The sequence below is a fragment of the Saccoglossus kowalevskii genome, chromosome 6, assembly GCF_978046115.1.
Source record: "Saccoglossus kowalevskii chromosome 6, keSacKowa6.1, whole genome shotgun sequence".
Lineage (NCBI taxonomy): Eukaryota > Metazoa > Hemichordata > Enteropneusta > Harrimaniidae > Saccoglossus > Saccoglossus kowalevskii.
Genome location: NC_140646.1, coordinates 23371957 through 23484696, shown reverse-complemented (window position 1 = coordinate 23484696; position 112740 = coordinate 23371957). Strand labels below are relative to the sequence as shown.

General features: G+C 34.8%; 3 protein-coding genes across 5 annotated transcripts; all 3 read left to right on the top strand.

The window, feature by feature from the left end:
- The first annotated feature begins 13456 nt into the window (after positions 1–13456).
- Positions 13457–20573, top strand: LOC144343116 (mannose-binding protein-like). The gene is made up of 5 exons (XM_078005832.1): positions 13457–13489; positions 18077–18140; positions 19471–19614; positions 20069–20198; positions 20498–20573. Exons 1-5 carry the CDS (start codon positions 13457–13459, stop codon positions 20571–20573), a joined length of 447 nt encoding a protein of 148 aa, XP_077861958.1.
- Positions 20574–45702: 25129 nt separating this feature from the next.
- LOC100378493 (uncharacterized) lies at positions 45703–72104 on the top strand. 3 transcript variants are annotated; one of them, XM_085500220.1, is made up of 8 exons: positions 45703–47709; positions 62199–62300; positions 63162–63229; positions 64505–64567; positions 65127–65257; positions 66749–66794; positions 68083–68151; positions 69966–72104. In XM_085500220.1, the coding sequence occupies exons 1-8, from the start codon at positions 45927–45929 to the stop codon at positions 70347–70349; spliced, it is 2646 nt and encodes an 881-aa protein (XP_085356346.1). In that variant the 5' UTR covers positions 45703–45926; the 3' UTR covers positions 70350–72104. The 3 variants fall into 3 exon arrangements, with proteins under 3 accessions (XP_085356346.1, XP_002741576.3, XP_085356347.1); XM_002741530.4 differs by having other exon boundaries at positions 66749–66800; XM_085500221.1 differs by lacking the exon at positions 66749–66794 and having other exon boundaries at positions 69966–70105.
- Positions 72105–79948: 7844 nt separating this feature from the next.
- Positions 79949–111234, top strand: LOC100377101 (guanine nucleotide-binding protein G(o) subunit alpha-like). The gene is made up of 8 exons (XM_085500215.1): positions 79949–80364; positions 80594–80636; positions 81019–81160; positions 100252–100412; positions 102633–102761; positions 103040–103169; positions 105886–106039; positions 106761–111234. The coding sequence occupies exons 1-8, from the start codon at positions 80247–80249 to the stop codon at positions 106946–106948; spliced, it is 1065 nt and encodes a 354-aa protein (XP_085356341.1). The 5' UTR covers positions 79949–80246; the 3' UTR covers positions 106949–111234.
- The last annotated feature ends 1506 nt before the right edge of the window (positions 111235–112740 follow it).

Sequence of the window (112740 nt, the reverse complement as noted above, 5' to 3'; positions counted from 1 at the left end):
ACAGGTATTTTGAATCGTTATGTAATATATTTATTTCCATAGCAACCGAACGGGAATACTATCTTTCGTCAGACCTGTACTGGCCATTTGAGCTGTCTGCTGCTGTTAGACTCGATCACCATTTTGAGTTAATGAATTCGGCAGTGTACGTCAATGATCGTATAACCGTCGGCAGAGCAGTGCACACTGATGGAGTTGATGGGTATGTGTCACTGGGTGATTTTAACGGCCATTGTCTGAGTGACCCAAGTTTGTGTCTTAATGGACTTGCTGTTGCATTATGGGTTAAGCTGGAGGACATCGCACTCGGCAGCGGACACGTTCTGAGCACCGGGGCGCAGAAAAGCGGTAAGTCAAACGTGCTATTATTCAGATACATAATGGTATGTAAAGTATAATTATGTTACTAATTGTTTATTCCGCCATTGGGTGATCGGGTGACATATAACACTATTACAAACGTATGTACTCTGCCGCATGGAATAAAGTAGTTCTATGAACGTCACACTTGTATAGGATCAACGTCAGCTTTCGATTTGCGGCCACCGATTACCAACATGCTACATTAAATCATTTATATTCACAAAATGTTACCCATCGGAACGCTAATATAAACATCTGTTCACGCAGGCGAACGAGGAATAGGAATTACACAGAAACCTACCTTACTCGAGTTTCTAGTAGCTGACGGCACTAGACTATGGAAGCTGGAGATTTCCGAGACTGACGACATCGGCGATCCCGTGTATCCTTACGACGAGTGGATACACATGTCAATGACTTGGTCGCAAGAGAATGGAATGAGTGTTGGTATTAACGGTATAAACGTCGGGTCTCTGGTAGGTTGGTGTTGCTACTCGTGTGCGATTTGCGTGTGGTAAAGCGGAGGGGTCGTCACATGCGCACGCGCGAGTCCCAAGTGACGATAACAACGCACGCTAAAAACGCAAAGGCTCATGAGTAGACGCCTATTTGTAAACAACGACACGCTATGGCCGTCTGTCGCATGCGCAGGTGACGACTCCTCCACTTTAAGTCACATCGGACATCAATGACCATTACATTTGATTTTTTACGTGGTATACAATATGAAATACAATGTATGGTTTGATGTGAAACTATTTTGATGTGTCTACATTAAGATCAGTATATCTATCCCAAATCTCGTACGGATTTGTCCATGTACGGGAGATACGTCCATTAATTGACACCTGCTTTTCTCTGCTGTCTTTCAGTCCATGGGTCAAACACATTTCCGTTCCTATGATGAGTTCACTGAATTCACTCTTGGACGCTCCAACTACGGGATATCCTCTCCATTGAAAGCATGGTTTGATGATGTCATGGTTGTATTGCCTGATGCAAGCACTGCTGTCGATGACGATCTGTCTGACGTAGATGGTAAAAAAAAAAAAAAAAAAAAAAAAACAATAAATAAATGAATAAATAAATAAACAAATACACATATGGTAATGATGAGCGTTTTTACCTTCCAGATAGTGGAACATACAATACCGCTGACGAGCACTACGATATAACAGACCCAGACAGTGGTGTTGAAATTATACACACAACTCTCACATTAGACAGAGAGGGTATTGAAGGTGGCGCTGTCTATACAAGAGACAATAGCCACTTGGGTTACATCGATATGGGTAGGCACATATAATGTTTCTTTGTAGTACTTATAGTATCGATAGATTGATTCTCTACAAAATGCTTTCATTAAAACAGATCAGAATGAATTTTACAATGTGGTTTTTATTTTGGGCTGTTGGTAACTAAGGCGATGACCGAATTAAGTTCTTCTTAAAAAACTTCAATCCAAATTTTGTGGTATCGAAATAGGTCTTATCGTATCTGAACATTTTGCGTGATAATACTTATAATTGTCATGAATTATTATAACATTCTGATTATTAATAATAACGTGTTAATAGAATACAGCTTCAACATAAATTATGGTGGAAATAGTAGAAACAATGTCCACTTGACAAATGTTTTCCGAATTAAGAATTATATGACAAATTTGAACAAAATAATCATGCTAAGTGCGAGTTAACAATTGTAATCGGTTAAATGTTTGTGAACGATTTTAACGTGTTGATTATAGCATACATTGCATGTTTAGGTCACCCAGGCAAAAAAGTATGGCGACAATGTTGGGTCGTCACTCGTGAAATGTGACCTTGGTTGCTAAATAGACGATGGTTTGAGCCTTTTGGCAACATCTAAATACGATTTTTCGACCTTTAAAGATGGATGGGGGGGGGGCATTTGCGTGTTTCTATGTCACGTGATTTGTTTCATCCAAATACAATATCACGGGCATATCCAACGTATTATTTGTCGTAGCTCGCACTGTTTATATAATCACGTGACCCCCATATGTTGAATGTTGTTACAGTAATTGTTGTCAGGATAAAATAAAGAAGAAATATGAACAGACATGTTTTTTTTCCACGCTAGGTTACTATGGAGGACGTTGCATCAGCGATCCTTCAAAGTGCCTTGAAGGCGGTGTGACTATATCAGTATGGATTTTATTGACAGACACCCGTCATTTTGAGGACGCATCCACAAATCCTGGAGGTGTCGGATACATTCTTAGGTAGGAAAAGTTGACGATATTAATTCTAGAGTATGTGACTGTATAATTTTCTCAATTGCATATTACGTCATTAGTGCAACTGCATTGTTGAAATATTCAGTATAGTATAAAAAATACGCTAATCTAGGATATGTGTCGATTGCGCATTGCGCCATTTGATAACTGTACTGTTAAAAGGTAGAGTTTCTGTGATGTAAAAATAAAGGTTTAGATTGTGATCATTATTAACTATCCAGAATCTTGTTATCTTTAGTAAATTTTCCTTGAGTGATTTTTCATTTAGTTGAATGTAAATGTATGTTTTTAAAGTGGTTGAGTGGTCCCCTGCGCACGCGCGAGAATTGAGTTCCAAGCTATGATAACAACACACGCTAAAAACGCAAAGGTTCATAGGTAGACGCTTGTTTGTAAACAATGACACGCTATGACCATCTGACGCATGCGCAGGCGACGACTCTCCCGCTTTAACGTGTTTTTTTTAACATTAAACTTGATTTGCCATATTCAAAATTGTTGTAAGGCAAAAGTTCTTAATTGTGAAATTAAAAATTACAAGAAATGTTGTAGGTACCATATAAACACATTTTACAGTAATCATTTGTATCATTTGCTAGTTCTGGAGCTCAGTCAAATCTTGGTAGAGGTTTCGCAGTCTACACAAATCAGAACTACACCTACTTCCTGGTGCATAATGGACAGAATAAATGGCAAATACAATTGGAATACATCTTCAACAGTTTTTGGTTAAACGTTGCCATGTCGTGGAGTGAAAGTAAAGGACTTAAAGTCTATATTAATGGTTCACTTGAGGGTAAGACGAGCACAGATATACATGTTGAAATATACATAGTTATTGGCACTTCAGTTAACCTGCATTATCTGGGCTAATATACATGTACTGTATAACATGTCTTTTTCGCGAATTTAGCGAGAGAACTGATTTGCTATTTCAAGATGTCGCTAATGACTTTATTATCAATTCAAAATGGCCGCCAAACAAAGATATCAACAATGACAAGAGAGATTCGCTAAATCAACATTTCGCTATTACGTCATTTTACCACAATTTTACCGCTTTTTCAACATGTTTTACAGTATACGCGCGCAAGACATTCTTCTACATTCGTAGTTTCTAAAGACACCCACTCAAAGAAGTTCTTTTTGTGACACTTCCAATGCTGTGGGTTCAAATCATTTAGATACAGTCAAAAATAATGATTGGCCAATGAACAAGTTTAGTGACTAACCAGCCTGGATTGAATTTTTTCGACGTTTTCTGAAGTGTATATATTTATATACGTTATGTTGTCTCCTGACTCAAAAAATTATATATTGTTACTAGAAGTGAAGTAATTTTACAGCACAATTCAGAAAGTTTCATTTGATTGGTTTTTATTATATTAACATTATATTGTAACCATTATACGTATTATGAAATCTCTCATGATACATTGGCCATATACATTTAAGGTGTTTTGAAACATACTGTGTCGGGTAGTGTAGTTTGCTCTAGTAGCAAGAACTTTGTCACCAACGAAGGCGAAGCATATATATCGTTATGCCGATTTTTAAATGCACTTATTTGTTAAACTCAGTATCGCCTCTCGGTTAATATCTTCTGAATTATTCAATATATATCTCAGAATTTACCATTGCTATTTACCGGTTTTTGCCATAGCGTATACTAATACCGGCGAGACGGGTGCAGCAAGACCTGATTTTTATCAGTTTCTTCACTTGGGAAAGAGAAATGACGCCGACGAAGATTACCTTGGCGGCACCTTTGATGACCCAGCTATATGGTACGAGGCTTTCGACGAGGACGTCACATCGGAATTGGAAGAAATATTAACCGGTGGAAACACCGATGAAATTCGTGAGTTTGAAATGAATTAGCAATCTGAACTATTGTTGCACTCTCATAAATATACAGGGACATGACATTGACATACGGTATTCTCGTACAGAATATTAGGCCGAGCGATTAAGAAAGTAATTAGCATAATCATTCCGGGAACTTGACTGCTGTTTTCGTGTCTACATCTCACAGTAGTTGTATATTCTAATAATTACTTTCAATGAAATGCATATACACACGTGTTTTCTTGCTATAAGAAGGTGCGAGAGAGAGAGCTACCTATGTGTGCATTATCCCCAAACGCTCATATAATACTCAAATTAAGATATCATTAGTTATACAAATCACATAATAATTTTACTGATAATGTTATAGTTATTTTTCCCCAAATATATGTGCTTTGTATTGCAGACGTGACAACAAACCATGCTGAGTTAGATGCTCTTTCTGCTTTCACTGGTAACCCCGACTGCGCAGATCGTCATGAGGCAAATTGCGCTCGTAATATTGATGAGCTGTATCAGCTGGTATGTCAATATCATTTCCTGGTGTCAATATCACGTGATATAAAAAACTTCATCGGATCCACCATTTTGTTTCTTCCAATTCATAGCTATTTGATTAGTCCAGCGAACATGTATATTTTTTAACAACATGCATTAAAGATTCCGAAAACTTCATTAGAGATTGTGGATGTGCGTATCAAGACCCAACATACTATCGTGCGTCAGAAACTTGCTAATAACTAACATGCATATCGGAGCTGCAGTTTCAACGTATCGTCTCAACTAGTTCTAAAAACACAATTATTTACATAGTGTATTTTTTGTTTACCATTTCAACATTAGATTATGAGTGAAACTCTTGATGATGTAGGATTTGCAACCGTAGTGGAGAAGCTACATGAATTATTCGCCCCAAACATGTACATCTCAGCTGACGAGCTCCAGACATCGGTGTTGATCGTTGAGAAACTAACTGGTCGGTGGCGACCGGAGAGGATGAACTTAACAGAAGTTGTGGATGAATTCCATGTAAGCTGTTTCATAACTTGTAGCTTGTATAAAAGTGATCATCGATGCCCGTTTTATATTACCTGTATTTAAAACAAATTAATGTCATTCTTTCAGAATCTTGTTGAAGTTTCTAGTAAGCTTGTAGATGCAAGTCGAGCAGCTAAGTGGAACGAAGTTCACAGAGTAAGACTATTCACGTATATCGATTACTCGTAGAATTCAAATAATTTTCAATGAATTACACATTGGCAATAGCCTTGTAAACCAAACTCATTCATCCGTAGACTCAATCAGGAACTTCACAGTTGGTAAAGGCATTGGACGACTGGAGTATGCAACTTGCCCAGTATTTTGACAAAGACCTAGATCTAGTCGTTGTTGCAGACAACATAGGTATGATTTGTGTTATATGTATACACAATGAACAAAATATGTCTTTATTTACCAACAATGAGGGTTGCGGAGGAGGGCTATACTAATGCTTCAGGATGGATCCGTCTAGCCTGAATATAGCGCCGTGACACACAAAATATCTTTATTGCATCATTAGAAATAAAATTTTTGTTATCAGTGGTTTGCAAATAACAAGTTGAAAAATATGGAATAGATAAATGAAGTTGTGTTTATTGTTATTGTGTTTTTGGAATGCAAAAAATGTATAGCCGTCAACAATGTTTACTATATCAGTAACATTTGATACCATTAAATACATGTACTTGTCTTTATTATTTATTAATTTCACTGATAATATTATTTGTCTTAACATATCTTGTCGGAAATAGTGAGCGAAATTGTATAATGTAAATAAACGTGCTTAGAAAAGAACACAATTACAAAATAGACTGTATCGTCAATGTTCTTGTATCAACTACTATTACTACCTGTTTTTGTTTTTTTTTAGCTCTTGAAGTTCATAAATGTCCGATGTCAGAGTTGGATTTACACCAGATACGCATATTTCCAAATTACGAGGATTCTCGATGGAACAGAACGAATCAGATGTGGAACAAACCCACTGACAATATTGCTACGCCGAATATCTTGTTTGATTTCACAATTAAGGGTAAGTATTACAATAAAAATCGTTATCTATCATTTTCGGAAAGCAAAGTTGAGCGTCAAATATATTGGATATAACAAAGAAACACACAAGACTGGGGACGCGAAATATTAATTAACAACTACACACAGATATTATTATGTCCCTCTGCTTGTGTTTGTTGCATGTACTTCTGAAACCAACCATTTACTGGAATATTTATGACGTCACAGTTAATATTCAACGTATGTATAAGGTACAGTGTCCGATATATTACACACAGCGGGGTATATTTCTCGGAGTACTCTCCGTGTTATTCAATGTACGCATGTAAGACAGCTTAAATATAATAAGCAGCTACTAATGATTCTTCCAAATTCCAGGGTACGATACGGTGATATTCATATTCTTCGAATACAACACGTTAAAAGATATGTTTCCGCAGTTTCCACATGAAAAGTAAGCAAATAGTCCATTGTCTATACCAAGTAACAACTTCCCTCTTTTCGTCCATCTCTTCTTCCTCTTCCTCCCACCTCCTCCTTCAAAAATACGAAATTGAGTATTCTGTGTATATAAGCAGAATTAAGTGACCATGTCAGTTAGACAATAATTGCTGTTCTGTGATTTTTCAACAGCATTGGTCTAGATTACGGCGAAGTCGTCACTGTTGGCAGCCGAATTGTCTCTCTGCAAACATCGCCGCCACTCAGAGAAGACTTGTATCTTCCCGTTGAGATAACACTACAGCATTCAAGGGTGATCATGGATTTATTTTACTATAGGGGGGTAGCTTTATACAGCTGTTCCTTTTCGCATAATTATTGCGAGTATTTATTATTCTAGCATTCATAAACATGAATACTTTTATTTATTTTCAGAATCTTGAGGTCGGAGAAACTGCACTATGTGCGTTTTGGAACTTTACAGTCCCGTAAGTAGCTTCCAAAACTCGTTTTACCCCTCGCATAAATAAAAGTTTGACTCGTTTGATATACGAGAAATGTATTTGCAAAATGCGTCTTTGATTTCAGGGACACAGTCTTCGGTGCCTGGGATACGACAGGTTGTTCTATCCAGGACACTGGTCTATCGCAAACCATTTGTGACTGTGTGCATTTCACAAACTTCGCTGTCGTTATCACACCTCCGGTCATAGAGGTAAGTGATATGTTTTTATTTTAATACTGATATAACAATTAACATTTCGATGCCAAACTTAACAATCATGTACCTCCATGCTAACCCCTCCTATGCCACACCTTAACATGTCCATGCATGTACTTTTATCCCAATATCTATAAGTAGGTAATTCTCTCTTGGAACGAATGTGTATTTTTTTCAAAATTACAATTATCGAAATAACATACTGAACACACAACCAAATTGTGTCACATCGATTAATACATTTGTTTTTTGTGTGAGAATGATAATGATTGGCCATTTTATTTCTAGATTAAGACTATTGATGACATCATTCTTGAATACATTATGTTAATTGGCGGAGGTACATCCATGGCACTGGTATTACTGCTTGTTATGATGTTTGTGTGTGTCAGGTAAGTGCAGCGTCAACATTTTCCGTTAAGAATGCAGTATACATGAACTATTTCGGGGAAGTCATCATCTGCGCATGTGTCAGTTGGCCATAGCGTGTCATTGTTTACAAACAAGCGCCTAACCATGAGCCTTTGCTTTTTTAGCCTGTGTTGTTATCGTCGCTTGTGGGACTCATGACCAATTCCCGCGAGCGTGCAGGTGACGACCCTCCCGCTTTAAGTTAGGATTATGATTCCTCGTGAACTGATAATGTAGAACAAAACTGAATATTTGTTCGTTGAAACAATGACATTTTCTCTTCTTACAATAACAATCAGCACTGTGTGCTAAAAACGTCAAATTTGCTTCTGGACATTCTGTATTCTGTCCATATCACATCATTAAAGCGAATTATTTTACGCCGCGCGAAACCCTGTTGATCCAATCTATATGATTATATGCTTAATAATTACTATGACTAATAACTATAATAACTTTGTTTTTCCAGTTATCTTCACACCATACGGCATGTAATTCACATTAATCTGTGTGTTGCTATATTCGGTGGCACACTGGCGTTCATTCTCACTATCCCATTACACGACAACCAGGTAAGATTGTTATGCGAATACACACACTTCCCCGGTTTTTATTTGAAACGAACAATTCAATCAAAATGCAGGCAAATGTGAACTCCTTGTCTATTTCTATTCTAGAACGATTGCGTAATTCTCGGTGTGTGTATGCACTTCTTTTACTTGTCTGCCTTTACTTGGACGTTGTTGGAAGGAATTAATCTCCTGGTAGATATTAAGAAAGCAATTACTGGAAGTGCAGACTTGGATGACAAGGATAAAACAGAGGGGGCAAACTCACTCTGTTCTGAGATACTTCGATATTACCTAATACTTGGTTGGGGTGAGTTGTAGTTTTATTTGTTCGTACCGGAATTAGGAATCGGTCTACTTATGCCACTTCTCATTGGAATTGACGGAAATGTGTACTGGCATTTTTAAATTAAATATAATTTGTATTATAGTGTATGGCCGAATATAGTAAGTAATATTCTTAATATTTGTGTGTTATCATACATTGGTGTTAATTAGACCCCGTCTCTATAATATTCTTTAGGAATTCCAGTGTTGGTCGTTGGAATCACGTTCGCAATGTCACTGGACATATATGGACATGCTCGGATGTAAGTATCACATGATACAACCAAATGTGCTATAGTATGTGATTTCACTAGAAACAATATCATAATCAGTATCATAATCAATATCCAATAAATATACAATTTCACAATCCTTCAAACAAACAAAAAACTGCCAAACATATTACGATAGCAACACAATCAAACAGTGAAGAAATGATTGACACACATATTGGTCAAAATAGTGAGAGACTGATATATGACAATAGGGCTCATAACCAAAAACTGATGTCACCTATTTCAAAAAACCATTCATGGAATAAATTCCGAGTTTATCGGATTTATTGTGATATGTCGATATAGGTGGCGTGTCGTTTATTTGCACACTCTTTACTGATCATAAATAATATTCATATTGCTGATTATTTATTTCATTCGCAAAATAAAGTGACTTCCAATCACTGCACGCAATCACAGTATCTAAAATTAACATTTAACATTTGTTTTGTATTTTGTTTTCAGCTGTTGGATATCAGTTGACGATTTCGCTTACATGTATTTTGCTGGGCCAGCCGCAGCATTACTTATAGTATGTACTCCTCTCGTTTAATCATCAGTTGATCTAACAGTAAATCTAAACTGGTTCCTGCATATTTACACAGTGAATCATAAACACCCTTACAATATTGAAAAAATAGACACAATTTCAGAACTTAAATATCACCGAGATGACAGTTGTTTAATATTTTTTACTCGTATTCAGATAAATTACGTCATTATTGCCGAAGTGATGAAAACAAAAAGAGAGAGCAAGGACGTTGTTGAATTCCACTCCGGTTTTACGTAAGTAATTATAAATGTATCAAATATTAATAAACCTATTCATTTACATTGACTGCGTATCGATGTATATATTTTCCATGTCGTGATATAATAATAATAATATTATTTGTCAAATGCATAGGTCCAGCATTCGAGCTGCAATTTTCTTGCCGCTTATACTTGGAACTGGCTGGGCATTTGGTATACTGTATCTCATGGGTGATTATATCGTGTATCGTTATGTTTTCATAACTCTCATTGCTTGTCAGGTAAGTATAATATAATTGAAACAAAAAGCCTCACACAATGAGTGTCATGTGATCTTTTGTAATAATTGTAATTAATACTTTATGAATACAGGCCTATATGATATACATACTCTAGATACCCAAATCCATTTAGTAAGAGGAACTGATGTTTTGCACTTTTTAAAGATCATATATCATGCAGAGATTTTTTTGACTATTAATAAAACATTACCAATGTCAAGGTATTTGTGATGCGCAATTATTGTATGTATACGTCACAGTGTTATACTTTTGTTTGACTTGTAGGGAATCTTCCTGTTCTTGTTTCACTGTGTCGGCACCAGAGAGGTATGTACATGTTATTTTTATATTAGAGTATGTGAACAAAAAAAAATCAGTGTACAATATTTTATATATATTCAATTTACAAATCATAAAAAAATTCGAAACACTATTGCAATACCATTACCATGCAATACCATTGTGGTATTATTGTCACATACGTTTTGGCAAAATAAAGAAATGAGGCGTTGCCGGTAACCTGACTTTGCCCAAATGTTATGCAATAACCAAAGTGGTACACACCATTGAAGACTACCTGTTTTAGTCGCACGCTGGGCCAATTCTTCAAAACAAAATGGTGCCCGGACGCATGAATAACTATGCATTATTTTATTCGGATATTGCTCCCGTCTCGAATTTTGGACTAACATGCGCACAAACATATTGCTTGTGTCATAAAATGAGAATCTGAGATGGCTTTAAGTATCTGTAAAAGTAAAAAGGTGTTACTATCTACTAGTACTCTACTGTTTTCAATATTACCAACATGCCTTTTGATTTTGTTAGTATACAGATGAACACACGAACACGTATATCATAGATCGAAGATAAAATAAATATTATAATTAATATTTTAACAAAATGCAATATATATCTTCTATTTGTATAGGTTCGCGCTGTGTTCCTGCGACGTGACCCTACCGTGGAACTGACCTCAGTTAAACGCATATCTCTGGTAAGGCTTAACACTATTGCCTTAGAAACAGTGGAGAATTTCGGATGTACCAATAGTCTATTATGCACAAATATAACAAGCTAAATGCATTTAGCTCATTTGAAATCAACAAATATTACTAACATCATCGAATGTTATACTTAATGCTAGTAACTCAATTACACAGAAGTGTATATCATTTCCCCCTGGCAATGAATACTACGCCAATAGGTTGGTGATATTACAATCATTAAGATTACATGCTCACAATCAGAGGGTTGGTTCAATGCTACCCAGTTGAGTTGAGATTTAGGGTTGGCCATTGGTAATAATGTGAAAGGCGCACTGCGTTTATGGTGGCATATTTACGCATTCATAACCAAATGCTTTTATTTTTCCCCACAGTCGCAGACCGATCTTCTAAACAACAAGATTCACTGTAAGTTGATTGTACAGTTTGCACATTTAAATGAATACACATGAATTCCAGACAATTGATCTTGACCAACTGTTGTGTGAATATCATATATTTACCAAGCAAAATATATGAAACGAATTACTTGAATGTTTTGGATTAACGACTTTTAAGCCAATTGATACTTCAGTCTTAGGCGTCTGAATCATTTTGAAAGAACCGAGGAAGCTTTAATCAAAAACAGATTTCAAAAATCTTCAGTGCTCAAAATGTGGAATGTGTTTCACAAAAAAACGAATGTTGATAATTATCTCTCTTTTTTTTGTTTTTCAGATATTCAATGATCACAGAACAACGTACATTGTCGTATTATTGACGTCCATTGAATACTACATGCCATATATGGAATTATTGATTCGTTGTATAGTTTACCTTTTATCATGTGATTTAATGTGTGTTGAATATAGTCGTTTAAACAGATGTTTATTGTATATTGTAATTTGTTTTAGGAATGCAAGCACATTTTAGTGACATTTTTAATTTAAGCTATTCGTCTCGGTATCAATTTGGAATATCCTATCGCTGTTGCAATTGTATCGAGTTTTATGCATTGATTTTCGGATTAATATTCAGGCAGTTGAAGCCAAATTGAACTTTTGACACTGAGTGCGTAACTGTTTATATTTGCAATCATGGAAGCGAACTTTCAACTTTCTTTGTAATGGAGAACTCGTGTCACGCAGCATGCGGAAACGCTTTATTTATGAAGCATATCAACAAAACATGACTTGTTTACTCTAAGTTACCTAGCAACATTTGAGATATGAATATTCCACAATAGAAACCATTGCCCAAATAAAAATTTTGTCCATTTTCCATTTCAAACGTTTTTCACAAGAAATTATTCGTTGGCCCCAATTTATGTATTATTCTCATAAAAATTATAACATTTATGTGAAGATGTTGACATATAATATTCAATTTTGCCCTAACCCTATTTAAATTTAGATGATATTGGTTAGACATTGCTTCAATATTTGCAGATAAAATGTCAATGGCTCGATAGCAAATATAAATATTATATGAATACACATAGAAAATAACCAATAGATTTTTCAACCGTCCATTTCGTCAATTATCGATTCAACCATCCCTTTGCATCAATTGAGTTATTTATTTAAGTATTTAGGATCAGGATAACAATTTGTATTGAAATCTACAGACTCTCCATGTCCATATCACGAAGTTTCAATTACGTAACATCCTGTCTGTAATATTACAAGTGCTACGTATTCTCTATTAGAACAGATATTCAAGAGCTAACTAAATAAATTAGTGACTCAAGTCAAGTTTTAAATTAACAATCAACATATCGAAAAGCTGTGTATAGTATGACGATGTGTATTTCTGTGTGATAATTCTGTTGATTGTGCAATGTGACACATTGACAAATAGCGACAACTGAACAATGCTCGACATGGGCTATATACATATTGTATTTAATATTCATTTTAATTGATTGTTATGTACGAATATTATTCTTGTTTTAATCATATATCCTGTGAAATAAATGTGAGTTATTTTCAGCATGATAATATTTTATTCCGGAATGTGATACTATTAAAGCAACAGTAGCTGTATTTAAATATAATGACATAAAAATGACCAAAGATCTCGTTTAGATAAGATAAAATTGCTTGGGCTAAGTTACCCCACAAAGGTTAATGTCACATAAACCGTAGAAAATTATAACGCACGATGCACACTATGATGGGAAATGACAAATCAACAGTGAGAAACCATCTGAGAGAGGCCCCTCAAGATGACGACTTATTAAAAGATAGGAGAGGAACATGTGATGGAACGCATTTCAATGTTACTCTTTGCTGGTTTCCCTAACAGTACCTAGAATGAAATGTAATAAAGGTTTCACATATGTTGTGCATGCAGAATCACCATTAAACCCAGGTAGTTTATATATGCAAATTTAGGCAGCAATCACTCAAGTGTCCGTTTGACATGGGAACATTTTTCTAATCATATTTCAGTGATAACCCGAGATAGGTTCAATGATTGAGATTTCTCTGATTGTTGTAACTTACAACTGATTATTTAATTTGTTTCAAAATATTCTCGATTGCCAGTAGGCTATCGCAGCAGTGCTTAGTTACTTCTCAGCAATGCCTAATAATCTTAAAAGTACAATATATTGCTGATTACTGACAGGCTTAATCTACAGTACCGACATATTCAGACTTAAAATATAGTAAACTGTAGACAAAAGTCTGCCGGTAATTGTGATTATGTTTTTTTACTCATTGTTTTTACAAGCCACTATTCAGTTCAGTCGTAAACGTGTGCATTCTAATTGTCTGGTTCCTAGGCGTTGAAACAGTCAGGAAAGACCATACATAGATAAATTTAAATTGATGAAGAATCTTTCACCCAGTAAATCATAGTGCTGAGAGACATTTTCCACTGCAACTCCTCACCGTAGAAAACTTCATATAGGGGATCTGAGTAAACAATCTTTTTGACAATGAACCAATGCTGATTTTTTGGTTCCTAAATATATAAATTAACAATTAAAGTCGGAGATTACAACTTAATGTAAAAGATGCAATGCGATTGTCATGTTTATCAATGCTATATTGAGCAACAATAGTGAAACATGGACACACTTTTTACCAACAATTCCTACATTTATTGCCTATACACGCATGATTGTCCAAGTTACAATCTGCATAAAACAGGAGCTTTGATTAGAAGGTAAGTAGTTGAAATAATCAAGATAACATTTCTTTGTGTGTCAGTATAGCAATACATCGTTACAAATACATTATTGAATTAATTGAATACTCAATATATATTACAGACCTATTCTTAGACTTAATCTCAGTCGTTAAACATATTCATATGACTGTATATAAATGTTGCAATGGCGTGATTTGGGGAGAACTACAGAAATAATTATGCTTATGAATTATAAATTATATGCCATGTAGAGTATTTCGTGATGAACGAAATTACAGGCACATATAATCATGAAATACTAGATTCGGACCCGCAACTCGGCAACTGTAATCTGAGGCACTCTCTATTTAGCTAAATAAGAAATGGCGGCCTTGTATGTGCGCCCTAGGTAAGTGAATGGATAATTGCACCAAGACTGTTTGAGAGAAAAAAAGATTAAAACAATTGGTATACTTTCTCACTTTTGGTAGAATATGTGTATATTTTCTACAAAATTGTGTAATACGGTCATTACATGCAAAATAATTACGAAAAACTATTGAAAACTTCGTAATATACTGTAATGTGGGTTCCTATGGCGTTAAAAAACCCATATGTACGCCTAACACACGTGCAATTGTCAAAAAGAAAGAAATACAGTGTTACTGTGACTACTTGCCATTTTAAATCCTCGACGTCACAAACGACTGGTAGAATATAATTTTGCACACAAACGAAGCCAAGTTTAACAATGTTTAGACCGACCCACCCCGTTACGAACTTCCTCGGGAACAAACCTGTCCATCATATTTATATTGAATATATTACGTAACCATATTTCAGTCAACTGTTGTGACAAGCCTCGTGGTACATTCAACAAGTTTCAGAAGTAAATACCTTCTCAACAGTGAATAGTTTTGTCTTAATAATGCTTGGTGACGTCACGAAAGTCTCAGCAATGCTAGATATCATTTCAACGGTGCTTAGCAACGTCTCGGCAGTGCATAGAAAAAAATCAACAATGCTGGATAACGTCTGAACAGCGTTGAGTAACGCCTCAACAGTGCTTAGTAAAGTCTGAACTATGCCTAAACATCTGAACAGTGCTCAATAACATATTAATAGTGCAGTGTTTCGTAACGTCTCATCATTGTTTAGTAACATTTCAGCAATGCTTAGCAACGTCCTAAAATAACAGTTCAGGGGTGTTTAGTAACGTCATGATCGTGCTTAGCAACGTATCCCCAGTGCTAATAACGTCCCAATAGTGTTTAGTAATGTCTCAACAGTGTTAAATAACGTTTAAAAAGTATTTAGTTATTTCTTAACATTGCGTAGTTATGTCTCAATACTGTTTGGCAATATCTTAACGGTCTATAGTAACGTCTAAATAGTGCTTCGCAACGTCTCATTAGCGTTATATTTAAATTCCGCTCCAACTCAAGGTTAAATAAGCGATATTTGTCACTTTCGAAATTGTTTACAAACCATATTTACACCGTGGCTATTGCTGTTTCATGACAAGGCCCTTACCATTTGTTTCGAGATTTGTTCTGTCCAAATATTCGCGGGAATACACGACCTAATTTCATAATTAATACAAGTGTTTTTTTTAGTAGTTTGAAGATAGTTAATATGTACGAACGGTTTGAATAACTCCAGTTTTTATTTTAATTTGCATTTTAATATGAGTTGCTCTCTATACACGATGTGTATACTCCTAGGCTACTTGGTGTATTTGGTGTTTGATTATAATTTAGTTACTCCAATTTATGCAAAATCATGCATCTGTTCATCATAATGAATGGTTTGAACAAAATATAATTATGTATAATCAATATAGACAATTACTGTGACATAAAATATGTCATTTATTGGCGTGTTATGAAGATAATTATTACACTTGAATATATATATATATATACAATAAATCATGGGACACCATTGTTTTGTTCTTTACACTATTAATGTTGTTTTTAATTTTAATCAAGTGAGTACATTGGTTAATATAAAATTGAACAAACTAAGAAGAACAAACTAAATATATTACAATGTATGTCTAAATATCCGATAAGCATATTTAGATCATCATCCATCAGAACAGCAACTAACGTCACAACTGAAGTTTATTGATTTTGTTTTCAAGCTGAAGATCGCATTGTATCATCAATATGTAATTCTTATACAGATAAGATATTGACTATATATGACGTCAAGTACATTTCATACGAAAAAAACAAAACACTGATCGATCTTTTTTACGACCTGACAATGTAGCCCATGTGAACGACGAATATTAGTCAATGTACACAGAACAATTGACATACAAAAAAACAAAACATTGATGCTTTCAATGAGTTATTATGCGACCGTAGTTTCAATGAGCGGGCAATGTTTTGCCAGTAATGACTTTCATAATATCCGACAGTTGTCAAGAGGTGCGCCCTTAGATGGTACACTCACGAGTGACAGTCGACAATTTCTGAGGTACGTACTGTAAATGTTTGTATTGAAATACAGAGTGTTATTGGACCAAGTATGTGTGTATTTGACGGCACAAGGCTTTAATGATGGACTGTTATAGGCTTTTATAAGAGCATTTTAATATTTGTTGATAATAATTAAATTCGAATCCGGGATACAAGGCCACAATACTATGGTTGGAGACGGTAAAAGACTAACAACATGTTATTTTCTAACCATTATCATGGTTATAAAACTTATTTATCTTTTTTTGGGGGGGAGGGGTGCTCACATTAGGATACATACATATCGTATACAGAGATATACAGGCAATATTTCATGAATTGCCATACAATACTATATGTATTAAACGAATGCAGTAAATACTTGGAACAAATGATAGTTAAAACACGAGTTAAATAATTCTGATATTATAGTGTTATTAATTTGATGTGTGGCTTATCCGTTACGCAGAAGTCGTAATTTGTGAGTGTGTATGCAATATATTCCCTTTCTTTCCTTCCTTCCTTTCCTTCCAAAACGATATTGTATCTTTCAAGTATGTATTGCCACTTTCTGTAGTACGTGGTGGCCGTCGCGCTATGAGAATTATAGCGATCTACATAACGCTTGTAAAACGCAATGTTTATTTACATGAATTTCGAATACGCGCTGCGCGACGACCACCGACCTTTAGTGAGCATTTCCTACAAATTGGCACAGGGTACAGTCCCAACTTTCTTTGCAATAATAACAATCCAAATTTCTGTATGCTAGTTAAAATGTGATTTGCTCATTTCATATTTCTTCGCCGAGACGAAATGTGATATTTTGTAGAATTACGATCAGGATAGAGGTCTTGGTGAGCACTACTTTTGCAGTCTTGAATTGTTTTCAACACCCACGAATACTAGGTGATTGTTTCCCAGTTGTTGTCAAATTATATCATGCAAAATGTACTTACTATTTTGCGAGAGTGTTGTATGCTTGCTATATTGCTCTTTCCCAGTGTTTGCCCTTGCTCTATTGACAGCTTGAAACTCTCGTCTAGCTTATTGTTGGTCTCTGTGAGGGGCAGCGTCACGCAAATGTTGATGTCTTGCCAAATCTTCATGATTGTGATGGCATATTTAAGTATTATTAGCTATTGTGACTGTTTATTGTTTAAACTTTGTATTTCAGATGATCAGATTCAGATTGCAGTTCTTCTTGTGGTTGGGTTTATTGGTAGAATGTATAGTCAAAGGTAAGTTATAATGCAGCACAGCGCCAGCTATAATTATTTATTAATTAAAAAATATTCATCAAAGCGCAAACGATTTGCGCAATGTTCAAATTACGTTTGTCCTAATGGCACTACACCCAGCTGTCAATATTATGATACCTTTAGTTCATCTTGAATAATTTATTTCATGCTCAAAAAAACTAAAACACCATTTCCCACAAACTTCTACCAGCACTGTTACTAGTGTGTCAGTAAATGGTGACAACTTTCCTAACTATGGTAACTACCGACCTATTGTGCAAACCATAGCGTTTCACCAGGTTAGTGTTGATTTGGCAATACAAAAGTCACATATGATATGCTTTAAACTTTAGTGAATACAAATCTGGTGGGTTATTTCAACGTGGTTCTCTAGCCAATAAATATTAAAAAGCCTTCCTTGAATAAAGCAACCAAGTCATCAAATGTCGCATAGCACTTAGAGGTCTTTCATTCAGAAAGTTTAAAAGTTAACTTACTTTTATTATGCCATTGTGTATAGTTTTGTTATCATCTCCGTGACTTGATATATCTTTAATTCGAAGAGACTGTTTCTAATACGTATGTATGAATCGAATACGTATACCTATTTACTTCAGTATTACTGCGGGGGACATTATTCATATCCGTTAAGAGATTCCAAAATGTGAAGAATTTAAAATGTCAATTCACAAATAATGCAACTTTTGGGCGAGTGTGGATTCAGATCATCGCATGAACAAGTATATAACAGAAGCATATACACATGCAAGGGAAACGAACGTGTGCACTTATGTAAAAACAAAAAGAGTATAAATCATAATATAAACTCAGCATCCCAAATTAAGAAAATCCAGTGGTGTTTGTGTGTATGTGCAATGCCAGGTTACCGGGTGTTCTTCGGTCAAATGGAAAATCATCCACGTGTAACAACATGATACACTTTAAATAGTAACAAGCCCCTGCTAATATAATATGCACACTGAGTGTTGTCCCAGTCCATCAATCTACGGTATCCATATACGTGCCTGGGTGAATGTTTCAAGCTGTTCTCCATGTAACAGAATTTATGGGGATTTTCTCAAATAAGATGTTTTATGAGCTGTAATAGTTACTTACAGACTTACAGTAAATCGCTATAGAGATCAGTAGTTCGTGTGCTGGTACATTGTGGAAAAATGATTTACTTGGTCGAACATACTGACATTTGCAGTTTTGATTCAGGGGAAAGAATCTGATGCAGGTGTAAACTCTGCTTCGTAATAGCAGTTCTATCAATTCCACGGTGAAACCTCAATCGTGTATTACAATGTGTGTTTATCTTTCTTTTTAGGTACACCAACATACGTGGTTGTGGAGATGTCAATGGACTGGCATGACGCGAAGACTGAATGTGAATCACGGTCTGGGAAACTTGCTGAGATACATTCACAGGCAGAGCAGAATGAAATTGAACCCCTATTGCCTTCTGGATCATGTAAGCTCAAACACAATTCACCCATACAACTGTACTTGTAATACAATATAAACATCAATAAAAATATAAACAAAACTAATGTAAGAATAGAGTAAGAAAGTACCACTTTCTCGCTGAAGGTGAAACATGGTGATCATTCTCACTGACATTAGTAACACTTTTTCCTTTATTTATTCAACAACAAAAAACTCACAGAAAACAGAAAATTAGAAGAACTGAAAACTAAAAAACCTCGTCGACAATTGAGATTCTCACAACAATGTCTTAATCGTAAACAAAGTACAATGACTCACTATTCACTAAGAGCGTACCACATGACAGAAAATATATATATACTCCGATAATGTATTACTTTTTATCCATTGTTAACTTCATATAAATGTTTTCATACTCATTTTATGCGTTTTTCATCTGTATGAATTAAGATATTTAAAGTTATATATTTGTAAAATAGACTGGATTGGTGTTAACGACATGAATGATGAAGACCGATTTGAGTATGCTACTGGTGGACGGATAACATACAATAATTGGGATGACGGACAGCCAAATAATTTTTTAAATCAAGATTGTGTAGTATTACAGTAAGTCAATTAAATTCAGTACATTATGTATTAGTGATACTGGGACACAATGCTGATTTCGTACTTTGATTTTCACATACACATCCTCATCTCGCACATACATCCCAGACACCAACCCCCCCCCCCACACACACACACATGCCATGTCTGACTGAATAAATAATGTATTCACTGACTGCCAGTTTGTCTGTATGTGACATCTGAAAGACGTCAAAATATGATTGCCAGATGACTCACCTACCGACCTACATGTCTGCTTAATCAACCACCTACATACTTTTTCCATTTTCTATTTATAGGGGAGAATCTGGTTCTTGGAATGATGACTGGTGCAATGTTGATAGTTCTGGCGCTGTGTGTGACATTACAAGTTAGTTTGAAAATTAGTATTACTATTATTACCAGTTCTAGGGGGTGTTTAAAATAGTATTGTATTACAGCAATCTGATGAAATAATGAATTCAATCAAATGATTGTTTAGTGTGACGTTTGCCCAACAAATATATTTATACGAAATATATAAATACATTTGCTTCATTTTGTAAATAAATATTTCGTATAAATGTAGTCTCGTATGTGATAAAAGGAAAGCTGGACAAATGCATTGTCTACTTTTTTAATAATCATGTAAAATTACACCAAATGAATGACTTGCCTAACCGCATAACTGAAATTCACTTAGAAATGTATAACAGTGTGACAAAATTACGTAATCGTCAATTTCATATCGATGGCGAAAAACACGTATAGTTTTACCGACATAAAACAGACGACCATGTGCATAAGTATTTCACAATTAAACACGTATGAAATGATAATGCCAATATATTACACGGTGTATGTCGGAGAAAGACAGTTTTGTTGGCCTGAAACCTAATCCTGATATCGTTAACTTCAAACGAAATGACAAATTGTTCTTTACTATATTCAGTCGCGAATTTCGTTGTCGTTTCGTAATTGAAAATCGACGCTGACAAAGCTAAGTATGTATGTTTTAATTAACATATCTTCTCACATACAAAGGTATTTCATGTTAAGCATTGATGCTCCATTATTCTTTTAAATCATATTTCAGTCGCATGTGTCAATTTTAAAGATGCAGTAAATTTGATACATTATTTAGAGTGAGGAAAATTAAAAACAAACAAACAATGTATTGCTATTGACATAACAGAGGGTGAAATGTATTGACCATTGATACTACTGACCATAGCAAATAATGGCAGCAATAATGTTACACGCACTAAATTAACTTGTTGGATATATATTTTGGCATGCTAGTGGAACAGACAAATACCCAATATTAAATAAATACACAAAGCGGTAACCCATGAAAATTACGGCGTTGCAATGTTTATTAACTAGCGAAAGTTATACTTTAAAGTGAATACCATTAGATACAATACATAACAAAGATGCATATCGTTCAAACCACCCAACTGAAAATTACTATGCAAACACAGTAACGCCTGTTTTCAGACACTTATTTCTGAGTGGTAACACAAAACAAGTTGGACGTATTCATTTACTACAGTGATTCATCTAGACTTGAGGAAACTCTTTTATAGAACCAGATGTTTCAATTCTTTGAACTTTAATTCACTTAAACATTATGTTGATTAATGTATTTAATCATTTTTGTTTGATTACACCACTCATATAATTTACGCCCTCAATGTCGGAGTATTTGCGTGACGTCACAATATGTTCGAGGCCCATGGCGTTTGATTATGTAGTTCTTTGACATTTAGAATATAGTAAAATCTCTCAAAAACATAATTTTTATTGTTAGACGACTGCAGATCAAAACGATATCAACATGAAAGGGTAAATTATCATATTATTTTCCAATTGCCCCCGTAGCTATCACGATGTCAACATCTCCACCGGTCATAACTACGGGAGGTAGGATATCATTATGGTTCTGTTATTTCTATATTTCAAGAATAGATGTATGTGGTTTCATTGTGCGTGCGTATGTTGATGCTTGTTGAAATAGCAACAAACATCGCTGGCCCAATACAATACCAGTCAACTGCGTGACAAAATGGCCGCATATGTTTAGTACTAGTAGGGTTGCTCTTTGTTTTATCTACTTTATATGAGTTGTTTCTTCACAAAATGTTGGCAGTCTTTCGTTTTACTACTCAATAAATATGTGTATCCTCTGTAACAGGGGTTTGAGTCCCCTGGATATATTTAGGATGAAGGTCAAATTCGAGATTGCAAGCAGCCATATTGTGGTAATCTAAACATATTGCGGTCAACTAAATCGAAATGTGGACATCCAAAACAAACATACTTGAAAAGAGGTAAATCACATTGCATATTGAGGGAGACACATAACAGATACCTAACAATCTTTGTAGAGAGCTCGACCTATCGCGTTGTTGTTTTGTGTTATGTCTACCTGCGTTTCTTTGCAAACGTTTGCTTTTCCCGCGCGCTATCACGCGGCAAATCATCATGATGGCGGATAGCATTGCGCACATTTGTCTGCGCTCGGAAGAAGAATGTCATAAGATGATCTAACATAACAGTATGTATATATTTCCTATTTTACTTTCCGTATTATTTTAGTAAACTATTTTCATTTTTGAACAAAATATGAATACGCATAATCGTGCAGATACAAAACTAGACCTCCAATCCATGACAATTTTCATGTACAATAAAATATTGGATATTTCTCAGAATACTGCGGTGTCATCGAAAATATTGTAAATATTTGAGAGAATAGTCATATAATGCGTCATCGGCTAGCAATGTACCATCCCAGGCACCAGGTTGTGAAACAAAATAATTGTATGTACTTCTATATGGCCGTATCGCCCTATAAATACAACTGGGAATCACAATATTCCGTTTTAGGGGTGTGATTTTAAAAGTGGTGGAAATAAACAATCAAACCATTAGACGGATAGAAAAGTGAAAAGTGAATAAAATGCTTTGGATGTGGTGCATAGATGCAGATTTTTGAGAAAATGCGATTGGACTAAAATAAATATATTCGTAGTGAGAACATTCCTCTGAAACTAATAATTTGTTCAAAACTTTCCGCGAGCAATTGTATGTGCACGGAGAGATAGACTGCATTAGATACAACAATACTGTAGGGTAACATTTTGAGCACGTTCATTTATATCAAAGAAGAACATGTTATTGCTTTTTTAGTTCACAATTATTGTTTCCACAGTTTCTCGAAAATTTTTAATTTCAGTAAACAAACTTCTTCCTGTGCACAAAAATCAAGGATTTAACTAGAGAAAAAAAAAACATTTCTTCATGTGATTAACATTATTTTTTACAAAAACTATATATGTCTGTCTTTTTTGAAACGTTATGCACAAACTTACCTTAATAATATGTATATCTTCATTGGGATATTTGTTTAATGTATACGATGATTACTATGCAAAGTGCTTGAACGCGAAACGCAACATTTGATAAATCACTTGCCAAATACAAAGTGGTGTAACATAACTCATTTGCGATTTTAAGAAAAACATTTAATTATAAAACACTTAGGGTGATGTTAAAGTAGGACAAACATGTGTCAAATTTTAAAACGCTTGGATTTACAGTTAGTACACTTATGGTTGAGTCGAAATTAATAACAAGTGAAAACAAAAATTTGGAGTCAGTGCTGAGCTTTCACATCGCATCCCATTTTGACTTATTTCTTAATTGAGGAATTTAAGATTATACATCAAAACGCGTGATGATTATCTGAAATAGAATTGGTTATAATTATCATGGCTAATTGTTTGCCAGACTAATTTACAAGTTCACAACTAAAGGTTTGGTGTTATAATCTTCAACTTCTTGTATAAATCTAAATGGTAATCTGTCACCACGGTTCTTTGTAAAGCATGTAGTGTTAGCCAAGGTAATGTGTGATCCCAAATGCTTGCCCCGTTCTATATTTCCTGTAGAAATTAAGGTCTCGGAATTCCAGTGGGTGATCCGAATATTAGTATTCTATTGTACACAGATGGCAAAGTTGTAAAAATGTGGAAAATTTACTGATTATATTTATGATCGGTGTAAAACATGGTGTACGGTAATAAATTAAAACAAAAGTAGTTTACAGGGCCGAATTAAAACCTAGTTCAGATTTTGTATTTATGCTTGGAGAGTCATCAAATATTTGTGTATGATTGTTGGTGAAATTCTGGGACTACTGCTCGCACATTTAATGATGCAGATTGCATACAATACAAGTTGAAATCTAGTTAAACACTTTTATATATGATAACAAACACTTTTTAAAGTATGTCCCCAATTGAGAAACACTGACAAAGGTGTTTTCTGTTATACAGTTTTCATAAATGCAGATAAACACGTGTTTAAACCATTTGTCATTTTATATCAAATTAATTGTAAAACGCCCTATTGGTGAAAAGGACATCATCAATACACCTGATTACGAACTGAAAGGACGAGGCTTCTCTGTGGCTTCTTTTGTAATACTTTTGTAATTGATTGAGCTTCATACAAATAACCAAATGAGTAGGCCAACAAAAGAGCGCAATTTGGTCCATTGGAATGGCAAAAGTCTTTTTAAAAAAATCGAAAAATAAAAGCGTGTCATCGATTCTGAACATACATAAACAGGGTCATAAACAAAATCAATATTGCAAGGTCGATGGCATCAATCAAACCTCAATTAACTCTAAACAGGTGATGATATCTCTTTTATATATGCACACACTTCACCTACAATTGAGCTTTTCTAAAATGTCAGCTGCCATCAATCTTTCTCCAAAAGTGAACTCGTCATCTAGACCCTCCCATATTAACGACCCGTGTTTTTTTTCTTTGTAACATAAAATAAACAATGTACCTACTAACGGCCAGTATTTGACATATGACGTCAGAATATTTACCGACTTGCCTATTGTGTTCTCCTGCACTTCTCGGAAGTGCGCAAAGTGCGCACAACAGCGCGATGAGAGAAGCAGTCTGCTCCGGCGACTGCTGACAATTCTGTGAAAACCATGGCATTCGTAAGTACGCATTTGAATGTATATACCGTATAATCTTATCACTTAGCAGTTTGTCCAACTATGAGTTTATAAGCTTATATGATTCGCTGTTTGTACACATTTCTGTGACGAAAAGTTTTACTTTTGCTAATTGTTATGACATTTTCTGAATAGAAACTATGTTGTTACCTTGTGATCATGAATAAAGAGAGAACAACGGCAATGGATTTATCAAAATTAAAATGATGATATAGATAATGATCGATTTTCGATAAGTAACATGATGTGATTATTTGTTATGTTTGATTACAGACCCTTATTTCTAACTTAGATGTTATTGTGATGTTTGGCATACTTGCTGTTCCGTCTCTGTGCACTTTATGTAAGTGGAAATTTATTTTACAGAACATGTCAATAATATTATATGTTGTACATTTATCGTTACAATTGCTTTACATTTGCTTTTTACGTCAACAATTTGTCAGAAAGTTTGACGCAATACATTCTCTGGTGTTACTGTTGTTAGAAACGTGTATCAGGGTGTAGTCAACACAACCTGTCAATTAGGTCATAATTTGTTCAACGTAATCACAAATGACCAACTTTTGGTTTTAGAGAGTTATTCTCTGTCTTTATTAAATATGAAATATCGATTGTAGAACAAGAAAATGGCTCAGACAAAAATCGACATGGCGTAAGCTGTGAAAAAAGTGTGTTTTTGAGGTAGCATTCTTTACGATTATTTTACGTTTTGGCATCGTGTACGGTTTAGTCGTAATTTTCAAATCCTAATTTCAAAGGTCTGAAATAAGAGAAAAACATATTAAAAGTAAAATGTTCTCAAAAAAAAACATTTCAAGTGTGCCGTTTTTAAATATTCATCTCTCGTAACATTGTGATACAAACAGTGATAAGAATTGAATAGATTCTTCCAGTGAAGAAATGCATTTACATATACATTACTTTAGTATATGATTGTTGTTCCATCCAGAAGCATGTATTTAAACAGAATAACTAACAGCAACATCAAATTAAATTAACATAAATTATTTAAAACAAATTGTATTGATAGATGTGGGGGAAAGTTACTGAAATGAAATAGAAACTCTTCAATAATATTAATACATCGAAAATTACTGACAGATAGAATATTGAATTATGCAGTTTCTGTTTCAGTAGATTTATAACCAGAATTGGTTCAATTCAACTTTTTCCTGTTTATAAACGCGGTACATTTCCATATGGTCATGTCTGTGTCACAAAAGTTACATTCTTGTTAATGACTATAAGCAAAAATCATTGTAAAATGTTTATTTCACGCGGCCATAATTTGAATACTTTGACTTAACGTAGCAACAGCTAGTGAATATCAGGACTAACAAACAATTTACGGGTTCATGACCTTTTCCGGTGCGGTATATACATTGTATTAGATAGTTGATATAGAATAGAGTACATAATTATATTGCTACTTTTAATCAGTTTCGTTCTTTTAATTTCGTGTTAAACCTTATGTTATACGAACATATCTACATACACGGATTCAAAATTTCCCACTGTATTTCTAATTTCAGCGGTATTTAACGTTGATCTGGGCGTATATGTTAAACACGTCGTGTAAGATAAAATATCATATATATATATACATAAAGTAAAGTTTATTCTAAAAACACGTCTTCATGTCAATTTCTATGTTACAAATACTACTAATTTAAAAACGACTAACAAGTCATGTGGGAGGGGGGTATTCCTGTGAAGGCTATATCTTATCAATAATCTATATATTATATACAACGAAAACAATAAAAACTAAACTGAATTCAATAAGATTCTTATTCCATTTACACTCACCTGTGCGCATTCCCACCATGGAGCATATTTAATTGTGGATAGTTTAAATTGGATCTTTTGAATGTAGAAACACAATGCTGGTCGTTGTGTTTGCTGAAAAGGAAAAACATCGTATGGAACCCACAAAGCCTGATTCTTTCGCCACGCAGAAACGTCTTGCATTTGAACCTGAACGCGCCCGTTTTCACAAGGGAGAAACTAAACCATGTCTACTAGAGCTGAAAACATATAACGGAATAGTGCGACCGTTGCATGAACGGTTTGTGTAAAAAAGATAAACTTTATCACATAAAATGTAATAGATTAAAACTGTCAATACCGTCTATAAATATAATGTAAACAAATTGAAGTTATGTATATCTTGTTATTATAATGATATGAAACATTCGGGAGTGATGTCGTTAACATAAAATGCGTAAAGTTTCTAGAACTTCGGATATGCTACATATGGCAACCCTTCCATATTAAAGATGTTTTTTTTTATTTCTATTATTGTTTGTAAAGCATGCAATCAATCTGAGTACAGCATGGAAGATTGGTGGTTGAGTTCAGGTCACGTGACGTCCAGGGATACCGCGTTAACCACGTGCACGGACCGTGGAAGTGGGTGGTATATTGCTACCATACAATCAACCGATGACCAGGATTGGCTAGAATTATGTTTGTTGAGTGGCAATTCTTGGGTCGGGGCCACAGATGAGTCAACAGAAGGTACTTGGATTTGGGAAGATGGTACGCAAGTGGCAGATGGTCTTCGCTGGCACAATGGCTTGCCGGTCTCAAGTAATTTGAAAAACTGTGTGTACATCAAGGGGAACGGCAATTTGGTCGATGACTCCTGTACGGCGAGCAATAGAAAGGCACTGTGCAGGAAAACACGTGAGTTACTTGTACCTTGAAATGCCTATTAAAATTGCAGATCTCGTATCTGTACATATTATCACGTGATACGTGGTATGTGCACAAGTACTTATCTTCTTGAACTTTTATTTGATTTGAATGTTTGGTTGGTCGTAAACAGAGCAATTCACTGACGACTAGTTACGAGGGAAGTTTACGAGATGGCAGATATGACAGCTAGCCTATCAGCGTTTCTGAAAATGTTATGAGAATATTCTAACTATGCAGGCTAGTTTTCGTGTTTCCTCAGTGTGTGCTCTCTGTAGTGAAATCAAGACTTGATAATGCAGAAGTGATTAACACGCTGACGAGCCTAATTAGTAAAACACGGGCAAACATGCGAATTTAGTCAAATCTAGGAAATGATAGTCGCAATTAATTTTAGTTACTTAATAAGTGAGTATGTAAGTAAGTGAATTGTAAACCATATATCAACGTTTGTTCTTTTTTACAACGTGGCAAGCTTCATAGTAAAGGGCGATGCGGGATACGCCCCAATAGTATATTAATTGCATACATAATATGTACAAAAGGTATACTTTTTTGAAATTGTGTACATTATGTGCATACAAAATTCAAACATACAAGAAAACAGCAGTACATTATTTGTAAACACACTTTATACAAATTCATTAATGTATATTTGTTGTATACTAGAAATGTACAGATTTTTTTGCATAGGATTCAATGCCTAAATATTGTATAATTTACATATACATAAAATGTACAATATCATGACTAAGGAATAAAGAGTAACCACACAATTTTATGTTAGAATGATGTCACAATGAAGTATAATTTATGTATACATTAATTGTACAAATTATTGACTTGGCTTCTTGACAATTATTAGTACTATTCATGTAAACATAGAACTTGGACTTAGAATCTGAATAAACTTAACTAAGCTTAATAATATAATATATGTATAATAAACTATACAAAAATATGGAATTTAATATTCAATTACATTCATAAGAGAGTATTAAAAACATTTTTAATAGATTAATTACAGGAATACTAAACTATATTTTTGGATATCAGTTAAATTACATTTTTACTACAGTTTACCGAAAGAATTCAGTCATTATAAGAAGAGTGTATAACACATTTCCCACGAGAGTTGTTTAGAGTTTGCCTAATTTGCATATACTAATAATTATCCTGTTTTGGATCCTAACATGACTTATTGCCAATTTTTAAGAGCTTTTCATTATATATCCAGTTTTGGCATTTTCAGTTGAGGGAAATACAATGAAATAAATCAGTATTACTCTCACCACAATCAGTTTATTGTACATCCTTGGCTGACATATATGTCAAACAGATACAAGATATAGGATGTAAATGAATGTACCATAGTCAGTCAGGTAAGCATAAGCAATTGATAAATTGAATTCTAAATGTAAGTATAGGTACATACAAATACATGCCGTTGTGTAATAAGACCATACACTTGGTCAAATGAAACACACAATAAAGTTGAATTTCATTTTGTAAAATAAATGCCCTTTTTATGAATTGAGCTTTGTACAATTTTTGTATACAAAAGTGTTCCAAATATGGGATACTTCTTGTATACAAAAGTACATTTTTTGTACACTATTTGCATAGTATTTGCATACCTTTTGTATGCAAATCTGTTCCAAATATAGGGTACTTCTTGAATACAAAAAAATATACATAAAATGTACAAATTTATTCAGAATTTTATCTAATGAATTTTGGTAAGGGTGGTCGTCGCGTCGCGACATTTGTGTTCAGATAAGCACTGATTTTCTCACAAACCAATGCGCTCTTCTAGTAAAATCACGAGTACGAGGTTCGACCTTGGCTCCACTTGCGCTAGTTACCGCCGACGACTCGATACCTTCCAAATACCAAATAAATTACCCAATTAAAGCTTGGTAACCTCCCCAGTTTGTACTCGTCGCCATCTTTGTTTATATGAGACCCGTATCGCGCGCATGCGTGGCTCGACGATCTTTTAATTTGAAATGGTAAAACAGGCAGTTTTGGTCGCGGCAAACAGTAAGACAGAATTTGCGACATGAACAAAGGGTATTATGATGGGTGCCGTAATTTTACGGTGTTGCACTGGCCATTCTACCATATTAAAAACAGATATAAAAAGATTACGCGCTTGTCAGTGTTTGTTTATTCACCGCAGATTATACATTAGTGTTGTGCGAGACATCTCACTATAGAATTATACTATACTACACATAGTTATGTTATGGGTAAACTAAACATTATTGTTGGTGCCTAAGCTAGTTTCAAAAGATCATTACAAATACTTGCTGAGGAAAACTGAGAATGAAAACGATTATGGTAGCTAGCTCGGATCTGGGCGCAAGGCTTCTTAGGAAAAATAAATCTAATTCACCCAAGCAACAATATTGGCTCATCCCTTATTCCACAATTCATTACAAACAAAACTTAATCCTTGTTGGTAATAATAATTCTGTTCTATTTTTTCCTGACAGCGTCAAACACTCTTACCACTACACCAGGTAAGCAATATATGAATCGAGAATCTAAAAAGTCTTAATTCATTCTTAATCATTTCATTCATATTTTTATTAATAATTCTGTTATGTTTTTGTTCTTTCTGACAGCACCTGACCCCACTACACAAGGTAAGAATTGCACAACCAGTATATCAGAATCTAAAAGGTGTATTTCATAATGGTATTAATAATTCTGTTATTAACCAGATAAGTAATATGCACTGCTACACCAGGTAAGTAATATACACTGCTACACCAGATAAGGAATATACACTGCTACACCAGGTAATGAATATACACTGCTACACCAGGTAATGAATATACACTGCTACACCAGGTAATCAATATACACTGCTACACCAGGTAGGTAATATATACTGCTACACCAGGTAGGTAATATACACTGCTACACCAGGTAATCAATATACACTGCTACACCAGGTAGGTAATATACACTGCTACACCAGGTAGGTAATATACACTGCTACACCAGGTAATCAATATACACTGCTACACCAGGTAGGTAATATACACTGCTACACCAGGTAGGTAATATACACTGCTACACCAGGTAATCAATATACACTGCTACACCAGGTAGGTAATATACACTGCTACACCAGGTAGGTAATATACACTGCTACACCAGGTAATCAATATACACTGCTACACCAGGTAGGTAATATACACTGCTACACCAGGTAGGTAATATACACTGCTACACCAGGTAATCAATATACACTGCTACACCAGGTAGGTAATATACACTGCTACACCAGGTAGGTAATATACACTGCTACACCAGGTAAGTAATATACACTGCTACACCAGGTAAGGAATATACACTGCTACACCAGGTAGGTAATATACACTGCTACACCAGGTAATCAATATACACTGCTACACCAGGTAAGTAATATACACTGCTACACCAGGTAAGCAATATACACTGCTACACCAGGTAAGGAATATACACTGCTACACCAGGTAGGTAATATACACTGCTACACCAGGTAATCAATATACACTGCTACACCAGGTAGGTAATATACACTGCTACACCAGGTAATGAATATACACTGCTACACCAGGTAGGTAATATACACTGCTACACCAGGTAATGAATATACACTGCTACACCAGGTAGGTAATATACACTGCTCGCCTAGTTAGCAATATACACTGCTACAACAGGTAAGCAATATACACTGCTACACCAGGTAGGTAATATACACTGCTACACCAGGTAGGTAATATACACTGCTACACCAGGTAGGTAATATACACTGCTACACCAGGTAGGTAATATACACTGCTACACCAGGTAGGTAATATACACTGCTACACCAGGTAGGTAATATACACTGCTACACCAGGTAGGTAATATACACTGCTACACCAGGTAGGTAATATACACTGCTACACCAGGTAGGTAATATACACTGCTACACCAGGTAAACAATATACACTGCTACACCAGGTAAGTAATATGCAATATATTCAATTTATGCATATGTGTGAGAGTCATTTATTTTTTATAGAATCACTCTTCATTGTGCTTTTGCATATGTCGAACAAATGTATATTAAATTGAGAAACGGGTTGTGTATTTGCATGATCACTTTCTTAAACGGTTGTTACACGGAATTTGTTGTATGAATGTCATAAGATGTGTATGGAAAACTCTATTAACAGTGACACATTCCCCATACAAAAATGAATATTACTTAGCTTTACTGACAATGCAGAACACAAAGATGTGTTTTCGTCCCGTTGCAGTAATCAAAATTTAGGACATTTGTGTAATCGAGTGCCTATAAAGTGCATTTCATACATAATCTATATTTATAGTAATAATTATGTTATGTTTATTTCCTGTCAGCGTCTGCCACCACTACTCAAGGTAAGTGAGACATCATAAACGCTACGCTACATATATGTGTCGTTTTCTTGACATTTATAAAGGCAATGTGTTCTTGTTGAAGATGTTTAGATAATTCTTTCGAATATTGCATCTTTCATAATGTAATATTAAACAAAATGATTTGAGCATGCTCACAATTTCTCGGGTTTATTATTACTGAAATTATTATTATATAATCGTTTTATGAGAATAAAATTACACATTAAAATTACACATTACACATATGAGTGTGCTCGAGGAAAATCCAGTCAACTGGCGCTTTGCGACCCGTGTGCTTTTACACATTGTGTGCGTGAATGTGTCAAATCCGGTAAACTAGGGAATCATAAACGCGTCGATAATTCGGTCTTGGCATTACACGGAAATATACTTGCGTCGTTTTTCCTGGTCCTGATCGTCGTCGTAGTTGCCCGGCTTTGAACCATGTGTAATCGGACTAAGAAGGAACTTACCTGGGCAATCAAATATACAACCGTAAGTACCATACTCATTAGATTGTGTTACATGTCCCCATCCCTGTTACTTATTGTTAAATTCATTAATTTCGGTAATTTGTTGCTTCAATAATAATATTATATTTCTGCAGAAAAGACAGAATATTGTCTTGGGCCAACACAAACAAACTCATTAACACGGGGAAATGGCAGTTTTCAAACTTCATTAATTGTTATACAATATATAATAAATTCTCAATAAACCAGGTCAGGCTCCCATTCCTGAAGATTTGTTTCGGTCATTCGCGCCGATGTTTTTCCAGATTTTTGAGAATTTCTCTCTGTCTTTTTTTATATAAGCTTTTTAAAAATAAAATAAAACTACTGACAATAGCTTTATCGTAGATACAGTTACATACACAACATACACATGTGGCTTATACCAAAAGACTACGTGGATTGTGTCCATACTCATCACGAACAGGGCTTCTGTTTGGTCATGGTTTGGTCTCAATTCGGAACAATGGCGACAATTGTAATGTAAAATATTATTATCATATACTTCCGGGAATTGTTGGATTACTGGTACTGTTATTAACACAATTGGAACTATTTCGGGATAATTGGATTCGCTTAAAATGTGCTACTGTAATGGTTTGTTTTCACAAAAATATTTTATTTGTTCGTTTTAGATTTTTTCTGATAATTTCTTGTATTGATATCAGTAATGAGGAAATTAAGAACAATACTACCCTACAGTAGCACATTTTAAGCGAATCCAATTATCCCGAAATAGTTCCAATTGTGTTTATTGACAATTCAACAATAATTGCACTAAATAAATGCCGCGTGTTTTATTTGTATGCATGTCAAATATTATCGGTAATAACGATTTTATTGGTATATAAATTATAATTTACCAGTGAGGCAACGTTATCGAATGTATTGTGGCATACACAAAGTGGCAAACTGCGAAAAACAAATACAAGTTACTCGTAATCCAGCTGTTAACTTTCCCAGCAGAGTTAATTACATTGTCATTGTCTAAGTATGCTATTCATCAAAAATGTGTCACAGAAATGTATTGTCGATGGCTGAGACACGGTGAGTTCGATCCGAAATTAACGAGGTTTGTGGAACATGTCGTGTTGTTACTGTTTTCTTTGAAGTGGTTAATATTTTAACAAGAAAGGAACATAACGAAACATTGTTGTATTCATAGTCTTAATGGGAGGTTGTTCTCCTGCCACAACTTTCATAGCACTAATACTCAGTTATACGAAGTCAATTTGACATAATAATACTACAACCAAATGCCAAAAGTCCAACTAATTGTATTCATTATTCATTTATCTTTATTTAGAAAAATTTCATATGCTATACCGTAACAAGCAAGTTGGAAGAACACATAATGTGCCTCAAAAATTACTAACTTGGGGCCTTTTCCGCAAGTGGATGAATGAATGTTACCAGAATGTACCCTCGTTGTCTGTGGGTGCCCTACCCGTTTTGCATCTTCGTTATTTCTACACTATTGACTTGCACGTTTGATGAGTTCGTTATTTCTACATTACTGACTTGCACGTTTGATATGTTCATTATTCCTACATTATTGACTTGCACGTTTGATATGTTCGTTATTCCTACATTATTGACTTGCACGTTTGATATGTTCGTTATTTCTACATTATTGACTTGCACGTTTGATGTGTTCGTTATTTCTACATTACTGACTTGCACGTTTGATGTGTTCATTATTCCTACATTATTGACTTGCACGTTTGATATGTTCGTTATTCCTACATTATTGACTTGCACGTTTGGTATGTTCGTTATTCCTACATTATTGACTTGCAAGTTTAGTATGTTCATTATTCCTACATTATTGACTTGCTTGTTTAGTATGTTCGTTATTCCTTCATTATTGACTTGCACGTTTGATATGTTCGTTATTCCTACATTATTGACTTGCAAGTTTAGTATATTCGTTATTCCTACATTATTGACTTGCACGTTTGGTATGTTCGTTATTCCTACATTATTGGCTTGCACGTTTGATTTGTTCGTTATTCCTACATTATTGACTTGCACGTTTAGTATGTTCGTTATTCCTACATTATTGACTTGCACGTTTGATATGTTCGTTATTCCTATATTATTGACTTGCACGTTTAGTATGTTTGTTATTCCTACATTATTGACTTGCAAGTTTAGTATGTTTGTTATTCCTACATTATTGACTTGCTCGTTTGATATGTTCGTTATTCCTACATTATTAACTTGCAAGTTTAGTATGTTCGTTATTCCTACATTATTGACTTGCTCGTTTGATATGTTCGTTATTCCTACATTATTGACTTGCTCGTTTGATATGTTCGTTATTCCTACATTATTGACTTGCACGTTTGATGTGTTCGTTAATCCTACATTATTGACTTGCACGTTTGGTGTGTTCGTTATTCCTACATTATTGACTTGCACGTTTGATATGTTTGTTATTCCTACATTATTGACTTGCACGTTTAGTATGTTCGTTATTCCTACATTATTGACTTGCACGTTTGATATGTTCGTTATTCCTACATTATTGACTTGCTCGTTTGATATGTTCGTTATTCCTACATTATTGACTTGCTCGTTTGATGTGTTCGTTATTCCTACATTATTGACTTGCACGTTTGGTGTGTTCGTTATTTCTACATTATTGACTTGCACGTTTGATATGTTTGTTATTCCTACATTATTGACTTGCACGTTTGATATGTTCGTTATTCCTACATTATTGACTTGCACGTTTGATATGTTTGTTATTCCTACATTATTGACTTGCACGTTTAGTATGTTCGTTATTCCTACATTATTGACTTGCACGTTTGATATGTTCGTTATTCCTACATTATTGACTTGCACGTTTGATATGTTTGTTATTCCTACATTATTGACTTGCACGTTTAGTATGTTCGTTATTCCTACATTATTGACTTGCACGTTTGATATGTTCGTTATTCCTACATTATTGACTTGCACGTTTGGTGTGTTCGTTATTCCTACATTATTGACTTGCTTGTTTGATTGATTTGTTCGTTATTCCTATATTATTGACTTGCAAGTTTAGTATGTTTGTTATTCCTACATTATTGACTTGCACGTTTGGTATGTTCGTTATTCCTACATTATTGGCTTGCACGTTTGATATGTTCGTTATTCCTACATTATTGACTTGCACGTTTAGTATGTTCGTTATTCCTATATTATTGACTTGCACGTTTGATATGTTCGTTATTTCTATATTATTGACTTGCACGTTTAGTATGTTCGTTATTCCTACATTATTGACTTGCACGTTTGATATGTTCGTTATTCCTATATTATTGACTTGCTCGTTTGATATGTTCGTTATTCCTATATTATTGACTTGCTCGTTTGATTTGTTCGTTATTCCTACATTATTGACTTGCACGTTTGATATGTTCGTTATTCCTACATTATTGACTTGCTTGTTTGATATGTTCGTTATTCCTACATTATTGACTTGCACGTTTGGAATGTTCGTTATTCCTACATTATTGACTTGCTTGTTTGATATGTTCGTTATTCCTACATTATTGACTTGCACGTTTGGAATGTTCGTTATTCCTATATTATTGACTTGCAAGTTTAGTATGTTCGTTATTCCTACATTATTGACTTGCACGTTTGATATGTTCGTTATTCCTACATTATTGACTTGCACGTTTGGTATGTTCGTTATTCCTACATTATTGACTTGCACGTTTGATATGTTCGTTATTCCTACATTATTGACTTGCACGTTTGATATGTTCGTTATTCCTACATTATTGACTTGCACGTTTAGTATGTTCATTATTCCTACATTATTGACTTGCACGTTTGATATGCTCGTTATTCCTACATTATTGGCTTGCACGTTTGATATGTTCGTTATTCCTACATTATTGACTTGCACGTTTAGTATGTTCGTTATTCCTATATTATTGACTTGCACGTTTGATATGTTCGTTATTTCTATATTATTGACTTGCACGTTTAGTATGTTCGTTATTCCTACATTATTGACTTGCACGTTTGATATGTTCGTTATTCCTATATTATTGACTTGCTCGTTTGATATGTTCGTTATTCCTATATTATTGACTTGCTCGTTTGATTTGTTCGTTATTCCTACATTATTGACTTGCACGTTTGATATGTTCGTTATTCCTACATTATTGACTTGCTTGTTTGATATGTTCGTTATTCCTACATTATTGACTTGCACGTTTGGAATGTTCGTTATTCCTATATTATTGACTTGCAAGTTTAGTATGTTCGTTATTCCTACATTATTGACTTGCACGTTTGATATGTTCGTTATTCCTACATTATTGACTTGCACGTTTGGTATGTTCGTTATTCCTACATTATTGACTTGCACGTTTGATATGTTCGTTATTCCTACATTATTGACTTGCACGTTTGATATGTTTGTTATTCCTACATTATTGACTTGCACGTTTAGTATGTTCGTTATTCCTACATTATTGACTTGCACGTTTGATATGTTCGTTATTCCTACATTATTGACTTGCACGTTTGATATGTTTGTTATTCCTACATTATTGACTTGCACGTTTAGTATGTTCGTTATTCCTACATTATTGACTTGCACGTTTGATATGTTCGTTATTCCTACATTATTGACTTGCACGTTTGGTGTGTTCGTTATTCCTACATTATTGACTTGCTTGTTTGATTGATTTGTTCGTTATTCCTATATTATTGACTTGCAAGTTTAGTATGTTTGTTATTCCTACATTATTGACTTGCACGTTTGGTATGTTCGTTATTCCTACATTATTGGCTTGCACGTTTGATATGTTCGTTATTCCTACATTATTGACTTGCACGTTTAGTATGTTCGTTATTCCTATATTATTGACTTGCACGTTTGATATGTTCGTTATTTCTATATTATTGACTTGCACGTTTAGTATGTTCGTTATTCCTACATTATTGACTTGCACGTTTGATATGTTCGTTATTCCTATATTATTGACTTGCTCGTTTGATATGTTCGTTATTCCTATATTATTGACTTGCTCGTTTGATTTGTTCGTTATTCCTACATTATTGACTTGCACGTTTGATATGTTCGTTATTCCTACATTATTGACTTGCTTGTTTGATATGTTCGTTATTCCTACATTATTGACTTGCACGTTTGGAATGTTCGTTATTCCTATATTATTGACTTGCAAGTTTAGTATGTTCGTTATTCCTACATTATTGACTTGCACGTTTGATATGTTCGTTATTCCTACATTATTGACTTGCACGTTTGGTATGTTCGTTATTCCTACATTATTGACTTGCACGTTTGATATGTTCGTTATTCCTACATTATTGACTTGCACGTTTGATATGTTCGTTATTCCTACATTATTGACTTGCACGTTTAGTATGTTCATTATTCCTACATTATTGACTTGCACGTTTGATATGCTCGTTATTCCTACATTATTGGCTTGCACGTTTGATATGTTCGTTATTCCTACATTATTGACTTGCACGTTTAGTATGTTCGTTATTCCTATATTATTGACTTGCACGTTTGATATGTTCGTTATTTCTATATTATTGACTTGCACGTTTAGTATGTTCGTTATTCCTACATTATTGACTTGCACGTTTGATATGTTCGTTATTCCTATATTATTGACTTGCTCGTTTGATATGTTCGTTATTCCTATATTATTGACTTGCTCGTTTGATTTGTTCGTTATTCCTACATTATTGACTTGCACGTTTGATATGTTCGTTATTCCTACATTATTGACTTGCTTGTTTGATATGTTCGTTATTCCTACATTATTGACTTGCACGTTTGGAATGTTCGTTATTCCTATATTATTGACTTGCAAGTTTAGTATGTTCGTTATTCCTACATTATTGACTTGCACGTTTGATATGTTCGTTATTCCTACATTATTGACTTGCACGTTTGGTATGTTCGTTATTCCTACATTATTGACTTGCACGTTTGATATGTTCGTTATTCCTACATTATTGACTTGCACGTTTGATATGTTCGTTATTCGTACATTATTGACTTGCAAGTTTAGTATGTTCGTTATTCCTACATTATTGACTTGCACGTTTGGTATGTTTGTTATTCCTACATTATTGACTTGCACGTTTGATATATTCGTTATTCCTACATTATTGACTTGCACGTTTAGTATGTTCATTATTCCTACATTATTGACTTGCACGTTTGATATGTTCGTTATTCCTACATTATTGACTTGCAAGTTTAGTATGTTCGTTATTCCTACATTATTGACTTGCACGTTTGGTATGTTTGTTATTCCTACATTATTGACTTGCTTGTTTAGTATGTTCATTATTCCTACATTATTGACTTGCACGTTTAGTATGTTCATTATTCCTACATTATTGACTTGCACGTTTGATTTGTTCGTTATTCCTATATTATTGACTTGCAAGTTTAGTATGTTCGTTATTCCTACATTATTGACTTGCTCGTTTGATATGTTCGTTATTCCTACATTATTGACTTGCACGTTTAGTATGTTCATTATTCCTACATTATTGACTTGCACGTTTGATATGCTCGTTATTCCTACATTATTGACTTGCACGTTTGATGTGTTCGTTATTCCTACATTATTGACTTGCACGTTTGATTTGTTCGTTATTCCTATATTATTGACTTGCACGTTTGATATGTTGGTTATTCCTACATTATTGACTTGCACGTTTGATGTGTTCGTTATTCCTACATTATTGACTTGCACGTTTGATTTGTTCGTTATTCCTATATTATTGACTTGCACGTTTGATATGTTCGTTATTTCTACATTATTGACTTGCACGTTTGATATGTTCGTTATTCCTACATTATTGACTTGCACGTTTGATATGTTCGTTATTCCTACATTATTGACTTGCACGTTTGATATGTTCGTTATTCCTATATTATTGACTTGCACGTTTGATGTGTTCGTTATTCCTACATTATTGACTTGCACGTTTGATTTGTTCGTTATTCCTATATTATTGACTTGCACGTTTGATATGTTCGTTATTTCTACATTATTGACTTGCACGTTTGATATGTTCATTATTCCTACATTATTGACTTGCACGTTTGATATGTTCGTTATTCCTACATTATTGACTTGCACGTTTGATTTGTTCGTTATTCCTATATTATTGACTTGCACGTTTGATATGTTCGTTATTCCTACATTATTGACTTGCTCGTTTGATATGTTCGTTATTCCTACATTATTGACTTGCACGTTTAGTATGTTCATTATTCCTACATTATTGACTTGCACGTTTGATATGTTCGTTATTCCTACATTATTGACTTGCAAGTTTAGTATGTTCGTTATTCCTACATTATTGACTTGCTTGTTTGATATGTTCGTTATTCCTACATTATTGACTTGCACGTTTGGAATGTTCGTTATTCCTATATTATTGACTTGCAAGTTTAGTATGTTCGTTATTCCTACATTATTGACTTGCACGTTTGATATGTTCGTTATTCCTACATTATTGACTTGCACGTTTGGTATGTTCGTTATTCCTACATTATTGACTTGCACGTTTGATATGTTCGTTATTCCTACATTATTGACTTGCACGTTTGATATGTTCGTTATTCCTACATTATTGACTTGCACGTTTAGTATGTTCATTATTCCTACATTATTGACTTGCACGTTTGATATGCTCGTTATTCCTACATTATTGGCTTGCACGTTTGATATGTTCGTTATTCCTACATTATTGACTTGCACGTTTAGTATGTTCGTTATTCCTATATTATTGACTTGCACGTTTGATATGTTCGTTATTTCTATATTATTGACTTGCACGTTTAGTATGTTCGTTATTCCTACATTATTGACTTGCACGTTTGATATGTTCGTTATTCCTATATTATTGACTTGCTCGTTTGATATGTTCGTTATTCCTATATTATTGACTTGCTCGTTTGATTTGTTCGTTATTCCTACATTATTGACTTGCACGTTTGATATGTTCGTTATTCCTACATTATTGACTTGCTTGTTTGATATGTTCGTTATTCCTACATTATTGACTTGCACGTTTGGAATGTTCGTTATTCCTATATTATTGACTTGCAAGTTTAGTATGTTCGTTATTCCTACATTATTGACTTGCACGTTTGATATGTTCGTTATTCCTACATTATTGACTTGCACGTTTGGTATGTTCGTTATTCCTACATTATTGACTTGCACGTTTGATATGTTCGTTATTCCTACATTATTGACTTGCACGTTTGATATGTTCGTTATTCGTACATTATTGACTTGCAAGTTTAGTATGTTCGTTATTCCTACATTATTGACTTGCACGTTTGGTATGTTTGTTATTCCTACATTATTGACTTGCACGTTTGATATATTCGTTATTCCTACATTATTGACTTGCACGTTTAGTATGTTCATTATTCCTACATTATTGACTTGCACGTTTGATATGTTCGTTATTCCTACATTATTGACTTGCAAGTTTAGTATGTTCGTTATTCCTACATTATTGACTTGCACGTTTGGTATGTTTGTTATTCCTACATTATTGACTTGCTTGTTTAGTATGTTCATTATTCCTACATTATTGACTTGCACGTTTAGTATGTTCATTATTCCTACATTATTGACTTGCACGTTTGATTTGTTCGTTATTCCTATATTATTGACTTGCAAGTTTAGTATGTTCGTTATTCCTACATTATTGACTTGCTCGTTTGATATGTTCGTTATTCCTACATTATTGACTTGCACGTTTAGTATGTTCATTATTCCTACATTATTGACTTGCACGTTTGATATGCTCGTTATTCCTACATTATTGACTTGCACGTTTGATGTGTTCGTTATTCCTACATTATTGACTTGCACGTTTGATTTGTTCGTTATTCCTATATTATTGACTTGCACGTTTGATATGTTGGTTATTCCTACATTATTGACTTGCACGTTTGATGTGTTCGTTATTCCTACATTATTGACTTGCACGTTTGATTTGTTCGTTATTCCTATATTATTGACTTGCACGTTTGATATGTTCGTTATTTCTACATTATTGACTTGCACGTTTGATATGTTCGTTATTCCTACATTATTGACTTGCACGTTTGATATGTTCGTTATTCCTACATTATTGACTTGCACGTTTGATATGTTCGTTATTCCTATATTATTGACTTGCACGTTTGATGTGTTCGTTATTCCTACATTATTGACTTGCACGTTTGATTTGTTCGTTATTCCTATATTATTGACTTGCACGTTTGATATGTTCGTTATTTCTACATTATTGACTTGCACGTTTGATATGTTCATTATTCCTACATTATTGACTTGCACGTTTGATATGTTCGTTATTCCTACATTATTGACTTGCACGTTTGATTTGTTCGTTATTCCTATATTATTGACTTGCACGTTTGATATGTTCGTTATTCCTACATTATTGACTTGCTCGTTTGATATGTTCGTTATTCCTACATTATTGACTTGCACGTTTAGTATGTTCATTATTCCTACATTATTGACTTGCACGTTTGATATGTTCGTTATTCCTACATTATTGACTTGCAAGTTTAGTATGTTCGTTATTCCTACATTATTGACTTGCACGTTTGATATGTTCGTTATTCCTACATTCATACATTATGGCCGCGATCGATAATTTTTGCAAAACTGGATAAACCGTCGAGAGAAACCGACAAGATTACGCCGAGCCCATGCATATTTCACAAAAGTTTCGGAAATGCAAATTCAAGATATTAATAAATTTCGATAATCATGTCTTTCGGACGATTGAAGTAAATTTTTAATTCATTTATTGAGCTAAACTCGCTAAATGAAATGTAGGTATTTAAACGTGTTTACAGTATTCTCACCGTTGGTGGCTCTATTCGATTTTAATAAAACATTGCATGGAGCTGTATGATCTGAGATACGAAACGATTCGAAGTCATTTTTAATACAATCTACGTCTAATACAAAAATGTATGAAATGTGAAATAAGAGCTACCTGTTAAAAAAATAATAACGTTAACAGAATCTCCTGTATCACAGTGTAAACGTTTTACAAATTGTCATTAAAGCGGGAGAGTCGTCGCCTGCGCATGCGTCGGATGGCCACAGCGTGTCATTGTTTACAAACAAGTGTCTATCCATGAACGTTTTTAGTGTGTGTTGTTATCGTCGATTAGGACTCAATTCCCGCGCGTGCGCAGGTGACGACCCTCCCACTTCAAGGTAACGAAAGTCATCGTATGCCATAAGAATACAATGTGTATGAAAGTAAATATAGAAAATTTCTTAAAATATAGTTCCTGAAAATTAATGAAACCACGTGCACTCAGGCTGTATAAAGAAATTCTAAATCATGATATAAAATAAACACAAGTAACGGGTACAAATAAACGAACGTCCCAGTTTGCAAATATTACTGATCAGTTGGATTTATAACAGTAGTTGTAAGAATGGCTTTTAAATATTAGTAGTTGTTTTCGATTTATATTAATTATAAAATATTTTTTCTGATAATAATAGTAGGGCATCGCCCACCAAGATACAATTGTTCTTGTGGGTTTGGAGGATATCAGTGACAGTATTACGTAGAATAATTAATACGATAAACGGATAAACTTGGTTCCCGGGTTCGCTTTGTCGCCTCTTTACGACCCTCGACCGTGCACCGACAATGATTATGAAGGTTCCTTATCTATAAGCCAACCCACGTGATATTGTGACTCACCATGACGCTTAAAATAAGTTAATGTGATTGGTTAGCACGTTAGATTGCCAAATAAGGAAAGCTGGACATTCGTGATTATACTAGACGTGGCGTGCTTGAAAGTGTCAAAATGGTCTAGCCATGCATAATACATTGAATGTGTTAATTAAAGGTGTTAAAATAAAGACAAAAGTAACATTGCATGGGAAAGTTAACGCATACTGGCATATGCGGGCGGCACAGCAGAGTGGTGACTACTCCATCTATCATGGAAACGTGGAACTGTATTTCAGTTCGGATGACAAAATGAAATACGCGAAATGACCAATCCCGCGGGAAAAACAAAACAAAACATATTTTAGAGGAACTTCCGTCACATAATTCCATAAGCAAATATTAACACTAACTAGGTACACAATCGCATTCTCCTATATTCCAGCTTCCTGGAAACGTATATACTACATTGCCATAGTTAGCATAGTCACTTATGGAGAATATCCTAATCCCAATTTCTGCTGTCGTTACCTTATTTCCATCTAACTGGTACAATTTAAAAGGAGAGATGGTAAACTTTTGAACTGTACCTGTATAAAACATTTATGTTGAGAAAAAAATATATAAAAATATATTCTCTGTACATTAACACTCAGACTAATATTAAATTGTCTGAAATTCACAACTCATTCACAATTTCATCCTCATCAATATTAAAAATATGCACCGTGCGCCGATCTTTCAAATTGTGGGGACCCACATTCACAACAAAAGACTGATTGTAGGTGTCAATTACAGAAAAACCCAATACCACACAATCATATAGCCGACAGTATTGAAAACTGATTATGACGGTCGGTATTTATTGGTCTGGTTTTTGACGCAATAAATCAAAAACTGACTTTCAAATCACTTACTATCATTCGGTATTCAAAATACCCCTTTCAATCCCACAAGGATAAATACTTGTATATAAAATTGATATCAACGCTATTGATAAATCCACAAATGGTTTCGAATTGGACTTTTTGCTGATGATACAAATTTATTTTAACTTCATTCATTAGAAATAAAAATATTCATCTTTCCAACATTAATAATTACTTTCACTTAGTGAACGAATGAGAAATCTTACAATTAATATCGCAACAACATTTACGTAATTGTTAAAGAATACTCTCGATATCAGTGACGATTGAGGGCAGTATGGGTGTCACTAGAAAACATATAGAGGGCGTTTTCTCAGAAAACTATTGAGGCGTTTTCAAAACCAATATTGAAAAAAACATTATTTAAACGAACGAGGATTACTTATTATTTGTTATACAAATTATCATTAACCAAACTCAAGTTGTCGCCAAATGTAGCCAAATTTCACGTTTATTAATTCTGAATGCAGTGTCGCGTCAATTATAATTACAATTTGTAGGCATATGCTCCGTATCTCGATAAGGTGCCCGTGGTACGATACTAGAATACGAAAAACTGAATAAAGGCAAGTTGAAAATATACATAAATTAATAAATTTAATCTGTTTTTGAGTGTGGCGTATTGATATCAACAAACTAGTTTTCAATACATGGAAAACGGACGAGTGTTTTCTCTCTATTTAAGGATTTCTCATTCTGGGACCACTTCGGTAAGTTGAAGCATGATGGGTGAAGCAGTGAACGGTGTATGAATTACAGTGTGTGGATTTGGGAATAAAAGCTAACGTGCAATAACATGAATGCTTTCATATATAATGAATGTACTGTAATAAAGGTGTTCTCTGTACTCTCAGACTACTATAGAACTACTATAGTGTTCTTAGCTTTACAGTGTTGTATTGTAACCTGATACGTGACATGTATAATTGTCAGCCCAGGTGACTCGCGTGTCAAAGAAAGCTATAGTATTATAATTAGACATGCGCAGTTGACGCATTCCAATTGCCCATTTACAACTGCAAACGAAGTGCGTGCGCAGGGTCACGTATGAAAACAAAGTAGTTCGGGATAGTTTTTCGAAGATGCATTCTTATTTGAGACGGGAACAGAGGCCAATATTTCATTGATGTTAACAAGTTAGGCTTCTTTGAATATAGAAGAGCAATATTATGTACTTTATTAAATTAGACATTACATCTATTCATCCGCGCGCAAAACAGAAGTAAACAGCTCGCCATTTTTTTAATTCCGGATCATGGTAGGAAAAGTCAAGGACGCTGATATTTATACGCAGCAAGGAATTTCGAAATACATAAACGACGATGATTTGTTGCATTGTCATGCCATATTTTATGTGTTAGTAATTGTAATATAACCCCAATCAAAATGATTAAGCAGTGGCGACTGGAGGACTTTGATCCAAACCTGCCGAACGAGGCGAATAAATTTGCCGAAGATTTGGACCAGTTCGAAACAACCAGTCCCGATGAAATGCAACGATCCCTTAGGCGAACGTGGAAACCATCGGAACCAGAATTTCCCGAGCTTGACGCAGCCACTCGGTACAGTAATAAGAGCCCTCATTATATTAGTCCTACGCAAAAGAAGGCGGATACTGTCAGTGGGGAGTCGGCTTCGTTCACCTACCCACGGAAATCCGATACGGAGATCAGAGCAAAACATAGTTATCGCAGTACTGGAGGACACAACGCTGAGCCTACGTACAGTACTCCTTCGTTGTCCAACAGACAACGTCTGAGTTCTGAAATCGGGAGAAACTCTCCACCAGCCACGTCTAACACTCCACAAAATATGTCAAACCCAGAAGACACCGCGATGGGATACAATAGTCTGCCCAACCCAAAAAGTGACAGCGACAGTGGCTATTATGCCAGTCCCGAGAGGACGACGCGATATGACCACCACGATTATTATTCTCTACAAGACAGCTACGGATCTAAACATGATACTCGCCAGACTGTGATGTCATCAAGTCCTTCTATTGAAAGTAGATACCCAAATAGGAACGGTTCACACCCACATGACCCGCAGTCGACACTAGAGAGACAAGCTTTATCACCGAAGACTACGACAAGTAGGCCATCGTACATGGAATCCCGGTATCCAAGCGGTCGACCTCCGCCGTCAGGGCCAAGTAGTTTATCTCCTTCCTACGAACACAAGTATACAGGTCCGAGGACAAATTTGGCAGATCCTTACGAAAAATATCCCGCTGCCACAAGACCTGGCGCTAATACTACTGCTGCAGGATATTTTAATTACGACAGGCATTCCAGTCCACGATCCACTGGTGTCGTTGCTCCAAGCCATAACAGGAATTCCTCCGAGAGACTCAGCCACCAATACGATTCGAGAGCGTCACCGGAATCGACCCGACCAAGTTTAAGGGAGAAACGAGAGGCATTCTTTGGGGGTGGCAGTCCAACATCGCCAGTTGGGGGAGAACAACGCGACCTTGTGAGTTCATCTTCACCAACATTGTCTACCCAGCATTCACCTGTAGAACAAACTTCAAACTTGCACCATCAACATCACCAAAGGTCAAGTCCATATGAACAGCAGCATTATCAGCAATCTCATTCCACTAGCACGCCATCAAGTCACCAGACAAGTCCAATGCCAAGTCAGTATAACCCGGTCCATAACTATTCGCCGGAATCCTCGTTTACCAGGTATCAAAGGCCACCAGAAGAAAATAAGTCTCCCGTTGATGAACGTTACCACAGTTACCAAAACAGACAGCATGAATCCCCTAGTCCATCAAGACCAGAAGTGGGCGGTAGACCAGTTAGTTATCCATCGAGACACAGCCCAAATGACAGCCGAGAATATAGACCACAGAGTTATCCACCTAAATACGATGTTAGCCCAAAAGAGGTATCAAGACCCAGAAGGTATGAATACACTCCCATAGAACCCAATGTACATTCTAGTATACCGAACACTGCAATAGCAAATGGAGTGAAATACACAGCGGAGCCGTTGCAGAAGGCTCTACCACCCCAGGTCACAGAGGGGCGCACAAGGTTGCCATATCAAGTAACTCCGCCAAGGAAACCTGGTCCTAGTACCGCTGAGCAAAAGCTGGAAGAACTCACGAGACAGCTCGAGGAAGAACTAGAGATTAATCCGGAAGGAGAGTTTTTTGGTGAGTACTTAATTTAGTACTTTCATATGAAAATGTTTGCCATTGATTTTGCTGTCCTTCCTCCCCAATCTTCTTTCACAAAATGTGGTGCTGCTGATCTATGCCCAACATTTGAATGCCAATATCAATTGTTGTCACCATTCTTTCACAAATTAAAAATGCATATTTTTTTTCATATTTTTAAAAAAATTATGAAAAAAAAAATGATGTGAAATTATGTTCATTTGGTAGGAGAAAAAATGGCATTCAAAAGGTTAAAATATCGATATATTGGAAACGAATATAATTAACTAGTTTGAGCACCAGATGGTTAGAATCAATTTCTTAGCTACTTTGTATGTCTAAATAAAAAAAAAAAAAATGACTGAATGATTTTGACATAAGCTCATGTCAAATATGGGCAATTTTGTTGCTATGACAACAGTTACTAAGTAACTTTGTTGTGTTAATTATCATGCAAAGTTTTAGACCACATCCATTCAATACCCAACTATGACATGCGCATCAGGTTCCTGCAGGTAATGTTAAATTCTCTACACAAATTTATTTAGTGTACAGTTTTGCCATTCTACAATTGTACTGTGACCAAGGGATAAATAAGTATGGACGACAGAGGTATAATTATCTGGTACAACGAATTCCCGTACTGAGTTTATTTACCAAGATTACACAGGAGAGCGACACTGTAAATTACAGGAACTAAAAACCTAAAAGATATAAAAATACAATAATTTATATTGAGAAAATTAACGATAATTCAAATAAAAAATACATTTCACACTAATACTGGAGTCGCCATTCAATGAAAGCAAACAAAAGATTAGTTAAAGCACATGTCAGGAACAAAGGGTTGCATGGTCATTGAAGCACTTGGCCAGAACAATAGAAACAATCTACATACCCACTCAGTTGGTCAAATCTAACAAATTCCACTCAGTTTGGCTTATATTGAGAATGTTTCATTTTTTTTCAAACTCTTTTAAATTGGGAAATATTAATATTCATATATCTCTTTAATACTTATGAGCTAGTGACAGTCCCATTGGGCGGGCGAGATCCCTGCTTATAGTATTTCAAACATATTTTTCTGAGATTATACATTGTACCTACACATCGCAGTCTTTAAAAGCTGACAAAAAATTTACCTACATTTTGTTTATATCAATAACTTGTGTTTTCAATAATATAAGTCTGTGTGAAATTGTCATGCAAATGAATATTTGTGTTTCCATGGTAATTTCAAAATGAATCTCCTAATATTGTTAAATGGTTTTAATTTCGCTAAAGAAAATTCTGACATGGAAAATTGTGTTCCAGTGAACATATCACTGGGGGTTAAAACCCTCTTCTTACCGACGCCATAAAATACCATGTGAAAAATGGACACCTATTTTCCCAGCATACATTTCACACTAACTAGCCAAGACTTTTTGTGTAATTTCAACCAATTTCAATTGTCAAGTACTGCCTTTTAAGTAATCAAATTGACATTAAACTTGGTTTTCCATTTAGAATAGAATATTGTCTTCTCATTTCATGAAATTCAGACACATAAATTAAGTTGTACGATTAGAGGAGGGTTACAAAAATATGCTAATTACGATAAACATGACAGCTGTGAATTTTGTTAATAAATCATGAAACCAGAGATAAAATTGAACTTGCCTAAAAGAGTAAGTCATGGTTTATCAAGTAACTATGCTACTTGAGAATTTGAATTTGGGGGGGGGGGGGGGGGTCCAAAAATGTTACCCCCCCCCCCCCCAAAATATGGTTTTGTATGGCTTGGGGTGTTTCCAGTCTAAAATCAATTATATGGTATTTTATGCGTTCAGATTGTGCAGAACGTAGGGCATTTATCTTATGGCATTATATGGCTACAGTAATAATTAAAGATATGGTACTTTATGGTTTCAGAAGGAATAAGTACTCAGCCAGATAATATGGGTTTTTATGGCTTGGGAAAGGAAATCGTTGGTCCATAAAATACCATGTTATGGTAAAATATGGTTTGGGGAATACACGTTTATTTTATCATAACCTCAGGACCACAAAATATGGTACTTTATGGTTTCAGAAGGAATAAGTATTCTGCCAGACAATATGGGTTTTTATGGCTTGGGAAAGGAAATCATTGGACCATAAAATACCATGTTATGGTAAAATATGGCTTCAGGTTTTTATTTGAGAAAATATAATTACCTAAATGCGACGATCAAATTCTGTTAAACTCTGAATAATTTTGAAACTCAAAATGATGTCAACAGATTTAGCATTTACATGTACTGCCTGTGTAGTAACCTTTTTATGGGCTAAAATAGCTGTCATTTTGAAAATGTTAATGATCTTCATTTGTTTATAGACTAGCGGCACTAGAAGAATTTGTTTATCAAAAGAAATGAACATTTCTACAGTTTGACAACTTGGCTAAAGAAAAACTAAGTATGAATATGATAAACAAAAACGTCTGGACAGATAGAAGCAAAAATATGTCATTAGTCTAAACAGATTTGCACCTGTGTATCAAATTTTAATGAAATATTGATGGTATAGTAACACATGGTTTAGTGAACTCTGACACCATATATTACCATAAAATTTTAAATCTGAAACCATAATATACCATTTCACAATCAAGTATCATATAAAATGCCATAAATTACCATATTCAATCCAAGTGGAACAAATTTTACCATAAAAAACCATAATGTCCATAATAGCTGATACCATAATAAACCATAAATCCATACCAACAGCAATATGGCCCAATCCATAAAAAGCCATGCGTGATTTTTTAGTGATGACTAGAAAAATACCTTTCGTGTATTTCATAAAAGTAGTATAATACATAAAGGACATCATAATAGATATAATGCATACAAGAAATTGTAAGAATATTCCATAATCTAAAGTTCGGGAGATGTAAAACCAAAAGAGACAATGTGCAAAAATGGCTATGGTATTTTAAGGTATCAGGCAAAAATGCCCTCTATTTTCACAAGGTTTTTTATGGTGTCGGTAGGATAACACAAAATATATATTGGCTAAAAAAGGTTATTAAGACTGAACTTAAAATCACAGTAAACATTTTACTAAGGTTACTTTTTAAGACAAGGGAGTCACAGTAAACACTTCACTGAGGTCCTTGAAACAGGAAGTCACAATGGAAATTTCTTTAAACAAGCGCCTTCATGAAATCTGTTGAATCGGCAATTCAAGGTGACTTGGTCTTGTAAAACTTTTGCAAAAGTTGCCATGTTTTAGAAACAATTAAACCTTAGTGATTTTGTTGCATATTTCAAATTTCCTAATTTGTACAAAAACTGTTTCCATGAAAGAATCTATTATTACCTCACATTTATCAAATTCTATTCTGGTAAAAACACTTTTGTAAATAACAGATGTCATATTACTTTTTAATTCAGTAATGTGAGTGGTTCCAACCCAGCATTCATTGCTTCTGTAGGCGTGTCTTGGTTGAAAGGGTCATTCAACTTTAATAGTCCACTTGACCCCAAAACCAATGAGTACACATACTTAATTAACCCTACAAGTCTAGTCTTCAGGACATACATACCAATCTTCAATAAGATAGGGGGTACATTAGTCGTTAAAGTACTGTATACCTTACTGGTACTATCAAATTACAATAATTGAAGGTCTAAAAATATTCCTGTCATAACAGATCGGGTGACATAATACATATAATGTTAGGCAGATCATGAAATGGTTTTCTATGTATTATCTCGAATAAGGTAGTAAAAATACGTAGCTGAAAGAAAACACTGAAATTGTACTGGGCCTAACCAGGGGGGTGCTTTTAATCATTGTTTTAGAGACTCGCATATTGTTAAGATGACCAAATTGTGTCTGTCAATTTTGCTAGTTGCTGTATTAGTAACATATTGGTTGCTGTATTAGTAACATATTGGTTGCTGTATTAGTAACATATTGGTTGCTGTATTAGTAACATATTGGTTGCTGTATCAGTAACATATTGATTGCTGTATTACCAACATATTGGTTGCTGTATTAGTAACATATTGGTTGCTGTATTAGTAACATATTGATTGCTGTATTACCAACATATTGGTTGCTGTATTAGTAACATATTGGTTGCTGTATTAGTAACATATTGATTGCTGTATTAGTAACATATTGATTGCTGTATTATCAACATATTGATTGCTGTATTACCAACATATTGGTTGCTGTATTAGTAACATATTGGTTGCTGTATTAGTAACATATTGATTGCTGTATTAGTAACATATTGGTTGCTGTATTAGTAACATATTGATTGCTGTATTACCAACATATTGGTTGCTGTATTAGTAACATATTGGTTGCTGTATTAGTAACATATTGGTTGCTGTATTACCAACATATTGGTTGCTGTATTAGTAACATATTGATTGCTGTATTACCAACATATTGGTTGCTGTATTAGTAACATATTGATTGCTGTATTACCAACATATTGGTTGCTGTATTAGTAACATATTGGTTGCTGTATTAGTAACATATTGGTTGCTGTATTAGTAGCATATTGATTGCTGTATTAGTAACATATTGATTGCTGTATTACCAACATATTGGTTGCTGTATTAGTAACATATTGGTTGCTGTATTAGTAACATATTGATTGCTGTATTAGTAACATATTGGTTGCTGTATTAGTAACATATTGGTTGCTGTATTAGTAACATATTGATTGTTGTATTACCAACATATTGGTTGCTGTATTAGTAACATATTGGTTGCTGTATTACCAACATATTGGTTGCTGTATTAGTAACATATTGATTGCTGTATTACCAACATATTGGTTGCTGTATTAGTAACATATTGGTTGCTGTATTAGTAACATATTGGTTATCATTGACATGCTTGTTTAGAAGTTCTTAATAAGTAACAAAGAAGTATCTGGAAAAATAAGTCAAATTTTAAAAGTTGCATTCCAACTTTGCAGAATTGTAAGTTTAACTGAGTTACCAACTCCAATATGCTAGTACACACTGTAAAATGTTTAGATGGATGGGTATTGAGAAATTAATCGCAGAATATGAAATTAAACAGAGCTCTTATGTGTCTATAATTATTCCAGTATACTGTAAATGTAGTGTTAGGTTCATGTGGTTATAGATACTGTAGAATACTTTATTTTCGCTTGGAATTAATTTTCGCTAAAGAAATGATTTAGTGAAAATAAAATCCAGTGAATATACCTTTTTTTCTGTACTAGTGTTCTACATTCAACTCATCAAAAATTAGTAAAAATAAATTCCATACAAAATACCCAAAACGTCTTTTCAGCGAAAATTAATTTCAGCTAAAATAAATTATTTTATAGTAGGCTTCTAATGGAGCAAATACAGCAACCAAATCTCCTATCTCACAGTGCTTGACACTAAGGGTAATCCTCTAGCCTAAGTGAGGTAAAATTGCCATTTGGATTATTGTATAGTAACTCACTCACAGACTACAGCAGGTATATATACATATATAGGTAACATGCAATTAGGAGAAGTGATTTTAAAAGTTGATATCAAGCCCTGTCTCTGAGATAAGAAGCATTTTACTGTTAAAGGTTTAGATGAGGCAGATTTGTAGTATTAACATTCAGTATCGGAAGGGGTGCCATGTGGGTGTGGAAGTCACTGAGGTCATCATTGCTTTGATTCTGTGCCCACACCTGATTCATTCCAATGCGCTAGATCAAGTTCCTCCCACTCTTAGTAAGTTTTCTGTGTAAGACATTCTTAAGAAGTAAGCGCCAATGTAAAATAAAGTGGAATTCTTCACAAAGGATGTGAGTCTAATTCAGGGTTATGCACACGAATGCCAATGCACTGACCTGAATAGCTGATACAATGGGGGGTATTCATATGTATACATATAGAAATTACAAGACAGGTAGTGGCAGTTTACAATAGGTGGAGTCTATTGAAGGTGACAAGGAATGATGTTGTCTGTACAACTATAATTTATAAGTATAGGGATCTGCAAGCAGCTTCAGTAAATAAATACTTCATGAAATACGATCCCTGTTATACCAGGTTTCATTAAGGTGTGAATTTGTTTTATTAATATTTATTAAGGTTTATCCCAAAAGACCCCTATGCTTCATTCAAATCCAAAAAAGATGCTTTCATTGACTGAACAAGATTTTGTAACACCTATTATCCATGAGTCTTTGTAGGATTTCTTCAAACATTGGCCGCTTCACTGCCTTGAATGCAAAAGATAGATCCATAAACAAATTTGTTTAAAATGCTGGAAGTTACAGTGATTCGTTCTCTAAAGTAAATTTAAAAGAATGTAAGTACAACTACTAGCGTTATCGTTGGCACAGAACATTGAATGACGATATTGAGCCAGTGTCAAATGGGAGGTTAAAGGTTAACTGACTGCAGTGAAGTTCTATCGGACGGTATGCATCCGGTATTGATTCAGTTTTTGAATTTGTAAACATTTATAAATGTTTAATGTAAAACAAATTCACACTTTTGTGAAATCTGGTGTATCATTCCTCAGGTGTACTACATGTATAACTTTTTTATAAACTTAATTGTGAAGCAAACACCCCCCCCCCCCCAAAAGATAATAAGATCTATTATTTGTGTAATTGGGGCAGTAAGTACTGTCGATGAATGACCATTCATCTCGTAGGCAGAGGTCAATCTTGGAACCCAGTCATCTTACAAATGATAAGTCTTAAGTGTATGTTGACATACAATCAAAAAATTAAACCAGAGAGATTGCCATATAAATCTGTGTTTAACCCTTCACCACCATTTCCCGCTTTTCATCACAAACTCACAAAATAGTCCCGTTTATGGTCTGCATTTTCCTTCAGAAGATTGGGACGAAAATAGCAATATGTTTCGAATAGAAACTGAAAATTTGTCTGTTGGCTCCAAAACTAGGGTTAATTTTCCAGATTATTGCAGAATATAAGAAAAAAGTGTGACGAGAAAGGGGCGAGAAAGTCTAATGGTGAAAATGCAGGGGGAGTCACAGACTCGGGAGGAAACAATAAATGATATTTTGTTCTTCGTTTTAATAATTTAGTTTCTCTGTTTTCATTGTCTATTATAGTAACATTATTTTTTCCTTCTTTTTTTAAATGGTCATTGCACTAGATACTTCAAATTCCTGAATCCTCCTCAGGCAATAAGTTTGTAATCCTAGTCCTTGACCCTTGACCTAGTTAGGTCAACCCACTCATGTTTGCAAACATTGTCCAGTAAATTGTAATCGGTCAAAACAACGTCCTCTGGATGTATTCTGGGAGCAATAGTGTTGTATATAAAACAGGAAGGGAACAAGTATTTTTAAATAAAACGTTGGTGGTATAGGCATCTGGCATGGTGGTGCGGGCATCTGGCATGGTGGTGCAGGCATTTGGCATGGTGGTGCAAGCATCTTGCATGGTGATGCAGGCATCTGGCATGGTGGTGCAGGCAACTGGCATGGTGGTGCAAGCCTCTGACATGGTGATACAGGCATCTTGCATGGTGATGCAGGCATCTTGCATGGTGATGCAGGCATCTGACATGGTGCAGGCATCTGGCATGGTGGTGCAAGCATCTTACATGATGGTGTAGGCATCTTGCATGGTGGTGCAGGCATCCGACATGGTGCAGGCATCTGACATGGTTCATGCATCTTGCATGGTGGTGCAGGCATCTGACATGGTGCAGGCATCTGGCATGGTGGTGCAGGCATCTGACTTGGTTTGCATCTTGCATGGTGGTGCAGGCATCTGGCATGGTGGTGCAGGCATCTGGCATGGTGGTGCAGGCATCTGACATGGTGCAGGCATCTTGCATGGTGGTGCAGGCAATTGGCATGGTGGTGCAGGCATCTTGCATGGTGGTGCAGGCAATTGGCATGGTGGTGCAGGCATCTGGCATGGTTGTGCAGGCATCTGGCATGGTGGTGCAGGCATCTGACATGGTGCAGGCATCTTGCATGGTGGTGCAGGCAATTGGCATGGTGGTGCAGGCATCTGGCATGGTGCAGGCATCTGGCATGGTGGTGCAGGCAATTGGCATGGTGGTGCAGGCATCTGGCATGGTGGTGCAGACTAAAAGTAATACAGCTAATGATGTCTGTTACTATACTATATGTCATCACACTATGACATGTGAATCAAAGCTAAGCACTTAATAATAATTGAATAATTGACTAGTAAATAATTGCTAAGCAGAGGTATTAGCTTTTTCTGCCAGAATTGCACATTCAAGATTTGTGAGTTGCATGTTCCTTGATTCAGAATTTCAAACTCAAATTCAGTCTCACATAATCTCAGCCTTCAAAATATTTATTTAACCCCCCTCTTCCTTCTTGTACTTGAGCTTAAATTCAATAAACAAATTGGTCTCAGTTGTCAAAATGCCTTTACTGCTGAGTACTAATGGTAGATTCCCTTGGCGGCTCATTTTATTTTTACAAACTTCAAGTGAACTCACATTATAGTAATCAATCTATTTATAGAATTTAAATGTCTCTGATCTGGACTCTTTCCTAACATGTCATCAATCTGTGTTCATGTTTTCTCACATGTGTTCTGTGTTACAGCCATGAAATGTCACTTGGTGAGAGACCCAAGTAGGTTTCGTCTCGAGTGTGCATTAATTTTAAATCTATGCAGTAATCCGCCAGGTTGGAAATGCTCTGATAATAATCTGCTTCACTGCAAAAGCTTAGCTTAGATCATGGACGTAAAAGTCTGTCTTTTACCTCCATGCTTAGATGCAGTATGTGCAGGGATTTTCAAAATATTTATATAACCAGTGTATTTAATTAGTTTACTGCAATTTATTGAGTTGATCTTGAACTTGATGTTTACTCAGTGGCAGTGCATGCTTTGAAACACTCTCATTTTAATACAGTGTGTAGTATTTCTATTGGAATGCAGGATTAGCTTTATTACAATGGAATGTGTATTCACATATGGTCAATATTTATTTGTGAGTGTGCGGTCAAAGAACATAAAGTTTATACATGTTACTGTGTTCCCACAGACCGACCGGTACAGGAAGTTAGTAGAAGACAAAAGATTTTTTCGTCAGCGTGGGCGGAAAGGTGTTAATCATTGTCTTGTTCTGTTTGTGATTGGTCCTGGCAACGTTTGGGGGATCGTGACGTAGCTCCGTCTGTGAGAATATACATTTTAAAGTAACCATATATCATAATTATGCATATTTTATAATTATTCGTTCATTTCATAATTGTTTTCCATATATTCATGTAAGATTGGATGTTAAGGCCTGCTCGGAAAATGAAAACATCTAGTTGTAAAGTTTTAGTACAAAGACAGACTATGTATCCATGACAACATGTAAAAGTCATGTGACCATCACTATTTACTGTAAATGCGTTAATTATTCACTGGCTTTTATTTAAAAGTGAAATTCGCCAAATTAAATCTATGTGATCATGTAAAATAACAATAAAACTCATTGTTTTCCTTGACAAATTTGTGAAATTAAAACACTGTGATTATGCGCAAAACATCAGAATAGTGAAATTAAATGTCTGTGAAAATAAATGGTTTTACAGTACCGGTATATCGGGTCATGTTGTGCAAGGGACCAATTTAAGGCGTTCAGTCGGGTTTCAGGACAACGCTGGTTGTATATAAGTAACTTAAATGTTGGAATATTACTTATGAGCCCATTGTCAGACAGATGGTTGATTATTTATGAAAGAAATCTATGAAAATCACAAAAATAAACAAATCTGACAGAGGTTCCTCAAAGGTCAAGTACTAATAAAAGCAAACTGAATGATAGTTTTTAAGAAAAAAATAGAAATTGAAAATATAATGACAAATATTCAATAAAAATTAGTTATCAAGAGACCCACATATCAACTACAATCTGGCTTGTATTTTCCTTTATGATGAAGATGATGGTTTTAAAAAAGAAATATATTTTTTGACAAAAATATTCGCAAAAAAATTATGATATTGTCACACAATGAACAAATCGGACAAAGAACCCACCTGAAATACCGACATACTGTAAAATCTGTATTAGAAGCCGCGGCTTCTATTAAAATGGTAGAATGCAACAGAGGGGATGCGGCTTCTATTAGAGCATCTACACATATGAGAAATGATGAATTTTTGGTTCTCAATTATTCAAATAGAATGGATGCGACTTCTATTAGGGATGCGGCTTCTAATACAGATTTTACGGTACCAATTATCAAAGCAAATGAGCTGGCAGTTTTCACGGAAAAGTCAAAAATATCATTTATTACCAACAATGACAAAAATATATAAACTAAAAATATTTGATAAGAATAAATTAGAGACCAGTACTGTGAGTGGTATGTCAAATTCATAAACAACCAGCTCAGTTATCTTTACTCGTATATATTTTCCTCTTTTTTGATCTCAATTATCAGTTAGCCAATTAAATATGATTTTCAATACATGAAATGATTTTGTAATGTAAAGAAAAGACTCCAAGATCCAAAACAGTAAATCAATAAATAAATATGGATTTACTATATTCTAAATAATAAATGGCTACACAACCAAAAACAGTTACCGATGTGATTGACATTGCTTTCATCCAAGTCTATTTGACATAACAAAGTGAGTTCTCACGTGTGAGTGTGACTTATAGATAGGCTGTATTGTTCGTATTATTTCAAGTTATTTTCATGTAAAAAGCAACAAAAGTCAGTATTGCAATCAAAAGAATAAAAGAAAAATGCAGTACTAATGATTAGTGGAAATACGTCATTATATTGATAAATTTATTTTCATTAAAAAAGCACCCCCATATTATATTATCAAATAAAAGGTCTGTATGGGAAAATGGATCTGAATAGCGCCCTCTATGGTACTTAGTCTTAAACAATTACATTTTCCAGGAATTTTCATGGATTTAATCTGAACAAAATATTCAAGCCATACAAATTTTTATACAATTGGTGATGATTTATTAATGATCTCTTAATTACAATTGTAAAACTAATTAAGTATGGTTGCAGATATGTATCTGATTAAATAAATAACACTTAACTAAAATAACTGTCAGTTTTTTGTCATCTGGCATCCAAATGTTTGTATGATAAATATTGTTAATAATTTAACATTGTATTACTTTAAATAATTACAGTTGTGTTGTTTTATTGGATTCTAGTTCACAAAAGGATGCTGATGTCAAGCCGATGTTTGTGAATGGATAGATTAGAATGAAATTTAGTATGCAAAAGAACCCCAAACCTGATTAGATTTTAGTGTACAAATCTCTATATAGTAATTTGGTAATTTGCATAATAATTAATATAATAATAATAATTTCTGCATGTTTCTTGACTATTTTCTCAACTATTTTCATAAATACGTTGAAACATACATGCATACTGTGTGTGTAGTTAAATGACTGATAATTGTTGGGATAATTTTTTGTTTACTAATTTCATGAATAATTACGCAATTCTTAATTAATGATGTTTTTTGAAACAAATGCGATGAAACATCTGTGAGAACCCTGTCTTTTCAATCATATTTTTATTGGTTGATAATATCAACACCAAATTTACAAATAATTACTGTAAAATACTTTATTTTTGCTCGGAATTTAATTTCAATGTTTTCGCTGAAGGGGTGATTCAGTGAAAATAAAATCCAGCGAATATACTTTCTTCATATATTTTACATTCAAATCGTCAAAAATCAGTGAAAATAAATTCCATACAAAACTCCCAAAAAGCTTCTTCAGCGAAAATTTATTCCAGCTAAAATAAATTATTTCACAGTAGAATATGGGTCTCATCCTTTGCTAATTAATGAACACATAATGTTGTCAAATTCAACACAAACAACAAGCACTTACAAAGTTTCACTGCATTTCAGAAAACTACTGAAAAGATACGCATTTGGAACTTTCCAAAACAAGTTAAGGCCACACCGACTTAATTTTATGGATGACATCCACGCGCACATTAGTTTTCGCCTGTTCTCAAAAAAAATCTCCGACGACGAGTCTCCACAGATCGGTTTTCTGTCCGGAACTTGCCGACTCATATTGTCACAAAGCGCCGGCTTGTCGTAAAACTTGTTTTGGACTACCTCAAAACATGCCAATTTTGTCATAAATGATCCAACATGGCGACCACGCCACCAAAATACGTGAGCAAAAAAGTTCAGAGGAAAAACGGAGGGATTGTTGTAGAGTGGTATGCAATTGACGTCGGCCAGGGAGATGTGACGTTTACACAGCTATACGAGAGATTGGTAGCGGAAAGCGAGTTTTGTCCAGACAACTTTAAGGACATATTGTCCAGAGTGGCTATCCCGCGTTTCTTCTGCAACGATGAGAGAAATGGGAGAGGAGTGGAGGTGTATGGTGGCCTAAAAGTTGGTCAGGCGACAAGTCAGTTCGGTTGTTTTGTTAGCATTGAAGTTGACAAAACTGCAAAGAAAGCAGAGGAAGTTCCTCGGCCGAAGTACGCTTTCGAGGTGAAGAAAATTTTTTTCTTATTTATTTTTTCATTTTCTGATTCGGATAATTTGCTTGCACACACAGTGCAATGTTTTGTTAGTTATTGTCATAAAGTAGTGATATGTACATGTGTACATTCTGCCTTGACTTGTACTGAAAATGGTGTTCATGCTGTACATTAAATGCAGTGTTTCTGACTGAAGGTACTTCATCATGACTACATGTACTAATACCTAATAGGGAAAGGGGTGTATAAAATCTTTCCAAGTTTCTGCTACATGTACCGGTATCTATTTTTACCTAAATTATGTGAACAGTCATTTTTGAAAACTATAAATAGATTTGTGGCTCATAACAACCTGTTGTACTATTCACAACAAAATGTGCCACACTGTAATTTTATTTTAATATTTTTGAATACTCTTTTTATGCCACTGATACTGACTTTAGTAGCATATGGTATCTCGTGACAATAGAAAAAAAGCTGGTTTGGTTGTTGACTGTTAGTCGGTTTTTCCCAGTGGTCTTTTGGTCTTACTGAGTACTATACGTTTTACTTTTCACCCAAGCTTTTGTATATATTTTCTCCATTCATGTGATAAAGCACGTTATTTTAGTATTAATAGTGATAATAAAGTACATATTATATATACATATTGATTGGTATTGTATTTTATTTGCCAAATTTTATATTCAAATTAGACTTTTTGCAAACACTGAATGTTTAAGATGGTTTACTCAAAACTGTACACTTTTCCAGCTAAATTTGTGGTTTGTGTTTTTGAGATAAAAACTATATAGGAATGTTAAAGTCCAATTTTATCATTTTTCAAATAAACCCACTCAATTTTCCAAATTTTTTACAAAAATGTTTGTCTTAAATTTTAATCATATTAAAGTTTGTTTTTATGATAAATATTTGTTACAACGTTAATACTAGTACTTGGCCGGGGGCAATGTTTTATGTTTTTAACTGCGTATGAGATGCATAGTGTAAAGACCAATGAGAGGGCAGAAAGAGATGTATCCGCAGTTCTGATGATAGCGTTGATTTAAAATGAAGAGTAATTAATACAATGTGGGTCTCTCTTCTTGTTTTACAGTTGTACATTAATAACCAAGGCTGTTCCTACACTGCGACTGCCAGCAGGAAAAATATTAATCCTTCTAATGTTTTAATAGACGATAACAAAATAATATTCATCATCAAAATATCAGTTTCAACAACAGAAGTTGATTTTAAGTACTTAACATGGGAAACTGTAGAGTGTTATATGCATATGGCTTAGTTTAGATACATCCTAACCAAAAATAATGTTTTAAATAACCAAGGGCCATCACATATCTAGATATAAACTTCCAATTAATCTGTATTAAAATATATGTATATGTACATGTATATATGTATTTTGTCTGTAAGGCAACATTGTGATTTCGCATACAATAAATTCTGAAATAAAATGTAGGTCCTGCTCACATATAGAGTCTTTGAATCATAGTGTATTTAAAAAACTTGTGTGTTAGTTGGGTTTGGGGTTTGCCTCTAGATGAGAAATAAACGTTAGATATAAGTACATGTACATACGTACATGTACAGAAAAAAGTTAAGAAAGAGGTTTGCTGGAATAATTCTAGTTAAAGTCAGTGGCGTCCTCGCCTGAAGAGTCTCAGTTGAAAGTCAATGGTGCCCTCATCCGAAGAACCCCAGTTGAAAGTCGACAGCACCCACATCTGAAAAGTGCTAGTTGAATTTTCACTGATGTAACTAGTATTCACTGCAGACAAAAAAGTTCCAATTTGACAGCTAATTAGCATATGCAAATTAATTGTTTTAATTGTGTTCTAAATTGTCCTTCTATCCTATTTGAGGTACATCTGCTGTGAACACTGGCAGCATTTTTTTCATTTTTCCAAGCTTGCAAATATTACTATTACAAAATAAAATCAGATTACAACTAGATACTACTGAATGTGTTCAGGTTTGTCATAACGGTTTCACCATCTTTTCGTTTCTAGGGGTTTGTTACCAATGTAATGATCCTGTGACTGGAACAGCGCAGGCATGCCAGGCCATGGGTAATCTCTATCACACCGACTGTTTTAACTGTTGTTCATGCGGTAAGCAACAAACTATTTTATTGTCATTATGTGCAAAATTATTAGCAGAATAATTTTTCCAACCTGTAGCTACAAGCTAAATATGACAAAGAAATTATAGAAAAATATGAAATTTGGCGTATATAGCACTACAATTTTGGCTGGGGAAATTTATAACAGTTTTCGTTGACAAATTAAAGGTTTGATATTTGGAATTTATTTTATGCTATTTTTGCTTGAAGTGATGATTCAGTAAAAAATAATATCCAGCGAATATACCTTTTTTTCTCATATTTCGCATACAAATCAGGGAAAATTAATTCCAGCTAAAATAAAGTATTTAACGGCACATTTTTGCTAAACAGTAAGCTATATAGAATAACAAATAATTCTTAATTACCAGCAGTAGCCGGAGATCTGCTGTGACAATATTGTACAAATATGACCTTCTATAAGGACGCACATATGCACAACTATCGTGAAAGTGTTGGATATTTCAGAAGCATTTCTGCAATCATTAGCCAAACAAATTGTATTTCAGTTTTAAAAAAACAGTTACGTTTACTGATTTAGTATGGTATTATGTATATGAAGTCTTTCAAACAGAAAAGTAAAATACATGAATGGTATATTCAATACTGATTATGTAGTAACTATTGGTTTGTTCAATATGATCAAAATCAGATGTGACATACTAAAAACTCGGGCACACACAAATTAATTAAGATTGTGGTTGTTTTTTTTGACAAAATAGTTTTGAAGCGTATACCATACTTGTGATAAATAGAAAGGCAAAGACGACATGGGTCACAAATTCGATATATTCTATGTATTTCCTTGGTTCAACTGTGCATGGATTATCTTGTTATCGTATTTTTACAGGTCGAACGTTAAGAGGAAAAGCCTTCTACAATGTCCATGGAAAAGTTTACTGTGAAGAAGATTACCTGGTATGTTTTGAATTCAAAGGTTGATAAAATCAAGGGCCTGAAGGCATACACGTAATTAACATTTTAATAAAATGTCTTGATAAAATTGTGTGATGGGCAAATGTACAAACAAAACACTAGCAATAAATTTCAGAAATAGAATTTTGGAAAAATTATTTTGAATTTGTGTAGTTGCCCTCATAATGAGTATTACTCTAAGTGTGACAATGTGTTGCCATGACAATATTTGTCTTGTGTCTCCAAACAGTTTTAGGTAATATTGTAAAGTATGAAGTAGTAAAATGAAAGCTACATATACATCCCCTCTGTCATGTCACGTGTCGTTTCACCATCATCAATTGCATTTTCTTTTTCAGTTCATTGCTATGAATGAACACCATATGTTGTCATTGGTTGTAAAGTGACAAAAAAACTGACAAAACATGTTGATAAAAAATTTTTTGAGTAAAAAACAATGTATTGTACATGTGTTATGTACGTCACATGAGATTTTTATCAAACATGGTACAGCACAATAACTGACATTTCTATTAAATTTGATATTACAGTGTGTTTCTGTTTTTGTGTAAACTTAAAGTCAGGGGAAATTTACATTACATAAACAATTGTGAGGATTACTGTGTCATGGTCAGCCAAACTGTTCTATTGTAATGAATAGACCATTTTCCGTACACTGCGAGAATCACGCGTTATGCGTGAAATCGAACGTAAAAACAGGACAAACAAAGGTCATAGCGTCGTAGTCGCGTCAAACATCGCGTGGGATTCGACAAACGCGAAAGTATTTTGGGGACATTTCCATGCTTAATAATGTGCTGTCCACATTTGATGATAGGCAATTTCGATTAAGTAAGGGTATTCGGAAGCAATATTCCTCTGTCGAAGATCGGCCGGTCAATGTAAGCTGCGAAATAAAGAAATTCTCGTTCAAAATCAAATTGTTTGATTTTTGCGGCAGACGTTCGACGCGCGTCTTTCATGCATCTCGCGAGATCTCGCAATTGTTCGGAAAATCACCTATTACAATATATGGGTTTCATTAAGGGAAAATTCACATGACCAAATTTCAATTTTGCCCAAAATCCATAATTTGTTATGATAAAACGGTTTGGCTGAATGTGATGGACTTTACAAAATGGCATATTGACAGTGCTTAAATACAGTCTAAGGTGTACCTTAGACTAAACAACAATGAGTTCAACATGTATCGCATCGCATCGCATCGCATCGCATCGCTTCACTACAGTGTGTTCAGTAACAGTATTTTTGTTGCAGTATTCTGGATTCCAGCAAACCGCTGAGAAGTGTGCAATCTGTGGTCATCTAATCATGGAAACGGTAAGATTACTTCCCTTATTCAGATTTGAGAAAAAAATCTTTCTGACCTTTGACCTGTTCAACATTATTTGTTTACATCTTTTCAGTTACATCTGTATTATCAATTCCAACGCAGTTAGAAAATAAATACTAAACAGATAATACTTGTATGAATTGTCATCGTCCAATGATTACGTCTACTCTATCTCTTTTCTGTTATTAGAAATTCGAACAGTCAAAGAAAATAAATACCAAACAAAGACTCCTGTATCATGTTGCAAATTTTTTACAAATTCTCATTAGGGTAACCTATGATTACGTCAACTCTATCTCTTTTTCTGTTATTAGAAATTCAAACAGTCAAAGAAAATAAATACTAAACAGAATCCCCTGTATCACAGTAAAAACTTTTTACAAATTGTCATTAAATTGGGGGAGTTGTCACCTGCGCGCATGTATCTACTCACGAGCCTTTGCATTTTTAGCGTGTGTTGTTATCGTTGCTCGGGACGTGTGTTCAGGTGACGACCCTCTCGCCTTAACCAATAATGATGTCTACTTTATATATCTCTCCTTTCAGATCTTACAAGCTATGGGACGTTCTTATCACCCTGGATGTTTTCGATGTATTGAATGCAATGAGTGCCTTGATGGAGTGCCATTTACAATCGATTCAAACAACAAGATTTATTGTGTTAATGATTATCATAAGTAAGCATCAATTGTCGTTTTTTTTTTCAAATTTTTAAAGTCATTGTTGTTGCTCCTGATTCCTGGTTTTAATGTACAAATTGCAGGTGATGAAGGAGAATATAAAACGTGGCTGTGTGACGTAAATCTATCATAATGGCATCGAGGCAAATTAATGCACTATTCTTGTGTCAATAAATTCCATTTGCATACAAGCACCTGCAGATATATTTGTGAGTCTCTACTCCGTGGCTCTATTACTCAGCTCTACACTATCTGAATTTTGAAATTGGTCTCGTATTTGTGTGAATTGTTTAAAAAAAAAAAAAAAAATATGTTTGGTTGCCCTTATTATCATTCAGTTCACTAATGTTTTGTTGCAAATCAGTCTGCATAAATTGTAGATTTGCATGTATTTGCATGTATTTACATGTATTTGCATGATATTTGCATGTATTTACATGTATTTGCATTATATTTGCATGCATTTGCCTAATTTTGCATTATATTTGCATGCATTTGCCTAATTTTGCTTGATATTTGCATGCATTTGCCTAATTTTGCATGAATTTGCATGTATTTTGCATGTATTTGCATGAATTTGCATGTATTTTGCATGTTTTTGTTTTTTGTGTGCTTTTTGCATACATTTGCAAGTATACATAAATCTACATACCTTAGGTTCTTCATCATAATTAGAATTTTTCAAGATGTGAATTCACATAGGCACCCACAGATTTAATCTTCTCTTCTATGAAAACAACTTCTTACAGGGGATTGCATGCTTATATTTCAAACAGTTTTATTAAAAAGCCTTAGGTTTGAGTAATAGGGTGGCTTAAATTTTTGGGACTGTGATGATGCTGTTTATACTTGATTTAAAAAACTAGACACACTTTTTTATTGTTGTAAAATTTTGCAGTTACTTTACTTATTGCTTCTATGTGTCAAGTTTTTACATTGTTGCCTATGGGAGTTTAATTGCAGTGTGAGACCCTTAGTCAGAATCAATATATTCTTCTACCAAGTGACATATACAAATACATCCAACAATGTGTGCTTTTCTGCATGTGAAATAAATGTTTTTTTGTGTATTCTCATCAGCTACATGTATCATAATGTTTAAATCATTTGCACACTCTGTATACAACATCTTCAGTTACCATGGTAATGTTTTCATTTTATCTATAATCACTAATTGCATGACTGATAGTTTTAGTATTACCACACTATTAACTTTTTGAACGTTGAATTCATATTTGATCTTCTTTCACAAACTAAATGTAATCATTTTTTTTTTTTTTAAATTTGGATCGAAAATCTTTTAAATACTTAAAAATGTATAAAATGTTACACGATTATGGCGTTCATGGGTTACCGATAGTTCGCTTCACGTAGCATGCTGTAAAAGGTGTGAAAGAAGGACAGGCTGTTAATCAGTAGATCAACCTAAAAACCAGAGCTCTTTTTTTTTCTCTTTTTGTTTCTTTCTTTTGTTTCACTTCCTTCCAGGCAATATGCTCCTAAATGTGCAGTGTGCAGAGAGCCCATCACACCGGTACAGGTATTTCCTATTTTTGCACTTAGTAGTGCAGCTGGCGTCACTGTCCTCTTTTCTTCTTTCTCGCTTCCTCTCCCCCTCGATATTTCCGCTTTGTCACTTCCGTTTCCTCAATGTCACAAGAGTCTGGGAGTATCTGAGGTATATACGTTACTGTTAAATGTTAATAGTTTTTAGTAAGTATGACAAATTATTTGTCGTAGTCAAGGAATTGTGTATTGAGATGTTTACATATAGGTTGGCATGGCTATATGTAAAGAATCGGGAAGAAATTATCCTTGGTGGTTTTCCTTTTGTGTCTTAATTTTAGTCAATAAGCATCAAATTGATGCATGTGGCATTGAAGCACTGTAAAAGGATTAATTATTCACTGGGTTTTAATTTTTCTTATTTCGCTGACTGGAAAATGCGTTAAATTAAAACCCAGTGAATATGTAAAATTTAGCATAGAACACATTATCTATATAATAAAACCGTGAATTTAAAACCCACTGATTATGCCTGAAATGGTAAATCAGCGAAATTTTAACCCGGTGAAAGTTAGTAATTTTACAGTATTGAACATTTCGGAAATTATGCTTTGTAATGACCTGCTGATCACATGGAGTTATTGTCTGCCAACATTGTTTCTGATTGGCTAAACTTGTCTGTCTGTCTGTCTGACTGACTTATAGGAAACAAAAACTCCTGCATTAAAAATAAAATATTAAAAAATCACGCTTAAAAAAGTTTTTTTTTTTTTTTTTTTTATATTTGTTTACTGTGCATGTATGCATATTAAAAAACAGAGTGGTTTAGTGACAATGTTTGTCTTTGACGTAATATACATATCACATACAGTGTATTGTTGGATATTGCATTTATTCATTCATTCATTCATTACATTTCTTATCTCCAGCTAACTCTTCTGTCTGCATGCTGTACATACATCTTTCTGTGTCCCCTGCTGTCCTCGTCTTCTCCACCATATAATTGAATCTCGCACTGTCTGCCAACTGCACTATGTTCACTGACACAGGGTACATGATATGGCATCAAATTTGTACTATTGCACACAGATCTCAAATGGTTGTCATTGTGAGATTGTATGCGGTCAAAGTTACGCAAGACAATGGTATTTAAGCGATATGCATGAAAATATAATGTTCTTAATAGTTGAAGATATATTAAATGTGTTTTTGTTTTGCACATGTTTGAAATAGGTAGTTTCACAACTAACATTCAAGTTTTATTGATGCCGAAAACAGTCATCTTATTAAACATTATGTTTTTTCCACTTTTAAAGGGATCCGACGAAACTGTCAGAGTAGTATCTACCAATAAGGATTACCACGTTGATTGCTATCGCTGTGAGGTCAGTAACGTTCTGTGTATCTATCCTTTAAAGGCTGGTGGTGGTCGTAATGCTGCGTCTTGTTCAATATGTAAAATATATTTGTTTTTTTTACATGAAATTCGAACATGCGCAGTGAGGTGACCACCAACCTTTAGAGTTGCATTCATACTTGATGGCTTGAATTTGCATGATTTGTGGAGAATATCCTAATTATCATGATCTGTCTGTACAAGTTAGTGATAATTTCAGCTTACTAGTCACTTAATGGTGTGTGTTAATTCATCCCTAAATGGCTCTTGATTCAAAAATGACGGAGCCAGAGCTGCTTATATAATAGATTATAGTTTTTCATCTTTATTGTAATTTTCTATTTCTGAGTCAATATTCAAATAAGGATATGATTATGCAATAAACATTATTATTATTATTATGATTTTCAATCATCTGTTACTTCTTGAAAACTACCAACCTGATTGCTTTGATATGTGATATTGGATGAAACTTAATTTAATTTTCAATTTTAATGGAAATTTTTTTTCACATTTTTTGTAAAATATTAACTTGTAAACTACCATGGCTGTGCTAGCAATTAGATATTAACATATACTCAACAGCCAAAACTAAATTCCTTTCTTGTGCATTACTTGCCTTGACTACCACAATGTTATTAGATAGCAGAGCACTTTTGATTATTTTGTAATACCTCCCTTCATCTTAGATGCAATACAAAATCTCTGGAGTTGAAAACAAAACGTACATAACAAATCCAAAGCTGAGCCTCAATCTATGACCTATCCTCCTATAAGTGTATAATGGTTCGTCCCAAGGTGACTGTATACTAAATACACTTTATAGTATTCCTTTCCAGACATATCTTTGGGACAAACATTCCATTTTGAACAAAAACAACATTCAAAATATTTTCTTCAGTGTATTGGAGGCCACACAGATTTCACTCTGTTATACAGCATACTGTGCTATGATAATTTGTGAATGTGTTAACATTGAATTTACTTGAGAACAGAAACTCAAAACTATATTAAGATGTGATCACACGCTTCCAATAATGACGTGGCACTTGTAAGGCCGTTGCTCATTTTGATGTACTGCCATCCATCCATTGAATTAAAATTTCTACAACGGGAAAAACACATGCATTTTATTATACACCGGATTATTTTATGTCTGGAACTATATTAAATGGAAGGTTACAGAAGTTGACTTAGTGAAAAGGTTTGGCTGATAAATTATTAAATGGGGGTTACTGTAACCTATTTTAATATGCAAGTAGAATTATCCAGTAGGCAATTGGAAACCTTGTGGAGCATCAGCAAATGTTTCGTGTTGTTCATTCCAGTGTAACTGATGCTATCGAGTTAAAAATTTACATCATGTGCAATATTCTAATTTGGTTTATTAGCTTCGCTGTCATCGCAGATGACCCAGCGGAGCTGTTGGTATGGGGGTCTCTCCGGCGGCGTCTGTCCCGCGTGAGGTTTTCCCTTTAAATGACTTCTTCTTCAGAAGTACTTGACCAATTACATTCATATTTGTACCAAAGGTACTTCTGAATGGTCCTCTGTCAGCTTTGTTAAATTTGTGTCAAAATATGCAAATTTGGATTTTTAGTGAATATTTTTGTCATTTTTGGTGAAAAATGTTATTTTCAACAACTAGTTCGAAACCGTCAACCACAATGCCACTTTACTGATTCTTGTTCCATGATAATGAAGACAGCGGAGCTATTTCGACTGTCAGGTTGCTTGTACTGAGAATACATTCCAAGTGAAATAATTTATTTATAATTTTTATTTGTAATCTGTTCTTTTTAGGACTGTGGAATTGAATTAACAGATGAACCAGAGAAATGGTGTTACCCGCTTATGGATCATTTATTATGTCATAGTTGTCACATTACCAGACTTCAAGATCAAGGACAGCCAATCCCGTCTCACCTTGAAGCACCGGAGCAATACCCGTATTACCACCACCACCGCCAGCAACGTCAACATTCGATACCAACACGGTCACCACCAATACAGGGAGTAATCTATGACTCTGTACCTACTCGGGAATCTACACTGCCGCATGCCTCGTTGCCTCAAGCTTCGATATCACCAAGGTCGCATATGATACTACCATCCCCGCCAACAATGCAGAAGTCGCCGAATCCTCCATTACAGTCAACGCCAGGATTTCGAATGACGGATCTCTGATGAATCATGAATGTGTTCCATCTGGTATTGCTGTGTGCATACATGTGTGTAACGTTCTGACTACTCCAAGATACACCCAATGGTTTAATTGTTCTTACACAGTTGAGCATTTCACAATAATTTAGGACATGAATGACCACGAACAGAGTTTCTCTCGCTGAAATGAAATACTTCCAAGTTTCTCAGATCCAGTTACTACATGTGCTTGAGGCTGATGTTAATATGTATCTTCTGATCGTATAAAACAAAATACTGGTGTATAGGTATTGTATTTGCGCTATTGGTTGTGCATGATGTACTTGCGTACATGGAAAGTACCCCCCAGTATGTTCAAAATAATATAATATGTTATAATAATATGATATTATAATGTTCAAAATAAATAAGACCTGGTGGTTAAAATGCCCTTCTAATAGAGCAAATGTGATGTATGATACTGTACATTGTATTATTTTTATTTTGACGAGCAAACTTCTTCATTTCATAATTTATTATCACATATCTGTTTAATAACTCTAGATTAATTCTCTGACAAGACAGCCTTTTGTCAGTAGGGAGCGTTATTAGAATTCAATGACAAACAAATGACATTAAGAATTATTTTGCGATCCAGATTCCGCAGTCGCACATCTATATGTTCTAAGCGATTTATACAACACATGTTAAATAATGTGAACCGTTTTGATTCGATGATTAAATCATGAAGACAAAAAGTGATCACTATAGTACCTTTAATTATATCAATTTGGTTTTCAGCATTTTCTCTACCATTTGTCAAAATGTTTCCTTCGAAAATGTTCGCAATAAAATTAGGTAAAAATTTTGAAAGTTCAGATACATATCAGCAAGCAGCAGAGTGATACATGTATAAGCATTACAGATCTATTTTTAGGTTTAACGTTAATATTTAAAAATAATTTACAGAAAAATGTTCACTGACTGTGACTAGATTAAAGTGAGCATGTAAACAGACGTTGTATACGTCATATGATATGCATACCATACTGCGAAAAAATGGTTGCATCTAAACCATAATTAATTCTGGGAATTTGATCAAAGGTTAATACGAGGATACTTCAAAGTATGCATGAAGACTGTACAGCGGTGACAGATGTATAATAATATGCATTATTATTTAACTCAATTAGTTGGTGCTAGGATTGTTGATTATTATTCAGCATATTTGTTCTAAAATTTATTGAGAGGGGGAATGTTTCATTCATGACAGGAACTACTCAATTAATGAATTGTGTACACAACATGGGACAGTTGTTGACCTGAAAGTTGATGGTTAAGAAGTCTATCAGGTATTGTATTAGGGACGATATGATTGGATATCAGGCTTATGATAGGGATGATATGATTGGATATCAGGTCTTGTGTTAGGGAAGATATGATTGGATATCAGGTCTTATGTTAGGGAAGATGTGATTGATTATCAGGTATTGCTGCATTAAATGTTTACCCACTATTTTCATAGAGGGCGGTGCTCTTTTAGTAATACAAAAAGTATTACAAAGTAATACAACATGTAAATATATTTCTTAAATAACGAGTGATGTTCAAGAATTAGTTTTTTTTTTATTGTTTTTAGTTTTTTCAAGACATTGGTATTAAAACTGAATAAATATATTACAAGGTTGCTATAGAAACCTATAGGTGCTTTGATGTGATGGAGCCTGGTAGAAAGGAATGTTTGTTTTTTTCTGAATACCATGCATCAATAGATTTTATGAATAAATATTTCACACAACATTTATATGTTTTTTTGTGTTTATTTTCTGAGATGCGGATTTAACTTCCCTGCAAATTTGTGTGAGTTGGGTTAGGTCAGCACTGCATGGGGCAGAGGAAATTGTAGTGATCTAACATAATGAACCATTGTATTGGATCTCTAGCCTTTCCTAGAATCAAGTTGTGATGGTTGTATTTAAAATGAGTATAAATCCAACATGGTCACAAATTAGAGCATTCTATTCTGTTCTATACACAGTTGTGACGTTTTTGGAACTACTTTATTGCATGCGTCATAATAAGACTTTTGTAATGGTGTTATATTTCACCTGATCACCCGATTGTTTTGATATGTAAAAAGTAGTGCCGTTGCTAACTGAAAATGGCGGAACAAACAAGAAGTTAAACATGAAAGCTCTCCGGTTACTTTGATGTTTCGTGTGTTCATGAGTCAACACATAACAACAGTACATTATAATTACCGTAGGGTAATCTGTCTCATGACCACATTTATTGGACCAGTGTTTTCCATGATATACAGGTGTTGAAATAAACCGAGGTACATTCACAGAAGTGTCGGTGCAGAAAACTTGACTTTGTAAAACTCTTCTACATGTATTTACTAAACCATGATTTAAAATACTACTATGGTGTACTACGAAGCTATTGAGTATTTCTGTATGGCCACCAAATTTTACGAAATTGATTTATTAACACCTCCTTTGAGTTGATCAGTTACTACGGTTTCTCAGTACAAAAATGAAGGCAGCGTTTTAACCCCGGGGTTTTAACGCAAGTTGTTATCGCTGATTCCCGTGGTGTCACGGTTAGTAACCGTGGTGGTTAATAACTATTGTATTGACGCATTTGAGTGGAGAGTTAAAGCGGGAGGGTTGTCACCTGCGCACGCGTGGGAATTGAGTTCCAAGCGACGATAACAACACACACTAAAAACGCAAAGGCTCATGGGTAGACGCTTGTTTGTAAACAATGACACGCTATGGCCATCTGACGCATGCGCAGGTGACGACTCCCCCGCTTTAATGAGGTTTGCTTCTAACCTCGCTTTTCGATCTTTTGATCGTTAGTTGATTCTCCTGCATTTTTTATGTAACCAAGTACTATTAGTATGTTAACAATATGTCTCCGAACTGTTAGGAGAAGAAAATTCTTTTTTTTGTTTTTGTTTTCAGAGCTTCACTGCAAGATATGTTAGGCATTACAGTAGGCTCCATCGAACAGATTACTTCTATAACCACCAGACACGAATAATGAAATAAGTCTTTTCTGCCCTGTCTACCAGATGAGATCGACTCTGGAGTTACCCAGGAACAGCACGACAGTGGCAAGTTGGTGGCAATTGTACATTTTAGACAAATATTAGGGTTTCAGCACTAACTTAAAGTCACATATCTAATTTGATTTAGGAATGCGTTGGATCACATACTTGCTCAATTTATGATCTACTCAACAGCTGTTTTTCTGATATCATTAGGAGCCGCATTTGCTCTTAAACAAATATCTAATCGCTCTGAATCTCAGTGCAACAACATAGTCCCATCCACAGTCCCTGTGTCCCATCACATGTCATAATGCCCAACTTATTGTTGTTTAAAACTGTTTTCCTTTTACTAAAGTGATGAAAGATATATCATTAAAATAAATTCCGCTTCTCTGACGTCGAAATGATGTATTGAGTGAAGGCAGTGCTGTTCGTTTGGTTGTGTAGTTGTTCGTCATCAAGAATATGGTAATGTCTGTGGTAAATACAATTTTTCATATACCGGTCGATGAAAACAATAACATTTACGTCATAGGCGAGCTTTGACACTAGAGGGTGCGATTTATAGAAACGTTGGATTACGGCGATCGTTTCGGACAAGTTCATAAAGAAGCATTGCGCGTCATGGGAGTCCGTTCATCAGTATCAGTGTATATTTGGTCATGCGTGAGATTCGAACCCCGGATTCAATCCCCAAATATGCGTGTTAACGACGAGACAGAGAGTGTGATAACCACATTTACTCACTCCGGGGGCACAGTAAGCTGGCGCACACGTGATAATAAAATAAATACGATATTTACTATATGGTAGCCGCCGTCTTGAATGCAGCATAAAACTAAATAAGAGACAAGTTGTGAAATGCGTTTTTCAGATTCCTACAAATCTGGACAAAAATGCGATCCGTTGGGGTTATATTAAACCAGTCGATAACAAAATTCGGCCGAATTTGGCGTTTTCGTGTGGAAAAATCCCTTGCATACGAACACCTAATTACACGAAGAACATAGAACACTTTCCTGGGGTATTTGAAACCGAATTTGTCATCTGAGTGTAAAGCCGTCGCTGATTGGCTGCTGAGCTTGAATGACAACCACATTGTTTGTACATTGTTTATAATAATGCACGGTTATATTGTCTGTGGCTTTATTTGAGTGTCCAGACACTTTTTTTTTTAGCTGATTTAATAAAAAACAAACAATTGTCGAACTATTTATTTATTTATTTATTTATTTATTTATTGGTGACATTATTTTTAATGTATTTTGTTTAAGTTTGTTGGCATGTATTGTGAGCAGAATAACAATTAAACAAGTGAAATTATAGAAAGAAATTTAGGTTTAGAAAAATGAATAAATAACGTAGAGAGGGTGGAAGTAGTTTCGTATTACAAATTTTGTTTTTAAAGAGATTGAATTTGTCAGAAATAACAAAAACACCCGCTTAGTAGACGAATATATCTGGAAAGTGTGCAATGTTTGCATGTCGTGTTTTCCCAGGTGTATCAAGAAACTCTATACAAATGCTGTCGGTTTAGTTGACCAGGACGGTAAGATACTACCAGTATTTTTTTAAACAACTTTTAGGTGCATAAAGTACTGGACCAAACTTTTGAAAATGATATCCAAGAAAATATTACAATACTAGTATGCTCTTATTAAATATTGAACATTCTCGTTTTAGGTTAAGCCCAACTTGGGTTAGTCTGGTAAACACCTTCTCATCATGTGCAATTCATATGAGGTGTGGGAAATTCAGGAAATTCTTAAAATCAAATATTTTTTTGTAAAAGTTTGCTGCTAACTTGAACGAGGTTCGAGAGTAAGTACTCTCGTCAAATTATAATCATATCGAGAATTGCAAATGTCCCCTGAACCTGAAAAATAATTGTCTTGTGCGACAGTTCATGTCAATATTCTAATTTTAGCATATTTACGTTGCTCTATTCTTTTTTTACTTTAATCCACCGGAGTGTAAATTTATTGAAATAATTTTGTCAACACATATTAACTTTATGTAAAGATGTAAAAATGTATTACCAATGTACACCATTGTTTCATTGTATAGATTTGTAAAATTAATGTTATTAAATAAATTACCTATATTAAAGAAGTTTAACTCATCTCATAAACAGTGTGAGTTTGAATAATGTCATTTATAAATATGTTATATTTACAATTGCTTTTAATTGGTAAAGTGATTATTAATCGTCCCGTTCGTGTGTAATGGAACATTTTATTAAGACGCAGCTTAAAAGATGCAATTTGACAATTTGTTGTGCCAAACAAAACAGTCTTTGCTCGATAAAATATTGAAAAACTCTCATGCACGTGTGTCCGGAATTTACATATACGTAAAAAAAAAAAATCATTTTTAAATGAATACCAATCACGATTTTTCCTATCCTATTGAGTTCAAACATACTCAAAGTTGTATCCACGTTGTCTTTTTAAGAATGGTACACGTGCTTAAAACTAACATTTTCAATTCCATGACGAACCTATTGGTACATCCATTTTACTCGCGGTATTCTGCCAAGGTGTTGAAGTACTAACTGATGAAAATACAATAAGCACATATTGGGAGGTAACAAGCCATTGTTCGTCATATTGACCAGAACTCGGGGCACGGAGCTAATAGAACATATTTTAAATGCCATTCATCGAGAAAACAGTGTATGATATATAGACAATTACTGAAAGTCATTGTCATTGCCACTAATGACGTAATACCCATTATTAACTGGACTGATTGATGTACAAATACTAGTAAAATACTTTATTTAGCTGGAATTAATTTTCGCTAAAAAGAATCTTCGGGTGTTTTGTATGGAATTTATTTTCACTGATATTTGACGAGTTGAATGTAAAATATAGAAAAAAATGTATATTCGCTGGATTTTATTTTCACTGAACCAAGCGAAAATAAAGTAATTTACAGTAGTGATATTAACGCGAATTTGAAATAAAGTACGATGAAGCTAGTTGGCATTCAATATGTTACGAACAAATTTAAAAAGAAAACTAACGGCATAATATCATAATATCACCACCAAAAGATCAGGCAAACTCACGTAGTTTCTGAGATTTCCGTGACTGTGACGCAATCGTGACGTAATACTAGGCTTTACTTCGGTTACACTGCATAAAGACCCTGAGGGCGGTTGTCATCTTATTGGAACGTCCACGCGTCGACCGCATAACCTGGTCCAATCAACGCGTATACACCCCCGGGAGGCTACATCAGCAGGTGCGATGCAATCACTAAAAACTGATTCCTAGTGTTAATGTTTTGCGCCCTATTTGTACCATAAGTATGTGTGCAACCGTGTTTCGCGGGATGCAGTTAATATTCGCCTTTCAAAAGCACCAAATTACTTTCCGCGCTGCTTTATATTTGGTACAAGCGATTCTGAATGGAGTTGTCATTTTTAGTATTTTAAGTATTGTCAAATCATTATTTGAAAATGCGACTTACAATTTGCTGGAAAGAGTAAATAATTGCCCAATAACGTCAAATTTGTCATCTGTCACAAGACATAATGGATGGCGTTACAAGCGTGAAAGATATGAACGAGATGATACGGCTCTGTAGTGACGTGAGCTAACCGCGTATACAAATATTACTGTGATTGACCAGAAAGCATAATTTACGATGTTCAAACGGTCAGAAGTAGACAGCGAAAATCAACGCAGTTCTAGTACTGTAAGACAGTGAGAGTGACAGTGACCATTTGTATTGTTAATTTATATGCCTGTGAGAAATGCCTACTATCAAATTTTGTTTTTAAGCCCTGGCTTGCCCATATTAAATGATGGGCCAAAATAAACAATGTATGGACCATTATATAATGCCGAGCATTATTATATACTTGGTTGACGTCGATTGTTCTAAATGCAGGAAGATAGTACATTAGCTCGTCATCGCCCGGTGTCAGAAACACGCGCTACCAGTTAGTTCGAATCTTATCGACTGCGCCTTTGATAAGCTTCTTGCAATTATTGTTTCAATAAATCACCAAACAAAAACTAAAAGTTGCATGCTGCTCATGTTAAACTGTCGAGCTGAATCGATTTCCGCTGTATCTGACTAGGGGGTACAGACTTTTACAATGACGTCATTATATGATTGCAATTTGCCGGTAATATTAGTGGGGTGCACCAGAAACGCCCCCTCTAAATATTGAGATTACGCTTGTGCCTATAAGCAACGTACGCAATAGGGACACATGTGCGTGGGATCTATTCCGATTTGTTGCCGAGGAACACGTTTAAATACAAAAAAAAAAAACACAAACAAAAAAACGTGAACGTATTAAATAGTACAACCACCCATTGAGTATTAGTGGTGTTATTGGTTAGAAGATGCGACATATACTACCTACGATGAAGAGTGCAACAATTTGACTATAGTTCCTGTGATTAAAATAAAAGTTAAACGTGTGTTGCATTCGTGGCGCGTTTACTTGTGGCATTTATTATTGACTTGCTTCACGTTACTACGTATTTCGCAATGAGCGTTATGAATCTGACTCAGAGTGAGGAGTTTTGATTAATCGCGTTATGAAAACTCGACTTTTAAATGTTCTTTTATATGTTTCCTGTCAGACCATTTTTTAAATGAACTTTCACCTACTCATTTTTTATGAAGACGATGAAACATCAAAAACAAGTTAAACATGCTATTAAAAATACCAATTTAAGTTATTACCTTTTTAAAGTTAACAAAAATATTCACTAAGCGTAATGTCCAACATAAACTGGACGGAGGTGGTGAAAGTGAACTTACAAGAAGGCAAGTGCATTTTGATAATTTGTATACGCTTATGTAATATTCGACAGTTCTGTACAATTCGCCACTTGAATTCATGCAAAAATTGTCACTTATGTAATTGAACCTACCCCATCCAATGAAATGGTTCGATTGAAAGCCTATCCCATGATGACCACTTTCGGATTCGTCTTTGACCGAAAAAAAAAACAGTATTTTATTCTGCCAGATATCCGTATAATACTAGTACTCAGAAATGTTCCGAATGGAATCTTTACTAATATATTAACTTTACCTATTTGTTCAATCATTCATATGTTCATATAATATGAAACCAGAAGTGATGATGTCATCGTTGACGTCAGTATTGATCCGCGCATATATCCGAATGACTATGGCCGAGTAATGTAATAATGGAACATGAATAAATAATATGAGAAACGATAAATAAGTACACGAATATCCCTAAGCGTGAAACACAATGCTTAGCAAGGGCGTCACAGTAAAATGTTGAGTGATGTTTATTAAAAAAATATAAATAATTAAAGCATGGAGAGGAAATTGACAAACAAACTACTTCACACTACAGAAATGTATTACGGCGGCTTAATAAAATCGGACTATTTGATTGAAGATAAATGTAATAATACTCGAGTGGACAGGCTTGCTATCTTATTTGTGGTACTCGGTGATATTCTCTGAAAAGTTTGCCCCACTCGAATAATAGTAATTAGAGAAAACATAAAACGTTATGTTCACTCGATCATGTGTACACAGATGTGATATTTCTATCGCGAAAATACTAATATAGTCATTCGTAGTTATATTTATTAGACACATACAATCCTTAGGAAAGGATAAAAGGGTCTTACAAAAAGAAAATTAAAAACTAATTAAAATATACGAAGCACGTTAATTATGAAAGCGTGGTAACGTTCTTACAATTAACACCCGCTCAAGTTCACGACATACATGAAACGGGGTCAATGAACTCATTACATTTGTTGCGGCACCTTCTCCAAAATCTTAATAACAAAGGCTCGTCACAAGCTAAGCGTCGCGAGGTTTGAACGAGATGTTTTGGTAAATCCACAAACGCTTAGGAAAAGTTGTATCGGTTGCACAAAGCGTCGCCGACCACAGTCTCCAACATCGGTGTCAGGGACTGTGCACTGGCGATTGGCACACACATACATACCTACCCCCCCGGACTCGATGGATTATGACACATGTGTAATTGCAAATAACTTGTAGTTTATTTTTTGTATCAAAGACTTGACTTACTAATATACTTGGTATCAATCCTGTATTACATTTTGTGTTTCACGAATTTAATTAGTTTATTAGTTTTTCTTTTTTACGCATGTATTTGAGGGCGCTCGTCCCATTTTTCCTCTTCAGGCTCTTCTCTTATGGCAATTCAGGTAGATTTGATATCGAGCTTGTTTAAGTTGAAAGATATTGCTAACTCGGTAACGCGATAACTGCGCGCCGGTTAATAACCATTGCTTACAAAGTTAGGGAAAATAATAGACATTTCAATATTAGCCACGATGATGACTTCGTTGCTCGTTTATCTGTTAACTTTCTCCTATTTTTCAAACATTCAAAATGAGATGAGTTTCTTTTCAATGGACCGCATCAATGAAATCAACTTGTTTTCTGCATTTTAAAAATATATTTATTATTATCTGAATACAGAACATAACAAATGTGGTGTATACAGTATGTTTTTTTTCTCCCGTAAGCGTGCACCTGAGTTTACATCGTATTATGTACGTGCCTTTGTGTATAAACTGTGACGTCATCAGCAAGGGCCACCGAATGCAAATGGGGCGCTTGATTCACCTCATTATAGCAATGGCTACTATGATTGGACCGCCGCATAATTGAATTCGAACGCTGCACTCCGCTGCCTCCGCTGTCTCCACTGCTCCCTTACGTAGATGAAAAAGGACGATATTTGTCCGTCTGAAAATTGGATATTTGAATCGGAGTACGAGGCAGCGATCGACGAGGAGCGGTCAGGGAATCTTCGGCTTACTATCTGTCCGAGGTAAGCCTGAAAACGGACATCGATTGGGGAGGATTAAGGAGACTGTAACACCATCATGGGTTGTACTATGAGCGCCGAGGAAAGAGCCGCAGTAGAACGAAGCCGGCAAATTGAAAAGAATCTAAAGGAAGATGGAATTAATGCAGCTAAAGATATCAAATTGCTTTTATTAGGTAAGGAGAATATACGTAAAATAATCAATGGAATATTTTTTTAAAAAAAATCTCAATATGGCGTGATCCACCCTTTGACGATGTGTTGAGGATGAGATGTGCATCTTGCTAGTCAGCCGCCATATAAAGGCAACCATATTGGAAGATGAATTATGCCGGATGAATTAGAGTATATGCCTGTCATCTCTGATAAAAAAAGCTCTTCTATGTTTTTCTCTTTGTCTTTCAGGGGCTGGTGAGTCCGGGAAAAGCACCATAGTTAAACAAATGAAGTAAGTCTCGTCCCATTTTATTTCATAATTCTCATCCGTTGTTTTCCCATGATTAAAATACAAATAAATAATGAAATTGTGTACGGCATCATCCGTGTGTATACACACACAACCCAGTAACATAGGGCCCCATTATATTAATTGTTGATACGACCGTCCAGACTTTAACACCACCATTGCAACTCCGTATCGTTTGTATATGAATGATTTTTCTCCCTAATAGATATAGTATTTAATTACATTAGTGTGTGGTGTAGCCGAAGGGATAACACCCGTCAGCCGCATTATCTAAATGTTAGCCATTTTGGATAAAATATGTTTTAGGGTCAGTCACTACTCACACGTTCCCTGTGTTATTTTTTTTTCAATCCATACGTGTCAGGATTATCCACGAAGACGGATTTACGATCGAGGATTTGAAACAATACAAACCGGTTGTGTTCAGTAATACCTTGCAATCAATGGTAGCTATGCTCCGTGCAATGGAGGTGCTCAAAGTCGAGTACGGAGACAAGGAGAGAGAGGTCAGTGCTAAAAACAATCTTCTACCCGTATTTTCCTAAAATAATTCTAGCTGTGTGTAACTCGATTAATTGTAGATAGGTAATGACATGCCGTGCAAGGTACAAGTTCACGTAGCTTACATGAATCGTATAATAAAACAATGTGATTTCAGAATACAAAGCACACACTGCGTGTATATACGTGTATTTCAGTAAATACCGGTACCGGCATCTTAATTATCACATATTTAATATTTAAATTCCGTAAAACAGTCTCGTGGCGAAATTCGGCTGGTTTCACATGTAGTGGGGGTTATTATTAAATCTACTTGCGTGCATTATCGTGGTATTTATTTATTCCTAGAACGACGTCAAATACTGGGTTTCTTTTGAGGGGGTGGGTTGTCAATAAAATGATTTAGAAGTGGTACTGTGGGGTATTTGCGTTTGATATCGTAAACAGTACCGTATCTGGGGTAACCAACACATGCAGTCTAGGCGTTGCTCAAAAGAGCAGGTCGACGAGCTAGCATGCGTTGCATAAAAAAAAACCTTTGCGGGCCCCACCGGGGGATGATCAATAGGCAGACGAGGTACGCCGACCCTGAAAACAGCGCATGTTTCATTACAAACTATTAATACATACGTTACTCTAAAGGCAAATATATAAATTATATAAATAACATAAAAGTAAAATAAAATAAAATAAAATAAAATACAGGGCAAATTTGTGGAAGGCTGTGTAGCCGGAGAGAATATACACACACTGTAATTCGCCCATATAGCGATCGGTGTATTGTGCGTTGTTTGACGGTCGCCATGATGAACGTCGCACACACCCCAATCAATACACGCTCACAGACGGACATGCAACATACCCACTGTCTCCCAATTTAATATATTACAAGTGCATTATAGTGCCTCAACAACGTATCATGTCTGATAAATACATTAGGCAAAATTTATCCGGCATTCGCTTCTAAATGTATCGGTTCGCGGGATGCAGCTCTCTTTCATTTTTCTCAATGGACTGCGTACAACGGTGTTAATGATATGCACGTTATGCCGAGCCAGTACACATTTACATAATTGTATTCAAACAGGCAAAGAGGCGCCGATAGGCGGTATTGCACGGGTGTCAAGCTTAAAATTGCAATATACATTGTAAAATAAATACATTAATATTTATATGTACAATACATTTTTTTTCGCTAGTACAAATCAATCATGAAAATAAGCTTAATCAAACAGGCACGTGAAATTAATTTCAGGGTGTGATTCATCTTTTGGGAAATGGGTTAGGCATGCGCAGTACGGACTATCGTGACCCTTTGCGAGAGACCATGTTTGTCTTGCTTATTGGTCTGCTCAGCTTGAACAATAATAAGTACTTGCCTTCTTAACTTTTGTTTGAGTATTCCTGTCTTGAAATCTTATTATAAAGGGAGGCTGAGGGACTATGCACATAAATAATTGGTGACAAGGACACGTACGCGGTATCAATAGAGACACGCAGACAAATAAAATCACACACAATTAGTCTCGCCGCTGTTAATTGGCGTATGGGAACCCGGATGTAGTTTACATAATGAAGACAATTCTCCTCTCACTTCAATTAGGAAGGACCTAACTTGGTGAATACAATTTTACCCAATAATAACATAACCTTGCACTTCGTCAAGGTCACACGACCACAATAATTAAATATTCATTATGTCGGCTGTTTGTCCAATATTTATGTTTGTTGTAACAATGCTTTGGTTCTATTGTCGTGCATATGTGTATATACATAGACCTTAGAAGGAGGTCTGCCACCGTGATGGGCATTAGTTATGGGAGCGCTCTTTTCAAATTGAAGTACTTTCCAACATCGTTAATATTCGGAAGTCGTTTAATGGCTTCACTCCATTGACTGACTGACCTGCTCCAGCAGGTGCAATATGACATAATTCACTGTTTCTTTTCCATCGTGTTTTGTGGAAATATTAAACATGGTACGGACGGGGGTATAACATATGTTTAATTCAGAGTCATAGTTTTGATTTTCAGAGATATAGAATAGTATTACACAATAACCCTGATAAATAAAATAATAATAATAAATAAATCTGATTTTCATAAGAGTCTGTGACGTATTCCCTTCATGTCTTGTACACCTTTGTGCACGGAGGGAAGATTTTCTCTGTTGCGATATCGAGCGATCAGAGTCAGAAGTACAATAATTTATCTGACGATAGAATCATTCTATATCATCACTGCTTTAAATACTATTATGTAGACAGATGGTCCCGTCTAAACAACACCCCTGCTAATCGTTTTACCAATAATGATCTGCTTTTTATTAAAAATGGCTTTAACTTTTTGGAACAATGCACTTCTTCTGGTGGTACGTATTATACACGATGACGCAATCGCCCAACTATTATAAACCTGATAGGTCGGTAGTAAAAGGATACGTAGTAATAACCTATATGTTGGCTAAAATAGTTTTTAACTATGACACAATTGAAGCGATCGTGTGGAAAGTGACGTGACGCAATTGGAAGAACACTGCTGGGGGAAGCTGGTGAGATTGTGATGACATTCTATTTTTCATACGTCTTTGATACGAAACTATTGCTCGATAAGTAATCCCGGCGTATATGTACGACATCAATATGCAGTGATTCGTCTTATTCTAACGTCATCACTGCGTACAAGCCCTAACCTCATCTATCCATGGCAAAGAGTCTATTTTATCTGCGGTTTTACCGTGTCCCCGATAACACAATATCATACTTATTATTGATGAAACGAGCTCACATATAAGAAATACAACCACGTTGTTTGACGTCATCAGTACGTGTGTACAGTCATCACCCTGTTCAGTGCATTTGACCTATTAAACTGTACCCCCTAAGTGAGGAATAATATATAAGCGTTCAGACAAACCTCAGCGGACGTGTGTGTGTATGCAGGAGGGGGGGGGGTCAACAACGCCCAATCAAGTTTATATTTAATTTATTTACAAAACACCGACTTGGTTGCTCAAGCTCATCATGCTCGTCTTCACCAGAAAAATAATTACTTTTCCTAATTACTAATACTTTTTTATATTTGTACAATACCATAGTGTCAACTCCCACCAACCTAAACCAAATATACCAGTGTGAATTAGATCATTCTGGTAGACTGGAATATAAAATATACCAATGTGAAATAGATCATTCTGGTAGGCTAGAATATAAAAATATACCAATGTGAAATAGATCATTCTGGTAGGCTAGAATATAAAATATACCAATGTGAAATAGATCATTCTGATAGACTGGAATATAAAATATACCAATGTGAAATAAATCATTCTGGTAGGCTAGAATATAAAAATATACCAATGTGAAATAGATCATTCTGGTAGGCTGGAATATAAAATATACCAATGTGAAATAGATCATTCTGGTAGACTGGAATATAAAATATACCAATGTGAAATAAATCATTCTGGTAGGTTGGAATATAAAATATACCAATGTGAAATAGATAATTCTTGTAGGCTAGAATATAAAATATACCAATGTGAAATAGATAATTCTGGTAGGCTAGAATATAAAATATACCAATGTGAAATAGATCATTCTGGTAGGCTAGAATATAAAAATCCAAGTGAAATAGATCATTCTGGTAGGCTAGAATATCAAATATGCCAATGTGAAGTAGATCATTCTGGTAGGCTAGAATATAAAATATACCAATAGGAAATAGATCATTCTGGTAGGCTAGAATATAAAATATACCAACGTGAAATAGATCATTCTGGTAGGCTAGAATATAAAATATACCAATGCGAAGTAGATCATTCTGGTAGGCTAGAATATAAAATATACCAATGTGAAATAGATCATTCTGGTAGGCTAGAATATAAAATATACCAATGTGAAATAGATCATTCTGGTAGGCTAGAATATAAAATATACCAATGCGAAGTAGATCATTCTGGTAGGCTAGAATATAAAATATACCAATGTGAAATAGATCATTCTGGTAGGCTAGAATATAAAATATATCAATGCGAAGTAGATCATTCTGGTAGGCTAGAATATAAAATATACCAATGTGAAGTAGATCATTCTGGTAGGCTAGAATATAAAATATACCAATGTGAAATAGATCATTCTGGTAGGCTAGAATATAAAATATATCAATGCGAAGTAGATCATTCTGGTAGGCTAGAATATAAAATATACCATTGTGAAATAGATCATTCTGGTAGGCGAGAATATAAAATATACCATTGTGAAATAGATCATTCTGGTAGACTGGAATATAAAATATACCAATGTGAAATATATCATTCTGGTAGACTGGAATATAAAATATACCAATCTGAAGTAGATCATTCTGGTAGGCTAGAATATATAATATACCAATGCGAAGTAGATCATTCTGGTAGGCTAGAATATAAAATATACCAATGTGAAATAGATCATTCTGGTAGGCTAGAATATAAAATAGACCAATGTGAAATAGATCATTCTGGTAGACTGGAATATAAAATATACCAATGTGAAATAGATCATTCTGGTAGGCTAGAATATAAAATATACCATTGTGAAATAGATCATTCTGGTAGGCTAGAATATAAAATATACCATTGTGAAATAGATCATTCTGGTAGACTGGAATATAAAATATACCAATGTGAAATAAATCATTCTGGTAGGTTGGAATATAAAATATACCAATGTGAAATAGATCATTCTGGTAGGCTAGAATATAAAATATACCATTGTGAAATAGATCATTCTGGTAGACTGGAATATAAAATATACCAATGTGAAATAAATCATTCTGGTAGGTTGGAATATAAAATATACCAATGTGAAATAGATAATTCTGGTAGGCTAGAATATAAAATATACCATTGTGAAATAGATCATTCTGGTAGACTGGAATATAACATATACCAATGTGAAATAAATCATTCTGGTAGGTTGGAATATAAAATATACCAATGTGAAATAGATAATTCTGATAGGCTAGAATATAAAATATACCAATGTGAAATAGATCATTCTGGTAGGCTAGAATATAAAATATACCATTGTGAAATAGATCATTCTGGTAGGCTAGAATATAAAATATACCATTGTGAAATAGATCATTCTGGTAGACTGGAATATAAAATATACCAATGTGAAATAAATCATTCTGGTAGGTTGGAATATAAAATATACCAATGTGAAATAGATAATTCTGGTAGGCTAAACTATAAAATATACCAATGTGAAATAGATAATTCTGGTAGGCTAGAATATAAAATATACCATTGTGAAATAGATCATTCTGGTAGGCTAGAATATAAAATATACCAATGTGAAATAAATCATTCTGGTAGGCTAGAATATAAAACATACCATTGTGAAATATATCATTCTGGTAGACTGGAATATAAAATATACCAATGTGAAATAAATCATTCTGGTAGATCGGAATATAAAATATACCAATGTGAAATAGATAATTCTGGCAGGCTAGAATATAAAATATACCAATGTGAAATAGATAATTCTGGTAGGCTAGAATATAAAATATACCAATGTGAAATAGATCATTCTGGTAGGTTGGAATATAAAATATACCAATGTGAAATAAATAATTCTGGTAGGGTAGAACATAAAATATACCAATGTGAAGTAGATCATTTTGGTAGACTGGAATATAAAATATACCAATGCGAAATAGATCATTCTGGTAGGCTAGAATATAAAATATACCAATGTGAAGTAGATTATTCTGGTAGACTAGAATATAACATATACCAATGTGAAATAGATCATTCTGGTAGGCTAGAATATAAAATATACCAATGTGAAATAGATCATTCTGGTAGGCTAGAATATAAAATATACCAATGCGAAGTAGATCATTCTGGTAGGCTAGAATATAAAATATACCAATGTGAAATAGATCATTCTGGTAGGCTAGAATATAAAATATACCAATGTGAAGTAGATCATTCTGGTAGGCTAGAATATAAAATATACCAATGTGAAATAGATCATTCTAGCAGACTGTAATATAAAATATACCAATGCGAAGTAGATCGTTCTGGTAGGCTAGAATATAAAATATACCAATGTGAAGTAGATCATTCTGGTAGGCTAGAATATAAAATATACCAATGTGAAGTAGATCATTCTGGTAGGCTAGAATATAAAATATACCAATGTGAAGTAGATCATTCTAGCAGACTGTAATATAAAATATACCAATGCGAAGTGGATCGTTCTGGTAGGCTAGAATATAAAATATACCAATGTGAAGTAGATCATTCTGGTCGGCTGGAATATAAAATAGACCACCCTGGTAGGCGAGAATATAGAATAGATCACTTTGGTAGGCTAGAATATAAAATAGATCATTCTGAAAGGATATCTAGGTTTGAATACAATCTGGATCATTGTGTTAGAATATAAAATAGACCATTCTTGTAGGCTAGAATATAAAATAGACCATTCTGGTAGGATAGAATATAAAATAGACCATTCTGGTAGGATATAATATAAAATAGACCATTCTTGTAGGATATAATATAAAATAGACCATTCTGGTAGGATAGAATATAAAATAGACCATTCTGGTAGGATAGAATATAAAATAGACCATTCTTGTAGGATAGAATATAAAATAGACCATTCTTGTAGGATAGAATATAAAATAGACCATTCTTGTAGGATAGAATATAAAATAGACCATTCAGGTAGGATAGATATATAATAGACTAATCTGGTAGGTTAGGATATTAAAAAAACGTTCCGGTAGACTATAATATAAATTAGACAATTGAGGTAGAGGTGCTAAGACCAGATTATAAAAAAGACCATTTTCACAAGCTAGAATATAAAAAAGACAATTGTGGTAGAGGTGTTAGGCTGGAATATAGAATAAACCATTCTAGTAGGCTAGAATATAAAATATACCTCCCTGGTAGGCCAGAATATAAAATAGACCATTCTGGAAGGATATAATATAAAATAAACCATTCTGGTCGGTGGGTAGGATGGAACATAAAATAGACCATTCTGGTAGGATATAATATAAAGTAGACAATTATGGTAGAGGTGCTTAGACTAGAATATAAAAAAAGACCATTCTGGTGAGCAAGAATATATAAAATAGACCATTCTGGTTCGCTAGAGTGTAAAATAAACTATTATGGTAGAGGTGCTTAGATTAGAATATAAAAAAGACTATTCTGGTAAGCAAGAATATAAAATAGACCATTATCGTAGGCTAGAATGTAAAATAGACAATTGTAGTAGAGGTGCTTAGACCAGATATAAAATAGACAATTGTGGTAGATGTACTTAGACCAGAATATAAAATAGACCATTTTGGTAGGCTGGAATATAAAATAGACAATTGTGTTAGGGATGCTTAGACCAGAATATAAAATAGACCATTTTGGTAGGCAAGAATATAAAAAAAAACAAGTGTGATAGAGGTGCTTAGACTAGAATATAAAATAAACCATGTGATAGAAGTGGCTAGGCTAGAGTATAGACAAGACCATCACGGTAGGCTAGAATATAATAAAGACATTGATGGTAGAGGTGCCAGAGCTAGAATAAAACTAATCTATATTATATTATAGGGATACTGCATGTACGATTGCAGGTCTGCTTAAAATCGTGTGTGAAAATCGAACTGAAAACAATTTACAATAAATCGCATTGAATGGTCATAATTTGTCCCAACTTCGACACAAGGTGAAAACGACGCCATTTTGTGACTTGTCTGTTTGCAGGTGCACTGAATAAAATCAAAATGAGGAATGTAGGGATTACTTTCATCGACTCTTTTGTTTAAATTCTCGATGACAATGTGATGATGTCTCATATGACGAACGACACTATTATAGTAGCTGACCCACTGAATTAACCCTACATACAATTATTCTTTGTATAAACTGATGACGAGTTTGTCTCCGATGTTCGATATGGTAAAAATCAGGCAGTTTTCATTTATTTTGTTTTTCTTTTTTTTTATTTCCAGTGCAAGCGAACACGTTCATAGTTTTGCTCTAACTTGTTTTATTTTTTTATATTTTATATTTTTTTTATTTAACAATGAAAATTCGGTGACAATTTCATGAATTCAATTTACATGTGTTTCATTGTGTCGTGCCACCTGTACACATATTTCGCTTCTCTCTTGCAATCGACTTCTCAATGCTAAGCATCGTCAAGGACCCTGTACCGTTGCCATGCCAACATAGACGTAATCGACGGCTTCTTAAGTCTACATCTAGGGTGCATTCTGTGTAGACGTTAATGTAATGTACCACGCATTTAATAAAATGCAGACAAAATATTCGAAAATGCCTTATAATATACATTTCATAAAAACGTAAGGCATCACATATGATAGTGGAAATGTCATCATTCTACCAAATTATGCCATGATATATACTTGTTTTATTTAAAAAAAATTAAATATATGATTTTATTTTAACCTTTAAACATATCTCTAATTTCATGTAAATATTGGTAAATTATTTGCCAAAATGTGACACCGAAGTATATTTTTTTTATTATCACTATCCCTTCTAATGTTATTAATCTTATATTTTTTCACAAAGATGGTGGACGTTGGTTTTCACGCGCATGCGCATCACTCAGTGCTGCCTTGTACATGACGATCTTAACCGTGTTCTCTCTTTCCCTTTTATTCCCTGTTTAATCTCCAATGCCGGCTATAAATAGCAGGGAATATCAGTACACTCATTTCCATTTTCTTTATAATTGTTGACGTATTGCGTACATCTACCTCGCGCTAGCCTGTACACCCGAACGACGTGCTTCGAGATACATTCAGCCTCCAATAGTCACACTACGTCACACATCCCTTCCATTTGATTTTTCTAGTATATGACTGTGACGTCATTGCGCCTTGCATGTTATAATTCGGAATCACGCGATTAATAGTCTCCAATACGTTAACACGTGAATGCGATGACCACAGTTACACACTATAGAAATGTTACAAAATATTAAAAAACAAACTATTTATAAATCGCACAGTGACACTCAAAAATATGGCGGAGAATGCTAAAACGTCGTAGCCTTGGTTACCAATTGTCCCCGTTCGTATATGTAGTCTTTTCCGATTATTTATCCTATACAATATTATGGCAACATAAAATGATAAAACTGTTAATTCAAGAGGCGAAGTGGATGTGTCTGAGTATTTTTGAAAACGTTTGAAGCATGTTGTTTGTGATTTTATTTAGATAAGAATAAGAATTTTTTACTTATTTGTTCCTTTTTTGTTAATTTAAGAATAAAATATATTCCTGCTATTTTTTTTAATCCCCCAACAGTCAGTAAATATTACAAATTAATGAGTACAAAAAATATAGATCTTCTTCAAAGACTGGGAGCCTTTACTTTTCACGCAATGAAATTGCGAAAAGAGCTACAAGTATTGTCAATTGTTTAAAAATTGTAATTTTATTTTCAAATATAAATAATGTATGTAGATATTATGGGCCGATGGCCTTCTATTATAAATAAAGACCACATATATATAAAATGAGTTATCTTAAACGTTAAAACATGCTTTGGCAGCAAACATATTTTATTTTATTTGAAAATATAATTTTTCAGTTGTTCGTGTAATCTCCACCATTAACCAAATAAATATATATTTTTGACTAGATGTGTCTAAAATGCCATACGCGCACACGTCTGGCAACATATACTCTGTAGACACCATATATACACCCACTTTCATCGAGCTATCATACAGACAAACATCTGCAACAACGACTTTCTCGAGCCCATATAGCTGGCACAATACGTCTAGAACACAAACTCTGTAGACCCTATATAGACATTCACTGGCAACGAAACACACCATGCCTGCATATATCTGGAACATCGACTCTGTAGAACCAATATAGACATTCACTGGCAACGAAACACACCATGCCTGCATATATCTGGAACATCGACTCTGTAGACCCCATATAGACATTCACTGGCAACGAAACACACCATGCCTGCATATATCTGGAACATCAACTCTGTAGACCCCATATAGACATTCACTGGCAACGAAACACACCATGCCTGCATATATCTGGAACATCAACTCTGTAGACCCCATATAGACATTCACTGGCAACGAAACACACCATGCCTGCATATATCTGGAACATCAACTCTGTAGACCCCATATAGACATTCACTGGCAACGAAACACACCATGCCTGCATATATCTGGAACATCAACTCTGTAGACCCCATATAGACATTCACTGGCAACGAAACACACCATGCCTGCATATATCTGGAACATCAACTCTGTAGACCCCATATAGACATTCACTGGCAACGAAACACACCATACCCACATATATCTGGACCATCAACTCTGTAGACCCCATATAGACATTCACTGGCAACGAAACACACCATACCCACATATATCTGGACCATCGACTCTGTAGACCCAATATAGACATTCACTGGCAACGAAACACACCATACCCACATATATCTGGACCATCGACTCTGTAGACCCAATATAGACATTCACTGGCAACGAATTACACCATGCCTGCATATATCTGGAACATCGACTCTGTAGACCCCATTTAGATATTCACTGGCAACGAAACACACCATGCCTGCATATATCTAGAACATCAACTCTATAGACTCCATATAGACATTCACTGGCAACAAAACATATCATGCCTGCATATATCTGGAACATCGACTCTGTAGACCCCATATAGACATTCACTGGCAACGAAACACACCATGCCTGCATATATCTGGAACATCGACTCTGTAGACCCCATATAGACATTCACTGGCAACGAAACACACCATACCCACATTATCTGGAACATCGACTCTGTCGACCCCATATAGACATTCACTGGCAACGAAACACACCATGCCTGCATATATCTGGGACATCGACACTGTAGACCCCATATAGACATTCACTGGCAACGAAACACACCATACCCACATATATCTAGAACATCGACTCTATAGACTCCATATATGCATTCACTGGCAACGAAACATATCATGCCTGCATATATCTGGAACATCGACTCTGTAGACCCCATATAGACATTCACTGGCAACGAAACACACCATGCCTGCATATATCTGGAACATCGACTCTGTAGACCCCATATAGACATTCACTGGCAAAGGAACACACCATGCCTGCATGTATCTGGAACATCGACTCTGTAGATCCCGTATAGACATCTACTGACAGCGATGCACACCAAAGATACTATGGTTGGGTGCAAATTGACCTGATCGGTAGTTTTGACTAAATAAGTTCTACCCACCTCTCCCTTCATTTGTCAAGGAACTTACCACTTCTACTGTCATGGCGACTACGAGATTACTTTAGTTCTACCGTAGATTGTTTAAAAGATCACAATGGCAATACAATTATCCCAGCTGTCGACATTTTCGTAAAATAAGCATAGTAATTCGGCGGCAAAAATCGCAGTATTCCGATGTGAATACTGAATCACGAGTTTTAAATTACCTGTACGTATAGGTAAATCAATACGCATGCGTGTTCGAGTTTTTTGTTTCAGCAAATTCAACACTACTCGATCAGCGACTGTAATCGCAAACGATTTAGGGGTTTCCTATTGCAAATAAATGGGTGTATTTAAGGGCTTTCCTTTCAGATATAGGGGTGTTTATTGAAAAAACCTTGCAGTCGGAAGAGAACACTGTGTAAAACGTTTATAAATGTCATTATGCAGATTATTAAAGTATTTGTTGACTGTCCCCACCATCAATTTCTGAAGATAGCCATTGTAGTTGCAGTGACTCTCGTGGCTATTCTTTGATTTGGGAGGCAGCCGCCAGGGAAAATGCTTCATTATAGAAAATTAATTTTATTGAAACTTATTTATTTATTTTTGTTATTTTTATTTTTTTATTTATTTTTGTTATTTTTATTTATTTATTTTCTCTGAGTGCCATCATTTCGAATTCAATATGGCGGATCGACATTGAAACTACTATATCCGTCGTAATCATTTATCTCTATCATCTAAATACTTTTTACTGTAAAACCTTTCTTCTTCTCACAAGACAACTCACCGACACAGTCTCATTTTACACCTGTGTCTCATTTCATAATTCATGTACATACTTAGGATTCCCACCATCATCACCAACAACATCATCATCATCATTGTTAGACACATACAATACAAAACAACAACAGCAGCGTTAATGACGTCATCATTCCCGTCATGCAACATTTTACCTATTGTCCTGTTAATTCTCTTCAGCGTTTTTTTTCCATTGCTCAATCAATTTCCTTCTTAACGTATGATCAGCTCAATGACAAGCCCTTTTCACACCGATATATATACCGTTCGCTACCTTAGTCCTGTTCCCTATTTACCAAGTCCCGAAATCTCGCGCGCCTTTCACGCGATAATCTTTCGGTGCGGTATTTGATGATAAAGACCCTGGAATTTGTTTATACTCTCCTTTTTTTTTATAAATGTATCCCGTGACAATACCCAAATCTTGCCATGCCGTACTGCGTGTCTCTCGTGCCGGACTACTATGTCTTCAATTAAAAGCTGATGTGATAACAATTTTGTAAAATACATGTACACTCACAATAATTGTGTAAATAAATAAATAAATAAATAAATAAAAAAATAAAAAAATAAAAAAATAAATAAATAAATAAATAAATAAATAAATAAATAAATAAATAAATAAATAAATAAATAAATAAATAAATAAATAAATAAATACAAATTAAATATTACATGTTTCAGACACAATCGAATAAGCACGATTAAATATTCATTTTAATATCACATTCTGAAATGAATCTCAAATAGCTGACATGACTGTGTTGCCATGCCAAATGTACAGTTTGAAAATCTTTATCTACTATAGAAGGCCCCAGTTTTATTACCCAAAATGGCTTTTTTACCCTGATGTTAGTAGGTGCTCGTAACCCTGTTCTCATAAGCACAGACAACGGGATAGACGAGTGAAGTCTGGTTTATGACGTATTAAAGCTTTAACCACAGTCTATTTTTCATGGGAAAAAAGGACTAGACATCCCAAGTCCCTGGGACTTCGCCTCTCAGTCATTATAGATGTGATTCTATGCAAATTGACAAACGTCCACCCACGCATTTTTCTTGCAAAACATTTGCGCATGCGCATTTCTTTTCTCTCGTTCAGCATCCTGAAAGTTGTTATTTGTTGTTCCAGATAACACGATTCCCCATCCGCAACGTCGTCTCCGTAGCATTTGTGACGTTAACATTGTTTTCTGTCATTTTGAAGCACGCTATTTTCACGACATTTACTTGAGAAAATAAAATTGTAATTGTTCTCGTGGTAGACCGATAAAATAGTTGCAGCGTTACAGCGATTATTTTCCCATTGTAATTACGTCACTGGGTGCGTCCACGCATTATATCGCTGGTGATACTAGTATCGAAGCTTTTCTTATATTAGGATGACAGTTTTACGACGAATTGATGAGCCGATTATAAAGTATATTATGCGCGGAAGAAGGAATGACACAAGTCACCAAAATAGTATGTCCACGAAAACAAACAACAAAATAACAACCCATGTGACATTTTTGTTTAAAATGTCATATTGCCAACAATTACCACAAAACACTTTTGCTAAACAAGTTCACGTCGGAACAGGTTCAAAGATTTTGGACTGAGAGTCACCTGGCGATAATTGATTTTTACTCAATCTTGTCCGATTTACTTGCAATATACGTTGAAAACTATAAACTATATAAACGATCGTCTTGTGATGCATTGGAATTATCGCCATGATGATACCTTCTAACAGTTCGTCACATTAAGTATCATCAAGGCCAGGATGGTATTTTTAATGATGTTTAAATTAGCTACCAATTCCTATAAATATTTAAATTAAAAACGTAAAATTACATGACAAAGTAATTTCTTATTATTTTACATAAACAATTTCAAAGTCTGACACATAATTAATATATACTTTCTCGTAAGTGAATACAACTCTAACATTGAATAGTACCATCAACGTTAAAAACTGGTTTAAGGGGTGCTTTTTGAAGAATACGTTTTCAAAGATGAAAATTCCGCACACAAATGTAGAATTTGTCTTACTCCGTGTTTGTCCCATTGTTTAATCTGAATTACGTGATCGTACGGACACAATTCCCTGAAACAGGGGCGTGGGTGTAGGTTTCGCTCGGCGGGAAAGAAAACATATGTCATCTCTTCGTTTGTCGTTCGGCAACATGAATTTATGAGCGAACTCGAAACGGTGAGGTTCAACACAACACAAATAAATAAAAATACAATGAGGCAGTTCAGTTGTTTCGTACGCATTTTACGAAAAAAAAGTGCACTTGTATAATTGTAATCTATACGCGTCAGTCATGACGTAATCGTCACGGTAACACCTATAATAGCGACACGTCACCGCGATGACATCTACTGTAGACCAGGGCACCCCATTAAAGTGCACATATTACTGTTACTGTCAACCCGTGCGTGTGTACGTGCCTCGTCATGGTAACCGTTCGAAGTTGCCCCCCCTCCAATAAACAATTGTTGGTATTTCCATAAATACGCTGGATGACGTTTAAATGTTGTATATATAGGTAAAACATATTAATAAAATCGTTATATTCGTCCACAGTCTCTATATCATCGAGGGACTGTGGTTCGTCCTGCTTCTTACGAACGCAAGTATAAGCATCTATTTTTTTGCCGGTTGTTTCTCGCCATCACTTAGCTTGCCTTCATCACACGTTTCTCGCCTACATTATACTAGTGATTTGCAATTTAATTAAACATTGCAATGGGCCACGGAACCTAGATATATTAATTGATGTCTGGATCACTCCCACACACTATCCGTGTAATGCTAGTACACAGTGCGTATAATAAGCATAATCTGGCGACCTCGGCCTACTTTTACTGGTTGAGAACACGGAATGCCGCCATTTGTCGGTTGAGAGAGGCACATTTCTTGTTTTTTGTGGTAGTTTGTGTATATATAGTCCAAGTCAAAGACATCGGTCAATCAACCTCTTGAACTTATAGTGACCTACCTTTCGACGGAATTACGTTTATCGTCACCAGTCGGCATATGCGTGTCGATAAGTGGGAAAATGTATGCGAGTCACGTAATAATTATGTTATTATCCCGTTCTTTTCCACCGTTTTACGTAACAATGTTCATTTAATTTCTCGCACATTGTTTAGGGGTGGGTCATTATTTTCGCCGGAGGGGGGGGGGTAGAATTGTTTCGCAGATTATTATTGTATGATTCCATCAAGTGACTTGTGTAGAGAACGCATGGTTACTCTCATGCAAGTTTTTTAAAGGGCGGTGGTCGTTGCGCCGCGTCTTATTCGAATTAGAACACGCGCCGAGCGACGACCACGGCGCTTTAATTCTTATTTGTCTCTGTAATTCTGTATTTATGTACTTACCTCAATTTACTGTCATTGGATGCTCGTAGATTTGATTTATTATTTTTACGCAAATCATTACATTCAATATATATATATATTTTTTATCAGTATTAGCGGAACCATAAGCCCTTTCCGTGTTTAATGCCCGTGATATCGTCGTAATCGCTCTTTTGTTCCACATAATCCTACTCCTGTTAATGAACTTGGCTTGTTCACTCTATAGAACTTTGTAACAGTTTTAGCAAGTTCAAACATGACCATGAACATGACATGTTTTTCTTGTGCCTGTTATATTTAAGTGTTATTAGATTAATCATATAATTGAAGTTATATATTTATAATATATGTTATTATTTCTCTTTGGTTGCAGTTAAAAAAACTACAAAAATAAAATCACGTTCATTCGCGTCACGTTTCGAACGACATGTGATCTACTTAACATGCTGTCAATGGTTTTGGACCAATTACTGAAACTACGAACACAACTTTATTTCATTATTCACCCGTGGTCAGGGCCCTGTGACACGCCCCGCATTTAACATATTTTTAATCACCGATAATAATTAGTCAGGTCAAATCCAGAGTAAAATACAGGTATGCATAGCGACAAGCGAAAGTTAATAGCACCAATTAAGCAAGATGTACCTATCACGGTGGTTCATTTACCACCAATATACCTGACGTCACGGTGGTTCATTTACCACCAATATAGCTGACATGGTTCATGTATCACCAATATACCTGATGTCACGGTGGTTCATGTATCACCAATATACCTGACGTCACGGTGGTTCATTTACCATCAATATACCTGACGTCACGGTGGTTCATTTACCACCAATATACCTGACGTCACGGTGGTTCATTTACCACCAATATGCCTGACGTCACGGTGGTTCATTTACCACCAATATAGCTGTCGTGGTCCATGTACCACCAATATACCTGACGTCACGGTGGTTCATTTACCACCAATATGCCTGACGTCACGGTGGTTCATTTACCACCAATATACCTTACGTCACGGTGGTCCATGTACCACCAATATACCTGACGTGGTTCATGTACCACCAATATACCTTACGTCACGGTGGTTCATGTACCACCAATATACCTGACGTCACGGTGGTCCATATATCACCAATATAGAGCAGAGCGGCAGTGGTTACTTTCTTTTTTTGTTGGTACAAGTTCTTTGCGAATATAAACCGTCAAACAACAAGACGGGTCACGGGCTATACAAAATGGCCACGCACAGCAGTATTCCAAAACTTTGTCGATCTAGGGTTAATGACCTTGCGTTCATTCGATGCAAAATGTATCACGTGATACAGTAATTATTTTATGGTCATTTGGTGCCAAATTATAACTACCCTGAATTATATTCTCAATCTGTTTACTGATTTGATGATGAATAATTACAGTGTTGCTATGGCAACACCTTAGATTATTTGTCTATTTCGCGGTTGATTTGATGTCGCCGCACACTAACGCACTTTGAGTGCACTGTGAAACACGTCACTTCCGGTAGTAGTCGATTTCAGCACGAAGTAGAACGTGACTACTTTTATTCAGACAACACCTTTCGCTTACATCATACATGAGCACTAAAAAGATTTACCGTTTTTGACGCTGAGAAATTCTTTCTCATTTTGGGGAAACAAATAAAAACAACTGATTTTGACAAGAGAATTCAGAAAAATGTTTCCTATCAATGATAATTTTTATATTTACCGATTGCACCGGAATACTGCAGAATGTTTGCATTTTATTTGTCTTGAATTATGACTGAGAGAAACTAGATGAAATTACAAACTATGTAGTGTGTTTAACAACTTATGTATGAACAAAAACTTTAATAAATATGACTTGGTAAAAATACTGTAGTTTTCTGCATAAAAATGAAAGAATTATACAATGTCGAAAAAAGATAGACTTTGTCGTAGCATTCGTGGTTTTGGATGGCACAACTTCATATACAAATTGTCGTAATAATCTTCAGATAACAATATGTGGCGTAAACTATACCAAGAAAATCTAAGCGTGTTACGATCCAGCATGCATCACGTAATTAGTTTGTGTTCGTTTAACATAGGCCTTTTCCAAAATAACAGTCACACCCCGAATGCTTAAAAAAATATAGCAGATTGATTTTCGATGTGTTTTTTTTTATTACTGAGATATACCGATTTCAACAAAACAGCCATACCTATACGGCACTATACGGAAGGGACCATCTTCACCCCAAGTAGTCATATCAGCGCCCGTTCGATTACGACAGACATGGCAAATCTTTTAAAAGAAGGAGTTATAGTAAATGTGTGTGTGTGACACACCCTATCGCGACGTTACTATTTCTGGGGTTCGAGTAGGGAAAATGTTTCAGCTATTCCTGTGGTGATCCGCGAATTGTTACAACAAGGATATCGTAATTGCTTGATTGACTGAGAACACTGAGGAACAGGAAGAGCGCATGGGGGCCGACAACTCATACGTCCCTTCTGATTGGCAGTCGTAGTGATGCTGATAATAGGTGGGGGCATTGACTGCAGATGAGTCATTTGTACTTCATTCGTATTTTTAAAAATAAACATTGAATGCCTCACTACTGCTGCCCCCTCAATATTATCCGGTCATTACTGGAACGAAGTGCGGCGTATGATGACGCGTTTGCTTTGTACGCCTACGCATGCCACTCACACGTGAATATTTGAAAATGTCTCAGATGCTAGAACTCGGGGGATTGACGACCAACCTAGACATTTCATATTTGTTTATATATTTTAAACATTCTTGAGTCGTTTGTGGAAAAGTGTGGTTCTACATCTTGTGTATTTGTTGACTCGGAATGCAGACGAGAGATCTGCCACTCAACCAAGTTACATGAGGTGTTATATTTTTTGACTTTTTGGGGGAATAAACATGGTTTCATTAATTTTTACCACGGATGCCTTGTATAATATCGAATTAGCTAAAAACAAAAAAAGGTCACTTCACGCTTCACGTAGCCTAGATGCCGTAAACACCACATGGTCATGATTTATCTAATACAGGAATAGTTCAATTCATTTTATTTTTAATATTAATACCCGTGTTATTGTACATAAAATACCAATGATATATATATATATATATATATATATATATATATATATATATATATATATATATATATATATATATATATATATATATATATATATATATATATATATATATATATATATATATACTTAGTTAAGCATTGCGTGAACTGCACTGTACCATCCGTAGAAATTGCGCGTTGCTGTTTTCAGTCCACGACATTTTTACTCGGCATGTTCATGAAATGTTCGTCCGCAACCATAACACTTTTCCTATATGCCGCGCCCTCTAGCGACAGACGCTCATGTGACGTGAATGGCTAAAAAAGGTTGTTCATAATGTCGAAATTATTATGATCTGTTGTCGTCTGTCATTGTTTTATACTGCATGTATCTAAATGACAAACGAATACACAACCAATCACTTGTCAATTCGAATGAGAATGTTTTCACATATAAACGTCACTGACTGGCACAATTTTTAGAAAAGGTATATAATAATGCGAGAATTTTTATTTTCACAGGAGGATGCTAAGATGGTTTTCGATGTCATTGGAAGAATGGAAGATACGGAGCCACCTACGACTGAATTAAGGGATGCCTTAAAAAGACTTTGGACTGACAGTGGAGTGCAAGTAATATATGGGCGCTCAAGGGAATATCAACTGAACGACTCAGCACGATAGTAAGTTACACCCATAATGCATCGGGAGTCCTGACAATGACGTTTATAACAAAACTGTGATAGACTTGCGTGTCGTTTTTTTTAATGAAATACATTTAAAAACAAGTTGTTACGCCGTTCCAAATCTTGGCAAGAATGTGGAACATTTCGATTCATGGTCAACAAACAAACAATCAACAAATGAAACTTCGCCATGAGATTTGTTCCGAGTTTTACCGCCCTTTCACTGGTTTAAACATAGAACTACGTATCTCATAGTAAAACGTAGCTGTAAATGCTGTTTTAGCGCCACGTCGTCATTATTTCCATAAATCATAGCTGACAGTGCAAGCAAGATGAGTACAATTTATTGCCAAATGAATAAACTCATTTGGCATTTATGAGTAGGCTTCTACCTTAACATGAAATTCGAACGCGAGCTGCGCATGCGCGACGGATATGACGCTTAATATGGCATAAAACTAGTTGTTTAATTACTACCTTTAATTCGTGAAATAAATCTGCTCAAAATATCATAATAGTGAAATAAAGTGATTTTCAGCGAAAATATAATGCTGAATTATTACAGGAAAAAATATGCATGTTAAAGGGCGGTAGTCGTCCCGCCACGCATGCGCGAGATATAGTGGATCTCATATAAACAAAGATGGCGACTTTGACTGTTGCGCAGATCAACGAATACAAATTAAGACGTCACCAAGCTTTAATTAGGTATTTTTAGGTGGTTAGAAGGTATCGAAGGAGTCACGGGTGGTAATTAGGTCAAGTCGCGCCCAAACCCCATACTTGTGATTTCCAATAGAAGATCGCACTGGATTGTGGGAAAACCAATGTTTATCAACACAAATATCGCACATGCTCAGCGCAACGACTACCGCCTTTTAAGTATGAAATGTGATGTGGAAAGTGACGTAAATGGTGCACATAAACAATCGTGAATTACAAATTATTTTTAACTTTTATCCTGCCAGTCCCATGTACTTTAACATTGACTTGACCAGATAAAGGTTAAAAGTTGAAAACCATACGACTATAAACGTGACCGTGATCGACAAACCAATAAATACTCCACGTAACTATAGATTATTACGATAAGTGCATGGTAAATACAAAGATTGGTGCATCCTTCAACCAATATACACTTGAACAATTTGCATGCAATGTGAACGGGTGACACGTCTAGAACAGATTCTGCCCACTCACCTCTACTGTAGCAGTCCATGACACAGTCGTTACTTACGTCACGAACACACACATACACCAGACAATCACGCCCACGGTAGATACACATGCCAACGGTCTCGGCTTAATGAGTACTATAAATTATATACCCGCATTTTTCTACCGACTACTCGTTTCACTTATAAATGATACTTATAACACTGTCTTGTTTTTTTGCTTAAAGTTATGTTGTCATGGTAAACTATTGGGTCTTTTAGCAAAGGTCATAAATTATGACATCACAATTATTGAGCGCTCAAAGCTGCTCCTTCGTTTTATTTTTTACAAAGTTTCAATCATTGAATATTTTAATTAATCGTCTTATTGCATCATTGTAATTTTTGACTGAGTGGGCATATTTTTTTCATTTCAAGTGTTCTAATTTGTACGTTTTCTGGTTGTTGGATGTCGGTTTTCTGTTCACACCCTGTTCTCAACTGGAAATCTCAGTAGTGTCATTACAGAGAATACATGCACAAATACTACATCTTGTTAGTAACAGTGCGCTGATTCACCCTAGAAGTCACGGACGAACCTTTTAAGATATTTGTGTCATCCATGATGTGGCACTTCAATTCACGGGCCAAATAAAACACCTAAAAATCACCAGGTCAAAACACTTCCCTTCATTGGTAAAATAGTTTATTTTAATTCCTAATTCCCAACAATGCGTCTTCGATTGGAAAGGTGGCTAGACATAATTCAACACAGTAATATTGCATAATCACCACAGTAAATACCCACATTGTTAATTACGAAACAACCATAATACGACGCAAAATCGGCTTAGTAATACGACGTAAAACTGTACACAGTAATAGAGCATAAATCATCACAGTCGTACGAAATCATCGATGTTACAACGCAAATCGGCGTAGTAATACACAGCAATTGCTACAGTAATAGGGCGTAAATCACCACGGTAATACGAAGCGGAGCAATGAAACTTTCCAATCGCACACACAACAATAACCTGCAAATACCTTATTTTATTTCCAGTTTCTTAGATGATTTAGATCGGGTGTGTGATCAGGAATATCTACCCACTGAGCAAGACGTACTACGAACTAGGGTAAAGACAACGGGAATAGTAGAAACACACTTCAGTTTCAAAAACCTTAATTTTAAGTAAGTACTATTTTCACCAGTTCATTGCGGGATTGAATGGATCCATTAAAATTACAATCAACCGTTTCAAACCAATGTGACTCAGGGCCCCAATCTACACACTGCCACTCTGCCTGTCTAACATCCCCGCGGGACAAACGCATAGTTTGCTGAACTTGCTCCTTTTCAGTCTTGACTAATTGGTTAAGAGTAATATCTATAACCTAATTTATTTTTAAGTCTCGTCTATTCATTACATCAATGTGATTGGTTGGCTTTCTTTCTTTGTTTTTTGTCAGATTATTTGATGTAGGTGGCCAGCGATCGGAACGAAAAAAGTGGATCCATTGCTTCGAAGATGTGACGGCCATAGTGTTTTGTGTAGCAATGAGCGCCTATGATCAAGTCCTATATGAAGACGAAACGACAGTATGTATTATTGTTTGTATTTTCAGACACCAGCAACATTCTGTTGTCACTCCAATAGCACACACATGGCTCCGTAACATATGTTCGATCGTGATACTATAAGCAATATTATATAACTTTTGTTTGATTCAAAGGGTTACACTGAATATTACAGCGAAGGGGTCGTCACCTGCGCACGTGCGGGAATTGAGTCCCAAGCGACGATAACAACGCACGCTAAAAACGCAAAGGTTCATGGGTAGACGCTAGTTTGTAAACAGCGACACGCTATGGCCGTCTAGCGAATGCGCAGGTGATGACTCCCCCGCTTTAAAAGATTGTGAGTCCTTTAGTGTAGCGTTTGTTTTGACATTCAATACCTATAATCTATCATGTTATGTGTAGTCATCAAACAGTCTAGCCTATCAGCCAATCAGCCAGAATTGCATATTATATTATGGCAATACTTCTTGTATGGAAATTACATTACTAATTTCCTTTGAACATCTGATCAGTAAGATATTTTGCTCGAACGCCAGACCCATTCACTACCAAAACCATCCCATCTACTAACATGTTACAACCATAGTCATTTGGCACTATTGGAGATTGTGCACAGAATACACCTCCAGATTCATACAATAATTTGGTGAACTGAATTATCTACACACCTTTCTGGTACACTTCTAGGCAAGAATGTGTGATTTGTGGAAGGAACTACAGCCTTATAATTTTTTTTACGACAGAAAACATCAGTAATTGGACCACAGGCATAAAAAGATTACTGAACCTTTTAGAAATTAGTGATGTTTGCGAAAAAAACAGTATTATCCCATTAGTTACAAAAAAACTAAAAAATATGTTTGAGAAACACTGCACAGAAACAATGCATAATGACAATAAAAGAACTAATCACAAAAATAAACTTCGTACCTACAGACAGCTGAAAACTGATTTTGCACTTGAAAAATACCTTGAAATTATTAAAAAAAAACATCCACAGATCATCTATGACTAAACTGAGGATAAGTGCCCACATACTTCAGATTGAAGTTGGGCGATATCACAACAAAGATATCTTAAATAGAACATGTCCTGTCTGTGACTCAAATGAAATTGAAGACGAAGAACACTTCCTCTTCAATTGTAACCTGTACAAATTTGAAAGAGATGCTTTGTTTGAAAACGTAAACTTATCCGGTAATCTGAAAGCACTTCTCAATAACAAAAATTCTGAAACTGTCCAAGCAATTGCCAAGTTTATCAGCGACTGTTTCACTAAAAGAGAGAATTTCATGAAAAGCAATTTACCAGCTGCCTCAAAATAACACCAAAAAATATTTATATAATAATATTTTCACAGAATTACTATTTATTTATTTCCTTTTTTAAAATTATTTTTACTTATGTATTTTATTGTTCCTTATATCCTTATTGTTTTCTAATCTAGATCCCATAGGGGATACGATATCAATAAAGGTTGTTATTATTATTACGACAACCACTGAACACATGGTGTTTGAAAACAGTGTGACAGGTTATGACAATCGGTTTTCACCTAATAAACTAGACTGATGAATGTGTAAATAGCTTTACAGTTCCCTATGGTATCAAACACACAGGGTCGTATATGTACGCTTAAATGTGCAAATTTACTGGCATCGCTGTTGATACAAAATTAAGTGCTTGTGTTTTTGCAATTTGTGCCAAATAAGCTATTACGAACAAGCTACCAGGATGATTTGCTGATGTGATCTGGCAGTGTTTGGTGTCATAACTGACAATGTAAACCTTTTTTCATGTATTCATGATGCATTGCAATCAGTCGGACCAAAATAATAAAACAAGTAAAACAGAAATTCCATGTTCTTGATACTTCTAGAAAACACTTGTACATTTGTATGGAAAAATAAATGTCCCAGGAGATGACTTGCAAGAAACAAGGAAACTTTTAACGAATACATAGGAACCCAACATTTGTAATAATATGCCCCGAGTAATGTGAGAAAATAGCTTGGGGGCTGAAGTTAATTTTTAACTAGGCGCCACTTGTGGAATTTCGAAGAACATCGACTGGCAAACATTCGGGACAAATTTTCAGATCGGTAATAGACTTCTGGTGTTATGGTGTCTAATAGCACTTAAAACATTTCCCATTTGGGTGTGAAATGAGTTCAATCATAAAGTCCTCTCTGTCCAGGTGTGTAGGTGGAATAACTCTCTGGCTCTTGTGTGTGGTGTATTATTCCTTGTCTGGAATATCTTCACGTTGTGGAACTTATAAATTTGTGCACTTTTACGCTGAGGTGATGATGGAACCTGCTATCTACAAAAAAACAATTTGTAAAATGATACACATTAAATATGGTTTCTGAGAAAATGAGAATTCTAATGATCATAAGTAGGACTCATGTCCATAAGCTTGGGACACTATCACAAATAATTGTATACTATTAGGTACAATGCTGTAATTATTTTAAACCTTGAGTAAATGGGTACGAGTATGTATAAGTGAATATTTGCAGGGCCTTCCTGTAGGGCTGCTTTTAGTTGATGGGTGTACCCTGAAAGGAATGAACATATGTATATATGTATTGAGATACCCAGATAAGTACAATTTCACTAGTATGCCAAACAATGTACAAACAGTCAAATCTTGTTTTCCATACATTCTAACTAACTAACATGATTAAATATGCACAATAATACACTTATTCTCTGTTTTCGTATTCTCTAGAACCGAATGGAAGAAAGTCTGAAACTATTTGACTCAATCTGTAACAATAAATGGTTCACAGATACTTCCATAATTCTGTTTCTAAATAAGAAAGACTTGTTTGAAGAGAAGATAACCAAATCTCCACTAACTATATGCTTCCCTGAATATACAGGTGAGTAATGTCTGTCACGTTACATTGAGAAGTGGGGGATGCAACTTAAAATAATATTAGCACTGACGTCTTTGAAACAAACGAATTTATTTGGAATAAACCACAAATTATGTTGAATACAGCACTTAATATTTGTAGAGTCGAATAATAAACCTAAGACAATACTGCACTGACTTCTGAATATTGGAATATCAAATGGTAATTATAATGATCTAACGAAACGAAAAAATAGTTGACCAGTTATAATAGTCTCATAAAATTGTGTGAATAGAATATGAATTACTTTTCTCATTAACCTTTTGAAATATTGTGTTTTGTATTGTTCATGACTTGATCTACTTGTTGCATTGTTATTGTGTATAATTCATCTCCTTTTTCATTGTTCTGTTTTAATAACGTTTTATCTACTTGCATTATCATCATTTTTTTGTATTATTTTCGTTTTATCTACCCATTGTTGTGTTTTTATTACTCTGTTTTGTAATATTAAGTCATCTTAGCCAGACTTCTTCCGAGACATATTAATACTGATTAGCTTTTGAAGTTAAATCACTTGCACAAAATAAATATCCCTAACTTTTTCAACATTTCTTTCAAAAAATGGGAAAATTATGTTAATTAACAAAGAAATTAAGTTTATGAATTTGAGGGAAAACCAAATATTGTGCTATTAATGTTATAGTAATGAAATGCTCTAATTATCTCCTTTACCTCGTTTCAGGCCCTAACACATACCATGAAGCCGCAGCTTATATTCAAGCACAGTTTGAAAGTATGAACAAAAGCACAACAAAGGAAATCTACACCCATATGACATGTGCCACCGATACTAACAATATCCATATTGTATTCAATGCGGTGACGGACACCATAATTGCCCACAATCTCAGGGGATGTGGCCTTTACTAAACCAAAAAAGGACGAACCAAGATATGGTACACCGGAAACAAATAATTGCAAAGATAGGGTTTTTCAAAAAAAAATGCATGCCTTTATCTTTAGGTACTGTCCCACGATATTGGGGCAAAGAGTACATGTGTACTGTACTGTCCAGTACAATGATTGACTGGGAGAAGTCAGGTGATCACACACTTGGCCAGTCGCGTTAGTTTTACACTTTCTAGTACTCCTCATTAGATATACAAAACCAGCACTACCTTTCTTTGATTTGGCCGCTCAATTAAAAGCACATTTAAAAGTAAATTAAAAAAAAATGTTTTGTTTATCATTGACCTTTCTTGCTATTTTCTAAAAAAAATAAAACAAAACAAAACAAAACAAAACAAAAATAAAAATATTGAATGTTGCAAGAAGACGTATGATGATAGGAAAAGGCTCTCCTAGCACCAAAACTATACAACATGCTTTCTGTGATTTAGTGGATTTTACTAATTTTTCAAAAAACAAATCGGTGTCAAGACTTGGTAGACATTCCCCGTACTTAGTTAGAAAAATGTAAATATTGTCTTTTACAAAATAATATATATATCTTATTTCTTTTCATGCTAGACAAATTTAGGTATTCGGCATCTGCTTAGATATCTAGTATATAAAGGGACCACAACAAATACAAATCTTCGCTTTCATTTTCCAGCAGTGATTGTATTATTCTTGCTCTCTTAAGCGTTATGTTTGTTATTTAAATATAGATTCGAGCCATCGTGCAATTACTCTGCATCTAAAACTGAAAAAAAGCTTTGTCTAGGGAGATGATAAATTAATTTAACTTAAGAAATAAGATTTTTAAAAAGAAAGCAATTTCAAGTTCATTATTTATATGGAGAAACTGCGACTGGACACTTCACTGCTAAAGACTACCTCTCCACCCATACTTTCTTGGTATCTTAGTACAACCCGCATTATTTAAGCAAAGATTAGGGGTGTGGAGGTTTACTATAAAGCACTTTCAATAACTGGTTACTAATTTATGCTGTAGATTTTTAGTACACACTATCTCATACATTGGCCAATTTTCTTAAAAACCAGTACACTATTTGTTTAAGGTCGTGCGCCAGGCAGATTTATCCTTCAGCGTTCCGTTACCAGTTCAGACTAAAAAAAAAGTATCTAGTTGTGAAAACGAAAAAAATAAGTGTTTTCCTGTATGTGTGTTTATGTGTATGTATGTATGTATGCATATGTCCAGCTGACTCTTTTGTAACAATATTTTTTTTTCATTTTGTACTCAAGTTCGAGAATAGTCCACTTAACTGTATATTGTAGCGTTTTGTGATAAATTAATTAAAGATCAAGTTTTAGAGCTAACTATAGTAGATTTTGAGATATTCCAGTTTAAAGAGCAATACTTCTATTGTGTTTTTTTTTTATTTCACCTGGTCTCTGCTCGCTCTTATTCCTGTCAAAGAGGGTGGATGGGTGGGTTTGTGGGTTGGCCGGGTAGCAACGAGAAATATTTTTTAGTTCTTTTTGATTACACAACTTTTTTTTAGAACTGCCACAATGCATATCCAGGTTTTATCTAGCAACCCTAATCTATATTCACAATGGAATGACCCAAGTGGGAAAACTTAAATTAGTTCTTCTCCCAAGTGTTTATATGATTTTGGTTGAAAGCTTGTTTTTTATACACCTGTATCGTGTCGTATATTTTCTCGAACGTCAAAAGGTAATTATTACAATACTAACGGTAAAAGAAAAGAGCCTACATTCCAAACATGGAAAAAGTGATATATTAGGCTCAATTCTTTTAACGTTAAAATTTCATCTGAAATCTCGACTTTTGGAAATTGACTTTTTAATACCGATGTGTTTTCTATAGGCTTCGGTATGTATGTATATGTAAGGTTTGAACTGTAATTGTAGCTGCTTTATAGCCCCTTGCCGTTTTATTGCAAATGTAGAATTTCGAACTTCTACTTGAAGGAATAAAAAAACACAGATCTTTGTTTGTCCGGAACTTCACCATATGACACCTTAAAATGACAGTCGTCGCACCGCATTGTGTTCGATGGGCCACATGTCATGCAATGAAAAAAATACAATGTCTGTTCATATGAAATTTGAATGTACGCTGTGCGACGACTTCGACGTTTCTTATGCTGTAAATAGTACTAGTACTCTAATTAATTGGCTGAATTTCTCCAGTGGAAAACAAGATTATCAGTTGCACTTTGGGCATGTGCGTGGACTACCCTCAAACATGTAACCAGGGGCGAGTCACAGATAATGTTTCTGACCTGATTTATTTATCTGCCAAATACGTGAGTATTGAACACATGCCAAGGCGAATACAAATGTTGGTCTTTCACTGGGGGAAATGGGCCTTTCAAGGAATATATGTGGTGCCATAGTTTCCGTACAATCTGGATGCTTGTTGGGTCGCTTGTTTGGTCATACCTAATGCATGAGGCGTCATTAATAAATCTTATAAATGTATATTACCATCTTTCTTGTTGTTTACTGGGGAAAATACTTGCATTGTGGGCAACGTAAAAAGCATAATTGGGTTTCTGTGAACATATATACATTACAATAGAATTAATTGATTGGGGTGAATCGGTGAATTGTAGTGAAATGGCTAAAAGATGGTGCATTTAATCCATAGTCAGATTGTTCCTCTCACATCCAGTCCTGTCACAAGATGGTTGGTGCAAACAATTTGTTCTGTAATTTTCTCCACACGCCTTGTTATCTTTTAATTATATTAGGGGACTAGGATTGAAGTTGACAATGACTGTGAAACGTTTTTATTAAACAATGTACTCCTCATGTTGAAGAAAGGATTGGAAGGGTCACTCGCCTGTGTTACATAAAGCATATATATACCCATTCAAGTAGATTTTCCGAGGATAATGTTGCTGTCACCTTGACATTTGTCAACCCTTTCATTAGTAATAAGAGATCATTGTACACAGACAAACGTGCAATATTTCCCGTTATTGATTTAGTAACAGAATTTCATCAATGTTGAATACTATGTATTCATTAAACGGCAGTGGATTATCCAGAGAATTTGCAAAATTCTGTGTCTGAATATGGTGTTGTGAATATTATTAACAAACAGTTCCTGGTGAAAATTTAGATTTATCAATAATTTCTCTCCAGGCCAGAGAATATTTGAAGATTTTAGTAGCTATGTTTTAAAACTCACTACCATGTCATTTTACGAACATAGGAACCCTTGCATGATAATGAACGAATCAGGTTCTTAACACGCTAGCGACGACACTGGCCACAAATGACCTGTCAACTGTCGGTCATCAATATATCCCCGTACCCCTATTCATTTCACTCGAGAATATGGTTAATGGATTAAAGCATTAGTAAGGCAATCGTTACCAGAACAAAAAGACAATCTGGCAGCAGGTGAACCAGAAACATAGCGCAAGAAAAAGAAGTTAATAGTAGATTTCCAAGATTTTGAAATTTTTAATTTGTATTTACGATAACATAAATCATGTCTTTCTTTTCAAGTAACACCATAGTGTTGAATAACGTGTAACGTTTTCAGTGCCAATCTGGAGCCAAATTGAAATGGATTTTAATAAGTTTAAACTTTTTTGTTTTTAAATTACCAGCCAGTAGAAAAGACAACTTATTTCAATGTTATAAACTGTTATAAACATAGTTCTAAAATATGCTTAATATTTATGATTACCAAATCATTTTAAAAATTATAATATTAACGTGTCGCAGCTTTGCGAATCTGTCCAACCATGTTATTGCTTCCACATAGTTGAGTAATTACAAACAAACAAACACTGCAATTTTGAGAATACATTACTAGCTCATTCATTTTTTTTTTATAAATGTACATCCAGAACACAATAAAAGATATATGTGATTTAAGAAATATTCGAAGCGCGAAAAAAAAAAAAAAAAAAAAAAAAAAAAAACGAAACAAAAACAAACAGATTTTTGTGCACCAAAAAGAGATTTTCATAGCAGTTTTGTAGTTTGTAGTTTTATTCCCTTGAGACAAAAAACAAATAGAATTGTCTACTTAATAAAACATATTTGCAGCAGGAATAGTCAACAAACACGAATAGAAGTAAACTTAGTTCTTTTTTCCTGGCCAGACATACATGATGGAAATAATGGAGACATGTTACGAACTTAAAAAAAAAGAGACACAATTTCTTCTAGCTAGATCTTTAAAGCTGTTATGTATCACAACAAACTGACTTATGAAATAAAGTGATTATCTTTAACGTCTTACACGACTGATATCCATACATGTGGTTTTCTCTTTTTTTTGAAAACATTTTACGTCAGGCGTCATTTCATGCTTGGCTTTCTTAATTAATGTGTATACAATTTGTATAATGTGAACACTTGACAATCATGGTAGCGTTATGGCAATTGAATGGAAATGGTTAAACACAAGCACCTTCAAAGCTTTCAACTTGAACCGTGTTTCATTGGTGCTCAATACCAGGCCGAATTGGATCAATTGTCCATAAAATGCAAAACAGGGAGCAGGATTTCGTAACTGGAAAGGAAACATTACAGTTTTTGTTTTGTTTTGTTTTATTTTTTTCTTTGGGTATACATTACTTGCATTAGTACAACACTGTTGTTCTAGTGACAATACATCTTTTCAATGCAGACAATGGTATACAAAAGATGTTCATAGCCAACATATTCGCACATGAATCTACAAATATTAAATATAAATATAGTACAAGTGATGACCAATTTCTGATAAGGAATGGCATCGAATTTGTGATATTCGCTGTCTCATTTTAATTTTCAGTTTGATACACATTTTTCAGCCTCGAGTAAAAATAGCTTCAATGGCTTTATATAATGAATGTAACTGCGAGCTTGTGATGAAGTGAAATTTATAATTTAAATTTACAACAGTTTCACAAGTATCTAAAAAGCATGAACAGTGTAGATGGTGGCAGTAACAGTGGTTTACCACAATATGCTACAATGTTTTCCAATGCGTCAACGTAAACCATACTCGGGAAGTAAAAGAATACATATTTTCATCTCCTGTACACAGATGCTACAATACCTGTATTTATTTGATTGAACCTGGAGAGCTGTTCATTTGTATAAAGAGGGAATTGTGTAATAAAGGCTATTAACTGGCTATAAATTGATAATTTGAACAATAATTTAACAATTTCTTCCAATATATATCATACAAATTTAACATTTCCTCAAACATTAATTCTGTTTTAGGGTTCCAAAATGACAATATACTCAAGACTTTTACTTCGTAAGTATCTGTATGATTTTCAAACAAAACTATGATATTATTTATACCAATTACGTTTAAATATATACTGATTTCCCTTCTACTAACATATATTTATTACGACAAATGATATTCTGAAACGTTAGTTGACTCAAAACCAGACAATCCATGGTGAAAACTGGAAAATTGTACTGACAAATAATAATATTACAACTACTTATAATTACATTTAATAGACAAGTATACCATTTCTCACTTTGCTTGGGTTTTGCTACACTAAACTAAACGCATTCATGGTACATTTAACATTCATTGTGACGTTTCTTTAATGAACAAATCTGACGTTTGCCGACCTCCGCTATTATAGTTCTTCTCATAATTCTATCCTGACGGTTCCAAAGAAATTTTGAACTTTCATCATTATTTAATCAGGTATAATCGCTTTCAAAAGTATAAATACTAATTTGTAATTTCGTGAGTTTTCCAATGATTCTTAATTTCCCACATTTTAATGTGGGAGTGTTCAGGATAT

Bases quoted from the DNA above. Each gene is read 5' to 3' on its own strand.
- LOC144343116 (XM_078005832.1), top strand. From the start codon at position 13,457: ATGCACACTATGATGGGAAATGACAAATCAACA. The intron at 13,490-18,076 runs GTGAGAAACCAT...TTTGTATTTCAG, and splicing joins TGGGAAATGACAAATCAACA to ATGATCAGATTCAGATTGCA. The intron at 18,141-19,470 runs GTAAGTTATAAT...CTTTCTTTTTAG, and splicing joins GGTAGAATGTATAGTCAAAG to GTACACCAACATACGTGGTT.
- LOC100378493 (XM_002741530.4), top strand. From the start codon at position 45,927: ATGATTAAGCAGTGGCGACTGGAGGACTTTGATCCAAACCTGCCGAAC. The intron at 62,301-63,161 runs GTAAGCAACAAA...GTATTTTTACAG, and splicing joins TTTTAACTGTTGTTCATGCG to GTCGAACGTTAAGAGGAAAA. The intron at 66,801-68,082 runs GTATTTCCTATT...CCACTTTTAAAG, and splicing joins AGCCCATCACACCGGTACAG to GGATCCGACGAAACTGTCAG.
- LOC100377101 (XM_085500215.1), top strand. From the start codon at position 80,247: ATGGGTTGTACTATGAGCGCCGAGGAAAGAGCCGCAGTAGAACGAAGC. The intron at 80,637-81,018 runs GTAAGTCTCGTC...CATACGTGTCAG, and splicing joins ACCATAGTTAAACAAATGAA to GATTATCCACGAAGACGGAT. The intron at 100,413-102,632 runs GTAAGTTACACC...TTTTATTTCCAG, and splicing joins CTGAACGACTCAGCACGATA to TTTCTTAGATGATTTAGATC.